This window comes from Xiphias gladius, chromosome 1 (assembly GCF_016859285.1).
Source record: "Xiphias gladius isolate SHS-SW01 ecotype Sanya breed wild chromosome 1, ASM1685928v1, whole genome shotgun sequence".
In the NCBI taxonomy this organism is placed as follows: domain Eukaryota; kingdom Metazoa; phylum Chordata; class Actinopteri; order Istiophoriformes; family Xiphiidae; genus Xiphias; species Xiphias gladius.
This window is the reverse complement of record NC_053400.1, coordinates 32,084,364-32,219,271: the sequence shown is the minus strand read 5'-3', so window position 1 is coordinate 32,219,271 and position 134,908 is coordinate 32,084,364. Positions and strand designations below refer to the sequence as shown.

General features: G+C 43.9%; 4 protein-coding genes across 11 annotated transcripts in view; 3 read left to right on the top strand and 1 right to left on the bottom strand.

The window, feature by feature from the left end:
* Positions 1-21,224: 21,224 nt before the first annotated feature.
* Positions 21,225-28,295, bottom strand: cartl (cocaine- and amphetamine-regulated transcript-like). 3 transcript variants are annotated; one of them, XM_040139421.1, is made up of 4 exons: positions 28,237-28,295; positions 23,043-23,730; positions 22,189-22,266; positions 21,225-21,670 (listed from the first exon to the last, which is right to left on the bottom strand). In XM_040139421.1, the coding sequence occupies exons 2-4, from the start codon at positions 23,178-23,180 to the stop codon at positions 21,563-21,565; spliced, it is 324 nt and encodes a 107-aa protein (XP_039995355.1). In that variant the 5' UTR covers positions 23,181-23,730; positions 28,237-28,295; the 3' UTR covers positions 21,225-21,562. The 3 variants fall into 3 exon arrangements, with proteins under 3 accessions (XP_039995355.1, XP_039995364.1, XP_039995347.1); XM_040139430.1 differs by lacking the exon at positions 28,237-28,295 and adding an exon at positions 28,156-28,194; XM_040139413.1 differs by lacking the exon at positions 28,237-28,295 and having other exon boundaries at positions 23,043-23,865.
* iqgap1 (IQ motif containing GTPase activating protein 1) lies at positions 27,527-71,205 on the top strand. The gene is made up of 37 exons (XM_040139400.1): positions 27,527-27,572; positions 28,891-28,993; positions 45,065-45,221; positions 46,343-46,420; positions 47,661-47,737; positions 48,841-48,908; positions 49,374-49,487; positions 50,325-50,503; positions 51,062-51,149; positions 51,243-51,400; positions 51,487-51,571; positions 51,700-51,863; positions 52,405-52,565; positions 52,695-52,819; positions 53,908-54,071; positions 58,030-58,120; positions 58,228-58,395; positions 58,885-59,027; positions 59,110-59,280; positions 59,409-59,492; positions 59,584-59,655; positions 60,015-60,084; positions 60,208-60,572; positions 60,792-60,955; positions 61,047-61,271; positions 62,116-62,256; positions 62,376-62,460; positions 63,511-63,743; positions 63,975-64,107; positions 64,313-64,415; positions 64,934-65,069; positions 65,169-65,256; positions 65,960-66,169; positions 66,300-66,466; positions 69,733-69,855; positions 70,504-70,612; positions 70,716-71,205. Exons 1-37 carry the CDS (start codon positions 27,527-27,529, stop codon positions 70,827-70,829), a joined length of 4,962 nt encoding a protein of 1,653 aa, XP_039995334.1. The 3' UTR covers positions 70,830-71,205.
* Positions 71,206-74,493: 3,288 nt separating this feature from the next.
* Positions 74,494-114,404, top strand: crtc3 (CREB regulated transcription coactivator 3). Of its 4 annotated transcripts, none has more exons than XM_040124204.1 (15): positions 74,494-75,832; positions 80,828-80,938; positions 82,974-83,102; positions 87,400-87,461; positions 94,308-94,370; positions 97,292-97,395; positions 101,491-101,529; positions 101,624-101,709; positions 102,859-102,908; positions 103,942-104,162; positions 107,689-107,924; positions 108,447-108,665; positions 109,661-109,744; positions 110,310-110,523; positions 111,404-114,404. In XM_040124204.1, exons 1-15 carry the CDS (start codon positions 75,701-75,703, stop codon positions 111,607-111,609), a joined length of 1,956 nt encoding a protein of 651 aa, XP_039980138.1. In that variant the 5' UTR covers positions 74,494-75,700; the 3' UTR covers positions 111,610-114,404. The 4 variants fall into 4 exon arrangements, with proteins under 4 accessions (XP_039980138.1, XP_039980131.1, XP_039980156.1 ...); XM_040124197.1 differs by having other exon boundaries at positions 101,479-101,529; XM_040124222.1 differs by lacking the exon at positions 94,308-94,370.
* Positions 114,405-129,942: 15,538 nt separating this feature from the next.
* adamtsl5 (ADAMTS like 5) overlaps positions 129,943-134,908 on the top strand; it is a 36,908-nt gene continuing 31,942 nt past the window's right edge. The window contains exons 1-2 of one of the 3 annotated variants that reach the window (XM_040132942.1): positions 130,572-130,635; positions 131,823-132,372. In XM_040132942.1, the coding sequence (XP_039988876.1) occupies positions 132,310-132,372 (63 nt within the window). In that variant the 5' untranslated portion in view covers positions 130,572-130,635; positions 131,823-132,309. Of the gene's footprint in view, positions 130,636-131,822; positions 132,373-134,908 lie in introns of all 3 variants that reach the window. The other 2 variants (XM_040132925.1, XM_040132934.1) reach the window with 2 other exon arrangements.

Sequence of the window (134,908 nt, the reverse complement as noted above, 5' to 3'; positions counted from 1 at the left end):
TTCCGGCCGTGACTCATCACTAATTGCTGCATCTCCAGTCTCACAAGTCATCCGTGGGAAAGAGGACCATGATTAATGAGCATCATTACTGTGCTGGTGTCAGCCGAATGTGATATATAGTCGTGTTTCTAACATACGAACCGGCTCGCGGAGTTTTGACCTTGGCTATCGCATCTCATTTTGTCACTGAGTGAGTCACCGACGTAACTGTGGTCTGTGTGGACGCTTTCATGGGATCCTCCTCCTCCTCCTCCTCAACCTGAACAACATGTAGTTCTGGTCACATTAAGTAAATAACTCAGGGTAACTCGTTGGTAGTTAGATATTTCAAATGTATGCAAATGCTGCATCCCACATACATCTAGTAGACATAATAGCATAAACACCTCATCAGTTCAAGGACTTCAACTTTAAAGTAACTAAATCAGTAGGTCTACCGCTGCAGTTCAGCTGAGGTTGCATGCCAATCGTCAAGGATGTACTGTATTTGCTGTTTGTGTCAATCATATGCCTGTTGGTTAGTGACTTCACTCTGTTGTTGCGGTTTCGGCTGCGATGAAGTTAATCGATACCACATTCTAATAACTTACAAGGGGTTTATTCACTTCAATTCAAAAAACTTTATTCGTTCCTAAAAAAGGGGCAAGTTGAGGTAAGAAAGTTCCAAACAAAGCGCAGATACACAATTCATTTACACACGAAAACAATCTAAAAATACAAATATTAGAGAGAGTTTTATATATACGAGGATTTGTAACAGCAGCCTGTCACATATCATGTTAAAAAACAGGAGTCAAAAGTGCATTTATCAGTCTATACATAAGGTAAACTGACCATTTCTGGTACTATGACTGTTCACAAGTCTAATGTTCTCTGGAATAAGACGAAACTTCCTGATAACATTAGCTGAAAGTAGGCATAGGTCATAGTCCTAAGCTGTAACTAATGATGCTATTAACGGTTAATAAAGCATTTTTTAATGCTTTAGTGATCAGTCATGAATCATAAGCCATTAATAAGAATGCATTTGGCCAGTGTTTGTCCTTTGTCCTTTCCAAAATGCAGTTATACATGTTGGTAATCCATTGATAAATGCGTCAATTTTGGTTCAGAGCTTTGCACCAATTTTCCAGAAGGTAAGTGGCCATATGGTTCAATTAGTCAAAGGGATTTTTCACAACTGTGCAGCCCAAAAGTTATTCTTATTAATGGTGCCATATGTAGGTTTTTGCTATTGCTACGTAGCCAATGTTAACAGCTGTTTATTTACCGGTCTGGAAGAAACGTTGCGCGTTCAGCATCAAAATTCATTCCTTTACTCGCCAGCAGTGGAGAGCAACGCCAGTGTTAACTCTTGTTTGGTTCTATTTATATCTATTCTACTGAAGTTCGCATGCTAACCAGCTAGCCCCGGCCCGGCCGGCCCATCCCGCCTCTTTCCGATGGCGAGTCACCGTCGCATCCAGTCTGGCTTGAAGAAGCAGCGCTGCTCAGAGGGTGCATTCTTCTGTATTGTAAACGCAACGATGGCTGAAGCTCTCGTTGAGCAACCATCACCACAGACCGCTCCCGGCTTACATACAGCACCTTTAATGGCTTATAGCTGATATACAAAGCTTTAGTGAATGATGTAGTAAGCGTAAATAAAGCCATTAGTTTCAACTTTTAGAAAAAAGCCTTAGAGAGTGATACCAGTTTATCTTAACTTGTAATAAAAATAAGAGGCTGAGTCTATAGCAATGACAAGGGCTCATGTACTCACAAAGACAATGCTAACATGCTGATTCTAAGCATGTGTAATGTTTACTATGTTCACCATCTTAGTTTAATGTGTCAGCATGCTAACATTTGCTAATTAGCGCTAAACACAAAGTACAGCCGAGGCTGACGGGAAGGTCATTAGCTTTGTAAGTCATGAACCAAAGCGTTGGACAAATATTTGATCTGATGATGGGAGGAGATGAGAAGTTAAAGGATCAGGAAAATCATCACAGTTAATACTTGATTGTGACTGTATCAAATTTCTTGGCAATGCCTTCAATGGTTGAGACATTTCACTCAAAACCACAACCTGCTGATGGCACTAAAGAAAAAGTAAGGGGGTCACCAAAGTCAGTGGAGTTCATTCTCCTGGGACCACGAATGTCTGTAAATTCAATGCAGTCCATCCAAGAGTTGTTAAGATATTTCAGTCTGGACCAAGCTGGTGGGCCAGTGCCTGTAAACTGTCAGACCAACATTGGTTTCCAAACCCACAGCTTTATTGTTTTGGTTCTATCTCACCAATCTCCTAATGTTGTTTTTGACCGCAGCACAAAGAGAGTGAATATTGTAGTTCGGTTCAAAGTTCATCAGTCTCTGGAACTTGTTCATGAGTGATGGTAAAATGGGAGTGTGAGATTGAAGGGTACTTGGTGCAGCATTGGTCATTATGTGGGTGTCATACCGGACCATTGTGGTGAAGAGGGAGCTGAGCTGGAAGACAAAGCTGGAAGCCTTCGATTTAACAGTTTCAAACCCTCGCCTACGGTCATGAGCTTAGGGTGGTGACCGAAAGAATGAAATCACGAATACAAGTGGCTGAAATGAGTCTCCTCCGTAAGTAGGCTGGGCTCCTTTAGACAGGGCCTATATAGGCTTATAGACAGGGTAAAGAGCTCAGACATCCCAGAGGTCTTCCGGGAACGTCCAGCTGGTGAAATGCCCCAGAGTGGACCCGATCAGAACATGCTGGAGAGACTGTACACTATATCTCCTTTGACCTGGGAACCCCTCGGTGTGCCCTAGGAGGAACCGGAAAGCATTGCTAAGGAGAGGGACACCTTGGGACTGCCTTGCCCAACCGGCTGCCACCGCGACCTCACTCCAGCTTAGTGTCAGGAAATGTATGGATGGTTCATCCAGACGCAAACAGTCACAACCGGGCTTCAACACACAAATAAAGTATAGCAATAGAAGATTAGTTCAGTATAAAATAACATGCCTTGCAGTCCTGTATAACTAGGTCTGTGTATTGATTAAAGGCATCACGTGGGACTGGGAGACACCCTGCGCTGCCTCTGAGGTTGATGGTGATTGCGGATAAAGAGGTCCTAGAGATGCCCCCGACAGTCCATCAGCAATACATCCAGGTGTGACAAGGTGTGCTCAGCGCAGCAGGAGGTAGATCCTCTGTTCACACCGCGGTCATAATTATCCGACTGATTTACTGACTGACAGACAAGCCCGCGTGAAGCAGCAGCTTCTTGATTTTCCGCATCAATGACCTTGAACAGTAACAACACCCGCCCAATTAAACCTTACTAAAAGAACACACCAGGCTTCTAAGATCCGAGTGCAAGAAGTACAAGTCATCCCGAAATGAAATCTTATTTTTGGATGCAGTAACTTGCCCCAACACATTTTCTTGTCTCTTTTTACCTCGCTCGTTTTTTTGTGCTCTAAACCGGCTTTGCAGAAATCCCTCAGGGGAATATATGCACTCAAGCAGCTGCTGACTGCCTCCTGTCACATTGAATCCCCTTACTTGATCTCTCACATATACTATAGAGTATATTTTCTTTTTATACACCCTCTTTAAAGTCTCCTGGTTTATTTTGCAAACACTGCATAATTAACACTTGGGGGGGGGGGGAGCATCTGTTTCAAACCTGTGTAGGTGGCAGAGATGATTCATGCAAAAAAAAAAAACCTGTCAGTTCCCACCATTAAATTGTAATGCTAAGCACCTCAAAGGCTGCCCAGTACACTGAGGACACAAGATGTTTCAAGCGTGGGCGGCAGAGGTCCATTTTAAACTGTCTGTCATGTTGCAGGAGATTTCAAGCATGTCAAAGGGATGATGAAGCAGCTTTGATCTTCCCTCGCTGGGATTAGTATTTCGACTTTTACGAACTGAAAGAAAAGAATATAAAGGAGAAGAATATCAAGGAGGAGAAATAATGATGACATTGTGCTGAATAATAAACTATTCATGAGGAAAAGCACCTTACTCCGCCCTTTCCTTTTGAACCCACGGGACAAAGCGGCAGCTCTGAGTTCACCGGATCGGTAAATAACATGTACTCGGACAAGCTCGGTCCGTCAGCCCTGCATCCTTCAGAGGCGCTCTTGTGCGTCAGTGTGAGGTAATTAAGGGTTGTGGGTTTGGGACCTTTCTGCCTCCGTCTGCCTACACGGCTTACATTTGTCCTTAAATAAAGCAAACTGTTCTCTGTTCTGTAATTGCAGTGTAGAGGCACAGTCCGGTGACAGTTTTTGCAGCAATGGTAAAAATTTCCCCCATCTGGGATGTGTCTGTATGTGTGTGTGTCTGTATGTGTGTGTGCGTGTTTGTGTGTGTGTGTGTGTGTGTGTGTGTGTGTGTGTGTGTGTGTGTGTTTTCACAAATGCGAAGAACCCCACACATTCAGTCTTGTGCACAAATACCCGCAAACAGGAAAACACACTTATAATCTATTGTTTTTAACAGAGCACACTGGCATTAGAAAGTTTTTGTGCTTATCTTAGATAAATGACTATTAACATGTCAATATGAATTGGGGCGTTTTCATTAGTCATTATGATTCAACACAGTTCGGCTCGTTCAATTTGCATTTTAAACATTTTGTCAGAGCCTTAGAGCTGAAATGACTGGTCAGTTAATCAATTAGTCAATCGCCAGAGAATAATTCAGTTATTTTCTTGTGGGACTTATTTTTAATTTCAACTTTGTGGCATGGTACAAACCACAGAAATAAAAAAATGATTGTAATAAAATCTCCATCTTTGGTGCCGTGTCGGATTATGATCCTATATGTACTTTCGTACTATCTTCTCCTATTTTCAGGTTGCTCGTTACAGCCCATTTCATCACAGTGCTCGTTCCAGATCGTGCTATCTTATGTTTTATTATTCAGTTATTAGTCAGTCCTGATAGTCGGTTTTAAAAAAAATCAACACCGTGTCCACTCAGTAGCCGTTCTGCTGCTTTCATTTTGTCAACTAATGTTTTCAAGGTCATGACTGAACTTTCAGTCACACAAACTTCACAGTTCAGCTGAGCCTGATGGGAATGTCATTAGTTCTGCAGGTATTTGGTCATAAACCAAAGTACTGGAAAAATTACATTTTGACCAGATGATGGCGCTACACGAAAAGTTCACCAAACTGTTTACAATCAGATTCATCTTGGGGGGAGCACGAGTGTCTGAAGCAAATTTCATGAGAATTCATCAACTGGTTATTGAGACATTTCACTCAAAACCACAATCGTGAACCTCATGGTGGCGCCGGAGGAAAAGTCCGGGATTCTAAATTTCATGGCAAACCATCCGGTGGATGTTGAGATATTTTAGTCCAGACCAAAGTGGTGGACCAATCGACCTATATCAATAATCCATGCTACTAACATGGTCTAAGATACCAAACATTTATTGGCTCCAGCCCCTAAAATGTGAGTATTTATCATTTTGTATCACTGCAGACTGAATATCTTTGAGCTTCGGATCGTTGGATAGAAAAAAATAATAACTTGAAGAGGTTATCTTAGGCCCTGCAACCTTAAAATTTGGCCCCTTTTTTGACAATTTATGGACTAAACAATCAATCGAAGATGAAAATAACCGCCAGTCTACTGATATGTAGGTAAATATTAAGACATAACATTTTTTGGTGGATATGTCCACCATTTCTAGCCAAAGAGTTTGCAAAAGTCAGCTGCTGAAGCTGACTCAGAATCAGCGTCTACCTGCACAAATGACTGTTGGACAAGATTCGCAATTAGTGTCATGTTACATAACAAACAGACGAATCATTAAATCTTCGGAGTGTTTTGAATTGACCCGGGCTCTGCTGCGACTCAAATCAATTCCAATCTGAAGTTTCTGTCATCGTCAGAGGTAGAAACAAAGTCATTACTTGCCACTCAAGATGGGGGGGGTGGGGATCAATAATGTCTGAACTATTCCAGGCTTTTCACAGCCATGACGTGGCAACTCGAAGTGACAAGGGAGGTCACGTAGAAGAAAAGATCCAAACAGGCTGGAAAGTCTTGTACAGACTCAAGGTCCTCACCAGGCTTCATCTTTGTGATGTTTCACACAAACGAGTGTAAAGATTTAGGTGAGTGTGAACACACTTTAAGATTTAAATTCTATAGGAGTGGCTAAGTTAAAACACCACTATGTTAGATTTGTGAAACTTTGTCTGTTAATATACTAGAGCAAATGTTTTATATACTGGAAAACCTCCCTCGCTGTGTGACACTACAATAATTTGACCATGAACATGTTGAAAAATATCCAACTAGTCAATCCTCGCAGTTTGAATTCTGTTGATGTGCGTGTACTCCAAATGAGGAAGGGAAATGTGGTGATGTATAACAGTGGGTCCTGACCTGGTGGTCTGGACTCCCCCAGGGGGTCACAAGGTAAATCTGAGGGGCTGCGAGACGAACAACTGGAAGGGAACGAAGGGAAAACGTAGTTTTTTTCCACACAAAACTATAGGTTGTTGTTTTATTGCACGGTTCAGTCTCAGTCTCATTATAACCCCTAAAAAAAGCTCCGATAAAGCCACTGAATCTTAACTGCCCCTGCACCAGATGGCAAACAGACAAAGCCAACAGTTAGCAGCTAAAAGGAAAGGTAGGAGCACAACATCAAATAAATGATAATGTAGCTCCACGTCAGCTGGATGTATAATTTGGCATTTGTTTACTTTATAAGGAGGTAATGGATCAAATGTTGCATTTTTTAGCTTTAAAAAACACAATTAAAAATCAATTAATGCAGCTAAGTCCTAATGTAAAAATGTTTCTAGAAGTGATCAGAAATTTAGCTGTTGCCATGGAGGTGCGGAAAACACAGGGAAGTTTACTGACTGAAAGAGAGTAGTGACGAGATGGACTTAGTGGTGTGGGAGTGAGAGGGGGATAAGTTCGAGTGCATCACGTAATTAGTAGTTTTAGTTTCCGTCTTTCTGATCCAAATGTGGCCACGTCACATTCTGATCGGGCAAAGATGATCAGCTCAGTGTTCATGGAGAAAACAGAATGGAGTGAATGGAGGGACATTATAAAGCCGGACCAACCTTATCTGGAAAAAAGGAGAGGCAGATATCTGAACTGGAAACAGAAGAAATACCACGAGTTAAATGAAGCAGAGTCTCATAAGTCTTCCGAGGACAAAAGACGTCTGAGGACACACGAGCTCCTCTTAGAGATGTGTCATAACAAGAGCGGTTTCCGAGGATCAGCTTGAGGCTGATGCGGGAAACCTCTCCGCATCCGGTCTCCCAAAATGTCGGAGGATGAGCTGATGTCTTGAGATGCCGAAAGACATTTCCTACCAAAAACAGACGACACTCGGCCGCAAACAGGAAGTGGCTGGCTACACCTGTTGTACCTGCTGCGATAAGTTTCTATCACCCTGAAATCTTTGTTTCCTCCGACGGTGTGTGTTGATGTTTCGCAGCTTTGAGAGAAGTTGCTGTGGTAGAAAAAACACTTACTACATGTCAGAAAGACTAATATGCGGCCCAACACCACCTCTCCCGAATCAATGGAGGCAATCGGCGGAGGCATAATGAGGCAGCTCGGTGGTGTACGTTCAAGTCTGCTTCCTTTTTTGTCCTCTTTTTTGTAAATCTGTGACAAGTTGTAACGCAACTACCCGGAGAAAGGCAGCGATATCAAAACAATGAAATTAGTTATTTTGTTTTCTGTTATGAAATTTGCCGGGGGAACAAATGTTTACACAACTTAGGTTATATAACATTAGAAAAACCTTGCCTTTCCTTTACCAAATTGTTTTAGCTGCTCATCATACATTGCTTTTAACCAACTCTGTTCCACTTTGCCCAGCTGAATGGCAATTCTACTATTTACACATGAAACATTTGAAAATGTGGCACCCAGTTTGTGCCATATAATCCTTTTATGGTTGTGACTACACTTTGTGGATTCAATTTCAGATTCTGTGTTCATTTCACAGTCTTTTTTATGAATCTATTTGAAGCCTGAGAGAATTTTTCACATTACTTTGACCTCAGACAGTCTAGAATAAAGAAATACACAAAGGAACAGGCACAGATTCAAGCCAGAACTTTTGTGTTTTACGTGTACGGCAATCTGAGTGACCAAAACACCCACTGTGACACAGTTCTTTAAAGATTGTGCAACAAAGAGCAATGACAGCATCGGTTGTTCCAGCAACTGTCCGGAAAACGGCACGTGTGAATGTCCAAGCGACAAAGACCTATTGTCCGTCCGGCGGACTGGCGGGCCAAGAAAAACTTTGAATTGTGAGACGGGAAACGGCCGTACCAACAGGCAGTGTCAGTTTCTGTCCACTCAAACCACGACCGTTCTCTGACCTTGACCTAGCACTTTTTGCCCATAAACCCCAACCACAGCAGTGTCAGATCAGTTTTATTCTTTGTAACGGTTTTGGAAGGCACGGACAAGTTATGTCATCCTGATGGGGGTGTCAGATCCGCCGTTCTGAAGGGCAAACGAGAACAACAAACTTTGTCGTTCCGTTTGCTCCGGTCCTTGCTGACCTCCGGCGGCTTCATGTTTCACCTGGTCGCAGCGATGCAGAAGTGGACTCCAGGGCGCGTCAGTACACCTCTACATCACTGTTGGTTGCGGTTGCAGGTGCCCCAGATCCCACTCCTGACCACACCCAACCACCAGACTTGAAACTTTCAAGCAGGGAGGGTCGGCAAAAGCACCACTTTTCAGCCTGGTCTTGCAGGTCAATCCAGTTTATTCTTCTGATATAAAAAAGAGGAGAGGGGCGGCCTGGTGCTTCAATGGTTGCATCTGGGTAATGTGTCCTGGGTGTGAATCCGGATCAGGACCTTTGTCTCATTCCATCCTACTTTCTCCACCCCAGTTTTTTTTTTTAAATTCTCGATTTCTACAGTTAGTTAGTTTGTTTTTGTGTCAAGCCAAATATCTGGCCCTTCCCACAAGACACTGCTATGTTACACGGCGTGCGTCTTCCTGTAACACATGTACAGAAACAAAAGAGCAATGAAAGGTACCATATTATAAGTATTTCTATATTCTGTCAGATACCATTTTTATGTGGGAAAAAAAATCCAAATGTTTAGGAACGACTGTGTAGGAAACAGAAAAAACAAACAAACAACTGACAGCTTTTTCTTTCACTTAATAGTTCTAGATTCTCCCTCTTCAGATCCCTTCTTCATATCCTTATACTTAAAGAAGAAGAAGAAGTTTTGGGTTGTGTTGTGTTTGGGCAATGGATGAATAATTTACCCTCTCATCTTCTGATACTTGCTTTATAGTTACATCATGTGTAAATACAGATGCTCTGAACAAACGAATGCTGAGCCTTCTGTTGTTTAAACAAAATATACAATATCTGCCAATGGCAAGTGTAGTATGGTTCGGGTTAGTGAAAGATGGTAGTTATGGCAAACGAAGGGACCTCGCGAGAAGAAGGCCAGCATCAGTCATCCAGCTCTAGAGCCACATTATTATAGAACCACAAGGTCCACACGGGGAGGAGGGTTGTGGTGGACGGATGGGTCAAGAAAACATTGAACTTTACCATGGCAGCTCACTGTTTCCTACACCCAACCACAAGTCAGCGTTGGTGTCTCGACCGCTTTCGTTCCATAACCACGTGTTTATCACTGGAACCACGATAAAAGGTTCCCTAACCTTCGCGGAGTAGTAATTTGAACCCAAACCATGATCTTTCCCGAAGCTTAACCACGTCGTTTCCACGCCCAAAGCTCGACTTTAACCATATTCTCGTCACCTCATAAAACAGCTTTAGTTTTCAACGGTGATTTGTTACAGTTTTAGAAGGCACAGAAAAATAACGTCGTCCTGCTGATAGGGGCATCACATCAGAAAAGGCATTTATGTGTCGCTCTAGAGGGCATGGCCAAACAACATCTTCTGTCATTTAATTTGGAGGACTCGTTGCAGATAAACTACGGTTAAGGTATGGTCAGTGTTAGGCAGGACAAACTCTCGGTTAAAGGCAGGGCAGAGATTGTGGTTACAGTTAATATAAAGTCGAAGGCACGTTTGACACAAACGCCGGTCTCCTGTCTGAGAGGCAGACCCACCACATGCCCAGCCGCCGCCCCGACCTCCACAGTCCCGCTTTCCACCTGGCCACTCGCAGGGAAGGGCGCGCGACTTCCCGCATCAGCAAAGGCAAAGCATGAGGTGCAGAATCATCCACATGAACAGGGTTGGGTCCTAGGACGATGCTCATACTATCAGCTTTTCAAGAAAAAAGCAGAAGCAGCATCTCTTACAAAAATGACTGCACGTCTGACACTGGTGCTGGTTGGAGGCAGGGATTTGATCCGGTTTCCATCGTTGCTCTGATATTGGCGTTAACATTAAATTAAAGGCAAGCCATGGGTTTACTTAATCCTCTATGCCCAGAGTGAGTGATGAGTGGCAGATGTTTCCATGAACAGAATAATTACCAAAATGTCAAATGTGTCTTTTACAGAATCTCGCAGTCGGTTGTTAACCGATGAGAAATGGCACAGACTCCCCTGAGCATTTACGTCAAATTTGAACTGAAGTGAAATCCTTTTTCTTTCCATATGACAAAAATCAGACTTACCAGGAAGTTCACTTTCCTACTTGTGCATTTAGCTTGTTCGTCCTCCTAAGTGGCTCTCCGACAGGTGTTTTCTGCTTTTCGATGACCCTTGGAGGATTCATCGCTGACTGGAGACGCATAACACGGATTCATCATCATGTTACCTCGGAGCAGGGCCAGGTGGGGCAGCGAGGAGAGCCTGGGGATCAGTGCGCTGTGTGAACATATGGCGTATTAGCTAGCTTCAACCGGCGCAGCAGGTGTATTAAGTATGTAGCTGTATATTCTGTAACACCATTAATTTTAATGAATCAAATAGTTCACTAGAAAAACCAATCCAAGCAGGTGAAGCGGTCAAACCGCTGACATACCAACCACTACACATCTGATGGGACAGTGTGAGGCTTTCGCAATCATCCATCTTTTTTTTTTTTTTAACATAGTTCAATTTTTTATTTCTCTTGTATCTTTTACAATTGACAGCTCCTGCAAAAACAAAAACTCTTCTGTCCAACAAGCATCCAAAACTAATTAGACTTTCTAAATAATTAATCCAGCCGTTATTGGAGCTGTTGTAATGACTCACATTAGTCACTGAGGTTTTCTCTCTTTTTACGGTGGACCAACGTAATGTCTTTATGTTTGACAGTCACATCTAGAGTAATGTCTCGGTTAGGGAAATTACTTCGGGCCCGAAGGTCAGTGGCGAGCAGCTTTAATCTCCTGCTGTTCACCGATAAAACATCATTCACGCCAGACTGTTTCTCCGGGAGCGACACGACAGCTTCACGTGAAAAAGCCCAGGAGGAAAAAAGAGTAAGGTAAAGGGTCCATACGGCACTTATGTAACGCATAAAGTACTGTTAACATTAAAATTCAGTGACACGTGTTACTTCTGAAAGGGACATTTTATAACTCAGACGGCAGGAAGTGCTGATCAACGCCACTCTACCTATGAGAAATGCTTTTATGAAATGTCAAGGTGGCGACTATCGGTTGGGTTTTAAAAAGCTAATAGTTCTGCCATTTTCTTACTCGAGGAAACGGATTTGAGAGGCTTCACTTTCTCATTTATTTCGACAATCCAAATTGTTTTCTTACACTATGTATAAGTTCACTGTCAAGTCTTTTTCAGATCTTTCAATTTGTTGAGGTTCGAAGCTCGTTCTTGACCCTGGCTTTTTTTTTTTTTTTTCAACTTTATTAACATGGACTAAAAGCCCTTAAAGTAACCAAAAAAAAAAATCTGAACATGTGCAATTCCATAACAACTGGGCCAACTCCGTCTGCTGATGAAGTTTATTAGAAAGTAGACACTAATTAGAAAAGTAAACTTATCATGAAAACCCTGCGATTTGTAATTTTTTGTCTGGGATGTGACATTAATTTTCCCACAGAACATAGGAGTTAATAGTTGGTTTATACCGTCAGCCATGCTACAGAAGAGATGGAACTGTGTGTCATTTCTTTTAATTAACTGATGTCTGGATTAATATGATTACTGAAGCCGCCTCAAAGCCAACCCTGTCCCAGCCACAGGGACAGAAGTTCAAATTTCCCTCCGTGTCCGATCTTTGAACGTGGATGAGAAGTCCTCAAAGTGCTCAGAAGAAAAAAAGCAAAAAAACGGAACATTTTTTTTGTTCCATGACAACAACTGGACAAACTCCATCCATGTTCGAAAGCTCCACAAAAGCTGATCAATGCACCTTTCGAATTGTTGTCTTCTTCCTAAAGTAGCTGATATGATCAGAAATGGTAAAACTGGCAGAATCACCTTACAATGTGGTGCAGTACGTTACTCTACTTTGGCTCTTTTATATTATTGTCTCTATCAATCACTAATCATGTCAGATTGTATGCTCCCGTGCAGTTTTACACAAACACACACACACTACACCAAGGCTGAAATTATGAAGGAAGCTGAGAGAGTATCCGAGACTGACAGAAAGGTCTCCATGTGCTACATTACTTTAAAAAAACACACGGTTGTGGCTGCAGGAGAGGCAGATTTTAACAGTCAGATTAGGAGTTTGAGGACTGACGTGATTCAAATCTAAGAGCAAAAGAGCAAACTGTGAGAAGCTGCAGGCTTTATTCCGGCACTGCATCATCCGATTTCACAGAGGGGAGGAACTAATTAGCAAAATCACCCGCTGAAGTGTTCGACTGAGGCGCTGGCGCATGATGGTTCCAGACGCTTGTTGTCCAGAATCCTGCTGGTTTTCTGTCCTCTGTTACCTGTCATCTGTCTCCCCAGGTGACAAGTCATCCACTGATTAGATGATTAGAGGGCAAACCAGCAGGACCGGAGCCGCCACGGGTTTCAGTGAATATTTGTAAAGAAGCAGCGCCATCTTCTGGTGGCAGCCACAGAGGCACAGCACGGAGTCACAGTCCAAAATCCAACCCCTACATCACATTTTGCACAGTTAAGGCAGTTGCATTTTATACACATTTAATTTGGTGTCTGCTTTCTGTGGCTGATTTAAGAAAGCCAGCGAAGGGCGGCAGCTGAGCTCATCTGGCCCGTGTTTAACACCAGTAGAACAACAGTCCGGGAGTGGTACAGGAAGATGTGTTGCTTTCAGGGCAGGCCTCAGATTTACTCAGCTGCGTCCTAGGCACTCCACATCCTGACGCCAAGTCCCTTTCATCAACACAAAATCTGCTACCTTATTTCTAAAAGAACCCAACGAGCGGTGAGGCAGTAAATGTGCCTGCATCAAATGTTCACAGCTGTTTCACATTCCCCAGTGATACGGAGCTGATAAGTACGTCGAAAAAAAGTCAGGTCTTTTCGGAGGAATAAATAGCCAGAGAGGAATGAGGATAAAGCCACATCTGGTCACAAGGCAGTGGAAACGTGTGTGAGGGAGAAGCCGGGCCGTTTATCACGGGGTTCAGGAGGAAAGTCCAGGCTAGCGGTTTCCCCCTGTTTCCAGTCTTTGTGCTAAGCTATGCTGATCGGCTGCTGGCTGATAGCAGGCAGGAGAGTGGCAGCTTCCCCCTCAACTGTGGGTTTCCCACAACCTAAAAACTATTCCTTCCTCACCGTTCTTCTGTTCCAAACCCCACCACCCTATTAAGATCCAGTTCTCCGGCCAGATCCCTACGGGATAATAGCTCGGTTAACTGTCGCGCTCTGAGCTGACGGGAGGTTTTCACCCGTTACTTTTGCAGACGAAAGCTCCCCATGTTCATCGAGAGCTCTCAGTCATTCGGGTTTGTTTTTCTACCCCGGCGTGGGCACGCGCGTCTCATCAGACGTCGTTCGTATGTGGAGTTTGGTGACCCCGGTTTAATTCCAGCGTAACTTCAGTCTGATCTGAAGATCCGCCGTGAATCATGGACTTCTTCTGACACTGGCAGCGAGGATCACATGACCCCTGTTTCCTGCAGTGCGTTTGACCGTGTGGACACATCTTCCCAAATCTGTCTGATTTATTTATTCATGTCTTCTGTCTATTTTTTTTTAAAGTGGCACAAGGACCGAAAGCTGTGACAGACACATTTCAAAAGCTGCTTATATTGGCATTTGAATTTTTTTTTCGCTGTAGAAGAGCAAAAAAAAAATTTCCAATACAGTGGAGGTGAATGGAATTTGTTTTGTGGTGCTTACAGCAATGAAAGAATACTTTTGGAAAACACTAATGTGTCTTTTCTTTTTGTTTGTTTCATTGCCTGCTTGTTATGTTTATTCTTGGAACGACAGAACGTCTTCGGTAGAAAGTGGTTTCAAACGCCATCTGTTCACACTGACGTCAGGTTATCCAGATTTACCCGGGACACTGTTTCTGTAAAGAAGCTTTGAATTTTTTTAAATGGGTTTTTTTATTTCAGCTCAGAATTGCACTGAGGTGATCAGAGTCGGGTACAGCCGAAGATATCAGCGTGACTGGATAGCGCCAGTGATTGAGTGGAAATACACTATATGTCTTGTTGTAATTCGGGGGAAGTGATCACGTAGAGATTATCTGTTGACCCCGCGAGTCCAGACGGCCATTTCTGCTCTGTTCTGTTACTTTATCCTGTTCAGCAGAGACTCATTAACATCTGGCCCACGCCCCGATGCCGGTGGAAGACGCAGATTGTGCTTCCCCTCCCTGCAGGTTATTGGCCTCCCCGGTAAAAATATTTGCAATCTCAACAGCGCGCTTGGGGGTAATTGCATCTCCCTTCTTGTTCACAGCTCCCGTGCAGCGTGGGTCCATCCATAAACGCACACAACCAAAACGTGTTCGGTGAGAGCTAAAAATGAAAATGAAGATTAGATGCCTTGAGTTATATTTGAATTAAAGCTGGGTCTAATGGATTTCCATTTACGGCACAGTGTTAGCTCAATGCTCGAGCCATTCATACTGAAAATCCAGGAGCCAATTACATATTTTGCCCAGGGATACACATGATTGATCCCTTTCATAAGCTTTCTAGCTCACAGAATCTGAGTGGAACTGCTGTGGGTATTTCAGAACGTCTGGGGCATCAATGTGAGTTATAGACACACGAAGTAGGAGTTTTAAATTTTTAACGTTCAGTGTTTAATGGACCCGTTGTGCGAGAGTTTCACCCGATTCTTATATTCAGCTGGAGAAGTTCGATTCGATTCCGATCTCTTCGGCTTTATTTAACACGCAGCGTCTTCACACCTGAGCGGAAACACGTCACAGCGTTTGGAGCATCGTCCGTGGAGCCAGAGGGCATAAGCTCCACTCAGGATGGAGGGAGAAAGAAATCCTATTTTTGCCCTCCCTCCCTCCCTCCCTCCCTCCCTAATTGTCAGTTTCCACTGCTTTACCCACTAAAATCTCTGTAAATAGTTTCCACTTACTGTCCAGCCACCAAAATCAGATGACAGAATCTCTGAACTGATTTAAGAAAAAGCGTTAATAAGCTCCTCGGGGACCTCTGCAGTTATTACACTGTTTATACATATTCCTGACATTTCTCAGAGCTGACAAAATGACTGCCATCTACTCTGTCTGTGTTTTTTGGGTAAAAACAATAATTTAATTTGTTTTTGTTTATTTTTATAGTTGACGCTTTATATTATAATCCGCTCCAAAAAGATGCTAAAATCAAACATAAGTTAAACATGATCAAAGCATAAGTTCTCTGTCATTTCAACTGAATGTGTTTCTAATAATACAGTTGCTTAGCATTTATAGCTCTATTGTCTTGTGGACTGCTGTTTTTATGCGTGTATTTCTGCCCTCGGTTTTGTCCTCGGGAAGTCAAAAGTATGCTCTCTTGGGTTGATGTCAGGTGTCTGACTTGGCCGTTGAAGAATTTTCCATTTTCTTTGCCTCGAGGAGCTCTTGTTTTGCTTTCGCAGTAGGTTTTGGGTCATTATCCATCTGCACTGTGAGGCGCCGTCCTATCAGTTTTGCAGCATTCGGCTGAATCTGAGCAGGCAGAGTAGACATATGCACTTCAGAATTCATCCTGCTCCTTCGGTGAGCACCAGTGACCCAGTTCCACTGGCAGCTGTACGTGCCCCGCGCCACAACACTGCCTCCGCCATGTCTGACAGATGACGCGGTGGCTTTGGATCCCGAGCCGTTCCTTTGGACCGCACCTTGAGAGTTCCTATGAACAGCTGCCAAACGCAAATTCAACACCTGGAATCGACTCCGGACCTTTTATCTGCTTAGTTTGTCATAAAATCAGCAGGGAACGGGCCACGCCTGGCCGTGCAACTGACTGCCAGTCGATGGTCCACTTACTTTTGAGCCTCTGAAAATGAGGGACTGTGTATAAAATCAAAGCTGAACGCCTACACATTTAAATCACATCTTGATGGCTTCGTTTCAGATCCATTGTGGTGGTGTGCAGAGGCATAATTACGAAAGATGTGCCACTGGCCAAATACTTATGTACCTGACCTGAAATATTGAAGAAAATCACATGTGTTGTATTTGTTTTTGTCATTTATCCTTCATGATCCAATGTGTGTCAGTGAAAGCCTCAAAAGAGGATAATGCCATTAGCGTTGTCTACACATCACGCGTAAACATTTACTATCATCTGCCGATATGACTCATACATTAACTCCACCATTCACCTCGCGAAGGAAGGTCCGCAGCATCGAACAGCCACTTTCACTGGGGACAGATCTCGCAGTTTTCTCTCTCCCTCAGTGTTTTGATAAAAATTCGTCGAGTAAAATAATTGGTTTGGTGCACTTAGCCGCTGGTGCACTGGTGCAGCACTAATCCCAACACAACATTGACAAAAGGAAAACCTTATCACACCGTGTGGTAATTGGCGTCTCTCGGGGTAATTAAATAATTCCATACACTGAGCATTATACGGGATCCCACAAAGAAAGTCACCGCTGTAAAACACCGTAATCACACTCTGCAGTTCGGATTCCGACGGACGTTACGGTGACGCGTGAAAATTGACCGTCAACTTAGCTTGTTAGTCGGTGGGTTGATTTCCTTGTCTCTGATGAAGAGGTGGCCCATCCCACGTGCGATCACAAGACACTGCTGAACGTCGGCCATCAAATACCTCAAGACACATTCCCGCCAGCCAAAGGCGGATCTGACTTTGGACGTAAATGTTACGGTTTCAGGTAACGTTATGTTTGTGTAGAAAAGAATTTCCAATCAGTCGTGAACTGAGTAGCAGGACACGAAGGGGTCATTTTTAATCCTGGTAATCTCTACTGTGCCTCGAGCTTTTCGTTTTGTGAGGTAATAGAGTCAGACTGGGAGGCAACAGCAGGGAGCATCAGTCATGCAGCTCCATTTCATCATAGGGTCAAAGGTTAACATCCGCACATTACCTCTGGGCGGTCACTAAACGACTCTTTCTATCTGCCTGACTCTGTTGGTCCTCACACTGAAGAGGTTGTAAACGCAGCAATGTACCAGTAATTGCTCTCTGCATCTCCCTGTCCCCTGGGAAGCATACCGGTGTGCCGTCCGTCTGAAAAGGGCGACAAAGGAAATCATTAACAAACCTCAGAGGTGTTCGGAGGAAAAACCTTCCGATTGACTGAAATTCGAATTTTCAGCAGTGTTAAATTTTCATGGGGCTGAGCTGTCTCACACCCTTTCTGTGGGGTTGACTAAGAAAAAAACAAAACAAAACCCCTGGTAGCAATTGTTAGAGTGTTACAGCTCTTTAAATTCTAACGTGATGCCATAGACACATACTGTATGGAAAGTCGTAACGTAATGTAACCTAATTACGCGCCGCTCTCGTTATTTGAAGACGGACTCGCGAGCTCGGTGCATTATCCTTGCGGCTAGATCGCATTACCTGGGTGTGGACGGGAAAAAAAACAAAACAAAACCCCAGCCTCCTGTCTCAGCTGCCTAAACAGAGCCCTCTCCATTCCGCGCGACAGCTGTTAGTTGAAACGCAGGGGCGCCGCCGAGGCTGCCAGCAGTCTGGCACCAACACAGAGAGAGCTCAGGTGGGGCCCCAGCGTCCGCGTGCGAGGTCGAAAGACCGAAAATTAATGGGAAGGAGCCAAAACTACATTGAAATTGTGAAGTAGAAATACGCGGGGACTTCACTGGGTTTCTGAGGACAGCAACAGTTGAGCTGACAATTGTGTGGAAAGATTTCAGAGGCGGAGATTTGGAAAACGATGGATTATATATATATATATATATATATATATATATACATATATATATGGATACTGACAGCGAGAGGAAAGAACGACAAGCAACAAAACGCAACTTTGATCATTTCGCCTCACTTTTGCTGATGCAGCCTCACTTGTTCTGGTATGACCCGTAGCTTATGGTGGCTAATGTGAGCTAATGTTAGCAGACTTCAGAGGGACCTTGTGTAACTGTGTAACTGACATCGCTGAGTCAGTTTCCTGACTTCACAACTCTTCTCTGCTTGTGCTACTGTTACACAATGATCTAGCATTTATTATTGTCCTGTATTTGTCACTTGAACATCCACGTTATTATATTATTTTTTAAATATATTTTATATACTAGCAATTAGATTATAGGCAGCATTTTCTCCATAAACTGAAATGCAACAAATCCTTCAACCTGCAGTAAATAAAAGCAAATTTCAGAATATGCAATTCCTGAAGCATTGAATACACATATGGCAATGTATTTTATATGTTTTGCCTTAATATTATCTGGGTATTATCAGGAACAGTGTCATACAGATATAATATGCTCAACAGTGCATGAAATTTGATCACCTTATGAAATGTGTTACCACACCGCCTGCTTTTCTGCAACAGGCTAAACAAACAAACAAGAAAAAAAAAAAAAGCTTGAGCCAAGCAGGATTCAACAATGACGACACTTTTCATTCCCTATTGAGTTGTTTTTATTACAGCCTAAATTGCTTCAGGAATTGAACAAGGGAAGGATCACACTGCTGTTTGTCTCCTGTGTTTTCCCCAAAGCCAAAAGGAGCCAAAGGACCTTTAAATGAGCTCTTCAGTCTTTTATGGTCCTGTGGATTAAGCCCCCCTGGGACAAAGGAAAAGAAGGTATCTGTTGGCTGAGGGCCACATGTGTTCGCGAGCCAGATCTGCTCCGCTTTTCAGCCTTTTTTTTTTTTTTTTTTTGTGAACGCATAACATTTATTAAAAGCTGTGGATAAATGGGTGCAGCTGTGGGGTGCACAGGCTCTGATAGAGGCAGGAGCAAAACTTTAAGAAAGGTCAGCTTCTAATTCTCAGCTCAGTTTGCTGAAGTGCAAAACATTTTCATGCAACATCGTGGCTTTGAACGCAGCTCCAGAAATGTTTTGCTTTCATGCTGGATAAAGGGTTTGTTTGTATGTATGTTTTGACTTTTAGAGTGTAAATTAATACTAAGCATGTTTCACTTGGCTCCACCCCCAAGCAGTGACGACCCTCTAGACGATTTCCATCGACTATCAAAAGCAAAATACCTGCTGCGACATCAGTTTGGTGCCACGGCAGTTTTCTGGCCTCGGGACTGATTTCATCATGTGGATTTGAATAGAAGTCAAATAAAACGTCACATAAATTCACCGCAGGAGTTTATGTGACGTTTATGTAGCCTGCTTTAATTTCTGAACTCCCACTGAGACAAATGTAATCAAATCTAAAAACTACAGGTGTAAAATAAATTGGACTAAGCCATCAAACAATTCTGAAATAAATGCAGCTTTTTAGCCTCTTTCAGCTCGTTGTTTTGGTTTTATAGCACATTTGTTTAGTTCAGTCTTACCGCTCTCAACAACCTTGTTTGTCAGCCACAACAGAAAGCAAACAATCTCTGATAAAACCCACTTGTCCACTACCTGCTCGGCAGCAAACAGCAGACAGACACAGTCAGACACCAGCTGGTTGACACGGTGGAGCATTTAGCAGCTGAGGAGTCCGATGTTTTCCTCAGGAGCTGGTGGAGACCAAAAACAGAGCTAAAATGAGATTGAATGTCGGACATACATTCATTAGGTGGACAAAAAAACAACTCAAAATGGAAAATGGCTGCATCTACAGTATATAGCACTTTTTTCCAAAGCCGTTCACCCATTCATACACACATTCACACAAACGCCAATGCCAGCAGGCTACAATATGCTGGTCAGACCACCGGGAGCAATTGGGGGGTTCAGCGCTCTACATGTCACGTGAACAGCAGGAGCCAAGGATTGAACCGGTCCAACTACCAAGCCATGCATTAATGCTTTTTCTCAGAGACCTTGAGACTCAATGTTATTGCACAAAATTAGATGAGTGAAATGTGGGTTTTTGTGTTTCCATAGCGGCTCATTGATACAGTTTCCATCTTTCACAACTGTGTCAGTTTTTCATCTAAATGAATAACAGACTTTTTTGTTGGATCAGAATAAGAAGCTTCTGGTTTCAGGGAGACGATGAAAACATTCATGTGACCTTAAATGCTCCGCTCGCTGATGTGAGGTAAACCACGTATGCCAGGGCTGGACTGCTTCTGCATAAGTGAAAGCGCAGCATTTCAGTGCAGAATACTTTCCAGGCTGGTTGTAATCCAATTTGCCTCTTCAGAAACTCGGACTTTAAATCTTAATGGATTGTTTGTGTCCTCACAAATCACAAAAGAACAAATGAGAGGAGGTTCGCAGGCCTGTAAAATTAAGTTATTGTGTAAGTGACAGCAGCTGGTCGTTAGTGGCCTAACTGTCATCTGAAACCACACAGCTGGCCTTGTTTTGAAGGACAAAAAGCATTATTGCTGTTTGGCTGACGTGTGCACGGGGACTATCAAACTCCTGTCGCTATGAAAAACTCCCATTTGCACAGCTGAGCACACTTTCCTATATACTCCCACGGTGGCTATACAAACAAAAGTTAGGCAAACAACCTTTGCGTAACGGTTTAATGTTGAAGTGCAGGAAGTCAAAGCATACGTGTCTCGTTTTAATTTGTAAATAGTGTTTTTAGTGGGTAAACTAATAAAACCCAGGAGTATAAAGACATGTTCGTATCTTAGTACAAACTGGTCACAGTTTGAAACCAGCTCTTGTCCTGAAATCATATTTGCCAAGATGGAGAAAGCCATGATTCGATCCCATTATTATTTAGAGAGGACCCCCCCCCCTGCAAATACCCCACAGGGAGAAAAAGGCACAATAAAATTCCAGTTAACAGCTTGTTGATAGATGGATTTATTTCTGCTGACATACAGTTGCAAATTTGACAGTGTAATTCCAATTAAAAATATCCCTGAAGTTCCAATCGCAACAACACGGACCAATGAGTAAATGAGTAAACTTTGAGTAATTAAAATAATAAATAGGTGTGTTTACAAGTCTGTTTATTGACCATGAAACATTTACATGCTACAGCAGATCATCAGGACGCTCAGCAACACAACGTCGATGCTTATCCTCTGGCAACAACTGCCAAAACAACAGCAGTGCATCACACATATAAATGATGATATTAGAGACTGACAACAAGACGAGAGCCGGGGTTTTTTTTTTTCTTTGTGTGGAGAAAGAAAGTAAAAGCCCTCCGTGGTTCAGATGCACTTGAGCAGGTAGGAGTTGCAGTTGGCTCCTCTTCCGCAGTCGCAGAGCTTCCCGATGCGCGGCCCAAACTTCATGGCACACCGGTCGCCCATCCCGCACTGCGGGAGAGGAGGAGGAGGAGGAGGAGGAGGAGGAGGGGACCGAGAAAACAGACAGAAAAATGATGGAGAAAATACTAGCACAGCCCTGCACATTCGTTCGTTTGCTCTGATTGATTGATTTCATTTTCTGTTAATTACCACGATCCATTTAACACAAGAGAACGGGAGGGAGAAGTTCATCATTCCAGCATTTTATAGTGGAACAATTAGATCCTGTTCATTGGCTCAAATTGGGGTTTCTCTGAGATTTATTGCCACTGAGGGGACAGGAGGATTGAAAGGCCCTTGCAGCTTTTTAGCTCCCCTCTCTCAGCTAAGAGGAGTGGGGCAGCAATTTCGATCAGTCGGTAATTGCACCGAGAGAAACATTCTCTTGTTATCTTTTAATTAGCGGCAGGTATCTTTTCCCCCGGCTGGTTTAATTAAACGGCGGTGGGCTGATGTATGAAATGTGCAGCCGACCATCGCAGGGAACAGAGTCAATTGCATGAATGTGGTGAGGGAAGTGGAGTTACCAGTGGGATGCTGCCCCGTTTCTCGGCGGAGGAAATCCGACGGTGCATCCTGCCCAGCAGACCCTCCAGCGCCTCTATCTGCTCGGCAACGAAAAGAATTCGTCCATTGACAGAAAACACAAGCATTAGGCCTGAGGACAACGGGTCGAATTGCAGCCACCTGTGCACGCCAACCTCCTGCACTTTAAAAAACCAAGCATTTTCCCGCACCGTATCACAGTATCACACATATACCCTGCATCTGCATGTGCTAATTCTTCTCATTTTCCCAGAAATTCAACCTGACACGCATTGATCTCTCCGGAACGTTTGCACCCCCCCACTAAAAGTCAAGCTGAAATTCTGCAGACTTGGACGTGGACTGGCTGCACCGCATGAGGGGCCGGGCAGAGTTTATGGGGTGAAAAAACCAAAAAAACAAAAATCGAGAAATACAAAGATTGTTGTCAGACAAGGTTCAGATTTGTGAACCTTTTAAAGCCCAATGGAGCCAAAATTCAGTTCGACTAACTTACGTGCCAAAGTTTGTACGTCTCTAAACTACAAAGATGCGGAAATGCAACCTCCGCGTGTGTCCTACTTGGCAGAACCGAAGAAATTGGGAATTATTTTATTTTGAAAAGCGCAAACAGAAGAAAAGCGGTCCCCAGCTTTTCCTCTGCGACGCAGCAGTCGGCCAGATACTGACTGTTATTAGGAACCAAATGCCACAATCCTGAACCTCTGATCTATGCTCAGGTATTTCCAGAGCTTAGGAGACGTGACCTTGTGGCCTCAAGGGTCTTTGACCCACGACTACTGACGTTCCTCACTGAGCCCTAAACCACCATCTGTGGAGGTCTTCGGATACTGACCAGGTCTGTGTCTGCGGCCGGTTCGGGTCTCTCCACTCCAAAGTCCTCCGCGGAGACTTCCTGGGACGCCTGGCCGTGACAGAGGACGGACAGCAGGCCGGCAAACAGCAGCCCGCGGAGCATCCCGGAGCTGTCCATGGTGCTGGTCCCTGTGGGGGAAGGAGGAGGAGGAGGAGGATTCTGGAGGTCCGGCAGGAGGCAGCAAGTCGGGACTGGAGGAGCAGAGGGTCGCGGCAGGTCCACAGGAGATTCTCCCTCCACCCACCGGCCTTTCTCCCCTCTTATATCGACTCACGTAGCTCCGCCCGAAAGGCCACGGCAGGATTAACGTGCGGGGGAGTTTTTGCGTGGGGGCAGGCAGGGATGGATGGATGGATGGATGGATGGATGGGTGGATGGATGGATGGATGGATGGGTGGATGGATGGATGGATGGATGGATGGGTGGATGGATGGATGGATGGATGGGGGTGCACGACAAACCCCACCGGCGCTCAGTTGGTTTATATGAACGGATCCAGCCGTTGGTCGCAGTCCAAAGGTCTACACGAAGTCCAGGAAAACCCTAAGTCTGAATGAGACCCGGCTCTCCGGCAACCACATGAAGGGCTTTCAAATCCCAGGAGTCCACAAACACGGGAGCCGCAGGAGCCGCAGACAGGTGAGAGGATTACCTGGTCACGTGACTCCTGCCAGGTAAAGCGACGGATGGTTTGAACGCTGTCTCTCTCGATTTTGGGTTTTTTGGTTGTTGTTGCTTTTTAATGAAGCAAATAGCGGTGATGAAACATTAAAAATCTCCTAAGCAACTGAATATTTAATTCTGCAATTTAAGCACTATTGATTTTTCCGTTTCAGTTTCAATGTGTGCAATTTTTTTTTTTTTTTTGGTTCAATAATTCGAGTACATTCACATATTCAAAGTAGTTAATTTAAGAAAACAAACAAGATCCATTCATATTTAGTTAAAAAAATAAAACCCAGAGTAAATTGGAGAAGGAGACATTAGAATTCAAAATGTGAAATCCAAACTTGAACATCCAAGGTAACCGAGGTTAAGCATTCGAGCCTGGGTTGATCAATGCATCCATTGGAAATCTGCTTTAATCCACTCGTTAATGGGCAAGTAAACGGATTACACTGAGCTGGGCTGATCACCCGGTCACCTGGTCTACGGTCCGGTAAGAGTGAACTCCTACCGAGCTGTGAAACGTTTGTGTCTAAAACCGCCAGTTAGAAACATCCACCTGTAGGCCCCAGACTGAGACCCACGAAAAAGGATCCAGGTGCTGAGGTCTCTCTGATCTGGTCCAGCGTCGTCGACGCCTGGGTCTACGTAATCTGATTAGAGGGCAAACCGGCTAGAAAAACTATGTCAGGTCCTCCATCACGTGGAACTGGTCCAGAAGAGGGGACCAGAAATTCTGGTCTTAAGACCTTGATTGTTTTGGTTTTATAGTCGTGTGTCGTCAGATCGCCTCCATGTTTCTATGTGTCAAGTCCTTAACACACAGAGAACTGTGCGATTATTCGACTAATCAATAGGTTTGACAGTTAGTTTCTTCAATAATCGATCGATTGTATAAAAGGATATAAAATGTCTTGTCAGCGCAGAAAATTAATGTATTCTAATGTCTTGTTTACTAACTGTCCTGTTGAGTTTAGTGTCACAGGAAACTCATGAAAATAACAAATATTCGCATTTGAGAAGCTGGAACAAGAGAAATTTTTGGCAATTTTCCTTTAAAAAAAACAACTTAAACGATTACTGAGTTATCAAACATGTTGCCGATTCATTTCCTATCAATCAACTAATTGATTAATGAACAATTATTTCAGCTCTGGAGTACTGGCTGGTCTCCTGGTGCCTTTGGGGGAAAAAAATAAAATAAAAACCACCCATTGGACCGTATAGTGGGGGTCAGCGGGCAACGGGGGGCCCCAGTGGCCCCCAGGAGGTCAATCCGGCCACGCTGGAGGCCGCGGACTCGGTTCTCCCCACTGACCGCAAGTCGCGGTAGCCTCGACGCGACCTGCAGACCCGAGTCTCTGCAGTCGACGCACCTCGTCGGGAGAAACGGGGCGAAACGAGAGGGTCACCGCAGCGACCACCGGCGTCGACGGGAAAAATCACATTCCCACAAATCCCGGGCACAGTCTCGATAGACGGGCACGTTACCGGAGTCTTTTTAAACAAGTGAAACGATTTAAAATCCAATGCCGGGTGTTGTGAGGACCTGGACCTCACAGGTAGAACCCCGCAGTGCTTTAACTTGCGCCAGGTTACCTTTGAATTTAACGCACATTCGTTCGGAGTTTCACGTCTAACGGAATTTTTTTTTTTTTTGACATTCTGGTCTCGATCCTTCTGCCTGTTCATCCGAGCCCGTCAGTGACTCAACACGACGTCTCTACAAACTCACCATTTGCACAGTATAAGACACCGGAGGCTCGGATTTATTGGGATGTTACGGGGAGTTTGTTTGTTTTTCTATCCGGAAACGCTCCGCACTGATCTGAAATAAGAAATTCAAAGAAAAAAGGGCGAGTGTGTCTGCAGACATCTGCAGGTGAAGGTGGCTCATTATGTCCAGCCAGCGAAAAAAGAATGAGAGCGTCGTTTCCGTGCGTTGTTCTTCTGCTTCCTCACGCTCCGCCCTGGTGGAGCTGTAACACTCCGTTACCCGTTAACACCGTTAATAACGCTGCCGGTCCCTGTGGCGAGGAAGACACTGTTCATCAGTTTCGCACCCTCAGCGTATTGATTTACATTATGGCCAGAGGTGCGTGCGTGCGTGTGTGTGAGGGGGGTGCCCCCTGCGTGTTTAAATGAGGGAGAGAAACACGTTGCTGTTTTCCTGAGGAAGATGAGACGTCGTGCATCTTTGGGTTAATTGGTTTGGTTATTTGGCTCCAGTCGGGACCAAACTGGCCCCGCGACACGACAACACGCCCCAGCGGTGGGAGGCGCAGGTGTGATTAAGATCATCCAAAATGGCTGCGTCCCATGCAGGTGTTCCAGCTGTGGTTACGTGTCTGCTTAACACATTCCATTATCTTCCTATTTTAGACATAGGACTTGTTTAGACACGTATACGGGGATTTATTTTGCGATGGGTCGAACTCCCTCAGCCTCGCGTAAAGTTTGAGCCACGCTGTGGCCCCCGCTGTGGCCCCCGCTGCCAGGCCCCCGGCGTTTGGAACAGAGATGCGCGGGGAAGAACCTGGCGCACGGTCCGTGACTCCTTGACTAAACTGTCTCTGCTTTCTTCATATGGACACTTGTGTCTTGAGTTTCTCTGCTCTTAGCTTGGTCGAGCCTTCATACATTGTCAGCGGGTTTTTAGTGTTGTTTTGTTTGTTATATTGTGTGTAACCACATTAAAAGACGCGGGGATTTACCAGCGTGAGGGTCTAATCAGATATCACAGCCTCTGCTGCTTCAATTTTGACTGTTCTTGTTTTGTTTTATTAGTGTCTCAGACACTATGGGAGTGAATAACTAAATCACTGGACCCCCCCTTTTGAATAATGCGATGGAAAAGGGTGAGCTGGCGGTTGACTTGGCTTCAGCTGTCCATGTATGAACCGGATCTGCTTCGCTCCCACCCCTGCTGGTGCAAAAGCACCGGGACTGCTCTAAAATGTCTACGTCTGACCACTACATTCACCCGCAGTCCCGCCTGAGGGCATTTACCTCGAGCGGAGGTGCGCGGCCTCCGTGCACCCGACGGAGCAAGAGACGTCCGGAAGACTGCGAGAAACGGCCCGAAAGCCCGGTCTCAGCCCAGGGCCACGGGGGACCACGGGGGACAGTAGTACCCCCGTGGTCTGGACGCAGGTTTCAGGACTAGGTCGTCCAAGGTTTACAATTTCAGGGTCACCAGCCAGAATGTTAAATAATTCACACACTGCTACAAAAAACAAACAACCCCCCCCCCCAAAAAAAAAAAAAACCAACCCAAACTGAGAATGAGTGACAGGATGAGGACGGAGGACGTTGTAGCATCAAGTTGTCCTGTAAAGAGGTTTCCAGACCCACATGGTTCGTTTCAGATGCCTGACTGGCCCGTCTCTATTTTTCTGTCCTTTCAGGTGTGACTTTCGACCCCCAACCCCCCCACACTGGGCCCCGGCTTGAGCGCCCGCTCGCGGGCCTCTGCCCGCAGCGGACAGCAGGGGGCGCTGCGCCTGCAGCGTGGCCGCCCGGGGGCTGCTGGGCTCCGCTTCCTGAAACGCATACCTCAGGATTACGGAGAACACACCCAGTGACATCAGTGAGGCTTGAAGAAGAAGAAGGAGAAGAAGAAGAAAAGCCTCGACTCAAATCTGTGCAGAGGAAGAACAAGAGGGCCGAAAGGTCCTTCTCGGGTTTTCTGACGGTTTCGAGTGGTTTCGAGCTCCGGAAAGTTTGGGGACCGAAGCGTCCAGACCGCGCGTAAACTTTTTCCCGAAGCTGACCGCGGAGCGCAGAGGGACGCGAGGATGTCAACTTCAGACGAGACGGACGGGCTCCGGCCGCGATATGGCTGTAAGTCGAGACTCTTTTCTGCTCACCTTGAGATGCCAGGCGAGGGGGCTTCCCCTGACGCTGCGCGGGGGGGGGCAAAGCTCCGGGTCCGAGCTCTGGCCCCCCCGAAAACCTCGGGTTTCGGGTGCGTTCGCTTTACCTGTAGGAAAGCGCGCAGAGTCGGATCGGGTTTTTATTTCTGACAGCATGGCCAGAGCCCAGTTCTGACTTCCGCGTTTTTACCCCAGCGCATCGCGGAGAGGGGAAGTAGGGAGGCCCGCTTCTCGAGTTCCCTCAACTCTCTCCACTCGCCCAAGTGCGTAGAAACGTGCCATTGCGCCAAATGTTAGAGCGGGACTGAATAAATAACCTGATTCTCTTTTACTACCCAACATCCACCGCCCCCCCCACACAAAACAAATCAATTTCTAAAACGTTTCGAGGCAGAGTTTGAGGGAAACGTGTGAGTGAGTCCTTCGTGTCTCATCTGGGAAGCACAGCTAAACTTTACACTCCTTTTATCCATCAAGTCTGGAAAACGGCAGACGGATCCCAGTTTTCTTTCTTTTTTTTTTTTGAATATTTGTCAAGTGGCGACACAAACCGAGGAGCTGGCGCCATGGACAACATCGCCGAAGGGTTCACTGCGACTCGGTCCCCGGTTCTGCCCGAAATCAGGATTTACCTGCTCCTGACGTCGCCCGCGATCCCACACAGGCGAAAATCCCCCGCCTGAGATGTGACAGGAGGCTCCATAGGGGCCTCTCTGTATTGCGCGCCCTCATCCTGCCCCCCCCACCACCCCCACCCCTTTCATAATTTTGGAAAAAAAAACAAACAGCTTCTTTTGGGAAACTTTGTTCTGCAGGCGGAATCACGGCTCCAATCTGTGTAACGTCCCAGGAATGGCCCCATAGCCCCCCCCCCGCATTGTTTTTTTGTTTTCAGCGTATGAATAACTGTGCCATTTACAGACAAAGGCAAAGGCCACATCATCCAGGCCCCACGGGCCCTGAATCAGATAGAGCTCATGTGTTAACCGGCCACACAGACGACTGATGAATGAGGCTGGCTCCCTTCTGTAAAGCACCTCAGTGGCCTGGAGCTCTGGAGCTGACGGAAACTTTTCCCCCAGTTACACAATAACAATGTACACACGGCCGTTGAGTGTGAGATAACATGACGTTCATCAGTGGTTCCTTCTGCCCTGTTGGTGTAAATTCAGTGAGGTGCAGAGTTCCCCTCTGACACCTGCATCTGTTGCCGTCGCCTTTCTAAAAAGATTTATTTTTTTTTGCCGCTTTGTGAAAGTTTCTTTCCGGGCTCTTTCTGTCTCCAGCTGTCCTGGATGGCGTGGAGCGGCTCACGGCGGAGGAGATGGACGAGAGGCGGCAGCAGAACATGGCCTACGAGTACCTGTGCCACCTGGAGGAGGCCAAAAGGTAAGAGGCCGGAGCCGAGCACCTGCGGACCGACTGCGGGTTCGCGGAGTGGGAGTCCGCCAGGGCTCAGGGCAGACCGGCTCCCGCACTGGGGCTCAGCATTTCTTCACGGGATGTTCATGGATGTCGTCCTTCCACAGAAGTGTGTAGTGTAGAAAGTAATGTTGAATGCTCTGCTGTCACATAGGACAAAGAGGAGAAGGAAATCCTTGCAGTTCAAGAAGCGGAAACCATGAATTTTTATCATTTTTGCTTGAAAAATAACTTTATTTTACATATTACAGTTATAAAAATTGTAGCAGGTTTAAATTCCCGTCAGTTGACTGATTGATGAATCAGGAAATCGCTTTGACTCAGGCCGTCACGCAGTTTTCTTAAATGATCACAGTTGACGTCCAAATCTGGCCACCAGCCCGTTCAGACTCGCCTTTGCCCTCCTTCTACGCTTCCTGTCGATGTCACGCGTAGGAGGCTCCAGAATCGAACCTGGCTTCTTCCCTTGATGCCGGTGAAATGGAAGACATCCAAACTGAAGCGGGCGTCGACTGTCTGCTCAGATTGGTCGTCGCGTTTTGCTTTTTCTTTCATCTGGTAATTCCTTATTGGCACCATACACTGACCCACATACACTGTGTTTGTCGACGGTATTATAAAATTCGGCGTTTCCTCCAAACTTTACGTTCATTTAGTCACGAGCAGGCGGCCGCAGCAATTTCTGGCCTCATCTTTCCTCATAAACAACGATTCCCAGTGAGCACCGGGCAGCGAGGTACACGGATTTTACATCCTGGAGAAAGGAGGCGCTGGTATTGGCGCGTCCCCAGTAAATGAAATTTCGCACAGTCTGAAAATCGACTATATTCGTCTTATATGTCTTTACTGTGCTGTTCAGCGCAGTGAACGTCGGTTTGATTATTTAATCCAAACACGACTGGGTATCAAACCCCAAAGCCTTTTTCGACGGTGACCGTAATGTGTCTGTAGCCTAGAATGTCTCAGCTCAGATTTTTCAGTGTTGTTTACTTCTTCTTACTTGATCTGGTATTTCCTAAGTGTCATGTCATAATTTTGCCAGTTGTAGAGATCATTTATTCAGGCAGAGCCCTTGTCTGGCTGCTTGTGTTTAGACACCATTTAACATTTGGGAACTTTGGCTTCGTTTATGAATCAAGTCAATAGTTGTTGTTTTTTTTTAAAGAAAATAGCTCAGGTATCGTACTGGCCTTAGTGTTGAAAACTTTCAAATAACATCCAGCCCCAGCTCTCAAAGTCCAAGAGGTCAGCTGGATAAAAGAAAATATTATCTGAAACTAAAAACAAGGCCTAGTTCCTTTTTCTTTTCTTTCTTCTGTTCTGCACAAGACGAAGTGATATCAGCATCTGGACATGATGTATGGAGACATCTGTAAAGTAACAGTAACTGGATGGTTTATCAGATTAAACGTTCAGCAGGTTACGACTGTTTGCCGAGTTCAGATCAAAGCGCAGTTCGTTGAGGAGCAAACAAAAGAGGTTCACGGAACTTCATGTTCAGCGCACACTTCTTATATGCAATCATTTCTTAGCAGGTGAGGTCTGCTGCATGACGCTCACACTCACACTGTTGTGTGTGTGTGTGTGTGTGTGTGTGTGTGTGTGTGTGTGTTTGAGCGCCTCTGGAGTCCACCTCACCGCGGGCTCACTGATTCAAAAGAGGAAGGATTGTGCGAGGCAGGAAGTGACTCAGTCCCCTGTTGATTTTAGTATCTCCGGCTGTTGCCACAGAAACCCGCGGTCGTCATGGCAACAGGTTCCGGTGCGAGCGCCGGAGCCCGCGCTGCTTGCCAGGGTGTGCGCTCTGCTAGAGGTTGTTTGTCGCCCCTCGTCCCTCACCTGCTCTGTGCGTATCGTCCGTCTGTGGCGTTCAGGAAAATTCCTGGGGAGATTTTTGTGTTTCGTCGGTACACCTCAGCCCCCCCCCCACCCGACACTCGCACCTGTGCCCCCCCCACCCGACACTCGCACCTCAGTCTGTGCTGCCCCCTTTTACGCCGCACGGTGCTTCTCCAGAAACTTTGGAGACCGTGTCCTTGAATTGCTTTTTCTTCCCACGGCGTGTGTAAGTCAGGAGAGTTCCCGCCAAAATAAGAGCAAAAAAAGTATTTTTCCAGTCAACGAAAAGCAAGAGCTGCTCCACTTTACTCCACGTCCCTCGTGACGCCATTGCATCCATCCTAAAGGAAAAAAAAAATCGAAATACGACTCACACGAGTCGCCCCCAGTGTTGGGGCGGGATTTGCTCTAAGGTAACCGGCCCGTCGAGGTGGAAGAGTTTGTGTTTGCAGTCTGCGGCGTGCTCATTCATCAAACGCCGTCTTTTACCCGGGCCGGTGAGATGGGACACACTTGAATGGTTCGCTTTGCTCTGCTGAAAGAAAAGTAAATGTGTCGTGGAATTATGTTTTGACAGTTCCGGATTTAGTTAAGGTCCTTCAGCTCTCAGCTAAAGGAAAATAAAATCGCTTGTTGATATTTTTGTAGCAAAGTGTTTTACCTTTGAGACTGAACGTTCTTTCCTAACCTTTGAAACAGGAGTTGACAAAACAGGCTCACCGCAAGGTCCATGTAGAGGTTTCTAAATGGAGCTGTTCTGCTCTGGAGCTTTTGTCCATATCACATGGTCTTCCTCAGCCCAGTTACCATGAAATGTGGTGTTCAAATCCACATTTTCCTCCCCACTTCAAGGAGTTCTCGTTCGTGTTCCCATAGAAGCTAAGACAGTTAATTTTTGACCTTGTTAATAACAGCCGACAAAACCGTCTCACTAGGGGCTTTTGAACTTTGTACGCGCCGCAGTTTAGGGCTCAATATTGGCCCTGGTCTCCGGGCTCGAATGCGCTTCGCATGGTAATGCGTTTCAACTCAACTGAGTGCCCGATGAATCATCAAGGGCCGCTGCATCAAACAACAGTGGTTTAAGAGTCTTCGCTGCAGCTCAGAAGCTAAACGCGAAAAAAATCAAACTGGAGACGTGCAGGACGGGAGCATCGCTATACACAACATTTAGCGTAAAACCACACATGTTTAGGAAAGGCTCAGGTTTAAAGATGAACCATGGGATTTTGGCCATTGACAACTGCATCATCTGCCTAAAAATCACCATTAAACACGATTGGTCTTCTTTTTTCCGGCAGCTCGGCTCTTTCGCCAGCTCTCTCCCATTCGACAAAGAGCAAAAGTTGGCGGCTGCTTAGCCACTGGCTAATGGCCACTGAGAAGAGGAGCCACCGTATCTTATGTCTTAATAGACTGCTGCTTGATCATCCCCTTAATTAAGCCTTCGGATTTCCCTCAGTTGAACCGTGTACCCTGCCAACCCTGTCATTGATCCAGGATTTACTTCCTCTGTTTTGACTTGTTGACGCGTCACCAAATCCACCCAAAACAGAAACCCTCAGCATTAACACACTGCGAGCCTCCCGATTGGCTGCTGAGGTCCCGCGTTGTCTCTGGCGGGTGCCTGTTGTTTGTCCCATCGGGCAGAGTTTCAGGTGGACCGAGCTCCACGTGGGGAACGCTTGAGCTTGCAGGGGAGCACCGGGGGGGGGGGATGTTGGGAGTGTTTGTTGGAATGATGGGAATGCCTCAGGGGTGTACCTGTGTGCCTTGTGGGGTTGGCTGCAGGAACGCATTGTGGCTCTGTCACTGCTATAACAGGTGCGTGTTGGAGCGTAGAGGGCCATTACGGACTCTGGTACAAGTGTGATCGCCAATCTGCCCCGCGCTCTCACAGCACAGAGATGCAAACTACGTTATCGCCCTTATTTTCATGTTCCGAGGCTCGTGCGACGTGCTGTGCACACCGTGAGGCCGTATTTGAATGCCCAGTGGACCTGTTCATCTCTGTTGGCTTTTCAAAGAGGGAGACATTCAGTGCTAGCCTGTGGTTGCTGTAACTCAATTCGGCGGAAGGTTATTTTCGTTTCCCGTGAATCTATCGACAGTCTCTTTCCAATATTTGAATACTCATTGAATCTCTCAACGTCCAAAAAACAGTTACAAAATACCCATCAAGAACTCTTAGAGCCCAATGTGGCACCTTTCAAAATACTCGTTTCATCCAACCAACCATCCAGAACTCGAACATATAGTTAGAGAGAGGCGTAGAACCAGTCCTCCCATTTCACACGCTGGACACAATAATTGTTTCGGCGTCTTTACCTGACAAATGACTGAAATGAGTTACTGATTTGCACGAATGTATTCGTTTCTTCAAACATCTGCATCTTGAGCTTTCTCTCTGTCTCGCGCTCACTCCTTCTCTCGCTCCGTCAGTCTCCCTGGGAATGCAGTTGGACATGTTTTTCTGTACGATAAGTCTGTTTATTGATCCGTGCATGGTGCTAACTGAACATTCCTCCCCGTCGCATCAGCGCACTACGAACCATTTCGGTTATTAATAACTTTTGAAGTCCGGATGCCAGGACTGCTGCGGTGCCTCTGTGGCACGTCGTCTGGATTAGCCTCGCCCCCGCGTTTCTTGTCACCCTGCGCTCCGTGCAGTGAAGTAAAGCTGGTTGTAAATAACTCACTCGGTAGTTTTTTTTTATTTTATTTTTTTTTTGTGCGAGTGATGTAGTTATTTTTGGGCGTAGATGAAAGGTTTTGTCTCTACAGGGGAACCAGATTCCTCCCTGATTTGACAGCAGGGTGAAAGTGGAGGAGAAGAGATGTGTAATTGTATAGTATGTGTGTTTAGGGGAGGTGCCGTTGATATTAAACTCTTATATATTGTCAGATATTTGTTTTTTCAGTTGTACCTTTTTTGTAATTTATGAATATTTAAATCTTTTTTTTTTTTTTTTTTTTACAGCTTGTAAACAAACAGTTTTATCAGACTTGTTGGGAAGAACGAAAACACTAAATGTCCGTTAGATTTACTGTCACTTCCTAGTTCAACTGTAACACACATTTCAGGTGCATTCGCTTTCGGTTTCAAGCGCTACTAAGGTTGAAAGGGGGTATTTGTGTCCGACCTGTGTGATCGTCCGACCTCGTCTGTCTTGCGTTGCTGCCTTACTGGACCTACTGGTTCTAGGGATCTCACCACCTTTCCAGAATCTCAGCAGATAACTTGGTGCTTAACTTGAGCCCAACTGTGAAAATAAGACCCGGGCTGCAAAGACACGGATTTTCTTTCAAAGTCTGTCGAGTCCCGACAGAGTTGTCCTTGCAATTGTGTTTGATGTGGTGGTCAAACAAGGTGTTGTTTGAGAACTTTGCCCTCATTGGGTACTTGACTCAAATCGAGAAATGTCTGAGGAACTAGTTAACAGGATCCAGAATCTGACCGGATCTTCGATTCCAGTTTTTGTCGCTTGACAGCTTCAGAGACTCGGCGCTACGGACGCGTTTCGTGCAGGTCCAAAAAACCGTTCTGGGCCGCAACGCCCAGACCTGATATGTGTTCAGTGGCAGGTTTTAGTGCATCAAGCTGTTGTAGAGACTTTTCCGCCTCAGAGAGAAAAATGAGAGGAAAGACTGACTACTTCTAACTTTAGTAGTCAAATATGAAGACGGACTTGAATCGGAGTGAATACAATAGACCCTTTTTATCATAAACCTGAGTGGAAAATGTAGCTCACCAAAAATTTAAATCAGCACAAGAATTTGTAACATGTAGAGCAAATGTGGTCAGAAAAAGCCACTGAAGAAAGAAAAAAAAACACACACACACTAGTAAAAATACTTAAATAAATACTAATGACCCACTCCGGTTAAATTAGTTTAAAAAACAAGTCCACAGTCCTCCAGCAACACAAATAGCGCTGGACTGATTCTGATCTTGCTTTTTATATCTGATGGACTTCAGCATTAAAATATTTGCCTTTTGAAACAATTTCTTTGGAACTCGTGCGTGTGTCCTCTGTTTCTCCTCCTCCTCCTCCTCTGTCCTGCAGCAGTAATTCTGCAGGAGATGTCGTTTAGACAGCGCCGAACAATGTGAGGTACTGTAATAACTGCTCCAGACCGGCGGGATTTACCGCAGGGTGTCAGCGCGCTGCGCCTACTGTAAATGTGATGAATGATAAGGAGAGTGGGCCTCGGAGTCTACAGTGTCATCCTCCCTCCCTTTCCAGTTACCTGAACTCCTCAGATAGCTTTTATTTGCCACATCACTGATGATCTTCTAGCTGCACCCCCCCCCAACCTCGCTGTGGTGAGAAAAAGTGCAGAGCAGTGCCTTTTTTTTTTTTTTTTCTGACAGGGAGGTTCACATTCAGGTCTATTTACAGCACACAGAGATCTGTAGGAGTTGGAATGGTGTCTAATTAGTGTTTTGTGTGAATTATTTAAATGACAGGGTTCCCTCGAACCTTGAAATTTCATGAAAGTTTAAGGATTTGAGAAAAATGATGGTCTTTTGAAAATGAATGGTTTGAAAGTACTTGACCCTTTCAACCAAATTACCAGGATGTGCCGCGCCTCCCTCTTGGAGCGCCGCGCGGGTTTAGCACCAATGTTGTTTTGCAATAACGGATTTCACCAGGATTTTATTATTTGAACAGATCAGGTTACACTGACGGGCTGGTTATGACCCAACATTGAGGCTTTCTCCAAATTCAGATCTTTGCCTGTTCCAATAAACAACCTTGAAAGTGGCCGAGTTTGGAACCCAGGCCAGAATTAAATCTCAGCAAACCAAATTAGACGGCAGAAATTTTCAGACAAAATCAGATAAAACAGAAGTCTTTATTTCTGTCCCAGCCAGCCTTGTCCCAAACGTAATGGAGGGTCCCAGTTATTTCCCTTTTCTGTTTTAGAGCAATACCTTGAAATTTTGGGAAACGAGCTCCTTCGTTTTCTTACTGGGAGTCAGACGGGACGCGTGTTGATGCCAGATGTGAACGGGGCCAAAGGCTCACTAATCAACGCATCGTATCTCAGAAGTTATGGTTCGGCCAAAACTTATTTACGCTTTTACCGTTTTTGCCTCTTTACATTTGGTCCCTTATCACTTAGACATATTCTGGGGGTTTTTTTTTTGTTTTTTTTTGACTGTAAACTCCAAAGAGTTCTTCTCTTTTTGGAGGCTTGTGTCCAAAAAAAAGGCGGTACTTGCCAGGGGGGTTAACACGTTTTAAAATACCCTTCAGCGGTGAATCGTTAAGCTCTGCATCGTCCTCGGTGACAGCGCAGTTTACCTGTGGTTCATCAGGTTTCCTCCTCACTGCCTCTGACTGACTGACAGCACAGGTGGTGTTTTATTAACTCTGTGCTTGGAGGCAACGTCATGATCAGGTTTTTTTTTGTTTTGTTTTGTTTTTTTTCCCTTCTTGCTCCTTCCATCTTGATGTAACAGACAATCCATTCTGATTAGGTCACCGTAACACCCGCGGGTGTCTGTCTGTCTGTCCGTCTGTTTGTGTGACAGCCAGGCCCGGCAGCAAAGATACGCCGCCTCTGACAAATGTACCCTTGTTTTGAGCGAAGCTAGTCTGCACTGGCTGAATTACAAAAAGATCCACTTTCTAAAGGGGGTTTCAATCTTTATTTATTTATTTATTTATTTTGTCAAAGTAAGTGACACTAAAGAATGATCAGAATTTAGCCTGAGATGAGACTGTGGTTGTAGGGACAAATGGCACAAATAGCAAAGCGCTGGGGTTATTAGGTTACATCATTGACAGGCGACAGTGAGGTAATATATGGCTCTTGTTTTGTGTGTCTTTTGTGGGTGTGGGTGTGGGTGTGTGTGTGTGTGTGTACTGCGGACAGATACAAAAAGAAAAAAACACTGTAGTGTGCAGACTTTCTGCATCATCATGTATTAATAACCGTAGTTTCACCAGGCCACTTCTCATGTTGGGCTGTGCAACATCTCGGTGTTTTAATCTTCCCTCTAAAGAAGCTGTTTGTGTAAGAAAAGAAGACTTTGACAGAGCGAGATAATCCATCACATTAAACCGAAAGATAATCCTCCTTTTATTTTCAATCCATCTTGCACGGTCGAGTGTTATCTTGTCAGGGCTGCTTTGGCTTATGCTCTTACTTCGTTGCTTCCTGTCTGCCATCCAACACCCACAAAAATAAAACGACGTTTCCCAGAACTATTACCGGTCGCTTTTTTTTTTTTTTTTTTTAATTTATTTAGTTTTTTTGGTGCACGTTTTTAGCTGGGCAGCAGCTTTTTGTATGTTTTTAAAGTGGTGCAAAATATATACATTAAAAAAAAAAAGCATTATTCACTTTATGACGGGGGGGGAGAATGGAAACTACACACGGGCAGAAGTGAGAAGCTTACAACTCTAAATAAATATTCTCACTTTGAAATGGACGATTGCCATGGTTGGGTCACAAAAGTTTTTTTTTTTTTTTTTATGGTGTAAATCAGTCACATCACTGCCACTTCAGTTTATAGCTTAACCAAAGCTCCATCTCCTCACTCCTGCCCTTCACTGTAAGACCTGCCCAGTTCCTCCAAGAGCTCTGGCCATTTGCCTGTAATTTCCTGTTTTTTAAACAGTTTCAAAACTCTCTTGTGTACGGCTGCTGCTGCAATGGCTATTATGTAATGTCAGGCCTTGACATTGTGTTGCTACGGGCAGAACAATGGCACAAGAGTGATGCGTTCAACACTTTTCGTAGTGATACGATCTGTCCTCAGGTGACTGATCCTGATGGCTGCGCTGACCTATTGGCTCCCTGTAAACAGCTTCTTGCTGGTTTCATCCAAATTTAGAAAAAAAAAACCTTTAACATTTGTTGGTCCATCTCGTTTTACTCTATTTTATTTAGAGCTGAAACAATTAGTCAGTAATTGATTAAATGATTGACAGAAAAAAAAAAAAAATCCCCAGATCCCCTGCTTCCAGCTTCAGTTCTGGTTCCAGATGTGAATATTTACCACTTTTCTTTGTCCTTTTCCGAAAATAAACTGAATATCTTTGGGTTTTTCACCGTTGGTTAAACCAAACAACAGGTCATGGAAATTTTTTCTATTATTTTCTGACATTTTATGGACCAAAAACAATCGATTATGAAAATTGTCGAACGTTGCAAACCAAATTTTGTTCTTTAAATGAGCAGAAGGAAAATGAGCAGTCAGAGCCGCTGGTAATCACCACGACAGGAAAAGAGAAGAGCTCAGGCTGCCTCTTCGAAAAAAATTGTGAGAGAGAAGGCAGATGAACTTTATAGTGACCATGATGGGAAGTTTAGGAACAAGGTTGATGAATATAAGAGGTTAAAGAGGGAAGCATGTAGCATCTAAAAAAAGTTACTGTGAAAAGTAGAAAGCATCATTTTGCTGTGAATGTGCCTTTGAGATCCAAGTCTACACTGTCCAACGCTGTATTTTGGTTGCTGTGTTACCTGCCGTTGTTTTCTGGGAGGCTCCGAGGCGCCTCCCAGAAAACAGGCGTGAGTCACACAGCCTGGCAGTCAACGGTTGAGAATGAGGGAATGAAAGGGGCGACGGAAAGGGAGAGGGATCAGTGCTCCATAAAGGCCCTGCAGGAGCTGTCCTGGTCCCGCCCCTCCTCCGCCGCCTCTCACCTGGCTGCCTGTGAAACCCGAGACCGCAAGTTACTCTTCCAGTTTGGATCTCCGTCACGGCCCATGAAAAGTCTTTGAGTCGTACTCGGCGTTGAGGCCCGTCGGTGATAGAGAGCTGGGCTGAGGCAGCAGTTTCATCTGGCGCACCCCCACCCCCGCCGAAGAGTGGGGACAGTGAGGGCTGTCATGCTGCCGGTCAGATAATTCTCCTCAGTAGGAGGCCTCCAGCATTTGGGTCAAAGGTGATAACCACTAAAAGTGCTGAGCTTTTTATTACAGCACCGACATTTAACTTACTTATTTCTGCATCATGTTTATTGAAGCAGTAAAGTCCACTTTTAAGTCCTGTTCATCATCAGTAGCTTTTGAAACCCCGAATCCAAAGATATCAAATTTTCAATCATATAAAACCGACAAAAGCAGCGGAAGACTGTTGGGCCTTTTTAATCGATAGATGGCTTAAGCCAGTGGTTCTTGACCTTTTGAACCCGTGGACCCATAAAATTCAACAATATGGACTGGTGTCACAGTGTGTACATGCCTGTGGGTTGTGACCCCTTCAACCAAAGAGTGAATTTGGTTTGATTTGTTTTTTTTTGTTTTTTTTCCCTTGTGTTGTTTAAATAATGTTTAAAGGTCTAAAGAAGTAATGATATAACAATACTTACATACATGAAGTGACAATCACAGTGCTAAACTTGTCCAGTAAAAGGCACCCAGGTGGGGGATCCCAAACTTAATCCATTAATCAATTGTCTAAATTGGTTTTTAATTATTTTCTGGCAGTCAGCTAATCGGTACTCAGCTGATTTTTCCCACCATCTACTAAATCTCTTACTGCCTATAGTCACAAATTTAGAATATCGAGATGTTTTCATGCGCAAAGACTGAAGGAGGCAGACAAAAGGTGAATATCGTAGTTTTTCTCGTGAGCAACATGCGCGAAGAAGGTGAGCTCGGCGTGACAACCTGTGATTTTTCAATGGCAGCATACACCCCCCCGGCCTTGTGGAAAATCCACACCATGGTTGATCACTTGCCCCCGCTGCAACACACCGAGCATGGTGGATTTCTCACAGAGACGTGACGGGTACAGTGTCGGTCCAGCTGATATCAGGCTGTTTTTTGTGCCAGTGGCGAGGGGACGAGGTCAGTTGGTGCATAGATTCCAGTGTTGCAGCAAAGCATGTAATGGACAACTTGGCTCTCACTCATCTTTTTTTTTTTTGTGTTCCCTCCTGTCATTTTCCTCCTCGTTTTCTTCCATTCCTCCCTTTGTGCTTTGCCCTTGTGAGACGACCCTGTGTTCACGAAACGCCGGTTTCTTCCGCTGGGTTGTAAAGAGAAAGCTGCATTCCTCTAACTTTCAGAGCCTCTCTTCCTGGTTGAACGCACAAACTTTTATAAAAACCCCGGTTCAGCATCACGATGGAAGAGGTGGGTAGTTCGAAAGTAACAGAGGAGGGTATCTGCACCTTGACATAGTGCTGCTGCCAGATGAGACTCCCCACACATGATTTTGCCTTTTCAGCATGTTCTGTAAACGTGCAGCACTTCCTTCTCTTTCGTTTTCAAACAAACAAGGACGCACAACTGCATTTATAATGCCGGGGACAATACACAACTGTTTAATGTCCTTTTGGTCAGACTTGCATTATTGAGTACATTTACATTTATTTTGGAGGGGGGGGTGTTTGTGCCTTTCCTACCTTGCTTTAAGGTTTAAGGCATGAGGCTCTTCACCAGACAGTTCACCTTGTAAAACTGACAGAAAGGCAGTGAAATATATCCAAATGTGGGTTGGACCGACTCCTCGTCTTGACTAAACACTCATTTTCATTATCTATGAATCGGCTGATCATTTTGTCGTTAAATGGATTCTGCAAAATGTCTGACAAACAACCCAGGAGGTGTTCGACTGACAGTCGTGATACAGAGCAAAGCAGTGAGTCCTCAGATTTTTCTGTCAGTCAACATATCACTTGATCAGCTCCTTGTCTCGGGACTAGTAACTGACTAATAACCATCTTTTCCAGTGACTTGAACACAGCACTTCCTGCAGGTTTCATCACGGTAAAAGAGGCCGGGAAAACGGAGGAACAATGTTCATTCCGATTTTAAACGCCGCAGGGCTTTTAAATTACGCCACTGCCGGTCGCGTCGCTGCTTCAAACTGTGTGTTGCTGCCCAAAAAAACAAGTGCATGACAAAGCAAAAGCCCGGGCGTTTTTTTTTCCCGGTTAAGCTAAGGCCAGCTATTCTCCTAATGTGAATAAAATGCTGACTTTACAGTGTCCATATTCAAAGCATTCCACTAAGCATGTGCAAACTGGCGTTGTTTTAAGTGACTGTGTGTGTATTTAACTACATGGGACGCGCTGCACGTCGACATTTTAGTAATTTAAAAGCTGGATAATCATCATGACGGCCACACTTTGTCAGGTTTAGGTGCTGGGTGATCAGGCACGGGAGTTAGAGGCTCAACAGACACAATGCACGCTCTCATCGCCTCTTTATAGCTCTGACCTAACTTTTCTAAACAATGAGTCATTGAAACCTCTTAGGCCACTCCCTGAGAGGGACAGGAGAACAGAACCTCTTAGCTTTACAATAACAAGGCCTGCAGTTTGTTAGTGTAAGTGTCATATAATCTAGCTGTTATTAAATATTAACTGTGTTGGAAGCACTGTGACTGTGGCTCAGAGCAAAACCAGGGAAAGGGGAAATATGTTGTAGTATGTAACTCAAATCCAAAGTTTCTGCAATTCCACGGACAAAGCTTTATCAACGGACCCCACCCCCCCCGCCATCATCCCTGCAAAGCCACGCAGGAGCTGCAGGACAAGCCACGGTAGCCGAGCTGTTGTATACGCGGATTTAAATTGCGCAGGAGAACACAGGATGTAGGAGTCAGCGTGTCTTCCTGAAGAGACAGTGGTCAGGAGCGGAGCTCTTCCTATGAGATGGACCTCTGAACTTCAGCTTCCTGCCGGCACACGGGATCTGAGAAGGGATGAGATAATGATTCCCGGTGTGTCCGCGTATGCCCGTGGTGTCGAATCCTTTGATTTCCGTGAATAAAAAAAACCAAACAAAAACAAAACAACGTTTGCGTTTATAGCCAAGACGCGCTATTGTTCCAGAGACAGGAGGTAAATGAAATGTCTAGCTAGAGGCCAATTACGCGCCCTTGTTAGTTTGGTCTGCAGTCCTAACACAAGCTAAGCTATTGTTCTCCTAATCACAAACATTTTTTATTTCCGCGTCGCTTTATTTAACCAAATGATCAACGGCCTCTGTTACTGAATGACACCTCGCATGTTCACAAATAACCATATCACTTAAGTCCCAGTAATAAGTCGAGCTTTTTATTGATATACGACCAGGCTATGAGCCACACTGTATCAGCACCATGGGATGAATGGGGAAAATAGCCCACTGTTACAACTTGGGAATGTTCACACACTTTTCAAAGATTGACATCCCCCTTTAGCACCGTAGTCACAGCAGATAATTAGAAATGTAGCTTGAACTGGGTGTTTTTACCAAAGTGTCTAGGCTGCACAGTTCCCTATTTTAATGGCTTCGTTGATTCCGTTGATGCATTTTATGTACGGTCAACATGCTGGCGATGTTGGCCTTGCAGCCATTTTGGCAGCGGTTTGGGGACATTTTTGTAGTTCTTTTTGTTTAGTTGGGTTGGTTGTTTAAAAACTGATAATATTAGAAAGTGTTAATATTTATAATTTAGGGGCCTTTGGTCTTGGCTAGCTGTGGTTAAATATGTTTAACTCCACTGCATTTCGTCTCAGGAGGGCAGTTTTTTCATATCGTAATCGTCAGACATTTCCAGGATCTTCTTCGTCATTAAATACAAATCTTGCGATCACCACTACGAAGGTGATCGCAAGATTTGTATTTAATGGCGTGGACGTAGCATTAGCATTCACATAGCTTGTCCCAGAGGATACTCTTGCACCTTCCCATCTCTCAGCTGACTTGTTATTTGTCTAGAGTCATTCTGGAGATTCCAGACAATGCTTTCATATTTGTGGCTATTGATTCTTTCAGACATGCCTGTGAATGTCATAATCACAACTTGAATTTTCTTTTGGCTGCTCTCCAATGTTGTTGGAATCCAGGCGGAATCGACGTTTGTAAAATCCCTTTCATAGCCGCTGTCCTCACTGGTGAGGCGGAGGGTGTGTCAGTGTTTGTGCAAGCCTGGAAAAAGGTGCGTAGCCCTGATAAAAGAGCCACTAGCTGGCAGTCTTTATGGAGCCTTTCACTGCTCCAGCGTCGAGTGAAAGCAGGGGCTTGTTCCTGGCTGGCAGGCCCAGGCACCGCTCCATGGGTCGGTCACCTTGGCCTCAATAGCAGGCCTGTCTGGAGACCCCATGTCACGACTTCCTGGGAGGGAAGTTGTTTCAGCTGGCTCTGCGAGTGGGGGTCGGAGTGTCTTTCCAAGAGGAATACGCTCCAAGCCCCAGTGTCTTAACAGGAATTAAAAAGTTGGGAAATCCCTGAAAATGAGGCTCTATTTCAGGATTAGGACTCAGGTTTGGTGTTAAGATTAGTTTGTATTTGACTGAATGCAGTCGGCGAAGGTCCCCACTCCAGGAAGGCAAATGTCTGTTTGTGTGTATGAGGGGAGGGGGTCTGTCTGTAGGAGGAAAGCAATCTTTTAATCTTTCTCAGGATGTAGTTAACGTTGTTGTTGCTTGACAAAGACCTTAGTTACTGAAGAATGGGAGTGTTTTCCTTAGCAGATGAAAAGAGAGACTGTTTGCCTTTTCCAAAAGGCCACGTTTGACCTCGCTGTCTGCCCTCACACTGTGAAATTCCTCACAGCCAATGATAAACTCAAGGTTTTCGTAATCGCAGCTGATATGCGAAGGCCTTAATAAAGCAGGGCAGTTTGTTCCTTGTCTGGTGGTGGGGAGGGGGTCTAACTACAGTCTAATAAGAAAAGTCATGTGTAATGTAAATAAAGAAGTTATTTGCTTACCCCCCCCCCCACAGCATTGTACTTAAAGTCGCTTGTGGAATTGAAAACTCTTCTTTTGCAGTGACCCCTGACCCAGTTGTCTAAATCTGTGTTGTTTTTCTGGATGTAATTAGATATAACTGGGCCTCGATATCATCCCGTTGATGGAAAATCCCCCCCCCCCTCAAAATCCCGGACCTTTTGTAGGAAGTCAGCAAGCGATGCGGAAGCGGGTGAGGTGCACTGAAAAGAAAGTTACCACCTCTCCCCTGAAACGAACTCCAAACAGATCCATATCTAACAGAGCCGAACACGTTTTATTTTCAGGGACAAAAATGGACCGGCCTTGTCCGTAGTTACTGAGCCGGGATGATACGAGGTGGTAGAATCCAGTCCGCCGGGCCTGTCCCAGTATGGGAGCTCAGCGTGTCGCCTCCGTGGCCCGGGGCTGACATGGACACACAGCAGGAATGTGACTCCACAGTATGACCGAAAAAGAAATGAAATGTCACGCACGAGGAATGCTGGGAACTCTGCGTTCGGGGCCAGAGGTTACCGGGCCCAGGTGGTTGTTGCCGTGGAGCTGCGGGGCATTATGGGTGCAAAATAATGCTGTAACGTTGTTGTGTCATATGGATAAACACGGGAAGAAACACATAGAAAACATGAAGGCGAGTCGTACTATACAGCACTTAAATGCATTCCCTACCTGTGATATAGTTCTGTGGGAACCATATACACCGGTTATATCCTTTCTCCTGTCAGGGTGAACACAAGTTTAATCTCTGATAAGACCTGATAAGGAACCATCCTCCTTCGGGGCTCCTTATTTACTGCAACTGCAGATGAACCAGTGAGTGCGTCAGCGTGAATTCAAGTGGTGCTAATACTGCTGTTTGTCCTTTGCTTCCTAAAGCTTCACAGCAGAGAAGAGCCGCTTGCTTTCCTCCGTTCAGCACCGGTTTGAATCTTGTTTTAAAGTATGACTGCCACGATTTCAGCCATGGCCTAACCGGTAACTTGTGATATACGTGACGTTTTTAACAGTGAGTAGTCAATCGCTCCATAGCCGCCCCAGCTGCCCCCGTAATATTTTCCAGTTACTCACCAGCATTTTTTGAACTGATAAAAATCGAAGTGATATCGTTGCGGCTCTCAGATCATTCGCAGGGCGAAAAGTAAAGTAAATTTGGCACGAGCGTGGCCCCACAGGAAAATCCCGTCTTTTCCTAAATCAAAGGGGCTTTTCCTCTGAGAGCTGTATCCTGCCAGAAAAGTCAGGTTATTACCAGAGTCATTAGGATTCAAATGAACACAACACTTTCTTGCAGGAGACTCTAGCTCACTTTCTGTCCACTTTTCTCTCAGTTAATTCTGGAATAATAATCTGTGGGTCTGATCAAGAAGAGGGATTTAGAAAGCTTCTTAAACTGGATACTGTTAAGCTGAAGACAAATCCCTAAGCTGCGTATCTGAAGTGTGAATGTGTATGTCTTCTTTGTGTTTACCGTGTTACGTGATGCATGTCTGCTCTGCTCCCCTTGCAGGTGGATGGAGGCCTGTCTGGACGAGGAGCTGCCTCCCACCACAGAGCTGGAGGAGGGGCTGAGGAACGGCGTCTACCTGGCCAAACTGGGCAACTTCTTCGCCCCGCACACCGTCTCCCTCAAGAAGATCTATGACCGCGAGCAAACGCGTTACAAGGTGAAAGCGTGATTTGATCCTGCGTCACTAGAGCCAGGCGCTGAAAACGTCGGTCAGAGGTTTGGTTCTGCCGACCGCTTTACAGTTGCACGGCTTTCTTCTTCACGTAGTGTGCTCTGGGGGAGGAAAAAAAAAAAATCCGTGGCTAAGGAGATCAAATAAGAAAGATTGTAAATTATGTCAATAACATCACCCGCTCGTTGTCTGACCCTGTAAAGTCAACAGGGTGTGAGACTAATCCTCCAGTGGAGACAACGTCCACGGCTAAAAGTATAGCAACCCAGCCTTGAAGTGTGGCTGATCGCCTGACGCTCGTGCTCTGGGAACCCTGACCGACCACACCGGTATCTGCTGCGATATTTTGCTCTGGACCAGAGTGTTGGACTTTTTAGCCCAGTCCTTTTAATCTCTCTGTTGGCAGGGCCAAGGCTGCAAGAGCGAGAAACGAAGATAAAATCACGATAAAGCCTCGATGACGCAACAAATACGACCAGAATCACCCATTTTAAAACCACGTAATAAGGAAAGAATGCGAAAATCATAACGGTAGAACACGTGGGTGCTAAGACGTTTGAAGGGATAGGTCGCTATGAAACGACATGTAGTACTATTTCAGCCATCTTTTTGACTGGGTATGGTAACAAAGACATCATTTAATAGCTTTTGCAAAAGCAGGAAGTGTCAATCAAATGCTCTAAAGTGTACACACAACATACCAAAGTGTTTTGAAGCCAAAATGGGACTTAGCCCTGGAACCAGAGTCCTTTTGTTTAGTCACAAAACACTTTTCGGCCTTTTATGGAGCCGTAAGAAGATTTTAAACAGAGCTTAAAAACTTTTGGATTTCCATCATTTTGTACTGAAGCGTAACTATGAGAGATCTGTGGGTCTACAAACCTGCGTTGAGTCTCTACTGACACGTTATTCTTCCAGGTCCAGTGTGTCACAGTCGGTATGTGTTTCCCCTGCTTTGTGCTATAAACTGGCTGAGGCACTCGGCCGGACGGGGCCTCGTTTTACAGCTCCTGTTGTCAGTGGGACTGAGACTGGATTTGGAGTCTTTAAGGTGGGAGCCGAGCAACACGTTTGATGCGTCCTGACATTTGGTTTCTCTCTCACAGGCGACAGGTCTCCATTTCAGACACACAGACAACGTCATCCAGTGGCTCAACGCCATGGCAGAGAAGGGGCTGCCAAAGGTGAGCGCGGCTCGCGCGCACACACACACACACACACACACACACACACACACACACACACACACACGCGTGCACCGATACTGTCGCTCACATGCAAATGTGCCACGAGTTAAAATTAGGGTCAGACCAGTGGTGAGCTTCATTTTATTGAATATCAGGTACAGGTTTCTCCCTGAACGGTCTGTAAAACCTGTTTAAGAGAATTCTGTTCCTTCCTGAGAAATATCGTGGCCCGGTTTATGTAACAGTAGCGCTGAACAGTATTCAAAGCTCAGTACCAACGTCAGCTTGCAGAGACTTGAATTTTGCTCGAGAGAAAGTTTCAGTGAGTTGTTGTCACATGGTAACAGCTCTCCCTTTGTAGTGCAATCAAAAAAAAGTAATATTTAATAGCTCTAATATTTGCAATGCTGAATTTGATTGGCTATGCTGTTGAAAAAACGAACCTGAAAATTGCATAAACACTAGATATCGACATTTTGAACCTAACATTTATTTGTTAGTAAACCAGAAATGCTGCTCAACAGCCAGCTCTAAGAGTCTCTCTCTGAGAAGGAGTTTTTATTGTTTTTGGTGGGTTTTTTTTTTTTTCTTTTTTCTTTTTTTTTTTTTCTTGACAAAACAATAAATGGCAAGAAACACTGATCCCAGTGATGGATTGCTTTACCTCAAACAAGCTTCCCACTCAGTGCAAGTCGATTTTCACGCTGTGGTGAAACGGGCTGAAGCCGGTGGCCCCCCCGAAGTTAGGAAATCTGTTTAAAAACGTTGTGTGCTTTGGAGAAAGGTCGGTAGGTTTGTAAACTGCATGTTTTGTAGTTAGTATTTTTAAAATGGTCCTTTTTTTAAAAAGACGACTCACCCTAAAAGAAGTAAACAGTGGCTTATTATAGTGGATGTGCTTTTCTGAGAATTTTCCACCCGGTCTACTCTGGGGAAACTCTGAATACTTGTCCCTACGTTAGCATGAAAAAAAAAAAAAAAATTGGAGTAACACCCCAAAATATCACCAGTTGGCAGCTTCGGCAGAAAATATCAGTAGCTGCCTTCAAATGTTCCATTTCAGTTGTGCCACATAGACAATACCAGGGTGTGTGAATATACATTTACGTTGTGTAATGCCCCATCTGAGCTAATATCCTGAATCACTCCTGCACACAAGCTGCGGCACGCTGGCGTTCTATCGTGGACCTGCTGAGGGTGCTGCTCTGATGGATTCTTTTTTTTTTGTTTGTTTCAGATCTTCTACCCTGAAACCACAGACATATATGACAGAAAGAACATGCCGCGCTGCATCTACTGTATACATGCACTCAGGTACCCTCTCTGTTTGTCTGTGTCTGATTATACGATCGGGCCTCAGGCCGTGTGGCTCCGTAGCAGGAAGTTAAATACGGTGAGACCACTGCTCGGATTCCTCTTCTGCTGGTTTTACTTAACAGACTGAAATCCATTAAGCACAGATCTCGTAGGGGGCAAACGAGCAGATCATGTATTTTAAATGTTTGTTGTAGAAATCGCACGAAATGCTCATTCATAAACGACTCGGGCGTGTGAAATTGAAATTTTTTTAATGAGGTGAACAGTGCAGTTTTTCAGCAGAGAGGCATTCAGTGGTACAAGGTATGGAGCGGTTTGTTTTAGTAGAGCATTCCACCTCAGGTAAAATGGATGCAGGGGCCGTCGGAGTCAGGAAGTCAGCCAGCAGGGCAGAGCGGAGGCATGGTGTTAGTGTTTCCGTGCTATGCCCATTCTCCAAACAAAAAGCAGGAACACCCAGATGCCACAGTGCCGCCCCAGAAGCACGCTCTCTAACCGTTTCAATTAGGACAGTTGTGGTGCCAGAATTTAAAAACTCTCATCTGTTAAAAAACCCCAAAAGAAACAAAACAGATTCTACTGCAGAACTACAACATGAAGTTTATCTTTCACAGCTGTGCAGCAGCATCAGCTCTGATCCTTTTAATATTCAGGTCAAGACATGAGGGACTGTTAGACTCTCTGGAAATTTTCTTCTATCAAGATGCAGACTGGAGCTCAATTCCTCCTCCTCTCTCTGCAGGTCCTCCTCTACCCTCCTCGTCTTTTTCTTCTCCACAGCGAAATTTAACTTTGCTACCTGTCGTAACTGTATACTGTTGTTGTGTAATAATCCTCCGTCTGCCGCCTCAATAATCTGCAGCTTCACAACAACAATGCAGCAGCATGGTGCTGTGCTGAAACATCTGTTTCCTTGCCCTAAAATGACGTGGTTGCATCCTGGTGTTTGTTTGGTCTGACCTGTCAACGTCTGAACCCTTGTTACCTCTCCCCCTAGTTTATTCTGTCTCTGTGGTAATTACGTATTCATGACAGTTTGTCCAATTGCACTGCATTTTCCGCTACTGAGTATTTTATTGTTTCTCGGTCCTGTTTTGCAGCCTGTACCTCTTCAAGCTGGGACTGGCCCCTCAGATCCAGGATCTGTATGGAAAAGTAGATTTCACTGGTAAGAGTGTGAGCTTGAACATGAGTCTGTGCATCTGTTTTCCTCATTCTGTCCCTGTTAACCCAATTATGTCCGGAGCATTACACATGTCACCACGTTGGCAGAGTTACCGTGAAGTTTAAAACGTGTAGAATTTGCCCCCCCCCCCCAATAGCAGTGCCATAAGTGGCGAGAGCAAAGAGCATGGAAGGCCCCAGTGTGGAAGAGCTTCTGGAAATGGGAAAGTCATTAGTAATTGTGAGACCTTTTCCTGTCAGTTGACTTCCCGCTCAGCTCCCTGTCCCGGACCCTAGAGCCAGAAATGCGATTATCACACTTGAGCCAGGAACAGTCTGTCTCCACCGCCTCTCGCTTCGACCAACCCAACCCCCGCCTGCTCCTGCTCCCCTCCTTTTTTTTTTCTTTTTTCTTTTTTTCACCTTGATTCATGGATCTGTTCCCTCTGCTCTGTCTTCTCTCTCCCAGAGGAGGAGATCAACAACATGAAGAGCGAGCTGGAAAAGTATGGAATCCAGATGCCCGCCTTCAGCAAGATTGGCGGGATCCTGGCCAATGAGCTTTCGGTGGACGAAGCTGCATGTGAGAGGGGCTCCGATGTCATGGGGAGACGGCAGGATCTGATGGCTGCAGACTATATAGTTTCATGCCTTTATAATGAAACCATACTTTGGATTTGTCAGCTGTTTACTTAAGAAACCCTTTCTGTCATATTTTACCGCTCCAGTTTTTAAGCACAAATTCATTCGTGTTAATTTTTTTATGCATAACAATCACTGGCAATAACTTATATCAGAAGGTTACCTGCTAACTAACCAAATGTATTTTGGTGCTGAAGATGAAAGACGACATATTGATGAATGATATTTAAGGGTCCGAAAAAGTCAGACATTTTGGGAAATACGCTTATTTGCTTTCTTGCCATGAAAAAAAAAATCCACCTCCCAGCACCTCTAAAGCTCAACAAATTCACACATTATACCTCGTTTATATAATCTGTACAAAAAAGACTCTGCTCCCAGCCAGGAAATATTCAGGCTCAAAACCCCCCATAAAACCACTAGTTGTTGTTTTTACACTTCAGTGTTTATACAGACTAAAGAGAGATAATGAGATGTTGATGAGTGAGCTTTCAAAGTGGTGGTAGGTGGGTTTTTCGTACCTTTGGGCAGAGCCAAGGTACCTGCCCCCGCCTTAGCTGGATATTTATGACATGACACTGGTACTGATCCTCTCGTCTAACTCTCCGAAATAAGGCAAACAGGCATATTTCCCAAAATGTTAAACTATTCAAATGTTGTGTCAATTAGACGAGATAAAATACGATGTGATGAAATGTTGGGGACATCAGCCTTCAAGAAGGTAAAGCCAAAATCCATAAGAAGGCAGCTCCTCACCGGTCCTCTCCTCCATCCTTAGTACATGCGGCTGTGATCGCCATCAACGATGCCATCGACCACGGCGTACCAGAGGGCACGCTGGCTGCCATGCAGTACCCCAACGCCATGCTGGTCAACCTGGATCCCAACTCTGCTAGCCAGTACCATGAGACTCTGTACAAGGCCAAGGGAGAGAAAGTGGCCAACTCACGCAAAAGGGTACGCAAACGGTGGCGTTTTAACCTTCAGCGCCGAGGGACCGGGGGTTTGGGTGCACGGTGAATGCTGCGCACGGGTTTCACAAGGCCAGAAATGAATGATGGCCTGGGGGGACATTATGGGGTGGTCATGGGAGTCAGTGTCCAGTTTTTGATTAGAAATGAATTGAACACTCAGCCTGAGGCAGTAGGACATCTTTGCGTCAGGCAGGGTAAAACGTCGAGGCTGCGCAAACCACCACCATAGTAAGGAATGGTAGCTGGAAGATGGACTGGTTGGGGACAGACTGGAATAAAGTCACTCCGTCCTCTTTTGACAGGTCTCCCAGCACTTTCTTGCAGTGAGAAATAAATGTGGAATGTGAGATGTATTATGATTTAAAACATAAGTCATTTTGCCAATGACAAAATTAAAAATCCAAACAAGAGAACAAAAGTACCCTCTGGAAAGAGGGAGACTTTACTATGTTGGAGGGATGTGATGTTCAGCATTGCTCATGTGTAATGCTGTTTCATTTGGCTTGCTGTTGTTCACATTTGTGTTGCTCTGCTCCAACAGCAAATGGAGAATACTGAAGCAGAGAGAGACATTTACGATGAGCTCCTCACCCAGGCTGAAATCCAGGGCAACGTCAACAAGGTCAACGGTGAGTCGCGGATACACACAGTTATTAACCGATTTGGTCAGTTGTCTTGGTTTCCACGGTGCAGTCGTAAAATGTCAACCTTTCCTCCAACAGTGAGCAATGCCTTGAGTGCGGCTGAACAGGCTTTGCTGAGTGGCAACGAGGATAAGCTATATGAGGCCCTCAAAGCCATGGGCATTCAGAACATGCAGCCCCAGAACAAAGGCTGGTACCTCAAACAGCTACAGGCTGACCGAGAGACTAAAGAGCAGGTAGCGGAGCACTGCGCCGTGAAATGCTGAAATGTCTGTTTCTCTGTTTCTCCGCTGTAATCTCACCCGCATGTCTTCCTAATTAGGCGTCTCCAGGAGAGGCTCTGATTAAGGACGAGTTGCAGAGCGGCGTGGACGTGGCCAATGAGATTGCAGAAGGCTACCTAAAGAGTACGCGTACATACATCCAAGAAAAACATTTGTCTCATGATTTCTCATCGCTATGACCGTATTCCCCACTATCTGCATCTCTGTTCTTATAACTGAACCACTGTTGTTAATTTTCTGTCCGTGTGTAGTGTTGAAGGCAGTGGAACGCATCAACGCTGCCATCCGAGCCGGCGTGCCAGAGAAGACGGTGGAGGAGCTGATGATCCCGGACGCTCAGCTGCCCGAGGTCTACCCCGGCGCTGCGGACCTCTACCAGAGAGAACTAGCCAGCCTACAGCAGCAGAGCGCCGAGGTAACCGTGACGAAAGGCGGCACGTGGAAGCCACACCTGCACCATAGCGATGAGGCAACTAACAGAAAATGAATCCTGAAAATTGCTGATTATCAGTCTACTTTAAAAAAAAATTTTTTATTGATGTAAATTATGTATTTTTTTTTACTGTTTAATGACATCTTACAGACTAAACAAATGAATCTGTATTGGAAATAATCGTTTGTCACAGCCCTACAATCAAACTACTTCACTTTTTGGAAGACAGCTTGCAATATCTTTAGTAGTCAGCACTTACCTGTAAGCCAGACATTAAATTCCGTCACCCCTCACTCCCTTGACCAACTACACACCAGTTGCTTTGGACTCTTTCCCTCTCCCTGTTTCCCATCTTCCACCGGGGCTACGTTTGAACAGCCCTCCCTACATTATGTCCTGATTTGACCGTGGAGTTACAAGACGACATCGACCTACTGTTTCCCTCTGACTTCTAACGTTCGCCTCTGGTAATCTTCATTGGCGGTTTGACGCAAGTGGTAAATTTTCGGTCTCTGTCCCGCAGGGCTCGCTGTCCCACCCTGAGCTGCTTGTTGCCGTGGAGATGCTGTCATCGGTGGTGCTGATGAATGAGGCGATGAATGTTGGAGACCGAGCCGCTCTCTGGAAACAACTGTCCAGCGCTGTCACTGGACTCAGCAACGTGGAGGATGAATATGCACAGAGGTGAGCGCACACACGAACAGACACCAGGAGTCCGCGACACGTGGACTTAGTGATGTCTGAGGTGCTGTGTGGTTTGTTTGTTGTTTTTTTTTCTGAATTGATGTGGGGCCATACCTGTGTGTTCCCCAGGTATATGGATGAGCTGATGCGTTTTAAGGCGGTAGCCAGGGAGGAGGGCAGTGACTATCTGACCTGGAACGACATTCAGGCCTGTATCGACCAGGTCAACCTGGCTGTGCAGGAGGAGCATGAACGTAAGAGACGGGCACACCCGCATCCATTTACACCCCAGTACTTAATCTGTGTCAAACTCCCAAAACAATCAATGAAAAGTAACACCTACACACCGCCCCCAAACCGCTTCGATCCCAGTCAGATCTTCAGTTAAAGCAGCTATAATCAATATTTTTACAGTAGCATTGTATCAAATGACAGTGTGAAAACAATGTGGCTGGTGTTGCTGATAGTTGAACCTTCAGAGAATTATCAGCTGAATCTGCAGCCTGCCTCTGCTTTTACGTAACATTATGGTGAGTTTCTGCGAATCGTTTATCTGTCCGGACCACAACTTTACCTTTTTCTTTTTTTTTTTTCTTTCTGGTTCACTCAGTCTCACCGCTCTCATGGTGTCGTTTTCAGAGAACAGTGATAAAAAGCCACTGTCCACTTCCTGCTCAGCAGCAAATAGCAGACAGACAGTCAAAACACCAGCTGGTGGACACTGTGGAGCATTTAGCAGCTAAAGAGCCAGATGTTTCCCTCAGGAGCTGGTGGAGACCAAAACCAGAGCTAAAAGAGAGGGAGCACTGGACTTCATTAGGATTCATTAGGTTGGACACAAACACGACTCCAAGTGTATGATAACGTTGCCCTGTAACTGCCGGATGTATGAGTAAGAAAGGGTTTTATGGTAAACATATCAAAACAATTACATTTTTAAATAGCATACAATGAAAGCTCTATCGCTAGTAGGTGTAACATATATAATAAAAGTATTAGTACAGTAGAGTATAGTTATGATTTATATAGTACGCTCCATGACCCCCCCCCCAAATAACACAGTTTCTCATCTATGGGAAGTTCATTTGTTTGCCACAGGTTCAGAAGTACAACAACATTTACATTTTCCATTTAAAAGTAACGTTTGTCCTGCATTATTAAAGTTCAATTTTATCTTTAATTGTCATATGATGCCACACCTTAACTGATATTCTAAACGTGCTTCCCTTTTCTCTCTCCCTGCTCGTCCTACCATACTATAGTGTGATCATAAATTCAGGGTTGTAATTGGGTTGTCTGTTTTTAAAAAAAAAAATATATATATATTTCTATATATATGCAGGTATCGCTGCCATAGGACTGATCAATGAGGCCCTGGATGAAGGGGATCCCATGAAGACCCTGGCCATGCTGCAGAACCCCTCGGCCAAGCTCACAGATGTGGACCCGTCTGTGGCGCAGCACTACCATGATAAACTGCTGGAGGCCCGCAGAGAGAAGGCCCATGTAAGACACGCCCACAACATACACGGTTTTCTGGGAATAGCCTGCGTTCAGAAAGCTGCCGTAGAAAGCTGTGTGTAGAAAATGGATGTCCTGGCTATGATTTATAGACAAGTGTGAGGCTTGGATGAGAATTTAGCCTACTTCGCTTACTGTGTTGGTGTCCTCCTTTTGTGATTTGCCTTTTCATGTGTATCTAGTGCTCAGATGAGCATTATGCAAACACTTCATGCAAACAGTGCCACACTGCTGACAGAGGCGTTTTATTGCAGCTCATACAGTTGAAAGTTGTCAGGCCTCGTCAGCGTGACTTGGGCTACGAGGACCGTAATGAATGTAGGTACTTAAGGTGTCGTTACTGTGAGCGTAACAAGTATGTCAGAAGGGGAACTGACCAGTTTTCTGTCAAAAGACAAAAGGCTTACTCTTGTACTTTTTGAGAAGCAACCAGCCATTCATTCAGCTACCGGGGCGGAAGAGCTGTGGTCACGGGGGTTTATTACATCACTTGTAAGCCCCAAAGGTTTAAAAACGAAATGCAGCATTTCATGCGTTAAGCTAGTGTACTGCACAAATGTTAGGAGATAAATGTATTACTCTGACTGTGTGATCACGGCCCGAAGGGATCTCAGACCCATCATGGCTGCACATGGTTTCGTGTGACTCAGGCCTCTGGGCCCCGTGTGACTCGACCAGACTGCTGATGTCATGTTGCGATCATCTTTTCTCCCACTCACTTCCTGTCATATGTCTGTATGGGCCTTGTGTGTTTGTCTGGGCCTCCTTTCTTTCTCTCTCTCCTCTCACTCCTTCTCAGGCCTCGCCCGTCTTTTCCTTTTTCACAAGCAGCCCTCGGTTTCATACGTGCATCTCTTGAATCCAGAAACGGCCACTGTTTGCCCAGAAGCACCGTCTTTCTTGAAAGTGGATCATCAGCACTCTGCTCTCCCTGACTCATTTCCCTGTGTTATCGTTACTTCGGTGAAGCAGGATGAACACGATCCCGTAATGAGTGTGTCTGTGCAGCATATTTGCATGTGAGGTCACAGACAGAGCGCCATACTTGGGTTGTTTTCCTGGCGTAGGAGCAGCAGGTGTGTCAGGCTGCGGTAGCTGTGTATGGCTCTGAGGCAGTGCGCAAAGGTGCACAGGAGGTGGAAAACACTAAGCATACCCTAGATCTAGAGTATAATGTTCCCCCGGGATTTTCTTTGGAGCAAGCTCTGCAAATAGGACAATTCTCAGTGATTCTATTTTAGTACCGAGTCTGTTTTTATCCCATGTAAATATAGATAAAGAGAGTCTCTTATCAATGTCAGACTTGTAGATACTTGGCCGCTGCCCATGCTGTTACATCTAAACCCTGGAATACATCACGTAGGAAGTTGTCACACTTTCACAACAGGAGAAAAAAAATGGATAGGAAAAAAAACAAACTGTTTTCCTGCCAGTTTCAAAGGCATAGGAAATAACGAGCTGGGCCTCAGTCATTTGCTTCCATAAAAGGGCAGAAAGCTGACCATTATATTAAATGGCCTAGGCCCACGGGCACACGCACCAGCCTCTGGTTGCTGGTTGCCCAATGTGGCCGTTTGAGGTGATGAGCTAAGGACGGAGGAAGTGGTTAGAGGAGCGTGAGCTTCCTGTAGGAAAAAGGTCGATGGCGGTGAGGTATTCCCCAGCTGAGACGGAAGGATCGGAGTGCCGCCGGGAGGACGGTAAAACGCATGGTTCAGATACAGTCGGGCTGTAACCGGGCTGTTTCCAGCTGAGCTGAGGTCAGGAAGAAGAAGAAGAAGAAGTAACAACAAAGCTTGTTTTTTCGCCAACAGCTCGATTTGCGACTGGCTTTATGGTGCCGCCTCATTAACTCCGCAGTATTAGAACAGTTAGTCAGAAAGACAGTCAGCAAGAAGCTGACTTAGACTGTGGGCTGAGGGCTGTGCCTAGATAAACAGCAGGAAGTCCTGCCCATGCCCTACTGACTAACGAGCTGAATATAGACTACTATGCCTCTTCAGATGGTTATCATTTGACTTTGTAGCCACAATAATCACATCTGGGACTATATTCTAGTCGTGTACTTTGTTCTGTCTGTGTAGTTTCCCAAGCCTGTGAGACTAAAACGACACATGAACGAGTTCATGCTTCGTGGTTTCTAAGGAAGTTAGAAAAAAAGGAAAGAAAAAAAAGGCAGTGTTGTGCAGAAGAAAAGTGTAGAAAAATGAATTATAAACTACCCAATCCCCTCAGCTTTCACTTCCTCTCTTTCCATGTTGCCCTTGCAACGTGATGACCTACCCCAAGCTACGCCCCTGTCCTCCTCCAGTCCCCTGCTCTCTCTGGCACCACACCCTGTCTAGTACCTCCCTCCAGCAGCAGTGACTCATTATTCACAAATACCAATTAAAGCGGCACAGGCAAACACACAGCCACTAATCATTGCTCGCCCAGGTCGGCCGTGTTTACTATAAAGATAGAGCCCTTTTGACTCCCGGGGCATGTGTCTGCAGATGTTCGCTGCCATATGAACGCTTCAAGATCAGGTATCAGTCTTACGCGCCCACCTCTTTCACACAAGCTCGCACACACACACACACACACACACACACACCCTATTATATACCCTCAAGCACAACAAGAAGGGGCGGGACACACAGAGGGGAGGGCTTAAACCAAATGAGTTGCCTGTCTTACTCAGCTCTAGAAAGCAGCAGCAGCACTGAGCAGCAACCAGCTGCCACTCACTTTATACAGAGACAGACTGCGCCATCTGGATGCAGTTTTGCATCACTACAGTCATAATGCAGTCAGAAAAATATAATGTTGAATTCTTTATTGAGTTCTTGGTTTGGTCTGTGTGGTGAAGAAATGGAATCAGGTGAAATAAAGGAAAAAAGCCATTCTGAAACACTCAATCTTGCTCTTTTAGGTCTGTGTTCTTTGGCGTAGTGTCTTTTTCTCTTCCTATGGTCAACTGGCCCAACTAGCAGCTACGGAGCAGTGAGTCTCTTGTCTCGTGGCTCTCTGAGCAAGGACTTCTCACTCACGAGTGGAGAGAGATTAGAGATATCAACACCCACAGCAGCAGAAAAATAGACAACAATACACTGCAGCTATAAGAGATGTTGTAATTTGAATACTGGGCGCAGTCACGAACAGTCTCGAACAGTAGACGCAATTTACCCACAGCTGATTCAACAAAGACTGAACTAATGAAGTCCAGGACTTCATTGTTCCGCTCCTGATACAGTCTGATGTTATATATTAGAATCTTTTACCAAAACCAAAAAAAACCCAATGTATATTGTAGTCATAATATAGGAGTATAGGATGTTGGTTTATATAAGAACTTGCTGGGAAAGTTTCTCAGGGAGAATTTGTGAGTCTACCTGTTGCTGATTTGAAAAAAAAAAGTATTAAAATGAGTCAACGAGAGACACAAGATACATGTCAGCAGGAGGGGTGTATTAGTTCTTTAACTGACCGTATTCACAAGTACAAAAATACTGGTAGTGTACCAGACATCTTGGCCTGGTTGCGTGCGGCGTCATGCTGAAGATCTGGTCGTTTTTTATTTTATTTTAGCCATTCACCGGGGTAATACAAGTATAAGTATACACTCAGTTGCAGTTTATTAGCTACCTCTCTTTAAAACAGCAAACACACCTGAACATTATAAAATTCATGAAAACAGAATTTATTTCAGGGTTGACTACTGACAAAAAAACAGCATCCGCGGCCTTAAGAAGCAGAATGACATAATCATTATAGTTTTCACGCAGAGAGAGAGAAAGAGAGAGATGACCCGAGAACGAACGCAATTTTATGGTTCTGCTCAATATGTACGAAGGGTGGATGTATGAAATATTTTAAATCTTTAAAAAAAAAAAACTGCAACGACTACAATCACGTGTTTTCTGTGTTCGTTGCTGAACGTACTTTCCCGTGTGCCTCCCAGGAGACCCAGGACCCCTCTGCTGTGCTGTGGCTGGATGAGATTCAGGATGCTATTCTGAAGGCTAACCAGGACACACAGGAAGCCATACAGTGTAAGAATACACACCCGCATTTTTTTTTTTTTTCTTAACCCATCTTATGCATATGTCAGCAGAGTGTAAAGGAGACTGAAGGCTGATATTTGTGTTTGTACCCTCAGTCTCGCAGTCCATCCAGGCCATCAATGAGGCGGTGGACAGTGGCGACGCGGCTCAGACCCTGGCTGCTCTGCGCAACCCCGGGACAGGACTGTACGGTGTCACCTCAGAGTGTGCCCAGACCTACCAGAATGACCTGGCCAAGATCAAAGACGAGAAAAAGAAAGAATGTGAGGAGATGGATGAGGGGAAGGAGAAATGTGTTTATCGTGACTTAGCGTGAGAGTCGCTGTGTCTGTCGAGAACTTACAATTTTGATAAAACTTGGAGGAATGGTGCGACTTCTCAGTGGTTTCCAGTCTTTTAAAAGTTAAAGTGATTGGCTGAGTGAGGAAATTGTAAATTTCATACTTTGAATGGTGGTAGCTCCATACACTGTGACTCTGATGGACGTTGAAAATGCTACGCACCTGCGGGTCTGCTTACAAAATACACTGACCTACTTTTTAACATCTGATTTCCAGGGCAAAAAAACAAACAAACAAAAAAAAAAACACTTAAAATTGCCCAAAATCATATTCCAAACTATGAGGGGCTTCGCCTGCTGCACTCCATTACTGAAATAAATTCAGAATGGAGGGATGATGCTTCTTGCTCATTATGGGCCCAAGTTGTGCCTTCATCTTGTTCACTTGCATTCTGCGATGCTGTCCGTCCAGGCGATAACGGCAGTGACTGGGTGAAACACTGGGTGAAGGGAGGACACAACTATTACTACAACCTGAAGACCAAGGAGGGCACCTGGGTGGAGCCAGAGGGCTTCTTGCAAAACAACACCCAGCTCAACAAGGAGGACATCCAGGTAGGCTTCTGTCCCAGTTGAGCAGCGCACAGTTGTAACTTTTTAACACCGCATTAAACTGGTTGTTTTATTCTCCCGTCAGTCTGTGGTCTCCGGGGTAACCACAGCCTACAATCGGGAGCAGCTGTGGCTGGCCAATGAGACTCTAATTACCAAGCTGCAAGCTCGTTGTCGTGGCTACTTGGTGAGGAATGGCCTAAAGGAGCGGATGAACTTCCTTAAATCCCAAGACCCAGCTGTTACATGCATACAGGTAAGATAGACCTGTACACGGTCATCATCCAGAGGTCATACCGTGAAACACCTGTCTGCTATGAGACCTTATTACACTGTTGTCACTCACTGTTTCCCAATCTGTTTTTTTTTTTTTAATTTTCTAAGGCCCACTGGAAAGGCTACAAACAGAAGAAGAAGTTCAGAGACCGCAAGCAGTATCTGAAAGACCACACTGAGGAGGCTGTCAAGGTAAAATTATTATGCAATTCCAATAATCTGTATATCATCGGGATCATAGAACTACGGTTAAGAGTAAAGGATTTGTTTTTGTCTTTCTCAGATCCAGTCCATGGTTCGGATGCATCAAGCTCGTAAGAAATATAGGGATCGTCTAAAGTACTTCCAAGATCACGTGAGTATTAGTAGCCTGAAACCATGACACGTGAGATTAGCAGCAGATTGAGTTTTGGACCAATCTAACCAACCAAGATAAGGCACTGTACATTTACTGTCACAACAATTTGTGTTTAAAGTAAGCAAACAGCTTTTTACTTAATGAAAGCTGTGAATCATGTTGCCTCGACATAAATTCCCCCCGACACTTCCGCTGACAGTTGCTCCGGGTCCTGTGGGGTTTGGGGGAGGCAGATGGCTCATTTAGCACTTTGACATGTGTAAAGTCATTCCCGCTCTGACTCACTGTGGATTCCTGTGTTACTGTCTGTAATGAGAACTATTGATCAGTCAAGTGATTGCTGTTTTGTACTGCAGATCAATGATGTGGTGAAGATTCAGGCTTTCATTAGAGCCAACAAGGCCAGGGACGACTACAAAACACTGAGTGAGTGGACCCGGACTGTGATCAAACAGACGTTCTTTCTTCTTCTTTCTTTTTTTGCTATGATTTGGTCTCTGACTTTAGTGACTGCTTGAATTGTCCTGTCTCTCCGACTTTTCCACACAGTCAGTGCTGAGGATCCTCCAATGGCGGTGGTGAGGAAGTTCGTCCACCTGCTTGACCACAGCGACCAGGACTTTCAGGAGGAGCTGGAACTGATGCGCCTCCGTGAGGAGGTGGTCACCAACATCCGCTCCAACCAGCAGTTGGAGAATGACTTGAACCTGATGGACATCAAAATCGGCCTGCTGGTGAAGAACAAGATCACGCTGCAGGAGGTGGTGTCCCACAGCAAGAAGCTGACCAAGAAGAACAAGGGCCAGCTGTCTGACATGATGATGATGAACAAGCAGAGGGGAGGTCTGAAGGCTCTCAGCAAGGAGAAGAGGGTCAAACTGGAAGCCTACCAGTACCTGTTTTACCTGTTACAGGTAACAATAAAGTACACAACTGTTCTTTGATTGCTTTGCCTCTGTGTTTATAATCAGAATCTCACTTTTGGGGACAACAAGTCATATTTTACTGCAGATCACATTGCTTGAAGGCATTTTGCTAATAGAATGATAAAGTTTAAGATTCTCGCGGCTGCAGCTGTCTGACCGGTTGGTACCTCTCTAGTAATATTTAACCAATTTTCTGCTTCCTTATAGACCAACCCCACTTATCTCGCCAAGCTGATCTTCCAGATGCCACAGAATAAATCCACAAAGTTCATGGACTCTGTAATCTTCACCCTGTATAACTACGCCTCTAACCAGAGAGAGGAGTACCTGCTGCTCAAGCTCTTCAAAACTGCCCTGCAGGAGGAGATCAAGTGAGAGTCAATGAAACCCATTCAACAATTTTTATGACCACAGATTTCAATCAGATGAGACCTAAATGTTGCCTTTAACAACTGCCTGCAGGTCAAAAGTGGATCAGATGAAGGAGATTGTAACAGGAAACCCTACGGTCATCAAGATGGTGGTGAGTTTCCACCGCGGCGCCCGGGGGCAGAACGCTCTGAGGCAGATCCTGGCGCCGGTGGTCAAAGAGATCATGGATGACAAAACGCTAAACATCAAAACCGACCCGGTGGACATCTATAAGAGCTGGGTCAACCAGATGGAGACGCAGACAGGAGAGGCCAGGTGAGCCGGAGATGAGGTTGTCTACCTTAACTTGTGTGATGACAGCACTGTCAGCTCCGTCTGAAAGCAGGCCGCTGCTGCACACAATGGGCTGACTTTAAGCGTCCGGTTTTACTTCCGTTTCACCATGAATAATGCATGTATATGAAAAACGTACTGCAAGTCAAGAAAATCATAATAACTTATTTTAGGGGTGATTAAATCCTATCAATGTTAAATACAAATAAGATATATCTGAAAAGTAGATTGCATAATTATCACACTTACTGTATGTCACAAACTATTATATCAGAAAAACTACTTTCAAGACTCAGACCAATCCTGAGACAAGGCAAGAATAAAAATCTATTATTGCTCTTTTTTAGTTTGTTGAATTGGTTCAAGGCACAGCCTTCGCTAAAAAGATACACACACATAAGTGTACAATCATATATATTAAGATTTAAATTCAGATTTAAGAAGGGTAAAACCAGATTCAGACACCATATCTTGAATTTATGGAGTTTCTTTATCTATATCAGGTCTTGTTACTACGGCGCTGCTCTAGTTTTACGCTCAGATAGTGCTTTGTATCGGCCTAATTTTTACACTAGCCTCAAGAAATCCTCTCAAGACGTTATAGCTTACCCCGCTGGCAGGTTTTCTTGTTTGATACTCGCAAATTTCTCCAGATTACAGGATATTTAGCTTGCTAGCAGAAGGATGTTTTTGCATTGATGGCTACGCTACTGTGCTGTGGTGAAGCGAGGAGGCTGCAGAGGTTATGATCAACGTTAATGATTCCTCCTTGTCTCAATCCTCTTCTGCTCCTCTCCTCTTTCCTCCTGGGTTATGTCGTCAACAGTAAGCTGCCTTATGACGTGACTCCGGAGCAGGCTATGGCCCACGAGGAGGTGAGGACAAGACTGGAAGCCTCCATCAAGAACATGAAGACAATCACTGACAAATTCCTGTCGGCTATAGTCGTCTCGGTGGATAAAATTCCGTAAGTTCCTCACTTACGGCATCACCGTCTGCATGGAGCACATTTTTACAGACTCGAGTCAGCTGGTTTTTTTCCCCCTGCCCTGTCTCACGCCGTCTTGTATGGGCTTCGTCTGTCAGATACGGGATGCGGTTCATCTCCAAGGTGCTCAAGGACACCCTCCATGAGAAGTTCCCAGATGCTACAGAGGACGAGCTGCTCAAGGTTTGCATTTTTAATTTGTAGGCTTAATGTTAGTCACTCTGCGCACCTCCGTCTTTACAGGGTCAAGAATATAGATAATTTCCCCGTTTGCACTTAGCACGGTGGTATCCAGGCGTCTGCAGATTATTTGCGTTTCATGTGGAAATGAGTGTGAGTTCACCAACATCGAGACTAATGCCACAACCCCGGTACAGTTTACAGGAGAATGGCACTTGATTTGTGACACTTAAAATGTTACATTTGGATCAAACTCACCTCGACAAAACCTTTACAAAAAGAATGTGTTCACCACCAACTCTGGCTGCCACATCCTTCTCCATAGAGATAGACATCTTGCATTCATGCTATGATAGAAAATGGTGTTGACAACTGGGTAAACTGACCCTTGAACAAGCAGAGCTCCTTTTCTCTGGCCTCCTCTGTGAACTGTTTTGCTGCCCTTCTTCTCACCTTCTTCCTGGCTCTCCCTTCCCTGTTTCTTATACATTTCTTCCCTTTTTTTTTTGTTTTTGTTTTCATTTTTCTGCTAATGCTCTGTTCTTTCCACTTTGCCAACCAGCTCGAGCCTCTCTTTCCACGTTAGGGGTGTCCTCCTTCTCTCTGTCTGCTGACATTAAGGCGAGCCATGCCGATCTTCTTGCTCTGACTCTTCTCTTGCTGCACAAGCTGTGTCCTTTCATGTTAGGTAACTCTCCCTCATTTCGCAGTAGCATCTTCTAAATCTTGAATCTTAACTCACTTCACTCCTGAGCCTAACTGAAGTGTAAACAATTGCATCCTACAAAATAGGTTTGTTATTCAATTCAGTACTGCAAATACTAGTTCATAGTAAGTTAGTTTAAGCTGACAGTTGTATCAAACAGCACCTTTGAACTTGACTTAATTTCTGAATGAGCAGTTTGATAAATTTGTTTAAATTGCTTTTCTGTTAATGCTATTGGGAGTATTATTTTTTTAAAATCCTAAACACAGGGCTCATAAAGCACGAAAGATCCTCCACATTTTCTGATCCTGATCATTTTCTGACTGCGTTTGACTTTGACTCCTCAGATTGTGGGGAACCTCTTGTATTACCGCTACATGAACCCGGCCATCGTGGCACCCGACGCCTTTGACATTATTGAGGTGTCAGCGGGTGGCCAGCTGACCACCGAGCAGCGACGAAACCTGGGCTCTGTCGCCAAGATGCTGCAGCACGCTGCCTCCAATAAGATGTTTCTGGGGGACAACGCCCACCTCAATCCCATCAATGAATATCTCAGCGCCTCATATCAGAAATTCAGGTCTGATGTTAATTGTTATAGAAATATGAAGCAGATGTCGAATGACTGGAAGTGGGAGTTTGGTAGAGTGGCTGTGGAAACTTTTCCAGCTACTTGGCGATGATGTTAATAATTTTCCATTTTCTCCTCAGTTTCTTTCATTTTTCCTCTCGTGTTATTCTTTGTTGTCTAAAGGTCCTTTTTTTGTTTTTTTTGGCTGATCTGACTTTATCCTCCCGTCTTCCATCACAGGCGTTTCTTCCTGGCAGCATGTGACGTTCCCTCACTGGAAGATAAGTTCAACGTGGACCAGTACTCTGACTTGGTTACCGTCACCAAACCTGTCATCTACATCTCCATTGGAGAGATTATCAACACTCACACAGTGAGTTTGAACTCGACCTCGCTCACCTCACGTTTGCGCTCTCTGTCTGAAATAATTCCCACCGTGTGCTAAAATGCACATACCCAGAAATGTATTATCATCAGACAGTGCTTAAAACACTTTGGGTTTTTTTTATGGCGAGATGTTTTGAGTTGTTGCTGTCTACTGTGACTAACACGCGGACTTGCTTTTTCTGTCCTGTTAGCTGCTGCTGGACCATCAGGACGCCATCGCTCCAGAGCATAATCACCCCATCCATGAGCTGCTGGAGGACCTGGGCGAGGTTCCCACTGTAGAGTCCCTCATTGGTGAGTGGAGCGAGGCAGTCAGTGCGGTTCCAGTCAAACCAGCAGTGTCAGTAACGTGAGCCATAAGAGTGTTAAACTTAGTCACAAAATTGAAAGGCAGGGTGAGACTATGAATTCTTTTGGTACCTCTTGGACTAATTCTAGCCTCTTTCACTGACAGAGGAAGGTACCAAGCTGTGTTGTTTTCACATCTTCACATCATCTTCACCATCCAACGATTTCATTTTTTTTTTAAATTTTAGTTATATCTTCTACATGAATGTTGATATAGAGATTTACTTGCTGTTTTCTCCTGATCCCGCCTGTGCCTTGCCAGTATTTCTTACTGATTCATGATTGGCATCAAATGGTATTCATAATCCTAATTCACTCCGTTTTTCTGGCCAAGAAATGCCGGGTGAAATATTTCGATTCACACGAACCCTTAAAAGACTCCAAAATATAAATGCCTGATATATTATGATCGGATCCTTGGAGCTGACCGTTATTTCAGCTGATTTGCTCTCTGTGACACCCAGGTGAAAATCCTCTTCCTCCTGACGACCCCAACAAAGAGCTGATGGGGAAGACCGAGGTCTCGCTCACACTCACTAACAAATTTGATGTCCCTGGTGAGGCCAATGCTGAGATGAATGCCAAGACTCTCCTGCTCAAGTAAGTCCGGTCATTTAAGGCTAACAAAGTAGATTGATGTAGTTGTTTCCAGATATTTCTTTGGTTTCTTACATGTCTGTTTCTTTTGTCTCTTTCCAGCACCAAGCGGCTCATTGTGGATGTGATCCGGTTCCAGCCTGGGGAGACTCTAACTGAGATCCTGGATTCAACAGCCAGCCCGGAACAGGTCGGAAATGAGATACAGTAAAATTGCTGATGTTGTGGACCCACAATTTAAAAAAAAAAAAAAAAAAAACAAAACTTAAAGGTACTGCAGTTTATGTGTAATGCGTTGGATGCCAATCACTTGACGCAGTAAATACTGTCAACAAACCAGGATCTCACCAGAAGACAGTCATCGTTTAGCTATTTCCACACTGCATAATTCGTCTGAGTGGAAAACTACTGGGTTGACTAATGAAACAAAACAGGAACTTCCTTTTCAAACAGGCCTAAAAGCAAAGGCTTGCTTTATTACGTAGGTGGTGAAGTGTTCATGGAACTGCACTTACCAACTCTTTGGCAACATCCTCTTTCCAACACAAGCAGCGGGGTCGGAAATGGGTAATTTTAAAGTAACACTAGATGATACCAAGACGGTATTACTGCTGTCATTTTTCTTAATAACAGTTCCCTTACAGTATGTATACCAAATTATCATTATAGATCAAATGTTTATGTATTGGTGATGCTACACAGGCCAATCAATTCAAGCAAACATCACAAATTCCCTTCCAACTGTGACACTCAACTTTTTTAATTAGCTTTTGCGAAAAAAAAAGAAAAAAGTAACATTTAATTGCCTAAAGACATTTTATCCCATTAAAGCTCTTCCTATAGAAGTATTGATTTTCTGAAACTCTGATCCACCTTGTTTCCCTGGGTGACAGGAAGTAGAGTACCAGCGTGCCATGCAGAGGAGGGCCATCCGAGACGCCAAGACTCCAGAGAAGATGAAGCAGGTCAAACCAGTGGTGGACGACAGCCTGACGCTGCAGGGGAAGAAGGACAAGATCAAGAGCAACCTGCAGAGGCTGGCGGAACTTGGGAAGGTTCACCCTGAGAACCGCTATCAGGACCTCATCAACGACATAGCCAAGGTGAAAATTACACAGATTATCTGTGGAGACACAGAAAAAACAGTAATATTTGTTGTGTTTTATTTAAATTTGATTTTATTTAAATGTGATTTCTTTTTTGTGTGTGTGCTTGTGTGCTTGTGTACTACAGGACATCAGAAATCAGAGACGGTATCGTCAGCGTAGGAAAGCCGAGCTGGTGAAACTTCAGCAGACAAACGCCGCGCTGAATTCAAAGACCACTTTTTACAATGTGCAGATTGATTCATACAATCAGTATATCAAGACGTGCATGGACAACCTGGCCAGCAAGGGCAAGTGAGTGGCCTTTAATCTTAAAACATCCCGCTTTTCTCATTCGTAGTTCACTCTGTCGTCCCATAACAATAATCACAAAGACGGGTACTGAAGGGCTATCCTTACACTGCAGCTCGCAATCTTTAACCTAGATCAGATTTTATTCATTGTTTGCTGCCTGTTTACATCCACTTTTAAAGGTGAGCCATATAGAAGTCCTGTTTAAGCGCTAGACAATCCACATGCATAAATGATTAACCTGCAGACAGAAGGCTAACCTGTTTAAAAATTAAGTCTCCATCTGCATGGCGTAAAACCATATCATCAAACTGGAAGGTTGGCGAGGGCAATGAGATGAGATGAAACGACAGCTCAACAGTAGATCACATATACAGATATGACCTGCAGTGGTAATACACACATGGTGCATAGCATCATACCAAAGCACTGCACTGGGAATTGGATAATTGCACAAAAAGAAAAAAAACGATATGTTTCCCCCTTGTGCAATAAGACTTTATAAGATAAATACGATGATAAATAAATGACGAAACGATAGATAAATAAAAAAGATATATTGCCTGTGATCTATTGTGCTAAGTAGCCGTCAGGGTGTAAGTGGTGGGTGATGATGACAGAGATGACAACAGTGTTACCAGTATGCTACTGTTAAAATGTCTGACTGCCGTCGGGACGAAGGACCTCCGCTAGCGCTCCTCCTCACACTGTGGCTGTAGCAGTCTGGTGCTGAGGGGGCCACTTAAAGCCCCCACAGTCTCAAGCAGGGGATGAGAGGTGTTGTATATGACTGACGACAGCTTGGCTAACATCCTATCATACATCTCCTCTATGGAATCTAGAGGACAGTCCAGGACCGAGATAGCCCTCTTAAACAGTTTATCGAGTCTTTTTCTGTCCCTCTCTCTGCTTCGACCTCCCCAGCAGACCACTGTGTGGAATGCTGCTGATGCCACTGCAGTGTCATAAAAATATTCTTAAGTGTCCTGCACACTCCAAAGGACTTCAGTCTCCGCAGTGTACAGGACATCTGTTGTCTGACCAGTCCAGTTTATTGTTTAGGTGAACACCCAGGTATTCGCGCACTCCCACCATCACAACATCCAATCCCGGGATGTTCACCGGTGTAGTCTGGGTCTGTCCCTGGAAGTCTGTCACCATCTCCTTTTGCCTTGCTGGCGTTTACGTGAAGGTGATTGAGCCCCACCAGTCGACAAAGTCCTTGTTGACTTCCCTGTATTCCCGTTCATTCGCTTCTGATCCGACGATGGCTGTGTCATTGTCGAACTTCTTGAGGTAATGCCAGGTAGCATCACATATTGTGGTCTATGTGTGAGGTAGTCGATGATCCACGCAGCCAGATGGCAGTCTACTCCTGCTCCCTTTAGCCTCCCCCCTGGGCAGTGGAAAAAAACACGACCCTTCGAAGTGCTCCCAGGGTTCTCAAGGTGTGAGAGGGAGCTTTGCAGTAGGTAGGTGACTGTGTCATCCACCCCCATGCCTGGTTGATAGGCAAATTGCAAGGGGTCCAGGTTTGAGCTCACCAGGGGTTAAGAGGCTTTGGGGTATGATCCTTTCCATGGTCTTCAGCAGGTGAGAAGTTAACGCCACCGGTCTGAAGTGGTTGGGCTCGCTGGGGTGCACAGTCTTTGGTACTGGAACCACACAAGAAGTCTTCCACAGGACTGGAACTCTTTCCAGACTATGGCTCAGATTGAAAATGTGCAGAACCACCTTACAGAGCTGGTCTGCCAGAGTCCTTGAGCAGCCTGGAGCTGATGCCATCTGGATCTGTGGCCTTTCTTGCCTTGATCTTCCTGAGATCCGTCCTCACCTGGTCGGATGTTTGGGAGATACTGGAGGGAAGTGGGGGGTGGGGTGGCCCCAGTTGAGGGAAACAGGAGGAGGGGTGTGTAATTTGAGTTTGGAGTGGAGTGGAGTGGAGTGGAGCCAGGAGGGTGCAGTTGATGTCCCCGGATGCCCTGGAAAAGGGGGGGGGGGTGCAGTAGCCAGAGCGCTTATGATTCAGACACCAACTGGTCTGTACTCTAGCGACTGGGGGAGGGAGCAGGGCCAAAATCTAATCTGTTGAAAAACATATTCAGTTCATTTGCCCATTCCTGGTCTCCAGGTTCTGGGCCCCTTCCACTGCCTTTTCTATGTCCCGAGATTGTTTTCAGTCCTCTCCAGACCTCCCTTGCATTGTTCTGTTGTAAGCACTCTTCCATCGTTTCTCCTGTAACCGTCCTCGCCTTCCCTTTGTACCCTCCGCAGCCCCTCTTTGTCCCCAGACCCAGAAAAACCCTCTTCTTTTCATTCAGCGGGTCTTTTAACTCAGGGGTCACCCAGGGTTTGTTACTGGAGAAACACTGTACTGTTTAGTTCTCTACACAAAAGTTTATATACTCTGTAATACAGTGAGTCAGATTTTCAGTGTCGTCCCCATGTGGCCCACACAGCAGTTCCCAGTCGGTGGCTTACAGCGCTGTAGTCCAGGTAGGGCTCCACTATTAGAAAACGAAGACAAAATTGATGGCAGCAACCACAGTGTCATGGAACATCTAAACTACATAATGATGTCTGACTCCTCTCAGACTTATTCCCACATGCAATATGAATGAGACTCAAAACAGATCTTAAAATACCACATTCTGTGTCCTTCCACTGTTCACTTGTTCAGAGCCCATATCTGAAACGTGCTACACGTGTTTGCAAAAATCAGAACTGGGTCACTGGTAACAGTCAGTGGCTCACAGTGTTTCTTTTCAGACACCTGCTGGTTTTGGTTTTGGACATCTAATCAGGGGCTCTTTTACTCCTGGAGTGCAGAATGCAATTAAATACAGCTGCTGCCTGGTTGGAGAGAAAACCAGTACTGTGGTTACCATGGACCAGGATCTGAACCACCAGAGAAGCGGTCCTTCTCACTTTTATATATGAGATGTTTATTATTCAGAATGAAATTATTCAGTGTCAACTACTGTATGTACTTCTCAACGGACACCAAAGACAAAGAATATATGGTTTTCTTAGTTTCCTTTGTGTCAATTACAACTTTATTCTTGAAAATCTACTTTCTCTCCTCGAGAATCGTTTCCCAAACATGTTGATGAATAAGAATGAATGACAGATGCATTTCTAAGAATGATATGAAATGGTGATTGATGCAGCACAGGTTTGAAATAGTGAGACTTAAAGGGCCATTTTTGCTCTTTGCTGAGAGATGGTGTTATGTTGTATTGTACACTTGTCCTTCCCGCTCTTCCCAGGCTGTCAAAGAAACCAGGTGACAACAAGGCCAAGAAGAGTAAACAGGTTTCACAGAAATACACCGCCTCTCGCCTCCACGAGAAGGGCGTGCTGATCGCAATAGAGGATCTGCAGCCCAACCAGTGAGTTCTGCTTCTTGTAATGCAAAACCAAGGTCCAAAAGGACATTATATTTTTGATGCAGTAACATTGTGGATGCCTCAGATTTCTACAGTTTTGAATCTTAACTTGAAAGTTTATCTAAAGCAGCTGCTCTAATGAAATTAATATGTCGATTGGCTGACTGTAATGCTGTTCAACACTCATTTTACACAGTGTTAAATATCTAAAAATGTCATACTTGACTTCATCTTAAACTTCTATCATTGACATTCGTGAAAAACAATTAGTTTACTTCATCTCAGCCAATCGTTAGTTGAATTTCACGACAATTCAGGAACCAGTGAGGTTTCGTTGATCAGTTTCTTCTTTGCATAATTACCTCCCTTAAGGATGTTGTGTTGTTTTTTTTGTCAGCAAGATTACACAAAATGTACTGAACCGATTTTCACCGAACTTGGTGGAGGGATGGGCCATGGGCCAGGGAAGAACCATTGAAATTTTGGGGCAGAGCCGGATCGTTTACTATGAATTCAATTTTTTTTTCTCTGAAGTCTGGTGCATGTTGTTTGATATTGGCCATGGCGGAGGTATGCGCTCCACGGCGTGACATTCTAGTTACTCCTTGCTACACATTCATGAATCTTCTGTTTACTCCTCTCTTTTCATAGGTTCAAGAATGTTATTTTCGAGATTTCGCCCTCAGAGACTGTCGGAGTGTTTGACGTGAAGGCCAAGTTCATGGGCGTACACTTGGAGACATTACAGTTAGAATACCAGGTATTATTTCTGTTTCACACGACGACTAAATCTCTTATTACGGAGATGGTTAGTTGTGATAGTGGCTGATCTTTTCTGCATTTGTTTGCTGTTTGTTTCTCAGGATCTCCTCCAGCTGCAGTATGAAGGTGTGGCTGTGATGAAGCTCTTCGACAGGGCCACCATCAACGTCAACCTGCTCATTTTCCTGCTCAACAAGAAATTTTATGGGAAATAGAGAAAACGGAGAAAAGAGCGACAGACACTGATTTAAACCACAAAACCCACTTTAAGGGCTGCTGAAAGCCCTGACCTAAACCATCCTGGCTTTCCTACACATTCCCTACTGCACTTCTTTTTATGTGCCTATGCAAATTTATGTGCATTATTTTTTATTATTATGATCACCATTTGTGCTTTATTCTGAATGGAACACTCCATTGTGCAACTCTAGCGAGCAAACCACAGAAACTTGCTGGAGTTTTCTTACTGTCTTTATGGTCTGTAACTGCAGCTAGGTCAGAGGTTTAAGATTTGTATTTTTTTTGCTTTAAATATTATGAATATCTTGTGCATGGGCTTTGATTAATTATAAAAGTGTATGTTTTATGTAAAGAGATCACGTTTTATGTCTTTCTTAGGTGTTGTTAGTTTATCTGCTCACCTGACTGATAAAGGCCTGACAAACATCTCCTCCGCCAGTACCCAAGTGCTAGCATACTTTTCAGCATGGCTGTAGTACATGAGACGGTATTTGCAAGTCCTGACCTGGTCTTGGACTCACTGACGCTGTCTCTTCTAGGACATTTTTGTCTTTGATTTTGTGTCGCTGCTTGATACAAATTGGACAGAAAAACTGAAAGAGTTGGAGGGGGGGAAAAAAACGAGATGCGCTCTTCTTTCCTCACCATATTCTATTTAGAAAACGTTGTAGCTGAAGTGTTTTTTCACATACTGTATTCTGATTTTGGTATGATTCAACTCTTTCCTGTGTCACTCTCTTGATTTGGACCTGACCCTCAATCCTAAATGCACTCGTAGATTATCTGTTATCTATGCAAAGAGAAAGTGGCATCCGACATGGTATTTGAAAAGAATTGCGAAAAAAATTGCCATGCTCATATTGAGCTGTTGACTTCAAAACTTTTTCTTTTTTTTTTATAAATAACTTTTAATATAAATAACTTAAGAATTAAAATTTTTTTTCCATTAGCATGACAAATTCACATTGCACCACTGAAATCCAGTCTGTACTGGCACTAATAGGCTCCGTGGTCTTCCCTACCTTCCTTGACAAGTCAGGACGTTGGTTTGTCTCAGACTGGACTGAGCTGAGCTGGCCACGACTATTAGCCCTGATGCTCAGACCTGACCTAAAGTACATTTCTGCTTTTGGCTCTGACATTCATCAGCAGAAGAAACGTGCGCTCCTGCTCTTCTAGCACACAAGGCTGTGCAGATGTGCTCAGTCACTGGCTTTCTCAGATGACTTACTGGAAATTATATATTTTTTTATATCTCTTAGGGGCTGTTTATCTTGCATAACTGAAACACAGATTATAGTTACATTATAACATCAGTTTAGTAAACATAACATGTCTGTTAATCTGTAAAACATGAAATGGGATCTACAAGTGTAAGCTTAACTTTGAGATTTTTATCATATCTTGTTGAAAATAAGACGAAGTTGCCCTTATTTATATTTTATGTTGCCAGTCCACATAATACTGTAGCAAAACCGGATCATGTCAGTGAGCTAGTGAGGTTGAGGATGTGCAGTATTTACAGTAACTGGACTCGTGGGTCCAGTAGATATCGCTGTACACCATCTAATTTTTAGTAAGTGTTTACTGTATCAGTTATTTCAAGAAGCTTTAAATTGAGATTCCACACAGACTTACTGAAGATGTTGATTTTTTTTGTTTTGTTTTTCTGTCTCATGTAAAGTTGCCCTGATCAGAGGTTGACACTGTTTATTGGAGACCGAGCTCGCTGTACATTATTTGCTCTCATTCACAGTCTATCAAGTGTATTTTACCTGTTTTAGAATAAAGCGCTACAGATGCAGTGCGTGTTTCCCTAATCTGACAGTTGTTTTGCAGGCAGTGGTGGATTGTAGGGAAGTGCACTGACTCAAGTAATATACTTCAGTTTTGAGGTACATGTATTTTACTTTAGAATATCTATCTTATCCTACTTTATACTCCTACTGCTCTACATCTCAGAGGGGGATATTGCACTTTTACTCCACTGCACTTATTTGACCACTGTAGTTATAGAAGATTTTACATTAGAAACATAAAAAAGGATGCACTGATAAACTACCCAACAGTATATAAAGCAGTTACTGTAAAATCAACTCCCTCTTGATCAACTACAACATTAAAATACTGCTTACATGTTAATGCATCAGCAATAATCAAATATTAACACACTCAGGGGGCCATACTTCTGCATAATTAATACTTGTACTTTTGATAGCTAAAGTAAATGTTGCTGATAATATTAAAAAAACATGTAATGGAGCATTTTTAGTGTGGTATTGCTCCCTTTTTGATTTATTTATTTTTTAACTTAAGTAAAGAACCTGAATACTTTCACTTCACTATTTGCAGGTGGACACTACTTTCATAAGTTTACCAGATATTAGGTTGCTTCAGAAATCAAGCCGACACATGCAGCCACTTTAGCAAATAAAGTATTTCTAGTAGTGCGTGAGTTGGCTCCTATTGTATAAACTAAATCATGATATTTTACTTGGTTGGCTCAAATAGGGGTAAACCCACTTTGACTTGGGTTCCTCCGCAGGGCTGAAAACCACACCGGAGCCGAGAAGGACGCTGTGATTTGCTAAAGGACACTTCTGCGGAGAAGGATCCTGGATTTAATTTGAACTCAGACCATCTGCTGGAATAATAAATCACTGCTTCTGCCTCCTGGTATTAACGGGGGATCTGCAAGTCTTGGAAAGTATTAAAAGTACTGAATTTAGTTCCCTCATAAAAAAAGGTCTTAGGAGGAATTAAAAAGTCTTCGATTTCATTCACAAAGGTCTTCATTTTTTTTTTTTTGTCTGGCCTGTCGTAGACAATAACTTTAGTTATAACTTCTGGCTGTCGGGAGAAAGTTGCCAGAAAGCCTTTGATTTTAGCAAAAACTTATGTCAAAATTAACTAATGATTTACTTTGAATTGGTTGACCCATCCCTCGTTTTCCTGACTCTTATCTGGGTCCGGGCATGGACGGATTATGAGACTATGGGGCCCCGGGCCTGGTCAAGTAAAAGCACCTACCGTTTATGGTTGTTTTGCAGCTCTCTGGGATGGTCGTGCTTATCTTTGTAGTCTTTCAACTGAGCTCTGTGACTCTCAAACAGGCCACGGGCTAATACCTCACTTCATACGGATGCTCTGGCCCAGGGGGGACCCCCCTTGACCCTTGGGGCCAACACGCCTGTGCCCACAGGGCCAGTTCAGTAATCCATACGTGAGTCCAGATCACGCTGACTGGTTGATTATATCATCGTGAACTGTTGTCATACACGTCTGGGAAGTACTGACAAAACGTGACAGAAATCTCAAAACATTAGTGGACTTAATAAATAATTTTAGGCCTCATTGTTTGTTTTTCCGTCAGTCTTCGACCGGTATGTATTGAATTGTATTCTGTGTGGCACTAAAAAGCCTTAAATTAAATTAGTTTGTTTGAACACCAATAGAAAGCCGGATTAATTTCCCGGACACAGTAGTAATAATAATAATAATAATAATAATAATAATAATGATAATAATAGGGACAACAGCCATGAGTAATCCCACAGGCGGCCACGACGATGTCGCGGCTCTGTCGCCGCCCGGTGGACGTCGCTGGCACTGGCGGCGTTTTAACGAGGTAATGTTTTTCTCCCAGTAGTACGAGGATAACGAGCCAGCGGATCCGAGCCGCCGCCGCCGCCGCCGCCAGCCCTGTCAACCGACGGTTAATAGCCGAAAACACCAGCAGCGGCCGCTCAGAGAGAATCCCGCCGTAGCGCCGCGGAAGGAACCAGCTTTTTTTTTTTTTTTTCGTCCGCTTTGTTTGTTCGGTTTTCTCTCTTTCTCCATGGACTCGTCGCGCTGGAGTTTGTCCGAGGTCTCTCTCTGCTGCCCGTGGATTAACGCAAGACTCGACTCCGAAGCGCTGCGATAAAAGAGTGAAATTGTGGATTGTGCGCCCGCATCACGTGTGAATATTTTGCGTTCTTCTTCTTCTTCTGGTTTTTCTCTTTATGTGGAGATCGCTTGTTTCCCAGTCCGCGGGCAACATAAACTCGAAATTCAGCTAAGTCCGGACGAGACCAGCGGACACTTGTTGAAATACAATTTACCCGAGAAAACGTCTTGGCAAACTGCTCTGAGCTTCGCTGTTGTCAGTAGCGAGATTTGGCTAACGAGGCTAAACAACTTTCTCCCACACCGGCGATCAAACTTGTGGCACAGATTGCTCCTAATTCGAGCCTGTTAGATGTCGACCGAGGCCGAGTGTCCGCAAGTTGGTTTAAAAAAGTGCGTTTGTCAAGATTGTTGAGATGGCACTGACAGCAGTTTAGCTGACTTAGCTAGCTGCAGCTGTTACTCGGCTTTCCGTTCACCTCCAACGTTATGTTAGCAATGACAGCTAACGTTGGGTCAACGTCAGATTCAAACAAGTGGTTCGCTGGAAGTACGTCAATATGAAGTTATTCTGTGCCATTGACTTCTTTTAATCAGCAGGCCACTCTTCTAGAAAGTTATTAAAATTAACTTGCAGGCACGGGTAATTTGCAAAGGCTTTACACACCCCGCTAACTAGGCATAAGAAGCCAACTTTTATTAACGGGAGCTTTGACGTTAGCTTAGCTACGTTAGCCACCGTCTCGGCTTACAATAACACACTCAGCTCTGAAAGTGCAGCCGGTCGATTTGGACTCTGAATTAACTTTGGCCAACCGGTGAATGTGCGCTATGCTTTCACAACTCCGATGGGTTCGCCGCAACGCAGACTGAGAGACTCCGAGAAATAGACTCCCGGCACCTTCCTTCCACTTTTGGCCCCCCGAGTAGCTGAAGTTGTAAAACTGCGGCCCGCACCATGTCCGGCTCCCCGGGCACAGGTGGCTCAAACCCCAGGAAGTTCAGCGAAAAGATAGCGCTGCACAACCAGAAGCAAGCAGAGGAGACGCGGGCCTTTGAACAGCTGATGACGGACCTCACCGTTTCAAGGGTAAATGCACTTAATTTTCAAATAACTGTCATTTATCAGTGGCCTTCCGCACGAATGCGTTCGTCGCACTTGAATGGTCGGTCGCTTGCCTGCCAGACTCCATCTGCTGACTGAGATTTTTGGTATTCAACCAGTTCCTCTTGTTTTCTCCTCATGCATTGATTTAGCACCGACTAATGCAAACATCACGTCGCTCGGTGTGATACAACAGAAAACAACGCGCAGTTCAGCTGTCACGAAAGTATTTTAGAAAAAAGCCACCAGCAGCCACCAAAAGCAAAAAGGAAAACAGGAAGAAGATGTTACACATTTGGGGTGCGACAGTTTGCGTTAATCGTACACGATCTGTTTTTGAGCTGGAAATCAGCGATGAAGCAGGAAATGCTACGGCGGCACATTTTATATTAGCACCGACCTCCTAAGGTCCCACTGGTTGTGCAGTTATAAGCACCCAAAGGAAGCAGTGGGGCATGTTCAAATACGGACGTTTCGTTGCTTCGCGATGGTTTAATGAATTCCCGCGGGTTAAAAACCTGATGAACCGCCCTGCAGCCTTGGCACTGTGGACAGACCGAGGAGGGAGAGTGGGACCAGCTCAGGGGGATGGTTCATAACTTGGGCACCCCAGTCGCACAGACTTGTGCTTGTGTTTGGCATTTGCAGTGTGTGTTCAGGTGACCCCCTTGTAGCTCCAGTGACTTAGGGTATTTTGAGAAACATGTCCAAATGTTGAGGCATGATTAGTCCCAACAGTCACCGTCAGGTGCTTTGTGTTGTCATGTTTTAGTATCTTAAGCTCAGCTAAAATAGATACGAGCGCGTCTCACATTTACATTTCCAGTTAATGCCGACATTTATCTTTACAAAAGTGTCTTTCAGGCTTCTGTATTCTTAATTCTGAAATACACTTTGCCCATTTGGAGTGGTTTGTCAGCAGCATGTAACATAAAGAAAAGAGAAAAACATTTTGGTTACAGGTAGGGCTGCAACTAACAGTTGTTTTCATTATCGATTAGTTTGGTGATATTGTTTTTGGATTGATGAATTCATCATTTAGACTTCAAAATGTTAAAAACTGTCGTTCACAAGTTCCCAGAGGCCACAAGGTGACATCTTCAGATGTCTTCCTTTGTCCAACCAGCTGTTGAAAACTCAAAGATATTATACATACAATGATAGAAAACAGAGCAAAGTACCAAATCCTCTCATTAAAGAGGTTGGAACCTGAGAATGTTTGGAGTTCTTTCCTGATAAGTGACTGAAATTATAGTCGGCAATTGTTTTTATGTTTTTTTGTTTTTTTTTTGCCAGTCTGCTAATTAATTTATAAACTAATCGTTTCACCCCCCTTGATAGTGAAACAGAAAAATCCAGATTTGTTGTCAAATGATGTGTCTTATTCGTATGGAAAGAAATAGTTTTTTTTTTTTCCCCACAAAACATTAAAAGCATAAAATCAAGTTGAGTTTTATTGATTTTTCAATGCAGAAATAATGGCAACTATTTTCATAACATTAATAGTTTAAGGCACTTTTCTAACAAAAATACTGAAAAAAAAAAAAAGAGAGAAAAAGCTCTCACATGTATTTGCTCATTGTAAATTTAATCTCCTTTGGGTTCAGGACTGTTGATCAGACAAAGCAAGACATTTGAAGACGCCACTTCGAGCTCTGGGAGCTTGTGAAAGATCTAGAACGACTGATGTTCAGCTGATGGCTGATCTGATAGAAAGGCTGAATTGGTTTTTTTTTGTTTTTAATTTAATTTTTTTTAAAATATATGGCCTATGGTTTTGAAAAGGAGATGGTGAAACTGACGTTAAGATGAGTATTAATTTCAAAAGTATAGTTTTTTCTTAACTCTACTGACGCTCGGTCAGACTTAGAATTACTAAGTCAGTGCAAGTTAAGATGTTTCTTCAGGTCTCAAGTTGCCTTTTAACTAGTGTTTCTAGATATGGTGTGACCTGGATGATTGAGAATCTTCATATCCAAATATATGTGGATTTTTTTTTTTTTAAATCTACAATTAGTCAACATGCTTTTTTAAAGGCTTTTTTACTTCTTTGATCCTTTTTTTTCCTCCATCACACGAAGATGTGAAGTATATACAGTACACATTCCGTGTAATAAAAATAACCTGTGAGGATAGAAAGGCCCTTTTCACATTATTCTCATACCATTCATTCACAATGCACTCTTTTTATGAGAGGGAGAGTCTGAGTGGCCAGTCAAAGAGGATGTGGTTTTGAGCCGACACTGAATGAAGTTTGCCATAAGGTATGAACTGTCAGTGACCCCTGTGGGACAGAAAAGTCCAGTCAGTGCAGCTGAGGCCGGCCAGGGCAGAGGGCACACTGCCAGCAAACAGCTGGAATTAAAAGTGGGTGCTTTAACATTTACAGCAGTGACCAAAGGACTGAATACAACCCCCCTGAGGGGCTCTACAGAACTGTACATTGAACCTGAATGCACAAACAGACTACAGCTTTCTTTCAGCTGCTGTGCAGCAGGGACTTGGTGTCCTTGTAAATCATGAATGTGTAAAGTCTGTGTATTGGATGCCATGTAGGGCTAACACCAACACCGGAGTAAGGTATCTATTTTAAAAAAATTTTCAGTTGTCCCGGATTGAACATTGAATGTTATTATGGGTCATCCAAGTTATTCACGAGAGTCTGAAAATGTCTGTCTGTACATGCCTGTGTTTTGCTTAGCAGGGACAGTTGCAATCAGGCATGCATTGGCCAAAGTTAACTGGGAGTTAAATCAACACTTTGTATTTGGAGGTCTACGATGTGCCTCCACTCAATCAGTAGTCAGGTTTGGGTGCAGCTTTGGAGGTTTCAAGTATATTCTCAGAATAGTAGATGCTCTGTCCAGGAAGTCTTGAATAAAACCACATTTTAATTAGTACCTCATTATGGCCTTCAAGTGCAGAGGCAAGAGACAGTGCCCAAAACATGGCTGTCTGGGTTGTTTTTGCGTCTTTCAGGGCAAGAAAACTACTGTTGTTGTTTTTGTAACTATTGCACCTATTTTTTTTTTCTGTCTACTGAACACAGATGTTGATGAATTGAAAGGACAAAAAGGCAGAAACTAGTTTAGGAGAAGTTACTGGCAAACGAGATAAATGCACTCGCCAGTGTCTAAATGAACAGAATGAGGTTGTAGTTAAGGTTTTACCATTTTTACTACACATAAACTGACAAATGTTTCACCACATGATTAAAATTTTCAGTCACATTTTCCTTGCAGGTCCCAGATATATTGTCAAATTCCCAATCCATTTTAAATATCTCTGTTTGTTCTCTGTAAATCTATTGATAAAATCAAATAAGGTCAGCCTTTGAGATTCAAATTTTGCCCTTTTGGCAGTCTAAGGAAGAATTGCTCCTGTGATTTGCCTATTCCTGATCACAGTCGATGATTAGCTCTGTTTACCTTCCCTTGGCAGAACAAACCACCTTCTGTTTTCTGCGAGGTAATCATCATGCATCTCTTGGTAGGCTGCTGGTTTGGAAGCAAGCTGCCCGTTTCCTAGAATGTGTACTTGTACTTGTACTTGTACCTGTACTTGTAGAATGTGTGTTACACTAAATTGCAAATGTTGCTTCATTTTAATCAAACAAATTACTGGATGCATTTGTACAATGCTTTTGTGCTCCGTTCAGTTCCAAAATTCCATCTGTGAAGAAAGATTAAATAATAAGTTTTCATTCATTGAGTTTTTTAGCATACAGGCATAAATGTATATGAAAAGTTGTTGTAAAGTATGACAGCTGGAATAGCTGCTTATGTAATGATATGGCTTTACACACTTAACTGTGAATCATTTGAAGAGACTTACATAGAAAAATAAAAATGGCAGTTGCTGCCCCCATGGGAGACTTTAGGTATTCACAGATGCAATATTATGATTTTTACATACACATGAGTTTGAAGAGGGAAAACGAAAGTAAAAACAGAGCTGATATCTTGTTAATTTCTCTCATGCAGGGTTTTCCCCGGGTTTCTGGAGGGCTTGCGCAGTACACTAAGACATTAGCAAGAAGAAAAGCAAAACAAGTATGCTCAATGATGAAGCGATCGCTATGTCCTGAAGTGATCCTTCACATTTTTGAGCGATCGCACTGTGCGCCATACAAAATAACACCGGTAAAACAAGACTTATAGTGAACGGATTTGAACTGAGATTTTCTCATCCTCCCATATCCATCTTACAATGCAACAGTGTTTGGCTGCTTATCAAAATTTTTGTTCAGTGGGACGTTTTGTGGAGGGCTCACTTTCCCAGTGGCCACTAGTCAGATGCCTGAGTTACTGTAGCGAGTCGATTCCTCTCTCACTCCTCTCACATAATTATTTTCTCTGATAGGTCACATTTTTCAGACTTGTCTTTCTGGGCTCGTCTGTGACAGACATTCTCTGGGCTGTTTGTTAGATTTTCCCTCTGGTTCATTTCTGCAGTAAAGACGTCAGGAGACGCTACTAACTCGTTTTCACTCGTCATGAATTTATTTCCTCTGTGGCAGCAGAACATGTTACACTAGCCTTCGGAAACTCCTACAGGTTAAACTGGACCAACCGAACACTTGTAAGGCTGATTAACTCTGAAAGACTCGCTATAGACGGACTCAAAAACATTCACTAGCCTAGCAAGAAAATAAGGCTACAAATAACCCAAAATGCAACACTCTGTAAAAGACCCTAGTTACACTGGCACTCTCTCCATTCAAAAAGAATATCTGTTTTAATGAATGAACACGTAATTGTCTGGTCCGGAAATATAAGACAACCCTAATTTAAAAAAAAAAAAAAGTAAGTTTCAGGAAAACAAATATTGTCTTGGTGGGAAAGAAAAGCCCTGATCGACACCAGTTGTAGTTTTCATCCAGAGGCTACGTATGTGTCCTTAACAGACCGAGACTTTATATCCAGAATTCATAACCCCTGACAGTTGTGTGTTTGTTTTTCTTCCCCTTTTGACTGACAGGTGCAGTTTCAGAAAATCCAGCAGCTTCGTTTGTCTCAGCCACGGGTGCAGTACTACGGAGGCTCTCTGCCCAACGTCAATCAGATTGGCAACACCAACACTGAATTTCAGGTGGGATATCATCACAGTCAAAATATACAACGTCACCTCTAACTACAAATTCAAAATGCATTAACAACTTTCTGAAACAGTCAGCAAAATGAGATATTATGGACTGCTTTTCCATTTATTGAACCTAGTCTAAGGCAGTGTTGTAAAATTTCAATAAGTACTAAATTCCAAGTTCCCTTCCAGAGGATTTTCGTTTAGTCCAAAACTAGGCGTAATATCTGTCCGGGAAACCAGCCCAATAGATTTACAAAAGTAGTGCTTATTCCAGGATTAGTGAAATGAATTTTATCATACTGTATGTAGAGCACCATATTTTATGTATTTTTCCCACCATGTCTGTTTTCTTTCAGTTGTCTTACCTTTTTTTCCCAGGTGTTTGAACCAAAAACATCACAGCTTTAAATAAATGTAAAGGGCTGCATTGGTGAGGTTGTGTGGCATCAGCTGCCAGTAAGACGATGAAATGTGATTTAGGAAGGCTAATTAAATGCTAAAACACTACACAGAAGTATGTAATATTATGTTATAGGATTTTACAACTTTAGAAAGTTATCCAAATCATTTTATCCCCTTTCTTGACAATCATGAGGTAAATAGTGAAAATGCACTGCTGTAAATTAAAATAATCTACCGGGAATGTGCGCTTGCAGCTATGATGTCCAGTTGTGTTGCAGCAAAAGTTGAGCCAGTTTGAAGAGGTTGCATTTTTTTCACACCATGCTAATGTCAGTCTCAACATGTCCTTTGAGATGTACTGGTGCTGTAATTAGTGGAGTTTATTTAGTATGAGTCTACTCAGATGCTTCCCTGAAAGCAAAAGGATGTTTGATGTAAAACTAAACATGGTTATTTTCTTTAAAACCCTGCTTACCTTGGGATTACCATCTATCAAATTCAAGGTCTTGTTCTCATTCAGGGGTTTTTCAAGGCTACTTATGTCTGACAACACTGACCCCCAATTTTAATGTTGTGTAGTCTAACTCTAAAAACAGTAAAACGCTGTACTCTACCTTCGGAAGTGCAAACAAGCTTCTCCTGAGAGCCTTAAATAATTCAGATGATTTTCTGAAGACTTGAAAAAAAGATGGAATAAAAGATCAGGGCACTAACTCCCAGCACTATTTCAAGGAGTGTAGTGCTGTATGTGATCTAACAGTGTTGCTCTATAGCACTGAGCCTCTATCTGTGTCAGCTGTTCAGGGAGTGGGCTATGCTGGGATACAGTGGGTCCAGGTGAAAGTGCCCTTGTTACTTGAGAGAATGGCTCTTTGAGGTAGAGCAATATTTGCAGCACTGTGGCCACGTCCAGAAATTAGTCCCCATGTGGAGGAAGAAAGCCCCACTCACTTATGGAGTCCGTTGACCTTCTCTTCTGGGTACAAAGCTCAACAAACTAAATGGCTTCTAGATTCCACTTGATGACAATCATTTGTTAGCCCTACTCCAATTAAATGAATGTGGAGCACTTAATGTGGCCAACTCTGACTCCACTAAAACTGACAGAAACAATTTTAGTTTAAGCCCCAATCTGCAGTTTGTGTGCAGTTCCCTCATGATCAGAACTCAAATTCTTCTATAAACTCCTATTACATTCGCCTTGACTGGTTGAAGCAGTGGTTTTTTTGAAGTGATTATGTTTGATGGTATGTCATTAATAAACAAAAGAGAGTATATTTAATCGCATCTTTGTGTCCATAGTGTTCATCAACAGTCCTTTGTGTTTGAAGAGCCAGTATGACCTAAAAGACATTTGAAACGTAGCAGTATAATAGCCAGTCATTGTTTCAATACAATGAGGTAATATGGTTCATAAGTTTATAAAATATAGACGTGTCAGCCTCAATACAGATGAAATACTGTTTTTTAGTTAAATGAACAAGATCGGAGCATGATAACGCATTCAAATAGGACTCAAGTTTGATTGACATTTGGCAAATTGTCTGTCAGATGGTCGTCGTTTTCTACCCCTGCCAACCCTTAGGAAACGGTAGTGTTATGTGTCTGGTGTGAAAAGACCTTTCTGTCTCTTTCTCAGGGTGGCTTCCCTTCAGGATTGGACTCGGTCAGAGGGACCCGCCACCATGGGCTGGTCGAGAGGGTCCATAGGGACCGCAACCGTATCAACTCTCCCCATCGCCGACCCATCGACAAACACGGACGGCAGATATCCTTCCAAAGCTAAATACTGACAGTAGGAGATCTCACAAACACATTTCCTCGTGATGCAAATGTCATCGTCATGAAAGGTTAATTGATGATGTGGCAGTGGGTGTTGTGGCTTCCTGGCGGTTTTTCTGTATTGTTGTTCTTTTTAATGGTGGTTTTGAGTTTATGGTGTGGTTTTAAGTGTGATGGCACTTACCAGTGTAGGCAGCTGTTTTGTAACCCCAGGAAAAGGATATATCATTATATTAGTTTGAAATGTGGCGCAGAGACAGTGCACCTTACTCCTGCCTAATGGACATTGGCAATAGATTCTCAGCATACTCTGAATGCACCCTCAGGTTGTGTATGCATGTGTGTATTTTGCATAGAAATGCAGCAGCAGATCTGATTCTTTGAGGAAAAGTTGCAGAAGGGTCAAATCCTTCTACTGGTGGTAATACACAGAGCGAAGAACAGAGGAGTGATTGCACTTTAGCTCTCAGCTACACCCTTCAAAATGCATTTCCCCAGAGTCTCCTCAGAGTTGAAATTAGTCTTTTTCTTTTCTTTTTCATTTTGGTTACAATTTCCATGGTTTCTTGTCATATAATTCTGGCTTTATAAGATTTCATAAACCAGATTGTGTTATATAAACTGCTCCCATTTACAATACGCAGCTAATCACCATGAATGTTGTCACCAGTCAGCAATTACTTGTGCGGTGTGTCTTTTCATAATTCATCAGAGATAATAGGAATCTCATGCAGTAGAGAACAAAGACACATAAACCAGTGGTTGAATTTAGACCTAAAATGATGAGCAGCCATTTTAAGTTACCAAATAATGGATCGCCTTGTGTAACTCGGAAATACTGTCCTGAAAATGGAACAGAATTAAAGTACTACTTCCAACTTGTCTTGACCTATGAGTTGCACCTAAGCATAAGTTGATTCAAGAACTTTGGGAAGGAAGGAAGGAAGGTCCCTGATTTAATCCCAACTACAAAGGTGTCTTTAATCGTTTTGAATGAGACCATCGTGTACAGTCTCTATTATAACCCCTATACACGATCACACAAAAGTGAATACTACTTGTTAATGATCATGAACTGTTGAGTTAATGGAAACACTAAATGTGCTACATTTATGATCTCAGCACACTAATGTCTTGCACACTACAGTGCAGTGCCTCTACTCCTTCCTCAGTATTATTACTTAGTAATTTTATTCTGTAAAGCATATTGTAAATACTGTTTAAAAGGGTTCTTTATAAATATATATTTTTAGAAAGATTGTAGGTAGTAAAGAGATGTAGGACATGAATTGCATTTCTTGATCTGGATTCACACCCAAATGCCGCATATACATTAACCACCACTTAGCCCACTGATCCATCAGCACGCCCCCACCTTATAGCCTCTAAATAAGCAGATCCGTATATTCAGTTTAGGATTGAATGAAATAAAACAAATAAGGGTTTGGCATTATTTTTTAATCAAATTGATACTCTTTGCAACCAAGATGGTATAACATTTACACCTCAACAAGGCAACAGCAACAATGTTTTACATGCTATTTCACACTGGTACTGGCAGTTGTTTTTACTTTTATGTCCCCCATAAAAATGGAATAAAAACTCTAAAACTCTAAAATATACTTTTGAACTCTTTCATATGCGGTAATGGCTGAAAAAGCACACATAATCGACTGCTGCCGGGGTTTGGCTGTTGAACTACCACAAGAGTCTTGGGTGCTAGAGGTGGTGCAATCAGCTTGGGACCGCAGACTTTGGTTTTCCATATAATGGTAGGACGGTCCCTTTCAAGGGGTAGAGAAGGTTCGTTGAGCTTCCCGTCTTTGTCGGCAGAGGTCACCTGCATCCAGGTTTAGAAATCCAAACCATTTTCAATTCACCAATTTTGTCTGACCTCTCTTCGCCACAACGTCTTCGTCTTCGTCTGACTCTCCTAACGGTCACTCATGTTTACGTTTCCAACAGCGTGTGTTTTTCTTCCCTCGTTTTGGCCCACTGCTGTAGCCTAATAGGGTGATTGCACAGATGAGGGTTGACCCAAAATAAAAACAGATACAAGTACATTTATCATAAATTACTTGTCAGTTCATCATGTTATTTTGGGAATGTTTTTTTTTTTCAAAATAATTATCTGGAATGCTTTATCGCCCAGCCCTACCAGCACAGCAAATCTCTAAACATTCTTGATAATTTCGAAGAGTTCCTGATTGTATTCTAAACAAACATCGGCAATATAACCAAATCTGTCGTTTTTCTTAAATATTCCTATTTATTGTGGGCATGTGTTATAATGTAGAACACATTGTAATGTAAACAGCCTGAGCGGAGGCACTCCTATAGACGTCTGCACTTGTTAGTGTCAAAACAGAAGCAGTTGGCCCATCTGTATTTGGTGGGTGGTGTTGGTTCCACATATGTACATACTGTACATTCACGTGTCCTTACGTATACATGGTGTGATCAAAATGGTGTAAAGGTCACTGTTGAGAGAGACTGTCCGTGTTCTTGTTGGTGCCAAAATAGACAAGACTGTCCAGTCAGGTTTTGGTCACCAGAAGTGTGTCTGAGCGGACACCACAGCATCTCCTTCACAAATGCGTTTAATTTGTCAGTCAGAGGGAAGTCCTCTTTGTGGCTTTGCATTGTTTGAAGAAAACACTGCATTTGTTTGAGCAGGCACGTGTTTTACGGAAGCTTCAGAAGTCATGGTAGTGAAACAACTAGTGCAAATTATGACACAGAAAAGCATGGACCAAACAAGACCTGAAAAGTATTAGTCTCTAGGTCATTTAGGATAGTGGTTAGTCTGTCACTTTTTTGGCTCCTTACAGGAAAAACAATGACAATCAAGGGAGATTTCTTTGTGCATATGTGTTTGTGTACAGCTGGTTACAACTTGGTCAGATATACCCTACATGAAATAAGCAGAATCTTGTAAAGTTTAAATGTAAATAAAATATGTTTTGATTTATTGTTCTTTGAAAAACTGACAATATTTAAGTCTTTGAAATACTAAGGCTTGGCAGTTGTGTGGTCCCCAGAAAAGGACAGGGCTCTTTGTGGTTACCTTGTTGGCCCGTTTCTCAGAGCCAGCCCTGCATGCACTGAGAATCAACTAAGTCTGGCAACCTTCAAACTAGACCACCATCTTCTATGGAAAGAGGTTTAAATGAGGAAAAGGAGCAGTGCAGCATCTTGAAAATGAAAATGTGTAATGTGATTTGTTGTTTTGGGTGGCTATAGAAATACTGGGCGATTTTTGAGTTGTATCCCAATTTTACAGTCATTGCTTGTGTAGTATAGAGGAATGGCTGCTCATTCATTCTTTTCTACATTCCGGCACACAAATTAAGCGTGGCAATTATAGTTTGGGAATGATCCCACCATTATTGCTGTTGATACTTGTTAAGTAAGAGCACATGAACCAGTCAGCTAACCAGTTTGACAGGATTGCTCCCTCTCTTCCTCTGTGTTTGGAGAAACCAAAAAGGCACCCTTTCCATATAGTTTGTATTTGTGTAGGTTTGAAAAAGGGGCTTATCCCATGTTTTGTGTGAGAGGTGATAAGTGATAGCAGGGCTCCAGTCTTTGTAAATCTGTCTCACTGCTGATAATAAGTTGTCCAAGGCCTAAACAGATGCTATGTGGAACAGTGGCTGGCCTTGTGTGGCACCCAATCTCAGCTTTAATTTATTTTTGTTGATTGGTCAACATTTTCAACACCCCTCCCCAATCAACTACCCACAGAGGAGCCTCTCTTCAGAGCAGAGGAGCTCAACTTGCAAACACTAAAAGAATGACTTTCGGCAAAACGCCACCCTTCTGAAGTCCTGCCCTTCCACAGACAATGCCAGGAACTCTGGATCGGCAGTCAATTTAAATCAAATAACACTGTCATTGTTTCATTTAGCATTTGAAAAAGGTAACTCTATTGTTGACTCTCGTCTTTCACCACAGTAGGGCTTGACAAAAATGTGCTTACAATATAAATGCTTTCTTTTCTCTTGGAACATGTTAAACTCTCATCCTCTGAGTTTTTATGTCATGCATTTGTGCTTAGAGCTATACTAAGAACACATCTTGTTGTATTTTTAAAAGCCAGAGTGAAGAAGTGGACTTAGGATGGTTTTATACTTGTGAGTTTCAAGTGAGATTGTAAATGTGCTGTATTCATGTGTCTTCTGTTTCTTTCTTTGTGGTTATATCAAATAACGTGAAGAATATACATTTATCTCAGTGATGTTTCTGTATTTGTGCCAATAATGTCCTTGACAAAAACCCACATAGAGAGCTCTCCGTATGGAGCGGTGTACCTGTCCCCACCTCCGGACAATAACTGGAGAAGGTGAGTAGTACGTCTCTTGAGCTACTGACAGAATGGTTATTGTCTTCTCTCCTTCCTCTAATGAGAGTATTTTACAACAGGAACTGTTTCCTCTTGCCAGCCTGTTTCCTGTATCAAGCTTCTCTCTGCCTACTAGTACTTTCTTTCTACATCCAGGTACCAGCCATCCTGATCAAACACAGAAATGTATGTCGAGAGCAGCACTGAGGCAGGGTGGCGGGTGGAGCTGTTGGCCTTCATTGTTTCTGCAGAAATGCTTCAAGTATCAGGATGCTGTGTTAGCCCTGGGAATGCTGCATCTAACTAAGGGTGTTTGACAGATAGCCTTTTGCTTTAAAGGTCATGCCCAACAGCAGTAGTCCTACTGTTTAGGGATTTTATGTTGTCACAGGACCACGGCTCCGTGGTACAGAATCTCCAACTTCGCAAACATTCAATAGCAGTACCTACTGAAACGCAATGCTAGACTAGCTTGCCTTGATGTGAGCGGCAAGATCTGATTTCTAGCTCTGGTTGTGGCTACATAGAGCAGTCAGTGTATTGGTAGACAACTTTTCGTCAGTGTTTACAAGGGAGTGAATTATGGCTCTGCGATAAAAAGCTCAGCCAAGCTCCTCCCTACTCACTTTGCTCTGTCTCCACACTTGTGTTTAGTATGCTGGCTATTGGCTGGCTGCCAATCACCCTGCCTCATCTTCTTCCACAGCGTCGAACCAGACATTTGCCAGACTCCTTGTTGAGTGTACTGTAACAGCTTGTACTATAGAAGTGAATAAGGCCCACGCCCTCTTGTCATTGTTGACAGCACAAAACAGGTTGGCTGACAAACGTCCTCACGGAGCAACCAGACGTCAGTGTTTTCAGAGTGGGTGTATTTCTGGGAGGGCCATGTGGACTCTCATGTTTAGTTTAAGCAGCACTGCTTTGTTTCAGACTGTGTTTCTCAAAGAAACATGGAGCATCTTGTCATATAAACTTCAGTTAGAGGATGAAAAAACGTGGCTACCATTTTCATCTGATACGGTTTTCTGTCATGAAGCCACATGCAGGCTTGGCTAGTATGCCTTTCATTCATACTCTATATGAAGTGAACCTCTGAATTGATGGGATGAATCTTTCTGTAGTGTAAACCTGTTTGTTATATGCCCTAAAGTGACATGGTGTCTGTCTGTTGACATACAGTGATTACCCACAGTCTGTTTTTGATTGTAGAGTTTTTTCATGCAACCCTGTAAAATGACACACAGTTTATCTCGCCTCTGTTCTACTAATGCTCGTCTCTCCCTTTGTTCGTTTCTTCTCTTCCACCATTCCCCACCGTAGCCTTCTATATGTGATTGGCATCAGCTGCGTCAAGTCTCTGCAGGCCAAGCATAGCCTCCTGCTCCAACCTGCAGCAGATTGTCACAGTGTGTAACGGGGATAAACTTCCCCCTCAGCAGTGAATTTTGGCCCACTTCACTGTCATGGGCAGAGATATACATGTTAGTGCCTTAGTGCTGGTTTACACTGACTGTGTCCGAAACAGACAAGAGTCCAAAAGCATGGAGAACACCCAGACCTATCTGATAAATGTCGACCTATTCACTTACCATCAGAGAATTTTACACAAATGTTAGTTTATTTGTCTTTTGGGTTGCTCTTTAGTGTTGATTATGTATGACCAGCTCACTGCTAAAACAACATTTTGATTTGATTTACATCTAATCTTTTCTAAAGGTTCAGCCAAGACAAACAGGAATACGTCTCACTGCTCTTCCTTATTTGTAGTAGCTCACTGTACGGCTAATAAATCTTCCTGAAATGTTGCCTATCAGGATCTGGCAGCGAATTAGACTTTTATGGTTTATGGCCGATTTTACAGAGTGTGGTTTTTAAAGTGGTGTGTAAAATAAGTGAATGGATAAAGAAGGTGAAGATGACTGTGACAGAGGAGTAGTAGAAAAGAACTTGTCATACTTGAGGTGTAACTAGAGAAGAAGAAAAAACCAAGAAACCCCAACAGGCATGACAAGAATCTCACATTTTTAAGAACCAATTAACAGTACCATTGTAGAACGCAGTTTAGACCATTTAAGGTGAAACTCACATAAAAATAGAGTCCAGGATGTCCCTTAAAGAACTGGACAATACACCATCATATTCTACTATAGCAGCACCAGCGTTCTACTTCGAAAAAACAGGGTTTCAAATGCATATCCTAATGCAGTTCTAGCATGCAGAATACTATATGTTATTATTAACTTTTCGATGTTTGATAGCTGCATAATTCCTGGGTGTTATGTGTAGACCACTGAGTTCAAGCTGAGCTCCACAATAAAAATATCAAATTTAATTGCAAACTGTCATTTAAAAGTTCTGGAACCAGAAGCGATTGTCAGGGTGATAATCAGAACACGCACAGCCGCGGTCTTACCGTGGGATTTAGCCTGATGTAGTCCGACTCAGCATTTCTAAGCATTAGTTCCCATTGAAACCTAGTAATTTCACAAATTTTATCATGATTAATGTCATTACAACAGCACTATTTCGCAAGAGTGTTCTTTTCCTTTAGGCTGTATATGTTTATGAAATGAATGTACAGTCAGTGTTGTCTTTTCACTCCAAGACCACTGACTGATCTTGTAGCTTTAGAGACATAACACACTGTTGGAAAGGAAATGGGAAATCAGAGTCTGGGCTGAAGTCTTGCCAGATTAGAGAGAACCTTCTTCCAGTAACCTTCTGGGAAATCCCATTGAAGAAAATTCTACAAGATACTATTGTTAGTACTGTATATTGTACACACTACCGATCAAAAGTTTTAGAACTCCCCCATTTATCCAGTTTTAATTGAAATTTAAGCAGTTGAACTCCAGTGAAAAACCTTAAATGGTACAAAGGTAAGCAGTAAACTAACAGAGATTTAAAAAAAAAAAAAAAAAAAAAAAGAGTTTAGAAACTGAAAAATAATGTAAATTGTAGATTTTAAAATTTTCAGGAATCAACTAATGGGTTGACATGTAACAGCTTTTCTTTAGAAATGGAAGTAAATTAAGTCTTGAAAGTTGTTGCAAACAGTTCCTAAAGGTGCCCCAACTTTTGCTGATTACTTACAAACCCTCTGTCTCTATATAATATTGCTTCCAAAATGGTGAGAAAAAGGCAGTTAACAAAGGAAGTTTAGACTAATGGGTCACGGCTTCATGCTATAGCAAGATAACGACCGAAAACATATCTTCAGGTTATGTCAGAATAACCTTAGAAGAAAAGAACTAGACCACAGGCTTCAAATGATGGAATGACCAGCATAGTCTCCAGTCTTAAACCACATCAAGCTGGTTTGGGATGAAGTGGACAGATGAGTGAAGGCAAAGCAACCTACAAGTGCAATTATTTCCAAAAGTGTGTTCGACTGTTGAATAAGACAAAACATTGGATTAAATTTTATTAAAAAAATTTCACTATTCCTTTTATTAAATCTCCAATTGTTCATTTGGTCTATACTTAAATATCTCAATGTACTCTGAAATAAACAGTGTAAATTTCAATAAAACTGGAAAAATTGAGGTGTTCTAAAAACTTTTGACCAGTAGTGTATGTATAAAAACCATTCTCCTCTTGTTCAAAGAGGCAGTCAGTGGCTCAAGTTAATATCCATCCATGGAAATGGTCTTAGGCGGTTGTGTTGTTGCAGTTAGAAGCAGATTCCCTGCTTCTCAGGGGAGACTGGGGCGGTAAGTGTTTACAACGCCAACCACATCTGCACTGCATTACTGCCAGACAGCTCTGGAGAAGAGCCACAGTGCTTTTTAACTGCTTCAGTGCTTTAACTACCACAACGGTCATCACCTATCTGCTGTACACCCACCTTCTCCTGCAGTAAGGATTGGCATAAAGCAAATGTTTATAATTTTGCTCCTATTTTGAAATGCAACATTTCTGAAAGCATTTTGGTTTCAAATATATACAATATATACTTTTTTTTCTTGTGTGCGTGTTTGTATTAAGATGACTCTTGTCAAGCTTCCCAGCCTCGGTTACATCCAAACTTAAAGGCAGTGGGCAAGTACTAAGGGATCATCAAGCATGACAGAAATGCAGGGGAACAGAGCTGTTCACATAGCCTTTAACCGCTCCATGACCAGCAGCCTGGCCAACAGATCTTATCCTCTCTGGATTTTGTGAGGCTTTTTTTTTTTTTTTTTTTTTCTCTCTCTCTCTTTGGGGGAAGAAAGTAGTGATTTCCCAACTTTATTCATCTGTGGTGATTCGGGCCCCGATTTCTGATATCCAACATCTGTTCTCTAGAGTCAAAGCAAAATTTAATGCTTGCTTGGAAATGAGCCATGTCAAAGAATATTACTCAATGCTGGTGTCTGGGAAGAGATGCTCTTAAACGGGCTTGGTTCCTGGGGGTGCATCAGGCATCAGACCTGAGTACAGCCCTGGATGCGTCCCTTCGGAGACCATCTGCTTCAGGGTCAGAGCTTCAATCCAGTCCCACGCCCTCCTCTTCTTCCATTCACCCATCTTTGGCCTGCTATTCCTGTACCAGCCTCTCTCGGGATCAAATCTCAGACCAGGCTCCCTGGAGATTGTTATGCAGAAAGGCCTTCCAGGGGAGAGATCTTAAATTTCCTTCTTCTGCCTCTTTGAGAGAAGTGGTGTGATGATTCTCGAGGGCTTTTATCATCATCTAGGTGGTCTGATTTCTATTTTTTATATAAAAAGGGATTTTTCACCCTAAAATCACATCACAAACCTGCTGCCCTTACAAAGCAGGCGCTCCAGAGTAACTTAAAAAAGAAAGCACTGGCCAGTGTCAGATTTACAAAGCTGCATATATATATGACCATTTTTGCATCAGTTTTTCCGGCTACCCCAGTTGACTGTCAATCCGTCAGTGTGATTTGGTGTTTCAACTTTTTAAACACACGGCAGTAACAAAAATAAACGTCAGAGGGATATTTGTTGTTGGATGGGTCGAGTGCCACAGCTCACCTGCATTCCATAGCCTACATCATATCTAAATATAAATATCGACTACACCCTTCAATGACAGGTATAGTAGCTAGAATAGGTGACGCAAAACATGTGGAGGTATTGTAGTTTATGTACTTTGTTTTTATACTGCTTATCAAATGTCACAGTGCATGAAAGTTCATGAAAGGACCCTGCCGTGTCAGAGATGGCTCCCTGTAGTATGACTGGAGAGTTACAGGCTTTTTGGTTTGTCCAGTTACAGACCTGGCAATGTGGGTAATAGCCCTGGGGTCCCAAATCCCCAGTTGCCCAGATGGTCCCAAGATCAGTGTATGGCAAATTGTTCCTGGTAAGTTGATTAGCTAAAAAATTTGTTTGGTAGTATGCACAACTGAAGCACAAATTTAACTGAATTGTAAGGGATTTAAGGCAGCTCCTGAATGTTCACAAATCTTGAGGGCCTTTTGATTCCTTTGTTATTTCAGTTGATATTATATTTACATTGCACATTTTTCCAAATGTATTTGTGCTCAATCAGTTTACCACCAACCAGCTGGCACGGCAAACCTGGGGATAGATAACATTCCAGTATAGGAGTACTGGTTATTTTCTGGGGCTCAAGAAAGATTACAGTATAATAAAGCTGGCTTGTGTAGTCGTAGTCGCTGTAGTTGCTGTATGCTATACACTTGATGGGTAATTAAAGGCAACAGGGTACATACACAAATGCACAAAGAGTGAGAGGAAGGGGGGTCAACTCACAGCGTGCTTTTGCCCCAGCCTCCCTAGCGAGTTAATCCAGCCCTTTTGCCCAATATTCCTGTAATAATAATAATAATGACACCGTACTCACCAAGTTAATTGCAGAGATCTTGGAATGCTGTAATGTCACAAAAAATATGTCGGGACAAGAAAAACTCACATGAAGCGGTCAAGATAATCTGTCTGTCTTAACTGCTGGCTTCTGTCTGATCGTATGACTGGTTGTGTTTTTTACTGAGTCTGACTTAATTCTAGAGATATTGTGCTCCCAGATATCAGCAATTGCTGTAAGTTGAAATAAATCGGAATGATCCTCTAAACCTAAGTACTATAGAACCTTTTGGACTAAGACATCATCACGTTTCTTTAATTAAAGCTGACAAACAAGAAAATTCTGCAGCAGTATTCTGGTAAGCAAGCATGCCTAGAACATGACCAACAGCGGGGGAAGAAGATGGTGTAGTCATTCACAGGAAGTCCATTTGAGTTCTTCTGTGGACCATTTGTAATTTTAGAAGAGTAGTTCTGCCCGTGAGAGAAAAACAAACTGGTTGCCGCTATGTACTTCCATTCTAAGGAGGAGTCAACACCCCTTTTTGCTGAACACTTCAGAAAAACCCACTTAGTCACTGTACCCACTTCATCGTTTCAGGCTTTGACAATGACTCTTCACATCAAGTTGTTTACGTTTTTCTCTTTCTGGCCAGCCAATTCCCCAGAGAGCAGGTTGTGTTGCACCAGTTTTCTCTGCCCATTAGATACGGGAGAACAGCTTGTAAACTCCTCCTCAGCTCCAGGTTTATAAACCTGGCTTGTAGTCATTCCTCCCCTTAGCGATCCTGTCTGTGTTTGTCTTTATTTTTTTCCATCTCATCTGTCTTCACTCTGCCCTTAATTTATTCTGTATTTCCATTTTCCCCAAATATAAAATGGTCTTGTGCTGTATCAGAGTATTTTCCAGGGTCTTTTCTTTTTTTCCACACCTACGCCAACACAGATACAACGTATTTTTTATCGAAATATTTTCTCTGCTCCTTAAACTTTAGGGCAGGAGCCAGGGGTCTCTGCTTTCACCCAGTAAATTTGTCTGTCATGCTTTTCCTCTGTCTGTCTTTGAAGGGAACAGCAGCCATGGACTGAGGAAAAACGGCCTGGGTTTAGATTAATATCACAACTCAACAGGTGACCCTCGACCCCTCTCGCTCTCTGTCTCTGTCTCTCTCTTTCCTTCAGTCTGTCTTTACTGCTTCATCCCTTGCTCACACAGAGGCCAACAATTCTGTTCTTTGTCTTTTTTTCAGTCTATCTTGGCTACACAACGTCCTGGTTTCTATCCTTTATAAATCTCCTCCTGATTTGTAACATATCAATAATCCTCTCCTTTCTTCCTTTGAAGCAATGAGAATGAGGGCCACAAAGTCTCGGCTAAAGACTGTTGTGGTTGATTCATTAATCATTTTTCTCTTTGTAGTTTTCCACTCATCTTTCCAGTTTGGTAGTTCTGAAACATTAATCAATAGTTCCTCTCTTACTAACCTAGCTTCAGGACTCACGGCTCCTTCGCAGTCTAACATCTTATTCACATTTTCTTACTTTCAGCCTGATAATTCTTCAATTGTTGTATTTGAAAATCATTTCTTAGTTTCCCTTGCCAGTGCAAGTCCAGTTTGTGTTGACAACTGGCAGCACATAGGCAGTGCTATGGGACCGACACAAAGATGAGTTCTGATTACATGACCAAACTCAATTGTTCAAAATTCACATAAATAAATGTGCTTTGTTCTGCAAAACTTGAAACAATTGTAAGTGGTCCACAGAGTCCAATTTTAGAAGTTTCTTTCATAAGGGTATAATTGAAAATTTGGGGAAATTTTCTGATTCGCTGTCTTACTGAGGGTTGGATGAGAAGATCAGTGTCAACTTTAGCCCTGTATGTTCAGCACAGAGGTAGCTCCAATGCATGTCTATTTGAAATGAACTGACGATTGGCTGAAAAAGCAGCTCAGAGTTACAAATGTGTGTGTGAAGCTGGGAATTTCACTACAAGGACAACAAGACAATACAAAATGCTTGTACATCATTTGAATTTTTTAGATAACATTGCTGATATGAAACCAATTTCAGCACAGTTACCTAAAATATTTCTACTTTTTTGATATCTTACTTTGAAAAATATAGACAATTTTCCACAAATCCCTTTTTTTTTGTCATTTAACAAAAGATGCCAGTCCTCTCAAAGATCAAATATTGTCTAAACACATGCAGCTGTATATAGACCTGAAACATTATGAGTTTATCGACAGAAAACAAACCAGCATCTATTTTGATAACCAGTAAATCATTTAAGCCATTTTTCATGCAAAAATGCCAAACATTCTCTGGTTCCAACTTCTTAATGCTGCTTTTTTTTTTTGTTGTCTTTTATAATAATAAACTCATGATGTTTGGGTTTGGAACTTTTGGGTGGACCAAACAAGCTGTTTGAAGACATGAACGTAGAATTGTTTTAATTTCTGACATTTCATAGACCAAACAATTATTCAGTTAATCTAAAAAAAAGGATCTGTAGATTAATCAATAATTAAAATTATCTTCTTGTAACCCTAGCTGCAGAGGGGGAAGAAACTGTGTAAATAAAATTGATTTTAAATAATTAGACGAATGATTAGAAAATACAAGACACATCTAACATGACATTTGATGCCAACATTTAGTGCTTGACAGATTTTGTTACCAAACATTTTTAGGGGTTTATAACCAGCTCTTACTAAGTGTTTGGTGAGACACATCTTGTTTAATGCACAGAGATGAAATTGACATCGATCTTCTTTCCTAACTCTCTTTAAGATAGCAAATATACTAATTTCCCAAAATGCCAGTATTATTAAAAGATAACTAATTGAGGCTGTAAAAACATGATAAAACTCATAATGGTTGCCACAGTGAAAAGAAATGTTCACCTTGTTGTTACCTTGGTGTTTAATGTAAAACATCATCAGCAAATGATGTCCATTATAAACAATGAGTGTTCCAACATTGGACTGTGTGATTTTCCTTAGATATTATTTTGTTTGCATGTTTTGAGTTTAAAATGTGACTAAAAAAAAACACGTTAACTATTAAGACTGGTGATCTTTCTGCATAATCTTGATGTAAATGTTTATTTACGTATTTCCTATTTACATGGCATAATTACACCAGTTTCCTTTACATCTGCCCGAGCAGGCAAACAATTTATAAAAAATTAGGTCGTGTTAAAGTCTTAAACAGCTCTAAAATCTGGTCTTAAGGGACAATAGGAGTGATGTGTAATCTTCTATGCTAATTCTATCTGCCATCATTGACAGAATAAAACCAGCTTTTAAAGCTGCCAGGTTTGTATGGATCAAACTTAAGTGGGATTACAATAATTTGCTACAATGAAGAAGGAAAGCAGCAATGACGCATGAAAGAAGCTATTGAGGCTTAATGGAGAGCACTAGACTAAGCTCTCAGCTGGAGTGATATAGGACTCAGGGGTTTGTGTGGGTTGACCTATGCAGGTGAACATGTGTAAGTGTGTCAATTAACAGCTTATATTGGACTCTATACATACAACCGAAGATACTGATTTCAAATCAAATCGAACTTTTGTGGTTGTCAGTTTAAATTGACTGTTGAACAGAATATTTGACATGTCATTACTGAAACAGCTAGTGGAAGCATTTTGTACAGAATGCATCCCTGTCGAATCTGTCACTTCCAGGTAAAAGCTGTCGGAAAATGATATTCTGAACCTTTGAGTCGTCAGTTTCCCTATATTATCCAGTATCAGTATCATTATGGATAACAAACCATAGCATGTTTCTGTTAAGTGCTTTAAGGGGATTATTATTTCATATCTGAGCCAAAATGTATGTTTATTATCAGACTGTTAAATATTTAGTCTTCCGCTGTGAGAGGGTTTATGTGTAAGGTCAGTGTGAGCCTGCAGACGAATGCAGCCTGTGTGGAGGCAGAGCAGGAAGCAGAATGACTCACTGACCTTATGGTCCTGAGAAATCATCTGCCTCTGTCCAAGGTGCTGGAACACTTTGCGTAATTTTCCTCTTCCTCCTACACAGAACCAATTCAGACTCTGCTCTCCATACGAGCGCTATGAACCCAAACCCTCAGGACCCCTTTGGCATGAACCAGCAGATGGGTCGATGTCCCCCACAGCGTAATGGTGAGAGTAACACACACGCAGCACAAGATACTCACCCTCAAAGAGAGCAGTTGTTTTACTTGTTTGTCTGTTGGACTGTTTTAAACTTTAGTCATCCATGTTGTATAAGAAATACTCTTGCTGAAATGTGTCCTTAACTCTACGTCTACGCTTATGGAGGCCTGCACATCAGCTCCATCGTTTGGACACAGTGTAAAACCTCACACCGCATAGATTTTTAAACCAATTATCTAGTACAATGCTTGAATATTTTAAAAAAAAGGCTCATAAAATCCCAACACCCTAGGAAACACAGAGGAAATTTTTTCTATAATCCAGTTGATCTCATTTTCTCAAGTCACTCTTATTGGCCATCCACTAATCTTACATCACCAGATCTCCATCTCAATAAGGTCACCAGGGTCTGGTGAAAGACTAAAGCAATAACTGGGTAGAAAATTTAAAGTCCCCCTCCACTCAAAAATGTGTTTTGTTCATTGTTACGTAACTTGGATGTTTGAGCTTCACTGCGCAGAATGATGCATGTGCAGAGTTGGACACTAGGAGGCTGCTTTCACGCCGAGTTTCTCCGTGCTCACCTTAAATCTCTGTTTAAGACATGCAGGTACGAGCTAATTTCACAACAAGTGTGGAGGCCACTCAATGGTCCAAATATGCAACTTACACTAGTGTGATGTGGAAACTTGAAAAGTCCAGCAGTTAAAACCTCCTAAATGAAAAATAATTGCCGTTTTAAGAATTTTAATGAAATAATCTTATTTTTAATCTTATCGTGTTTTTTTTGTTGTTTTTTTTTTTGTTTTTTTTTCTTTTCAACTTTTATATTTTAAAACATCTCTGGACGGGGGCTTTAAGCTTGTTCTAAACCATGTATTGTCCGATTAGCGGCAACATATATTTTCCCTACAAAGCAAAATTTTGGAATTGACATTACAGTTAAAAAAAAAAAAAAACTGTATAAGGTAAAAGTTATACAGACTAAATCTCAAGTATCAGGTCAGTCATTATTGTCATCGCCTGTTACTCTACCGGAGCTGCTACCTTTGACAGCTGATCAGTAGCCTCACAGTGATTATGGAAAAAGATCTCCCCATTCAGATTTCCAGTCTGGCTACATTGGATCAACCATGAACTGGTGAATTAAAATGATTAAATATTTCATGCCTGTTTAATTATTACATCCGTATGGTAGTTTTGCAGTCCTTTCTATTTTTTTTCAAATTTTTATACTTTGACAAAGGAGCCCTGTATAAAGTAGTGTGTTTAAAATTCTGCAAGGGCTTGATTCGGGTGCATGTGCTGCTGACCTGTTGTGAAAGAAACTTGTGTTGTGTTGTTGTGTCATTTCATGGAGTAAGTGTGAACGACCATGATGAGCAGAGCTGACAGAATCTGTTAACAGATGAAAGGCAGGTGGAATAATCACAGTGTGACGTGTGCACCGCCAATAAGGGCAGGAAACAGTCTAGAGAGACTAATTAAGATCTACTTGTGTATGGAGTGTGTATGTATCATCCAGTGCCTTATACTTTGTAACGGAGGTGCATCCCCGTGAGAGCAGAAGTCCAGGTCATTGCAACACAGAGCCAACATGCATTTTAAAACTAGATACCCTCGCAGTCACATGCAGTATGCAGGCTGCTCCTATGCTGGGTCCATGTCATAGTAATCGTGCTAGTTTATGGTGTTTGTGTTTCTGTTCCCCTGGTCATTTATTAACAGAGAACACAGTCCATTCAGCCAGCTGCTTTTCAGACCCACCGGGTCACTCTGAGCTCAGTTACACATACCACTATCAGGCCAACAGAAATGTTCTGTCTGTACCTTAGTAATTGGTCCAATGAGAAAAAAACAAAACAAAAAAACTCTTAAGTCAGGAAATTAATCTTCCTCCCGCTCTTTTCTCACACTCCATCCCTTCACTTGCCTCTCTAAAGAGCTGTTTCCATCTGAGTGTCCAGTGTGTTTTCGACAGTGTTTGTCACTTCTGTCTGCTCTTAGCGCTGATGAAGTGTGGACTGGATGAGAGAGGTGCTCCTCCAGTGGATTACTACACACTCTGTTTAGCCAACAAGCTTAAACAGGATATTGCTTTAAGATCTGGGCCAAGTATGAGTTTCACGTACAAACAGAATCAACACAGTATAGATATATGAATTACAGCACGCTGTCGGTGGTGCTTTAAATGGCTCAGTTGGAAATGTTGGTGTGTGTGTGTGTGTGTGTGTGTGTGTGTTGCTTACAAAAATAGCTGATATCAGGTATTTCATGTTTATGATTGCTTCCTGTTTGTTATACCCATGTCCTGTTAAAATCTTTTGTGGGGCTGCAACTACCAGTTATTTTAATTATGGATTAATCTGCCAATAAGTTTCTCCATCAATCGTTTGGTTCCATATAATACCCATTACAAGCTCCTGGAGTCCATGTTCTGTTAGAGTAATACTCCAAAACCTAAAGATACTCAGTTTACTTTCACAGAACACTAAGAAAACCAGAAAATATTTCCATTGGTATTCTTTCATTTTTGCTTAAAATATTACTTAAATGATTAATCATTAATTTTCGGTCCATCAGCTAATTGATTAATTGACTTCTAATTGATGTTTCAGCTCTGGTGCAGTCTCATTCAGTGCAGAGCTGACAGACCTGTTGTAGTTACATGTATCTGTAAGGAGTCAAATGTATTTCCCCAAATATGAACTCATCTGCCTGTGGAGTATCACAGAGTATATACAGTACAGTCTTGTTGCATAACCTGCTGTATATAGTCCACCAGCACATAGTACACATAGGTGTACAGGCTGTATATCCTTCCCTCTAAAAGAGGCTACGACACCCAACTGGTTGATGTTGGGGAATGAGTAGCACTTCCTCATCGCCTCACCGCTTCTTCCGTAGGAGCGCGCAGAGCTGTGAAGCCCCAGGGCCTCGTTGACACCTCAAGGTCCCACCCGGTTTTGAGTGGTGTTAAGCCCTGGCTGATTTAAGAAGCATCTAACTAGGAATTACAGCTATGAGTCACTCTGCTGGGGTGGAAATGCTTGGAGCAGAGGAGTTCAGCTACAGTCTTTTCTGGTGTCATTTCTTTTCTGCTAATTGTTGAGATCTAATGGTACCTCTGCAGCTGACAGGCCCCTGATTGCTGGTATGGTCTAGCAGTAGACAGCAATAGTTTTTTCGTAGTCCTGAGCATTTACAACACCCATATTGAGTGCAGTGCACAGTGTAAGTGATAAAGCCAGGGACACAAGCCAGCCATTTTCCATCCCAGTTGTCCTGTTTCTGTCCCAGTTGCCTCTCTGTGAGCAACAGTGACTAGACACCTTTGAAGGGGAAATGAAATTATGCTAGACTGTTGTATCGCTTCATTGTCCCATCTGTTCCAGCAGCCGAAAAGCTGGCTCTCAAAATGAATGGGCCTTAGAGAGAATGAGAGCATGGAGGGAGAAGGAATGGGTGGGCAATGGATCAAAGGCAAATGTAAGATAAGCCGAGTTCAAGTCTGAGTGATGAGGAGACTTGAAGGAGACATCAAGAGAGACAAAAAATTTCCAAACAAGCAACAGAGTGCACAGGAAGTGTTGCTTAACACAAGAGTTAGACACGGAAAGGAGTTAAAAGGAGGAGAAGACAAAGGCATGTGTATCTGGCACCAGGTCTGCAGTGAAGAGGAAGAGAAAGAGGCTCTTTGTGGCACCAGAAAAACAATGGCCCCTCTTTAGTCCTCATCAGTCTGTGACCCCCAACACCCCCACAGACGCATGCGCGCGAACACGCACACACACACACACACACACACACACACACACACACACACACCAAAATCTCTGACTAATAACTTGATGCCAGATGCCCAGCTGTTGTGTTTATGAAACTGCGCAGTAATTGCAGTGTACTCCAAAGGGCTTGTTGCTGTCAGAGGGACTGATAATTGTTCCAGACATGCCGAAATAATTCAAACAGCTGGGTAATATTGAATATTCTCTAATGTTCCTCTGCGTTTGTTTTTATGTTTTTCTTTATTTCTTCATCTGCCATCCCTCCCCCAATCCTTTTTTGTTTTTGTTTGTTCCTGTGGAGGCTGGCATGCAGCGAGTGTAAATGAGGCAGAGGTAGATGGCTCTGGAGACGGTGAGTTGCATTTTTCTTCAGTAATCAAGAGATCATTGACATTAGGTTGTCTGTGGAACACACATTTGGTTAAAGTACACCTTCTTCTCTGCAGTCTTCTCCTTCCCCACCCTGCCTAATGAGGAGACTCTAATAGGTGTCAGCAAGCCCCTTCCAAAACAGCTGTGGGAGGCCAAGAAGGTGAGACTGCTGCTCCTTTTTACTTCTTAAATCAATGCCTGGTACAGCATTTATTTCTGTGAGAATGGTCACTATGTCAGATTAGGTAATCGTGACCCCTTAAATTCCTGCTGTGCCTTAGTCAAGACATGTCGGACTTCTTGTTGAACCAGTCTTTCCTGCATGATGGTAAAATGGTGATAGGGCATAAAGAGCCAGAGACAAATTTCCAGGATCAGGAATGTCAACAACCATGGCATCCAAATCATGATGGAGCAAATCACAGATGTTGCAAACTAGACGAGAAAAGGCATCCGGAAAAAATGTCATGCCGATTCTTACGTCTAGGCCTCACAAGTCGTTCTAGACACAGGATCGGTTGTCTTCCACTATTACACAGACCATGAGATGAAACAACAAATTGTCATGTCCAGCGCTCATTTTCATTCTTGACAATCAATGTCTTTTGGATCGAGACATTGCTTCAGTCCTTAAACGCCCCGGAGAAGCGCTCAACCAGAATGAGATAATGGTTCAGATTCTCCTCCGCTCAGCCAATCCTGGAGGAGTACAGTATCTCTGTTAATCTTGGACTTTCGACGCCGTAGTGCATTTCAGGTGGCATGTGGCTCATTACAGATAGGAATACACTGATCCCATACGCAGATACTGACGTCATCATGCGGATCAGGTATCAGCTATAATACGACCGATCCACATTAAATACATCTTCTTGTCAATGTCAAAAGAAGAATTCAATGTTTCCGCTACATTTCAGTCACACCACGTGGAGTTTTTAGTACCACAGCAAACCCTTGCCTCGTGTTACCTTCCAAAAACGATTGCATTAAGTACCCCCTAGTGAGATATACAGGGTATTCATTTCCGGTGTCTGATTCGTACTCCGTATCAGCAGATGTCTTAAACCTTAGGTATCAGCATTGTGGGAGGGACAAAGTTGGATTGTTTGTTAAAATGCATTTTAGCTCTGGACTTCCAAAAGCAAGCTATGCTATCGACCTGGAAATAATATTTTGATGTTAAGATCAGAATGTAGAATTGCTACCATCTGGTTGAGTCACAGAGCACAAATAAAGTGCTTCAAGTTTGTGTTGTTTTTGAATATGTATCCATTTCTAGCCTAATTGCAGTTTTGTGTTTCTGTTTCAGGTCCAGTCTCTGGCATCAAGGCCTAAATCCTGTGAAGTGCCTGGAATCAAGTAAGTCTACGGAGAGAAACGCAGGGTCAACATGTATTCTTTGGCTTTTTCGTAAATAAACTTTTTTCTTTTTATTCCATAGTACCCATATCATTATTAACATAACACATTTTAATGCAACTGTACCCCATATCAGATTCTGTCATTCAAAATAGGATACGGGTGTTTTCCACAGGCAGTAACTGCTGTAGTTGGTCAACAGAAACAATGAAATTCTAGAAATGAAATGCCACACATTCCCACCTTGTCAAACAGGATGTCTGTGTTCCTCTTTACACCTCTAACCCATTTAAAATGAGAGGAACAGAGTTGTTATCACAATCAGATTCCATTGGCATTGTTCACCAACAGTTTGCTAAGACTATTGTCTTCCCACTGCAAACGACCTTCGGTGTCATGTCATGATTTAGAAGCAAACGGGTGCGTCGCAGTTTTTACTAGCAATTCAGTAGCTTTGCAGCGGCAGTTTTCCTGTGTCATTTTGCCAGTAGCTGGAACAGATCGGACACAATTTACTGTTCATATCATTACTATTATGCAGTCTACATTTCTACAGTCTTATGTGGAGCCTTACGAGATTTAAGAGTGTTAGAAAAAGGCTACAATCCTGTCTATTGTGGAAATAAGTGATTGAACAGAATGATAAATAAGAAAGACAGACCTGTGTCACCAGTGCCAAGCTGTTTTGGCCTCTTTGTTTCATGCTTTCCATTTTCCTGACCCCGAGACGCTGTTTGTATGTTCGTGGAGGCAAGTGTGTTGTTTGTTGTGCCAGTTTGTTTGTGCGGGGACAGACAACAATGAGTCACAGTTGCTGCTCATCTGCTGTTAATGCGGCATATGAGCAGAAATGGAAATTGGAGAAATAATTGAGGAACTGGAGAGTGGGTGGAAAAAAGAGGAGGCTAGAGCAAGTGGATGGGAGTCAAAGAAACATCTCGTCAAGTTGAAAGGGCAATTGATTCCAGTGGATTCTGAGCGTCAGTGTTCATCCTGATGAGTCAAACAAGTTTTCTCTCTATCTTCTCTGCAGTATATTCCCATCTCCTGAGCAGAACCCTGGTCTGTCCCACTACCAGGGCTCATTAAATACAGGCGGCTCCCTCCCCGACCTCAGCAACCTGCACTTCCCCTCCCCACTCTCCACCCCGCTGGACCCTGAGGACAACGGAGGGTATCCCAACCTCAGTGGAGGCAGCAGCACTGGAAACCTGCCAGCCGCCATGATGCATTTAGGCATCAGCAACTCACAGGGTAGGTGGAGTAGCTTTGTTCTTGTGTGTATGTATGTGGGTTTTTTTTGGCTTGTGTCCCTTAAAATGAAGAAATGTCTACTTCAATTCAATTCAATTTTATTTATATAGCGCAAAATCATAACAGAGGTTATCTCAGGACTCTTTTCATGTAGAGCAGGTCTAGACAGTACTCTTCATAGTTATATTTACAGAGACCCAACATTCCCCCATGAGCCAGCATTTGGCGAAAGCGATGAGGGAAAACTCCCTTTTAACAGGTAGAAACCTTGAAAAGAACCCGGCTCATGGATTCTTCCGGTTTGGTAGAACGCCATATCCTTTCAAGTTTTCATGTAGTTTGACTAAAATATGCGGGTTTTGGAATTAAACTGTGGAGCGAACCTCTGCTGTTTAATGATCTTCTTTTTCAGAGGGGCAATGGAGTCGAGTGTCATTCTCATGGAGCCTGCAGCTCTATCAACAAGATGGGGGACTGAAGTCAGCATAAGAGTCCTCTGTTATATTGAAACATGGCAGTGAATTCAGTGCTGATGGAATCAGTTCCTTAAATTTAGCTACCGCACTGTCAGATAGACATCTAGAAGAGACATTTCTGCCTAATAGTGTGTAGTCCAGCAATAGGAATTCAAAACTTACCAAACAATGGTCCGATAAAGGAGGATTCTGTGGAAAGACTATTAAAGTCCCAAAGTCAGAACAAGGTTGAGGGTGCGGTTCAAAAGTGAGTGGGTTTATTTACACCCTGAGCGAAGCCAATCGAGTCTAATAAGGAGATAAACGCAGTTCGTCCACATGAATATTGAAATCACCTACTATAATTACTTTATCTGTACTGAGGACAAACTTGATTAAAAATTCAGAGCGGGGGCCAGGAGCGGAACGCTATAACAAATAGAACAGGCTTTAAAGTTTTCCATGATGGACGTGAGAGACTAAGAACCAGGCTTTCGAAGGCGTTATAATTGAGCTTAGGTTTAAGGTTGATTATTGGGCTTGAGTTGAAAACAGCTGCAACTCCACCTCCTTGGCGTGTGCCTCGGGGAATGTGAGTATTAATATGACTGGGGGGAGTGGATTCATTTAGGCTGACACATTCATCATGACACAGCCAGGTTTCAGTGAGACTAAATATATCAATATGATTATTTGATATTAGATCATTTACTAATCCGGCTTTGGACGGGAGCGATCTGATGTTTGAGTCCACATGTAATTCTCCTATTTTGTTGTACTTCTGCAGTGGTGGTCTTGCTTTTTATTTGATTTCTGTACAACTCCTCTTCTGTTTATTTTTGAGTTAATTAATTTAGGTGGTCGGGGGGCAGACACAGTCTCTGTTGGGGTTTGGGTGGGTGACGGCTGTTATAGAAGCACAGAGAGGCGTGTAAGACTGCAACTCCCTCTCCTGGTCTCGGCTCTGGGTTGTCACGGTTTTGATCTGCTAATAAACTCAGTCGGATTTCTAGATATCAGAGCTGCTCCATCCAAAGTGGGATGTATGCCGTCTCTCCTAATCAGACCAGGTCTTCCCCAAAAAGTCAACCAATATTTTACAGTGGTTGAATGATGACATGCGGCTATACATGTGATCGCTACTTGTGACCCCTTGTTCCAGGGTGGGTTACAGTTTTTGTTTTCTTTTGTGTTTTTTTTAATAAGTATTAGAGGTAAAATTCAATCGGGAGACAAAATAATACATCATGTGATGTTTAAGGATTCTTATTGTTTGTCTTCCGATCCAGTTACTGCATTTTGTTCCCACTAAGAATAGTTCAAACGATTTAAATTCTTACAACTAAAACTGAGACTGTGTCCATCACGTAGCAGGAGAAATTATATTTAAAACAAAAAACTGAGATAATGTCACGAATCATTTAGAAACTAAACCTCGTGTACAGATCCCTAATGATAACAGTTTTCGATATGTCAAAATAAAGAACTAAATGTAGGAAAATCAGAGGAAGTTTGTCATGTTGTGTGTACAACACACCACATATCTACAAATTCCGGGATGTGGAGAGATGGACTGGAAGAATTAAATGAGTTTTTCCAACACCCCTCACATTTAAAAAATAAACATCCATACTCAGCAGCAGCGTTGGAGATTGTGTGGGCACCTGAATGCTAATCACATCTTCTGGTCATGTGAAAATATTAAACATTTTTTGGGAGAATAAATGTTTAACCCCTAAAGACGTTTTAGTTTATGGGATTCCTAAGGACAGTGAGTCATAAAATGTCTTAGCATCTTAGACTGATAACAGAAGAAGACGTGTTAAAAATGGACCTGTATCTATGTAGATGTCTGCAAACAAGCATCAACTAAAAAAAAAAAAACTCACTGTCACATCTGGATCTAGAAAAAAATCTAAAGATAATATGAACATCTAGACAGTAGACCAAGAAATTTAGTTTCAGTGCTTTGTTGGTGTTTGTTTTCTTCTTTTCTTTTTTTAGATATAGTTAAATGGTCATTAAATTAGGAGTGGCCCCCAGAAAAATAGAAACTGGCCGGAATTTGAGAGAGAACAGTATCGCTTATTGCAGTGTGTTTTGAATTAAAATTGTTTTACTATTCACTTCATCAGGTTTCACCTCTCAATCCATAATTTTATCCAAATGTGGTTATTTTCCTCTATTTCTCCATTCCTTTTTTTTTTTTTTTTTTTTTAATTGTGTCGCACTGGAAACTAGTAAGACACAAGGTTTTTGATGAATATTTTTCTCTGCTTTGGTACTGTCAATTACTAGAATACTTCTTGCTGGTTTTGGGGTATCTGAGTTTAATTAGTCCTTCAACATGTGCCCCTTCTCACTGTCAAGACTAAAAAATCTGCGCATGTCAGTGGAGGTGAGTCATCATCTTTGGGATTCTAGCTTTTTAAGTTTAATAACTTTAAGATTTGTTCCAGCTTTAGACTTAAAGTGGGGAAACCACTGCTCCAGTGTTTTGAGCAGGTTCCAGGTTACTTCCTCTGCCAGCCGACCGACCATGCATTATGGGTAGCTCATTGAATGATCTCTCTGTCTCCAGCTTCCTCGCTCTGAACTCTGCTGCCTGATCTGATCACACCCACCACTGCTCCCTCTCAGTCTTTCCTCTCTGTGTTTTGTGAGTAGGATGTGTGGTTGGGCTCCCATGTCGAACACAGTTCAGCTTGGCCGAGCACCAAAGTGACAGAGGAACTTTGACCCTGTTTTGGCTCACTACAATCAGCTCTTTTCTTTTCCCTCAGTTTCCCCCTCTCCTCTCATTCTCCTTTCCTTGGCTCTCCCTCTTTCTCTCCCTCCAATCACACAATAAAGTCTAGTGTTTTGGGTTTAAGACTGGAGAGCATGCTGGAAAATCGAGTAAATACTAGATCACAGCTTCCACATGTTCTCCTGGGTTTCTAAGGGCCCGTATCTGCTTTGGATTCACAGCTTCCTCATTACTTTCATGGTAATGTACGTTTACGCTCTGATGCTTTTTGAGTCGGTCCGATCGATCTGCTCAGGCCGTGTTGTCTTTCCTGTCCCTGCAGGACTCTCCTCCTCTCTGAGCAATCCCTCAATTCAGGCATCCCTCAACAACTGCCAGCTGCAGTCGTCGCTCAGCAATCCCTCCATCAACTCGTCCCTGCGTCTGTCCAGCAACTCTCCCCGGCGGCGGCCTGCTCCCATCAGCCCCCTCACCCTGTCTCCCGGCGCTGACCAGCGCAGGGGTCTGGCGAAGCAGCTCTCCCCCACCATGTCCCCTTCGCTGTCCCCCATCACACAGGTACGAACTCCTCACACCGAAGGTTTCATTGTCCCCTGATGACAAGAGGGATAGGTTATTTTGTAGTGCACTGGAATGACAATAAAAACTAAAATGCACGTACCAATTGAGCGAAGTAGTATGACAAGTAGTTTTTTGTATACTGTTTGTGGAGATTACCAAAGATAATAAATTTGGGGGAATTGTTGTGTTGAACCGTTGTTGATTTTTTTTTGGGCTGCTGGCATCTCCAGTGTCACTGCATTTTGTAAACTAACACTTGGGAAAAAAGAACCTCTGCTGTCAGAAATACTTAATGTAGGACTAACACTTTTCTAACAAGAGAAAATGTACAATAATACAAAGTAAAATCCCTGCCATTGCAACACACTGTGCAATTGTTTTTACCCCTGTTTTTAATGGTGAAAGTGTAGTAGAGTCATGTCACTACAATCAGAATAAATAAACTCTAAAGTCCCGAGTCTTTATGAAACTTGTAGCCAGTCTTTAGTGACTCCTGCCGGATTTCTGTGCCCTGTGTAGGGAGTTGCTTTGGATACCAGCAACATGCCAAGGGAGCCGCCCCCACCCTACCCACTCTACCAACAATCCCAGCATGTAGTGGACCAAGGCCGACAACGCCAGCAGCAACACCAGCAGCAACACCAGCAGCAGCAGCAGCAGCAGTCACAACAACAACAACAGCAACAGCAGCCTGTCTCCCCTCTTCAGAGCATCCCACTGGACTTCAACACAAGCCAAGTAAGTGTCTTCGAGACCGCCTTTGTCAGGGGGGGTGTGTGTGTGGACAGAAGGTTGGCAGCCACAAAAACCCACAGATATTTTGTACACCAGTGTTTGTGGTGTTCTGTGCATGTGCATTGTTGTTGTTGTTTGTAATTTGTTTTTGTCTCCCTGCAGGGTAGAAATTAGTGTGGGAGAATAGATACAACATTGTATTTCTGTTAACCCACACTAATTTGAGCAATCACATTTATTCTGTTTGTTTTTTTTAGTCTGAATAGACCTGAACAACACAAGGAAATATAACTAGAAATGTAAAGGTTTGTAATACCTCTGAAAATAAAGACATAAATACCTTGATGAATACATTCAGGTTGGACATCTTGTCACACATCTTGGACAAGTTGCATTCTGATCATTAACAGTTATTCAGGCCAGTGTTGTGTTATAGGTAGACAAATATTTGTCTGTGTGTTTGCGTGACTGCCAACTCCTCCTCCTCAGTGCTTATTTTCATTCATCTATCGATTTATTTATTTATCTTTTTTTAATAGAATGTCATAAAATAATGAAAAATGTTCATCGGAATTTCCCAGTGTCCAAGGTGACATTTTCAGATGTCTTGTTTTGTTTGACCAGCAGTGAAAAGCCTAAAAATACTGAGTTTACAATTATACCAAACTGAGCAAAGCAGCAAATAGACAAAAATAAATGATTTAAAAAATGCATCAATTATCCCGATTTCTGTGGATCCACTAATCATCTTATCATTTCAGAGCTACAGTCCCATTATGGTTATAATGTGATTTACATCATAGTAACAGATAGTCACAGTGGTTACATCATTGTCTAACTGCCAATAAAGCCTGGTCTACTCCACTATTAAAACGTTATTGATTTACGTCACACATTTCATAGTTAATCTTATAAACATGTCAACTTGCAGACAATTCACTCCCTTCCCAAAGTTGGTGACAATCTGATGTTTTGGGGTTCTTTGTTTTCCCTCACAGCACAACAATATGGCAACACTCTTCAGCGACCCTTTCATGGAGCCCCAGTTCTCCAGTCGCCAGAGCAAGAACCTCCCCTATCAGGTACCGGCTGACACGCACACAGACGCATGTTCAAGCACAAAGCAGTGGGTATTGTCAGTCAGAGTTCATCTCCGAAGATACATGTGAACCAGCAAGGTTAGGTTGTCACAACAAGGAAGAAGATTTGTTGGGCGTTTTTTTTCTCTCTCTAGTCCTCAGTGTAGCATTTCCTTATCAGCACAGATGTGAAGGCCAACAAATGCAGAAAATTGACATTAAACCGTTTACACAGGCAAGTTCAAACAATGTAATTTTTTATTGTCAAGAAATGATTTGGAATTTTTGCAGTTTTTCACAGGATAAATGTCTCTGCGGTATCAGTTCATTACCCCATGAGAAGGTTATGTTTGTGCCCTGCAAGGTTAGTTCTTCAACAGGATATATCCAAATCTTATCAATGGATTTTAATGTCAGTCGTAGTGTCACTAAGGTTTTCAATGTACTGTCAATGTTACGCGAAACACTGTAAACCCCTCATAGACATCGCATAAAATAGTTTGCCGGGGTGATTGCGCCGACGGTTCAGCTCACGATTGCCGTTTTCTCTCCGCCATCTGCCGTCTAGTTGGACCAGTTCAGTCTGTTGGAAAACGCGCTGAGCTCCACAATGAGGGGTTCTTGCTTCGACCCTTCCTCCTCTTCCTCCTTGCTCTACCACTCCCAGGCTGCCCTCACGGGACTGAGCGGCAGCCATGGCAGCCTGCAGGACCAGATGCACATGAGGTCCAACATGCTGTACTCCAACTGCAGCGGAGGACTACCCAACATCATACTCACTGGTGAGTCCAACGGGCCGGTTAGCTGATCTAGTACGAAGGGCAAAAAACAAAAAGCAACATGGAAACAGTGGAAGAGTCTGTGGTTTGAAGATTGACTGGACAAAAAATATATGGATCTACCAGAATTATTTGTTTGCATTTGTAAAGCTGCATTCATTCATTTGTAGCCACTACGGGCAGAAGAACCCCTGAACAAGCTGACTGACACAGAGTCCTGACATATTATTGCTTTGTACTGTTTGGCGTTAAGTGCTGGGCAGGAAGAGGTGGGTATAGTGGGCGTATCAATTAATGTTTATGAAGACAGCTGCCTGCTGCTGCGGGAAACGAGGTCGATGAGAGTGAATGAGATTGGCTCTGGTACACTGTGTTTCGACCAGCACTGTCTTATTCTACATAGGAATCACTGCAGACATTTTGTAGTCCTTTACAGTAAAAGCATGAATTGTCTCCAGACAGATAAGTATTATTTCTTGAATATTCTGCACTCACACTGTGCTGTTTTACTGAATGCAGCTCTTCGTAGGAGCGTGTTCTTATTTTAGTACTTCTTTCCTGAGGCTTGAATCAAAGCGGAGAGTCTGCAGAGCAGCTTGTTTCTCCGGAATCGAGCAAGGTAGGTCGATATTTCTCACAGGAGGAAAATGAACACGCCTTCATGGAGAGGTTGACTCTGGTCTGTGCTGCCTCAGGCTCCAGATCTCTCCAGATCGCTGCAAATGCTGATATTTGGCTCTAATTAGGGCTAAAGTTTGAACGCAAACTTTAGCGTCGGTTGCACGATGGTGAGGGCAGTGAGACTGCTAACTATAGCAGGAGAAAGTGTTTTCCAGACTGGAGGAAACATTCACCCACCATCGTCTGTTTCTCTCTCTCTCAGATGACTCCAACCCCAGTCTGTCAAAGGACATAAGCAGTGCACTCTCCACGGTGCCTGAATGCTTTGACTCAGAGGGAGGCTTCCCGTTGGAGGATGAGCTGCGCATCGAGCCCCTCAGCCTGGATGGTCTGAGCATGCTCAGTGATCCCGACATGGTGCTACCGGACCCATCGGTGGAGGATACCTTCCGCAGTGACAGACTCTGAATGTGAAGAGCGTCACAGGTTTTCAAGAAAAGAACACACACACATGGACTTGCAGTGTATGGAGTGTACAAATCTGAATATGCATGCTAACAATCTCTGTAGGGCCACTGTGCATGCATCCACTGCCACTAAAATTCATCAAATGTGAAAGACCTTACGTACCCTTTTTAAAGCGGAGACTTGTGAACAAACACTGTTTACGCCTGCTTCATGCAAAGTTACCCGCACACATGCTCGAGCTTGTATTTCTCATTTGTTATTTTAAATGAGGTGGAGCGACGCAGTTTAGGGTTCAAAATCAGCACTGGAAGCAGAAGCGGGTCCAGCTCTGAGACTCTGCGTCTACCCCTCGAACCAAAACGCGTGAGACGATACGGCGAGGAGCCCAAGTCCTCCCGCTTCCTTTCTCTCATCACCAGCTACCAGCCCCCCTGAAGCCATGGCAACCTCGTCGCCATGGAGACACACCATAGCAACCCCATCGCAGCGCCGAAGAGCAGCACAAATGCCAACGCACGATTTGCTTTTCTTGCGGCTCCGATATATGAGTGAACGGGAGCCCGGAGCTGCGCTGCAGACGTGTCTTTGGTGAAACATCTGGCAGCCTAGTTCTCTTCAGGTGAAGTAAAATCCAGCTGTGCCGTGGCTGCTTTAGGCTCCCAAACCATCATGGTAGAAATGAAGACTAGAGGAATTGGAGGTTTTGTTTTTAAATGTGTTTCTTTGGTATCAGATTATTTTTAAAATGTTTGTCACAGATTTATTAAGTAAGTACATTATACTGTACATGTATACATGCACAGAATCTTCAAGCCTCAGTTTCAGTCAGATCAGAATGTGTTTTCAAACCAAGACAAAAAGGGCAAACTGTTTACAAAGATGAGATTTTAATAAGTAAATATTACTAAAGAGTATAGATTTTTTTTTTGAATTTCTAATTAAGAAATACAATTCTAAGATGTATTGAATAAATGCTATATTTTTCCGTGCGACCTGGATGGATCCCTTCTCCTCTGTCACGGATGAGTCGGCTGTGATTTCCTCTTGCAGAACTTTGACAGCACTGGGACAGTGTCAAAATCCACTTTAAGAAAGGAACTTCACATTTTTGACATGTTTTTTGTTTTTAAAAATACTTCTATGTACATTCACTGCATATGTTTTATTTTACATTTTGTACCGACTTGTATTGGCGCTTGAACTGTACTTTAAATCTTGTTGTGAATAAGGGCATGCGCTGTGCTACTGTGGATCGATTAAGTCCCAAATACCTGTTTGCATCCAGCTTTCTGTCCTTGTGTTACGGCAGTACAGTAAACACCCCCACCCCCACCCCCACCCCCCCGTGGCTGAACAGTCAAAGTGACTCAAAGCAGACTGTAACCGCGTGGACATCGGACATCATGTAACATTGCACTTAACCTTTTTTTTGCACTAATTGGTTCGCATTGTGTAGACTAATATTTTTACACCAGGAAAGAATGTTATTTTTTCACCTGATGATAACCCAAAGAAGTCGAATGAAGCCATTAAAGAGAAAAATGAGACTCGATGTGACTAAATATTTATAGTCATCGCGCATACACGCATTTCAAAACACCAGCAACAGGTGTTTAATTTTGTGCTGATGTGAGAAAATTAATGACCTTTTATTTTCTTGGCTTTGACCACGTGGTCCTGCAGTAATAGGTTTTTTTTAAAGAACTCTCATTTACAGTTGATTATTTAAAAACTGGACCATTCAGGGCATAGAGTGCCCCCTAGTGTTTGTTTTAATAAAGTCAAAGAGCTATTTTTAATATTTCTTGTGAAAAGGATTTGGAGCGATCTTCTGGCTTTGCTCCTATAGCTATGCAACTTTTATCAATTGATGAGCGACACCTGTTGAACAGGTGCAGCTTGTACATTATGCTTGTAACGTGGCTTACAAGTTCATTTTGTTACGTACACAATGTGCGGGATCAAATTTGCTTGAAATCACAATATTACATGTGTCCAGTGTCCACGGCGCATGTTGATTCTCAATCACTTAGAAGAGCGTGTGCGTCTGCATTCAGCTGTTCTACAGTCGGAGAACCAGAGCAACATTTGGGATTCGGCACCGTTTGTGTGTTTTCGTTCTTTTCTTTCATTAACTTTTCAGTCAGAAGGTGTCATACCTGCACTGCGTGGACTGTGGGGTCTCTCTGTGAGTGTGTTTTAAAGAGATTCAATGTGATTATCTGTCAAATACAAAATTTAGAGGGTTGTTGGGGTCATGAGGTTGTTTTATAAGAGTTTATATTCACTTTCAGCTGTTAAACATTTTTATCTCCTCTGTCGCTGACTCTGTAAGACGGTGGGTGAGCGATGGAGCCACTTTGCAGTTAAATTTTCCCTGCTCTTTCTCTGTCCCAGCCTGTTTCCTGCTGTCTACACGCCTGCCTTCTGCTGCCTTACTTTTGTTGTATTTTGACTCTTCATATTCCAGCAGTAACCTGTATGAGCTTGTAATCACTTCCCTTTAGCTCTAGCTCTGTTTGGTACTAACTGCCCGTGGTTGTTTTCTGTCACCTAGTCTCACTGTTTCATTTGTTTTTGTTTTGTTTTGGTGTCTTACTTTTTTTAGTTGCATATTAAAATGTACAGTTCTGTTATTTAAAGAATGTTTATGTCCACTAGTGTTACTACTTTTATTTTTGTTTTGTTTTTGTTTTGTAATGGCAGTTTTTGTCACCCATGACATAAAATTTTCTTAGTTTGTAACGTATGTTATAGTGCTTATCTTTCTGATTTAATATAAACAATAAAACTCTATACTGTGTATGACGTCTAAAGGTTATGGTGTCAGAGGATGTGGTAAATGTGTCTGCCAGTAGATGGCAGCAGTGTGGTGTAGTTCAGATTTGCAGATCTCTCAAACAGGACGTCCCGGTGGTCTGGGAAAAATATTTTAAAAATACTCTGTTTAGAGAGCTTTCTAGACCCCTGTATGCCGACACATTATTTCAGAAGGCACGCAGCTTTTTCATTGCTTGATTTATTTTGTGTTGAGCGTCTATAAACATTTCCATCTGTTTCTTTTTTTTTTTTTTTTTAAATAGGCGAATAGACCATCAGCTTGGGAAAGAGACCTCGAGCCAGAGGTGACGTTGAATCCAGTGAAGCTGTGAACACGAGGAATAATCCATGTCCTCTAATTTCTCAACTCTGTCAAAATTAACTGAACTAAATCGCCAACATTTCAAAGTTTCTTCACAAATTCGACACAAAAGTAGATTCTCACTTTTCAAGGCGGCTTTAAAGTACAGATTGTGTATAAGGCAACATTTTGTCCCTTGGATTTCTTGTAAGTGTTACATCACTGACCCCGGTCCTGTTTTCATTTGTACTAGACCTCATAAAGGGCACCACTTCATGTTATCCAGCTGTGTTAAGCTCATTCAACGGCCATCAGTAAATCCTTTCAGGTGAAAGTGATGGCGGTAATACTGTGTTTATTTGCCAAGATCAAAATCGGAGTCAGATGGTAACAATTTAATGGTGGTTTCATCCTATCTACCAGCCTCTAAAGCCAATTAACTGTCAAATTAATTCATGGTGGACAAAATCCACAGTCTTCGCTACTAAATTCCCTCTTTGTCTGTCCCAAAACAGTGACTCTTTGTAAACTGCAGTGCGGGGGACAATAAGAAAAAGACTAAAAATACCACATCTTTGATAGCTAGCCACGTGCTTTGTTTAACGCAGAGTGCCGAAGACTCATATTAGCTTCAGCTGAACTTAATAAACGGAACAAAGTAGGTCTTGTCCCCCGTCACTTCCTTTGGAACAGTGTTGAGAGAGGCCATCGTGGACGTGAAGAACAATTACGGCAAACAAAAAAACGGTTTCGGTGCAGACGTGGGCATGTGAAAAGTGTTTTCAGGGAGACCTGAAGACCTTTATCTATGTTTGGTAAATTTTTACGAACGAATAGTGGTTCTCATTCGTTAAGCAGTGAATTTATAAATCTGGCATTTGGTGTCCAGCAGGTTGGAATCACAGTCTTTGCGTTCACGCACACAAGCGGTTTATACATACGAGTGTGTGAGGACAGTATAGTCTGGCAGATGGACAGTGTGGGCTCCTGCAAATCCGCCAGACCTCATGTATAGAATGCAGCCTGGGAATAAATTCCCAGAAAACAACACACACCCTCACACAGAGTGAGTGGGCTGAACAGATAATCACACTCATCAGTCAGAGCTGGAGTCGGTCCACACAGTGAGTCTGGGCAGGTCAGGATGCCAGCCCGAGATTCCTTCCAGGATGGTGTTAGTGCGCGTACGTGTGTGTACCGTCCAGCTGGTGGGAACCTGGAGGAGCACAGAACTGAGCGGCTGACTGAAAGTAATTAATGAAGCCCGTTAAGCTGCTGGCAGAAAACTGCTTTTATTGTATTTAACTTTTATTGAATTATTCAAAGAACAAATTCTGCCTCAGAGGCCACGACATGTCCGTTCAAGATTTGGGTGTTGAGGATATAATCGCTCTAGACTGAGTGATGGGGATTTGAAAGACGGATGAAATCCAGGGCTTTCGACCGCACCTTTGTCATTGGGTGGGATTTGTTCTGCTGGAGAAACGCCCAAAATTATTTAGGTTTTCAAATGATGAAAAGGTTTTGATTTTTTTTGTTGTTTTTTACAAAAGTGTTTTGTTTTTTTTAAACAGGCCTGTGATTTAAATTATAATCAGATCATAAACTACAAAAAATGCATTTTTTCCCCACGTAAAGCTGAAAAAGTCGTTATTTTTAAATGATGAGTGGATCCAATCACAGCGTGTATGTGGAAGAGGTCCCTTGCAGTGACGACCCCGCGGAGAATTGTGACCCCGCTCTGCAGTTTTTCCCCAGATGTATTGAGCCTTTCAGCGTCTTCTGGCGTTGCTCGCTCTCGCGGATCACATCGACCGCATTTCCAGCATTTCTTTCGAGAAACGAGCTGTGATGAACCCACCGTGCGCCACCTGCCCAGCACCAGACACCGGACACGCGCAAGGTTAGCGGGTAGCTTTCAGCAAACTGAAGAAAACGCCCCGCGGCTAAGGAGCCAGATACTTTTCACACGAGCACAACGCCGTATTAATGCTAATGATGCTCTTTGTCTGCTCAAATGATGAAAATACAAAATAAAATTCCCTATAAACCGGCATTTGTAGAAATGTGCAGGTAAACAGTGCGTGTGAGGTATTGGTCGTCGAGACGTGTCGTGGATTTTTCCTGTATTGCTGCCTGTGAGGCCGACACACAGCATTTTAGTTAGATTGTAGCAAAGTCCTACTGGTCCTACCTTTCTGTGGATCCAAGCATCAAAATGCTTCTCCACTAAATTTTCTTAGGAGAGGAAAAAAAAAAAAAAAAAGATGTTGTCTCTTTGCCTGCTTCTGCCAACAACACAGTGTCGCCCCCCCCGCACTCCGCGCCATGAATCAGGTTGGGACAGCTTTACGTCGACCCTGACCTCTACCGGGTCCCGAGGGTGTGGTCCGTCTCTTGAAGACTTCATAAACCTCTTGTTCTTCCTCCGCCCTCCTTCACCCAACGCGCCTCAGTTCTGCGTCTCTCCCTGTCTTATCTGACAGTGTCTCCCTGGTCGTATATTTCTTGGGAGATGATTGTCTGCTTTTTTCTTCTCTCCCTGTCCTACCGAAACGTAAAACCATTCATTATTATTTCTGTAAACATCTGGTCTGCTACGGTTGTGTCCTCTTTAATTAAAAATAATTTACTAATATTTTTTCACAATTTACTGTGGATTATTATTATTTGTTAGCTGATCAGTGTATTTGTTGACCGTTATTATAAGAAAGTAAATGTACGGAAAACCTAATAATTCATGGTGTCTGTAGGTGTCTGGCCTTTTTTTTTTTGCGTAAAGCTTTGACCTCAGGTCAGATCATTTTCAAATGTAACTTAAGCAAATCCTCTCTGCGACTCTTCCGATCTTCTGCGCCGATGTGTGTCATGTGCTTCAAGTACATAGGCGGCGCCCTTCGGGACGCGGGAAGAGAGGCCGAAGCCTGGCAAGCTACCGGCCAGTAGTGGCTGGAATAAAGCAAAAGCTTGAGAAAGGGGAGCTTCTTAAGATCCCTAGCGATTCAGGAAAGGCCACTGCATTGTGGAAACATTATGACCTTGTTGTGACGACAGTTAAAAAGAGTCTGTCCTGCCAAAAAAACAAAAAACGACCCACCGGGTCGGTTGTGCGAGCAGCTTATTACGGCCCATTTTGATCGTTAAGCGACGTCTGGCGGTTGTGTGAAACGGCATCAGTCTCCAAAAACCCCAAAACCACGTGTTCACGATCAAACGACAAAGCCCCCCGGTGGCCATAGTAGTTATGACGATGGCAAAGGAGGAAGTCAGGTGACTTTGTTATGGAGCAACGAAGTCGGTGTAGGGAGGAGGTCAGGGTGGATGGACGGGTGGACAGCGTGTCGGGCTTTGACACAGGAGGCCGCTGTTCATTTCCAGTTTCCGCTAATTCGGGAAACCGTCCTGTGGGTTGTATCAGAGCGCGGGGACAGAAAGCCTGTACGGTTGCCTAGGATGGAGAACTTGCTTCACAAAAACTTCCGGCCACACACTGAGGCAATGAAGCCTGTAAAAAGTTCTGTTCCGGATTAAAACTGTTTGAACTGTTGTCAAGTTCAGCTGGGAGAGATGTTTAGCGTTTACCAGCCTCGTTCCTCTATTCTCACGTCCTTGTTCTTTTACTGTTTGCATTGAGAAGCATCCTTGACTTGCGTTTCCCAGACTCTGTGTTTTTACCACGTTTTGCTGATGTTTATGTGGCTCGGCGAGTCCTGCTGTCTCTCTGCCGTTTGGCAGCTAATTCCACCCAGACCCCACGGAGCAAAACGTATAAGATGTGACCGAAAACGTCTCCAGATTTTGGATTTCTTCAGGTGGTTGTAATATTGATAAAAGAAGAGATTGAGATGTGTTTTGAACACTTCGTCCCGTTTTCAGTTAAAGGCTGGCCAGATTTCAAAAAGTGCTGGCACGGAATGAAAGTCAGGGAGCGGCCCACACTCCCTGGTGGGCTAGATGCTTATTCAGTGCAGAGCAGAGGACCCACAACAGAGCCGCTTGAGTCTTTTTGTGCTGTTTGAGACACAAAACATGCAGTGAGGTCAGTTGTTATTCTGCCTCCCTTACAAAATAACAGCGTTATTACACGTTTTTCAGCATCATATTTACAATACCAGAAACCAGTGTAGGGGCAGTACAGGGACAGTTCTTCATTTCAATGTCTTCTGTGAGGAGGCTTTCACAAATAATGGCATGAATAGTTTTTATTTGTCAGTTAACGTCATACAAAGTGCAGTTAAGAGAAAAACCCAAAATCAGATCAGTATTTGCTGCGACCCCCCCTTTGCCTTTAAAACAGCACTAGGTCTCCTCGGAGCACCTGCACACAGTTTTTCCGGTTCTTGGCAGGTGGGTTGTTCCAAGCGTCTCGGAGAACCTGCCCCAGTTCCTCTGTGGATTTAGTCCGTCTCAGTGTCTCCTGTCTCCTCATGCGATCCCAGACTGACTGGTTTGATGCTGAGATCAGGGCTCCGTGGGGGCCAGACCACCCGTTGAAGGACTCGTTTTTCTTCTTGTCCCTGAACGTAGTTCTTTATGACTCTGGCTGTGTGTTTGGGCTCGTTGTCAGAATGAATTTGGGAAAAATCGGGCACCTCTGTGTCTGAAATCAAGGAGCCATCGTTTAAAAGACGTCTGCCCCCATTATCGCTGTGAACTGCACTTTCATTCTTGCGCGGGCGAAGGGTTTTCGTCATCGTAACAAGTCGTTTTTACCTGTTAGTGAGACCACGCGGGCTCACACCGAATTTCGTAATCCATCCAGCAGCCGGACCGTAGTCCTGGGCCACGGAGGTCGACTCACAGCCCGACGTGGCCATCCTTAAAAAGAATTGTTCAAGAGATGAGTTTCAGGAGGAACATCTGATCAGTGTAACAGCTAAGAAGCTGCTCGGTTACCAAACCGTGGAAACGCTTGGCATCTGTATTTTTAGCAGGCAGGGACCCAGACGGGCTGCGCCGTCACACCTCTGACGCCGTGCGACACCGAAATGGCCCGATCCGGCACAACGGGAGCGGGACCGGAGCCGAGCAGGCTCAAATAAACCTTGTTCCCAGAGCAGCAGGAGGAGGAGCAGCAGCATCTGATGATCTGCGGTCTGACTCATGAATGGAGGCCTGGATGTGGTTTGTGCTGGTTTTTAAAGTTCGCACTCGTTTCTGCCCAGTGGGAACATCTGTCGGCCATAAGAGAGTCAGGGATGACTTTGTTTATTTGACTTTGTGATTCATTAATTTGGTAAAGGTGAAGTTATTTTCACATGTATACACACACACACACACCCTTGTTTTACTACATTCGAGGGGACCTGTCATTGATCTAATGCACTGCCAAGCCCCCTTACCCTAACCTTGACCATCGCAACTAAATGCCTAACCCCAAACCTTACCCCGACCCTGACCTAGACCTGGTTCTAACCTGAACCCCTAAAACCAAGTCTTAACCCTCAAACAGACATTTAAACTTGTGGGGTCCAACATTCTGGACGTATAGTGGGCTCCCGCTTTACAGACCCCACGAATATAGTAAAACAAGCCCACACACACACGCGCAGTGGCCATGCCCTGGAGCTGAATCACTCCTGCAGCTGTGTTTAGTGGTTTGCACTGACATGTTTCCTAGACTACTGTGCCACGGACATAAACGCAACTTGTTCGCTGCATCTGAGCAGCCTCAGCCCAACCTGAGTTATGTTCGTCGGCGTTGTGCCTGCAGCAACATCCGGCGTGCCGGACAGGAGGCAGCCCGCACTGCAGCGTGAGGCTTTTCCCCTGGACTTCACACGCGAAAGGACAGACCCTGAGATAAGGCGAGCCTTGACGGGGGCAGCAGATGTTCCCCGTCCAGACACCTTGTTTATGCCAGCACTGGCGGTCTGTGGGTCGGTGTGAATCAGCAGGGAAAAGCAACAGTGTTTACCACCTCGGTGTGTAAGTATCCTCAAATATCACTCACGTCAGGGGTGTGTATCCTTGTTGATGTGTATCCAGGCTCAGTTTCCCAAAACTCTGAGCGAAATCCAAATAAACACGACGATGACTGATTCTCCAAATGAATGTACAACCTCTCAACACGATGTGTAACCTTATACTAACCAGTGGTGTTTGTTTACTGGTTGTCGTGATGCTACTGTGACCTGCAAGACAGTGATTTACCTTCATTTACCTTTTTTCCTCAATATGAGGCCTAGCTGACTTAAAACTATTGCTCACAGGGAATGTCCTCACTTTGACTATCAGGACATTCACTGTGAGGACATTTACTATAAGGACATTGACTGTGAGGATATTTACTATAAGGACATTGACAGTGAGGACATTTACTATAAGGACATTCATTGTGAGGACATTTACTGTGAGGACAATCACTGAGGACATTTACTGTGAGGACAATCACTGAGGACATTTACTACAAGGACATTAACTGTGAGGACATTCATTGTGAGGACATTTACTATGAGGACAATCCCTGTGAGGATATTTACTATAAGGACATTGACTGTGAGGGCATTCATTGTGAGGACATTTACTGTGAGGACATTCACTGTGAGGACACTTTGAGGACATTTAATTTAAGCTCATACACTATGAAGACAGTATACAGTATGAAGACATATACAGTGAAGAAAATCACTGTGAGGACACTAAGGGGACGACCACTTTGAGGACAATTTGAACACAGTGAATGTTCCCACAGTGAATGTCCTCATAGTAAATGTCCTTATGGCAAATGTCCTCACAGTGAATGTCCTCACAGTAAATGTCCTCACAGTAAATGTCCTCACAGTGAATGTCCTCATAGTGATTGTCCTCACAGTAAATGTCCTCACAGTAAATGTCCTCAATGTCCTCACAGTCAATGTCCTCACAGTGCTTGATCCTCACAGTGCTTGATCCTCACAGTAAATGTCCTCAATGATTGTCCTCATAGTAAATGTCCTCACAGTGAATGTCCTCATAGTGATTGTCCTCACAGTGAATGTCCTCATAGTAAATGTCCTCACAGTGAATGTCCTCATGGTAAATGTCCTCACAGTGAATGTCCTCAAAGTGATTGTCCTCATAGTAAATGTCCTCACAGTGAATGTCCTCATAGTAAATGTCCTCACAGTGAATGTCCTCGTAGTAAATGTCTTCACAGTGAATGTCCTCATTTCAGTAGCACCATACTCTCAGTTGTTCGGTTGCGCACGTAACAATCCGTACTAATGGTGATGCGTCTGCAGAGATACGTCCATCCTGCACATCTTTCTTAACATGGAGATTTTTTTTTGGACATTTGATTCGTGTTTTCTTTATGTGACATTTCAAATGGTCAGTCCACACAGCCCGCGGACCACAACAAGCCCTCTCTGCGCGCAGACTTTGGCGGACTGTTGCTGTGTGGAGCGGATGGTTTCACTGCTGGCTGTTTCCTAGGCAGCATACAGTTTTGACGTCGGGTTTTCACTAAAAGAGTGAAAATACCCCTCGGAAAGTTGCGACAATACACTATTTTTAGACCGTCGGGATTAAAGTTCTTCAATTTCCTAGCCTGCAGTCCCAAGCGTTCATCACACCCACGGACTCTGCGCACACTTACACTCAAATCGCTTTGCGCGTTGTACGGGTTTTTTCACCCAAGCAGTCGAGAGCAGCGTGTGGCTGTTTGGTTTCCGTACATAAAGTCGTGTTGCAGATGTTCGGCCTGTTTCGCAGCCTTCGAACGGTCCAGTAAACGCAGCGGATGGTATTTACTAGAAGATTTAAGTGGCGTTCTGCGTGTGTTATTTTCTCCTATGGAAAAGCGGTCGGTGGTTGCGTGTAATGAATAGCTCTCATTATGATGGGTCCGGACAACACACATATCTGGATGACTGACTCAAGCTGTGACGAACAAGCCTGAGTGCACACGCGGGGTCTGTGAAGCAGAGCTGTTTTTGAGGATTGTTAACATGAGTGTGTAATTCCCTCATACCTCCCCGCCAGCAGTAAATCAGAGCTGTTGTTTCTCTGCGTTCCGCCTCCTTCATTTTATGAACTTCCCCAACCCCTCACATCGAACCCCGCGCAGCCTCTGGGAGCGCCTGCTCACTGCGCAATCCCCGCCGCAGCCATTGAGCCAGCGCCACAGCCGAAACATGTCATAACATCCCATCCGCGTATGCGGCAATGCCTTGCCCAGGTGACGGACGACCGCTTGAGACGAGAGCAGGGAGTGCCTGCGGGATCTGCTCGAAATAAAAAGGCCCGGCGTGTCATCCAGCAGGCACATGTGCCACCATTTTACCCCAGTTACCACCCATGATGCAAGCGGACGGTGCCATTTTGTTGCAAAGATCAGAGAATTCTCGTGCTCTACCCCACACTTTTGTCTTCGTTTACCTCTTTCCCCTCTTTTCCGCTGAACCGCGTGTCTGGAAGAAAAATGAAGTAAATTCATTTGTCAGCTGGTTAATTTACTGTAGAAGAATCCACATGCTCGTTTGTTGAATAAATTCACAAATACGCTGCTCCCAATGATCGGTTTTTCTTTTATTTTTTGTCCAGTTCTCTAAGACATTCATCCAAATTATAATTACCCGTCTGCTTTGCCCAGACCTGCATGTTGTCCTTTTTTAGCCTGCTGGGTAAACATGCAAAAAAAGGAAAAGTGTCACTCAGAGAGGGGCACACCTCTGCCAAGGAGGCACGGGCACAGCTGTTGGTCATTGTTAGCAGTCTGGACGTGCATCTGAAACACAGCGAGGCAGTCACAGGATACGTGTGAAGGAAAAAGAAAATACCGAAAAAGATCAAAAATGGAATGTTTACACGGTTTACATGCACAAAAGATCCAGATGGATTAAAGCTTCAGGCGTTGCTGCGCTCCATCATGACCTGACCTGCTTTCACCATGTGGTATGGGTGTGTACAGCACACAACCACTTACTTACATACAGAGGCTTGTATCATTTTAAATCTGTACTAATATTTACAACTTTGTGTCAAACTAAAGTAGATTGTTAAGAACATAATGGGACACACTCCGCCGTGTCAATCACTTTATACTGTGCTGCTACGAACCGAGTCTGGCAACAGCCGACTTGTTCTGTACTGTTTAGATGGATCAGGTTTGTAACTCTTTCATAGTTTAGTGACGCGCCAAAACGTTTCTTTTCTCCACTGCGACACGGCGAAAGTTGAGAAGACATTATGCTTTTAAATAAGTTAAACAACTCGGCTTAAATGGGACAAGTTAAGGGGGGCTTGTGGCTCAGTGGCAAGACTGTGGCAGAGTTTTAAATCCATCTTAAAACCAACAAAAACACGCCGGTAAGGAAATGTGCGGTTTGTCGTTGTCAGGTATTAACACGTATGTCAGTTCGCACCGATAACAAACCTTGCAATGTCGGGCTCACATTTAGAAATGACCACCGACGTAGCATCTTCCTGAATGTCAGCTAAACTGGTCATATTTCCCGTCTTTCTAGGAGCTGGAAGAACCCTGGGCGGCGAGCAACAACAAACAACTGCATCACTTTAGTGTGGAGGTAAGTTTGTGATAAACAATACGTTCAAAACAAACATGTCTTGTTCAATGCTACGCAGATGCACACCTGCCTGGGGTCTAGATATTAATAGACAACAGCATCTTAAATCAGAATTGTAAGATTGGTTGCGGAACAAATTCCCTCAAATCGTTTGGTGCTACTGGGATCTCCTGAATGTTGGCCAAACCCTAATTTAACATGTCAGATATCTAAATTTTTCACCCTGTAACTACATGTCAAGGTCTGAGTAACAATGAAACAAGGCAACAATTTAATTATCTATCCCCTGTGTTTTGAAAGACTTTCAGAAGCTCTGAGCTCCTGTTACAGTAGCTTTTAACAACGGTGCTTAAAGGGGCTACCTGCAGACCGTTGCTTGTGTGCAACCTAAAAAAAAATTCACGCTACGTGTCCGCGAGATGCAGTTAAGCACGTGAACACACGGGGCAGCAAGTCAAGGTGTGGCGTGAGGGCAGCTGCAGCAGCAGCAGGCTCAGAACAAGCAACAAGAGAAATGATGGAAATTTTGAATAGAAAACAAATGGAGCTCGTCTCCCTGATTTCGACACTAACGATTTAGGAACCTCTTTGGGTGTCGCCACGTTTAGCTCTGTTTATGTTGTGAAAATCGGAAGTTCTCCAACGAAATCAAATAAAGTTCTGATTTCGACCCGAAGCGGATACGCTCTTCAATCTTCACGGTACTCAGCAGCGGAACGCGTCCTACCAGCTAAAGCACATACAGCGTCCTGGCTGCGGCCGTGTTAAGGCCACGTGTTACGCATACGCCACCGGCGGTCTGTCATCGGAGCTGGTGCGTGAAAACCCAGTCCACCCATCAAGTCTCTCCACCCACACTGGCAGGCGGCCAGGCTCAGTAAAAACCTGAAAGAGAGGAGGGGGGGGGGGGGTCGGACGGATCAGAGATGTAGTGCTCCAACTTTACCCACCCCCCACCCCACTAATGTCTTTTGAGGAGCGGCAAAGTGCCTCTTTGGTTCAGAAGTCTCTTATTACAGGGCAGCGCACCGCAGGCTGCCAAGAGCACACTCCCGCACAGAGAAAGAGAGAGCGTACGTGCATGAGTGCGATGATTACCGTACACACTTGGCTATCTGCCTCCCAGTGAACACCCACACGGGGCACCAAACGGTGAACCGTGTTCAGCGATGCTGGGGGAACTGTAGGGAGGGCGTAAGAAAAAGAAAAATCTGCATGCTGGGGCAAGCACAGGGCCCTCGGTGCACTTAACTAATCGTTATACAGTATATACAGGTACAGAGGAGTCACTCGCTGCCGATGGAAACTTTTCTATAGAATGGATGAGCCGCCAGCGCCGTGGTTACGGATCCGACTATAAAAAATTCATAATGCCTTCAGTGTCCCTGAAAATCTACAGCCAGAACTCGACTATCTGTACATTCCCTTCCACCTCGATGATGACCCAATGATTAACAATACCAAGGGGTGGAAAGCAGAGAAATCCTTCCTACAAGAGCAAAAGAATAGAGCAAAGCCTGAAGTCTAGAGGCCCCAGACCCACAATATAACAACAAAAATGCCGTTTCTCTGTTCAGTACTTAAAGTCATAAGCTTTCAAATTTAAGTCCTGGTCGATTTGGCGTTAGATTTTGGTTAACCGAGGTGACGGCAGGTGTGGTTTTTTTCCATTTAATACCTAGTATTTATCGTTCAGTGTCACAAATGTGTGGTCATGTGTGCAAACCCCAGATTTGAATCGTCTGCATCATTTCCAGTACGTGCAAACACTTTTTCTTTAAACTTACCACTTAAAATCTGACACAAAAGAAAACCTGCAATTAATTAAAAAAACAAAAAAAAGTTTAAACTCATAATGTTCGCCCATTTTTTACTGGGACATACAGTGTGTGGGTAGAACGCTGGGATTCGTGGCAGCCGATGGGTTTGATTTAGTTTTTATGTGTAAATGACCAAATACGTGTCGTATAAACTGACTTTATAGACGCAGCACGGCCGACTCGGACTGACTTCGAGCGTCCCTGGTATCTGTACAGTCCTGCCTCGTAGTGAGACCCATCCTGATATCGCCTCTTCCTCGGTGCCACGGAGCTCCACTGTTCCCCAGAAACACGTCAGTGAGTCACACCGTTGCACTAGACGACATTGCCACGAACACACACACACACACACACGCTGCAGTTTGTTTCGACTCCCGTCTCACACACACAACGTCCTGCCGCCCCAAACACTGGCTGGAGCACCGAATTCGGATTAGTCCGCCGCTGAAAGTAGTCCCCCGAAAAATGCACTGTGTGCTCCTGTTTTAGTAACTGTAAACTACAGTGAGCAGCTGTTTCAGGAAGTGACTGAGCCTTTTTAAAAAGCGAAGCTAGATATTTTTGACCGAAGATTCATGTCTCCAGTACAAACCAGTTGGCCTGGGGCTGAGTGCAACAAACTGGCTGGACTGATGGACCAATATGTTTATTTTTTTTTCTTTTTATGTTTTTTTTTTGACAATAACAAATATGTAGACTACTGCCGGCCGTATCTGTTAAAAACCTGGTTTTATATATTTTCTTTCTTTATGTGAAGGAACCATATTCCTACTTGAGAAGAATATTCTAGTCCTCTTCTTTCCCTGTTAGTTAAAAACCAATCCTGCGTTACTGAGCAGCAAAGACCACCAGATGACGAGCCTGCACACCCGCTCCGCGACAGTCAGGCGGGGCGGCTGCTGATTGCCGCTGCCTGTTTGATGCTCCTGCAAATTTATGACGCTGCAGGCTCGTGTTGGCTGCGAGTCAACATTGGCGGGTTTGTAAATCAGTCTTATGGCTTGCGCAACGGACCCCAAATGACTGCAGCATCACATCCTGTTTACTAGTAAGTGGTCCGATCCAGAATAATATTTACGCTGGCTACGTGACCCCCGCACGGACAAAAACAAGCCGACACGTAATAGTGCAAACCGATAGTTGAGATCATCGTGAAAGCCCTGAGACAGATAAGACGGCTTTAACATCCCTGCAGCTCCGTGTGCAGAGACTAGTGCTGTCCCGTTTCCCTCTATTATGTCTGCTCGGCTCCAGATGATAGTTCAAGGTCGCGTGTTGCGGCACAGCTCGGACGAATTGTCTCTGGCGAGGGACTGCCAAAGAGTTCACGGAGAGGTCAGGCGGTTGCTTCACCCTCGCTAAGTCGTCCCATTCGAGCCGCTGGACGATTAATGTAGGAAGACTGGAGATGACCCGCACGTCACTGCACCGAACGGTGAAAGAAAACCCGCTAAAAGGGGGATATGGCTCATCAGATATGAAGCTCAGTGAGAGACAAAGGAAATGCCGGAGGGGTACAGTTACACATTTCAGACGTCTCCGTGAAAAAGGATAGCTGGTATGAGGTGACTAACACAGAAAGGTGTCTTGACATGCGGGGATGTGGAGAATTTACTGGCAGGGTGGGAAGAAAGTGAGGAAAGCGTGAGCAAAGGAGAGACGAGGGAGGGAAAGGTATGGGGGCGAAAGGATGGAAAAAAATGGAGAAGGTGGAAGACGGTACGTGTGCGATCTTCACATTTTGAGGCTCTGTAGGACTTGGATACACTTGTGTTTTCAATTTTTCTAATCATTATATTGTACGCAACCTAAGGGCTGAAACAAAGATACATACAGTGAATCCACGTGCAGTAAGGTGCGAGGGAGAAACTGCGAAGTTACACCCACAGGGAACAAAATCCGGCTCTGATCAAGGTTTTTTTCCCGCTGCTGTCATGTTCACCGACGCTGCGACCGAACGGCAGCTTTTACAGTTGTCACCTGTAGGAATGATACATTGCTGTTACAGCGATATATAGTCATTGGCATGTGGATTATAATGTACCACAAATATGAAAAGCGATCCCTCTAAACTCTGTACTGACCCCTCGTGGCGCATGGGGTCATGGAGGTAAGGCTTCGCGGATTTTTGGGGGCTTGAGGCCGATAGAAGAAAAAACTCCATGTATGAAAAGTCACGACAGACAAACTCTAACCACCTGTTTCTAATATCACAATATGACCATGAGATGCAGCAATGGAATGACGATAAAGGACATTGAAACAAACATACCGCTGCAAATGCGCAAGCATGATATAAGTCTCTGTTGTTTGAATACTGTATAACGTTAGAGGCTCCGCACACCGCCACCGCCACCAAACACCAACACCACCGCCACCGCCACCGGTGCTCCCGGACAGTGACGGAGGTGTCGGTGAGGCACATTTTCACACGCCTGCGCTGGAGCGAACCAATGTCCAGTCAGGCGCATTAGGGAAAACACCTGTGCGGGTGGACCACGAGCGCGTGGGGCTGGATTAACCGCACGGAGCCAACAAACGAAGGAGACCCCCCCCGGGGGCCCGGAAAAGCCCACTGATCACAGTGTTTTTGGTACATTGATGAACTGGAAATGTGTTTTTCGGTTACCACTAAAGCACAACATAAACTGAAATGATAAGGGTCCCTGGAGGGGCAGCTCCGGGGCTTTTTACCCTATCTTGGGGCCCTTTCTTTCAGAGGGGCCCGATGTCAATATCTAGTTTAAACATTGTTTCACTTGATATTAACCAGTGCTTAGGGGACACTTTTCCCCCAAAATATTTGTGTTTAATCAATTTACCGCAAACTAACTGCCACAGCGAGCCTGGACTCGGGTAGCGTAACAGTACAAAAGACGGTAAATGGAAGTTGGGTCTTCTGCCTCCGCACCTGGCGGGTAACAAATGGTGACGGGACGAATACGCAATTCGTCAAGTGGTAGAAATGGTAGTCAAAAGGGACCCGGGGCACATGTTTTGCTCCAGAACCAGTTCTTTCAGGAAAATCTCCTGTAAAAGCTCAACTGGGTTTAGATCTGGTTCCTGACTGACCTAGAATACCATTCACATCATTTCCCATGACCCACTGGGCCCCGGGTGCTCACGTTCATCCCTTTAAGGCCGCTAATGAAAAGGTCATCACCTTGGTAGATTCACCAGCAGAGGTGGGAAGCAGCTGAGACTGAGGCACCTTTACCCGAGTGTCTCCATTTCGGGAGACTCCTTCACCTGTCGTCCACCGGTGGCTTGTGGGGATTTTACGTCCGTCGTAACGTACTTCTCTCGTCCGATTCTGGCATTTCCAAATTCCCCAGCGCTCAGGAACAGCGACAGATAGACTTACCGACACCTCGATGACGATGAATCATCCGTGCGTCCTGTGGATGAATGAAAGTCAGAACATTTTCGTTCCATTTTTATGGGTTTTCTTTTTGCGTTTCCAGCTTCACCGTCTCCAACTTTGGGCATTTCTACTCAGCCAACTGAGGCATTAACCTCTGTGGACCCGCTCTACAGTCCTCGGTTCCTCTAAAACCGCGAATGCGTGCGTTTCGACTGCAGCGGAGTTTGCCCCATTGCGGTATTTCTACTTTTGCGGTATTTCTACTTTTGCTGAGGTTTTCCGGGTCGGCCCTCCAGCAGCGCCTCTTCTCAACCTGTGCGATCTGTGGGGGGAAACGTTGTGTCACCTCTGACTTCACAGGAGCCGCCGGGCTGTGATTGGAGGAGAGAGGCGTGTTCGCCGCAGGAATGTGGCGCTCAGGTGGAGAGAGAGAGAGAGAGAGAGAGGGAGAGGGAGAGGGAGGGAGGGAGGTCGAGAGAGAGGGAGAGGGGGACACCAGACACACCGACGCTACCGCACCGCTCACACAGCCGAGGACGGCGCAGCGCTGCCGGTGACTCTCTCCGCTCCTCACCGCGCGCACCTCGGACCTGTTCGGTCTGAGAGGAAACAGGCACTGGAGCTACCTGCTGCCACGGGAGTGTCTTATCCGCGCAGGACTGAGCAGACGTGAAAAATCACCTGCCTGGAGGCGACAGTAAGACTCTCTCTCACACTCCAGGGACACATTTGACATTGTTTCCCATTTGGAGTAACCTGGATGCGACCCACGGCTGAGGGGCTTCTGCTGTAAAGAAGAAACCAACTTTTCTGCGCCTGAATGTCCGGCAGGAGATTGCGTCTTATTTACACTCTGCGTGTCCCGAAAGAAGGATCTGATGCGCTGGGATTTGGGAACTGAGTAAAACAGCTGTTTGGATGGAAGAGTGCTGCAGCTGAGAGAGAAAGAGAAGAGAAGAGTTACTTTAAAGCGTCCCTTTAAAAAGAAGAAGAGGAGGAGTAGGACGAAGAAGAAGCTCGGGAGAGAGTTGGACATGGATGGTGTTGGGTCTGAAACCCGTGTGTCGGAGCAGCCTGCAGCTGGGATGCACTGTGCACCTGAGCCGCGACGTTTCACGCCATGATACGGGAACGAAACTGCACCTGACCGTGAATGTAACATTACCTGAACCCGAATCCACGAGGATCTACTATGTTGTCTCCACTGACCAGGTAAACCTCGGACTTTAAAATGTGTCTCTGGGGACGTTTTCTGGCGTCCCGCGGGAAGGACTGCATGAGAGCTGAGTGAGGGTGATTTATAAGAAGTGGGCCTTGATGGGAGGTGATAAATTCCAGAGAATTTCTAAGCGGAGGCTGTTTGTGCCCTGATTGAGTTGCATTTCGGGGAAGGAGATATGTGGTGGCTTTAAATATTTACCTTGAGTTCTCTTGCTTGCAAGGAGCTGCAAAGCCTTGAAATTTCCTTGCAGTACAGTGAAGGATGGGAGGTGATAAATTCCATGGACAGCTGAGTTTTTTTGAAAGCCGTTTGTTCTGTGGCTCACTTCATTACAAGAGTTGCAGGAAACAGGGCTTCATGCGGTGGCCTGAGACACGTTTCCCCGGTTGCTTTTGGGTGCAGCGTCCTCCGTCAGAGCACTTGTTTGGCTTTTCCATCGAAGAAACTTGACTCCCAGCAGTTCAGATAATCCTGCAGTCGCCTGCGCAGCTGATATGTTTTCCTCCGGGGGCAGAAGTCGTATCCAGCCTGCTGTAGGCTACTTCCTGCCAGTGGCTGAGGTAATCCTCCCGCAATATATCTCTGATATTGCAACTCCTGGCTCCACATTCCACCCGTCCTGCCACGCCACCTTTATCTCCTAAATGTCACTGGCTATAAATACCCTGCTCATATTTGATGTAGTGCCATCCCTGCAGCAGAGAACGCAAACACAGGAGGCTGCGGAGGGCCTTGGTCCGTGCTCCAACTGCGCATAAAGGTCCTCGATTTCCCCCTAAATCTGTCTCCTGATATCACAGGTTTAAATTGACCTCGGCTCGAGGTTTACTCCTCTTAGTGGAGGCAGTGCTTGCTGACACTTCTGCGCTCGGGGCGTTCACGTGCGATTTTTTTCCCCTTTTATGGGCTGCGTTCGATACAGTGTTGTCGGGAGAAATGTGTAGGCCGTCTGTCAGGTGGACCGCTGTCAGCCTGATCGGTCTAGAGGAAGAGAAGGATTTGCCTCAGGGCACATTTTCTGTCTCTGTGATAACTCTTTGGAGGAATGTTTGTTTGGGAAGGGGCCATCAGCCCCATGAGCAGATTTAATCTGCTTACCATGGAACACTGAGCATATAGCTTCAAAACGAGGACTCTAATTTGGTGTTACACACGGTGATGTCACTTTCTCCCGCAGGGAGGAATTTCAGCTCTTTTCTTCCCCGTGGATGTGGACTTTCGACGCGATGGGAAGCCGGGACATCAGTATTTGGAAGCTTGGCTCTTTGTTCAGTGTCTGTTTCCTCCAGCAACCCTGATGAACAATTACAGCCAAACTTATATCCAAACTTATATTCTCTGCTATTATTGAATTAGTAAACTACCTTTATTCCACATAATCAAAAGCTGAGGTAGTACATTTTGTGTACTGCAAAGTTCATTTTTTACAGATGTACCATCACAGGCACGTACTATAATGGGTCCCAGATGGGTACACAGCCTCTGATCCGCAACACAGTCAGAAAGCAGTTTTTGAAGATTTAGGGTGCAAATTTGTACCAACTCTGCCTGCACTGAAGATACAGTTACTAAAGTTATGGCATCACACTCAGGGCTGACTCAAGGTAAAAATCATTTAAGCCACGAGTACAGAAACTCTCATTTCTGTCATCCTGGTAACGTGGATGGCTCTAAATACTACGATACCCGTAGGACCCGGACGGTGTTGGAGAAGAGGCCAGTCCCAGGTACGGAACAGCGCTGTGGGAACAAAACACTGCACCCCAGTTGCCGAATTCATCCAGAATTGACCCAGAATCTGACAGAGAAGTGACGGAAGTTGCCTAATGTTTTGTCAGGTTTCTGCAAAGGGTAATCTTCAGCTTCTGCGGGTGTTAGTGGCGCAAGCAACGTAATTTTAAGCTGAGTGTTTGGGCGTTTCATATTAAAATGCACCTTGGGAGCTGTAGCGAGGGATACAATCCAACCTTTCCTCTCCAGATTCAGATTCCGATACCTCAGCTCAGCCTCTTTGCCGACACTGAGCACCGATCCGACACGAGGGCTCTCTTTTCCCCAAATTTAAAATCTCCGTACCTCACGGAACTCACTGGTATCATGTTTAATTAGGGGTAAAAATGAATTTTATAAAGACATTGCTGCTCTGATGATTCAGTCGGGAGAGTTTCGTTTTCCAGCCAAGCCCCTGGAGTGCCCCGACTGCCAGTCACTTAACATGCTCGGTGCAGTTAATGGACGGGAAATTAACAAGTTAAGGAGAAAGCTGCGCTAATTTTCTCAGCTCTGCCCGATGATTATACCGGTGTTTAAAGTTGTAGTCTGTACGTTCTTGTCACTTGGGCCTTTCCCAGTTGAGAATAAAATGCAAAAAACCCTCTCTCAGTATTTCCTGATGGCTATACTATTGTTTATAGGTACATTTTGTACATTTTGTCACTTTGGGTGTATCACGTGATTGTTCTCGTCAAGGTACAAACGAAAGGGTTAAGAAAGAGACCAAGACGTTCTGTCCCAGCCGCAATCTTTTGTACTCAAAAAGTAAACCTCTCCTCCACCTTTGTCTAAATCCTGGAAAGATTCCAGTCGCTAATCCAGTCAAAGATTTATTTATTAACAAAACCACACAAACTCCAACAATACAAAACCTGCAATGGTTCCAAATGTTCAAAGTAAACGAGGACCAACACACGGTGCGGAGTGAAAACCACAGTTGCAGCTATCTCAGTTGCTTAAGCCGTTCGTTCTGAGGGACATGGAAGCATTTTAACCTTGTGAACACAACCTTGTGATGTCCCACTTTATACACATACTGTTTCCAGGTTCCTTTGAAGCATGTTCTGGCCCTGATTCGCTCGTGCACACTTAGCCCTGTTCTCTCAGAGAAAACAATGAAGTCGGACAGCGATCTTACCGATGGACACTGTCTAGTTTCAAGGTTCAGTCAGATAAGACTTTACTGCTCGGTGTTCGTGTCTCTCTGCACAAACCTGATGAAAAGCTCGTACCTGTACTGTTGGGAATCTTTAGTTCCAGGGCGGATTAGGGTTGCGGTTTTACCCATTCAGTGTCTCGCTTTCCCTGTCAGCAGGTGATGGACGCGTCGGCTTTGTGCCAAGGAACAATTGATTTGGTTTTGGTGGTGATCCAGATCTGGGATTTCTGCCACTGAACCATTAGTGTTTTTAAGCTGTAATTATGAGGATGATGGAGACAGAAACTCGACTCCCAATCCTGCGGGTATGTTTGCAGGCTCACGAAAACTATTTTTATTTAGTTTAAGTGTAGAGTGTAATGGGCGTAAATCTAGGTTGGCAGAGAGTCTTTTCCTAAATTTCCATTTCCACGGCTTAACCTTTACTGGTGAAGCCGTGTGACTGGTCGTAGGAGTGATTACCCTCAATTGTGTCTGCTCTTTAATGTTTAAAAATTTTGGGGGGGGTTTCGCTCATTGTTCATCACGTTTGTCTGTTGTTTTTTGTCACGATATCAGTTGCGTGCATGTCTTCGTGTTTCTCATGTTGTGGGGCCACGACTGTAAATGACCTGAGAGGCTCTGCTTCAGTCAGAGTGACTGTGAAAAGATAATCTCCTGAGGTATGACGGTGTACCAAGTTTGTTCTCCCTGTCGCGGAAGGAGCAAGTGAAGCGAAGCGAATGGAAGGGGAAAGGAACCATAGTTGAGCAAGAGGTTAAGTCTAGACATTTTGGCAACAACCAGACCAACAACACGATATCAACGTCTGTCTTTCACTTAGTGATTTACCAGAACCCTCTCTGGGTGTTTTGTCCAGACATACAATAGAAATTAATTTATTTTCTCTAAACTTTTTTACTACATCTTCAAGTGAAGCAGCTGCTGAGGCACAAAGACCTTCCACTTGTGTTCAGAGGGGCTCGTTTTGTTAATGCGGGCTGACTGAGGCCGCTGAGTGCTCGATTGTTGCCGCCTCATTCATAGTCAATACAGATCCAGGGGTCAGAGCTGACCGCAGAGCCTTCAGACTGAACATCTGTTAAAGGTTGTGTCAATTCATTCAGCAGCGTGCTCCATATAACCATCAGACCCTCCACCAGGCTCTCCCAAATGCTGGGTGGGTCACAGCTAAATCTCTAGGTGGGTCAGAGGTCAAGACTGGCCCCTGGTTGGAAGACGTATTGCTTTTCCACACTCCGTGGGTGTGCAGACAATTGTAAAAAGAACGCCTTTTGGTCCCCATACAGAAACGCTCAGACCAAGATCCCACACGAAGAAACTAAAGGTCC

Coding starts and splice junctions, on each gene's coding strand:
- cartl (XM_040139421.1), bottom strand. CDS start 23,180: ATGGACAGCTCCGGGATGCTCCGCGGGCTGCTGTTTGCCGGCCTGCTG. Junction 22,267..23,042: donor CGGCCGCAGACACAGACCTG/GTCAGTATCCGA, acceptor GTTGCCGAGCAG/ATAGAGGCGCTGGAGGGTCT. Junction 21,671..22,188: donor AACGGGGCAGCATCCCACTG/GTAACTCCACTT, acceptor CCTCTCCCGCAG/TGCGGGATGGGCGACCGGTG.
- iqgap1 (XM_040139400.1), top strand. CDS start 27,527: ATGTCAACTTCAGACGAGACGGACGGGCTCCGGCCGCGATATGGCT. Junction 47,738..48,840: donor TACTGTATACATGCACTCAG/GTACCCTCTCTG, acceptor CCTGTTTTGCAG/CCTGTACCTCTTCAAGCTGG. Junction 60,573..60,791: donor ACCTGTTTTACCTGTTACAG/GTAACAATAAAG, acceptor GCTTCCTTATAG/ACCAACCCCACTTATCTCGC.
- crtc3 (XM_040124197.1), top strand. CDS start 75,701: ATGTCCGGCTCCCCGGGCACAGGTGGCTCAAACCCCAGGAAGTTCAGC. Junction 75,833..80,827: donor CGGACCTCACCGTTTCAAGG/GTAAATGCACTT, acceptor TTTGACTGACAG/GTGCAGTTTCAGAAAATCCA. Junction 101,710..102,858: donor AGCTGTGGGAGGCCAAGAAG/GTGAGACTGCTG, acceptor TTTCTGTTTCAG/GTCCAGTCTCTGGCATCAAG.